This window comes from Aquarana catesbeiana, linkage group LG10 (assembly GCF_042186555.1).
Source record: "Aquarana catesbeiana isolate 2022-GZ linkage group LG10, ASM4218655v1, whole genome shotgun sequence".
NCBI lineage: Eukaryota > Metazoa > Chordata > Amphibia > Anura > Ranidae > Aquarana > Aquarana catesbeiana.
In genome coordinates, this window is record NC_133333.1 from 206,624,163 (window position 1) to 206,759,404 (window position 135,242).

Here is a 135,242-nt window from a genome sequence, read left to right on the forward strand (position 1 = left end):
ACAAAATTACTCAGAACCCCCAAACATTATATATGTTTTTTTAGCAGACACCCTAGGAAATAAAATGGTGCTCATTGCAACTTTTTATCTTGCACGGTATTTGCGCAATAATTTTTCAAAAGCCTTTTTTTTGGAAAAAACACGGTTTCATGAATTAAAAAATAACAAAACAGTAAAGTTAGCCCACTTTTTTTGTATAATGTGAAAGATGATGTTACGCCGAGTAAATAGATACCTAACATGTCACGCTTTAAAATTGCGCACAATCATGGAATGGCGCCAAACTTCATAACTTAAAAATCTCCATAGGCGACGCTTAAAATTTATTTACAGGTTACCAGTTTAGTGTTACAGAGGAGGTCTAGTGCTAGAATTCTTGCACACGCTCTAACGCACGCAGCAATACCTCACATGTGTGGTTTGAGCAGCGTTTACATATGGGTGCGCTCACTTCTGAGCGCGAGCTACCGGAGACAGGGGCGTTTTAAATTTTTTTTTTTTATTTTATTTTTTTTTTTACTTAATTTTTTTATTCTTACACTTTTTTTTACAATTTTTTTTGATCACTTTTATTCCTATTACAAGGAATGTAAACATCCCTTGTAATAGGAATCTATGTGACAGGTCCTCTTTATGGAGAGATGCAAGGTCAATAAGACCCCACATCTCTCCTCCAGGCTGGCAAGCATGAGATTGGGAAAAAAATTTTTACCGATCTCATGCTGACAGCCGCGATCGCGGCTTAGTTTATTTCCGGGTACCCGGGCGTGATGTCATAACATCACGCCCGGGACTCCAACGGTCATAGAGATGACTGGTGACCATCTGGTCACCAGTCATCTCTATCGTCCTCATCCGGCGCCGGCCAATTCTTTCTCCGGGTCCCCAATGGCTTGGGAGACCCCGGAGAAGCACCGGATGGCGGCGCCTATAAGAACGATCAAGTGGCGGAACTGCCGCTATGATCATTCTTATCATTTACAGAATCGCCGGCTGAAAAGAATGATATCTGAATGATGTCTGACGTTTATATACAGTGGCCGGTTTTGAAGTGGTTAATGACATTCTGTAAATGTCTGGCAACTGAAGAGACTAGTTGCTGCAGTTTTGCATTGTCCTGCTGAAATATACTAGACCTTCCCTGATAAAGAAGTCATCTGGATGGGAGCATAACTTGCATAGATTTTTCAGCATTGATGGCACCTTTACACATGTGCAAGCTGCCCATTCCTTAGGCACAGGGCCGACTGGGAATAAAATTCATACCAGCCCCAAAGCATTAATACACCAGTCCAACATCATTATGTCATTTTCTTATTCATAAAAGGGAAAGCACATTTGATAAGCATATTATATATAGGGAAGACAGATATGAAAGCACATAGGGCATATATATATATATATATATATATATATATATATATATATATATAACAGCAAATGCCAGTTAAAAGTGGAGCAATCATCAAGGGGTACACCAAGGATTCTGGGAATGTGGGAGGGGGGACTCTGGTGACCAGAGACCACCTTCCGCATAAAGAAGGTAAGGGGGGGTGGGTTACCGATATGAGGAGGAACTTTATATCGGTGCCCTTTACGTTATTGTATTTACTCCCCTCCTTACATCACTGACCCCCGTCAGACTGGCCTGGCAGTGCTGTAACCGACCCCCTCTCAGGTGCACCATGCAGGGCTCAGTCAGTCGGCTCCAGCTTGGCGGCTCTGGTTTTATGCTATAGTCTCCTCTCCACAGTCCACACATGTCCGACTTCTCCCATGACTCCCATCCCGGCGGTGCTCGCACTCTTGACTCCTCTCCAGACTCCCTCAGAGACTGCAGACATGATATAAGGCAAGAGATGGTCAGAGGTTGCGGACATGATACAGGAGATGTCAGAGACTGTGGGCATGATACAAGAGATCAATTCAGCCTCATCAGTGCCCATCAAATGCAACCTCATTGTGCCCATCAAATGCAGCCTCACTGTGCCCATCAATACAGCCTCACTGTGCCCATTAATGCAGCCTCACTGTGCCCATCAAATGCAGCCTCCCTGTGCCCATCAATGCAGCCTCCCTGTGCCCATCAATACAGCCTCACTGTGCCCATCAATAAGCCTCACTGTGCCCATCAATGCACCCTAACTGTGCCTGTCCATGCAGCCTCACTGGGCTCATCAATGCAGCCTCACTGTGCCCATCAATAGAGCATCACTGTGCCCATCAATGCAGCCTCACTGCCCATCAATGCAACCTACCTGACTGTGCCTGTCCATGCAGCCTCACTGTGCCCGTCCATGCAGCCTCACTGTGCCCGTCCATGCAGCCTCACTGTGCCCATCAATGCATCTTTACTGTGCTTGTCATGCAGCCTCACTGTGTCCATCCATGCAGCTTTACTGTGCCTGTTCATGCAGCCTCACTGTGCCCATCCATACAGCCTTACTGTGCCCATCCATGCAGCTTTACTGTGCATGCCCATGCAGCCTCACTGTACCTGTCCATGTAACCTCGCTGTGCCCATCCTTGCAGCCTTATTGTGCCTGTCCATGCAGCTTTACTGTGCCCGTCTATGCAGCCTCACTGTGCCCATCCATGCAGCCTTACTATGCCTGTCTATGCATATTTACTGTGCCCGTCATGCAGCTTTACTGTGCCCATCCATGCAGCCTCACTGTGCACATCCATTCAGAATTACTGTGCTTGTCCATGTAGCCTCACTGTGCCCTTTAATAAGCCTCACTGTGCCCGTACATGCAGCCTCACTGCTCATCAATGCAGCCTCACTCTGCCCATAAATGCAGCCTCACTGTACCCGTCCATGTGGCCTCACGGTGCCCATCCATGCAGCTTTACTGTGCCCATCAATAAGCCTCACTGTGTCCATCAATGCAGCTTCACTGTGCCCAACAATAAGCCTCACTGTGCCCATCAATGCAGCCTCACTGTGCCCGTCCATGCAGCCTCACTGTGCCCATCAATGCAGCCTCACTGTGCCCATCCATGCAGCCTTACTGTGCCCATCCATGCAGCTTTACTGTGCCCGTACATGTACCATCACTGTGCTTATCAATGCAGCCTCACTGTGCCCATCCATGCACCATCACTGTGCTTATCAATGCAGCCTCACCGTGCCCATCAATGCAGCCTTACTGTGCCCATCCATGCTGCTTTACTGTGCCCATCAATAAGCCTCACTATGCCCATCAATGCCGCGTCACTGTGCCCATCAGTGCAGTGTCACTGTGCCCATCCATGCAGCCTCACTGTGCCTGTCCCTGCAGCCTTTCTGTGCCCATCAATGCAGCCTTACTATGCCCATCAATAAGCATCACTGTGTCCATCAATGCAGCGTCACTGTGACCATCAATAAGCCTCACTGTGCCCATCAATGCAGCGTCACTGTGCCCATCAATAAGCCCTCACTGTGCCCGTATATGCAGCCTCACTGCCCAGCAATGCAGCCTCAGTGTGCCCTTCAATGCACCATCACTGTGCCCATCAATGCAGCGTCACTGTGTCTGTCCATGCAGCCTCACTGTGCCCATCCATGCAGCTTTACCGTGCCCATCAATAAGCCTCACATTGTCCATCAATGCAATCTCACTGTGCCTGTCCCTGCAGCCTAACTGTGCCCATCCCTGTAGCCCCACTGTGCCCGTCCATGCAGCCTCACTGTGCCCATCCATGCAGCTTTCTGTGCCCATCAATAAGCCTCACTGTGCCAATCAGTAAGCCTCACTGTGCCCGTCAATAAGCCTCACTGTGCCCATCAATACAGCCTCACCTGTCAGTACCTGGATTACACACATCGGTCACTCCGCTGTGTCACGGAGCTCAATCTGAAATGTACTTTGGCCGCGCTGTGACAAAGGTCCCACCTCCTCCTAGACCAGCTCATATGATAGACAGAACACTGCATCTATTTCCTGCCATTAAATCAGTGTTCTGTCAATCACAGTAAATAAGAGGGGGAGGAGGGAGGGGAGCACTGCAGCCACAGCTCAAAGCGGCCCCAGGGCAGGCAGCCTACTGGGAAATGTCCCAGTATCCCGGTAGGCCAGTCCGACCCTGCTTACACACCAATACACCCCCATACCATCAAATATACAGGCTTTTGTCTTTAGTCCGGAGAACGCGGTGACCATTATTGCCAAAAAGAATGTCAAATTTTGATTAGTCTAACCACAAAATACTTTTCCACTTTGCAACAGGTCATTTGAAATGAGCTTTGGCCCACAGAAAAAGGCAGTGTTTCTGGATCATATTTAGTTACCTTTAAAAGGACCCAAGGGAATTGCTGTGCAATGGCGACCAGCAATAAAGAAAGGCATTTGCAAAGTGTTTCCTTTGAAAGCTCTCATGTACAAAGAGGGGATAAAGTGTCTGCATGCAGTGTCTTTGTAGTGTGTGCACAGTGTGGGCTTCTGCCCTCTCACCAATCCTAACAATACCGAGACTCATAGAGCTAGGATGTCCCAGAACAGGCTCTTGAAGGACCTGCAGTCAGGTGCAGGATGCCCGGCTGGCAATCTAACAACCCAGGGATTCAGCGGCATCCGTGTGGGTGCAAGTGAAAGTGGCTCCTGATAGCCACTCTGCCAATGAGAGGCCAGCAGCTGAGGATCTGCCTCCAGGGAGAATGCTCACAAAAATGCTCCACGTCGTCCAGGCAGTGACACCTGCTGATGCTGAGGGGATTTCATCTGACTTGAATCTACTTGTTGATGGTCCTGCATAACTACTTTTTTTATTATGCTGCAACACTGATAGTGGAAGTTTATTATTCCCCTAAGTGGTCTAAGGACTGTTCGGTAGAGAGCGGTGTGGCAGGTTTTAACTAGGTGTTCATACACCACAGCCTTTATAGATATATTAGGTGTACGCCAATTGGGTCCACGCGTTCCGGTAAGCCCCCTCGTGTCTTAATGGTGGTGGATCCTTTTACAGTGGTGACGCCCCTGTGGTGTCTTTGGGACTCATTCACCAATTTTCAAATTATTACTTTGAACACTTATTCTACATTCCATTTGACTTTCTTCAACTTCAGATTTATGTTATTAGCGCTGCACTAATTTTTATTTAATTTAATTTTTTACATTATAGGTTTTTCACATAATTCAAGGACAACGTGCCTGTTACACACTCCCTCCCACCAAAGAACCTTTGGTCCCCAAAGGAGGGAACAATTCCACTTGCATATAATGTCTATAACCTGGTACAGCTCTCAAAGTACATTGGGAGGCAAAAGCAGATTAATACATATATGAAGACAAACAGTTAGCATGTACATATGAATCTGACAGAGGGACCTCCCACCATTTATCATAAGAGGGAAGGTTGTCCTGCCTGAGTTGGGGTCGCCACTCCACTAAATCTGTAGTGGGAAGGTTGATCATGTTGAGAGTCATTTGAGAGGTGAAGATGATTTCTTCAGGAATTTTCACCCAGAGCATCATAAGTCAGTCTTTTTGGTGGGCGAATGATTCTTTTCTCTCTCTGCTCCCTGGTCTCAGGTTTTGTAGGAACACTTGCCTCTTCATGTACAGCTAACTCCTCCTCCTGTGCATCTGACTCTCCCTCTTCCAGTATAGGAGAGTGAAAAGTTTCTGCATCAAAAGATTTGGGGGTCTTCCTGATTTGCCAAAGATTGACTTTGAGGTACAGAGTCTGGGGCCTCAGGCCTGAGGATCCTATTGTCTATCTCTCTAGGAGAAGAAGAGGGGGTGACAGTTTCCTATACATGAGACGGACACAGCAATGTCCATGCCCATTTCTTCATCCTCAGTGTCCTCCTCGCCTGTGTTTAGGGGCACAGGTTTGGACCTGGTTACTGGACAGGGTCTCTGAGAGGTTGTTGGAGCAGATTGTGAACCTGACTTCTGTGGCATATGAACTGTTTCTGATAGGGGCAGTAGATGATTGCGGTGCCAAGCCTTTAGTGGGCCCATGTTTTCCTCTGGGTGAATCTGATATACTGGCAGCCCTGGAAACTGCAGATAATATAAGGCTGTGACTTCCAATGATCAGCTAACTTGTGTTTTCCCGGGACTCCTACGTTTTTCAATAGTACTCTGTCACCAGACTGTAAATCCTGTACCCTCACCTTCAGATTAAAATTTCTTTTGTTTCGCTACCCTCTTGCATCTGAGGCAGCCTGCGCTTTCTTGCATGCTGTCTTTAGACCAGGGGTCTCTCCAGCGGCTCTCCAGCGGCCCTCCAGCTGTTGTGAAACTACATGTCCCATCATGCCTCTGCCTGTGGGAGTCATGCTTGTAACTGTCAGCCTTACAATGCCTCATGGGACTTGTAGTTTTGCAACAGCTGGAGGGCCACCAGTTTGAGACCCTTGCTTTAGACTCTTCCTCAAATGGCCCACATACACCCAATGGGATGTCAAGGAGGTGTGCCCCATGGACATACTGAAGGCTAAGTCTACTGGCAGCCAAGCTTCCCTTCCAAACATTAGCCTATAAAGGAATTAGCCTGTGGCATCATTTTCAGTGCTATTTATAGGCATGTACAATGGCTGCAATAGGCTTACTCCAATGCTGTTTCTGCTCCGAAGTGAGAGTTCCAAGCATGTCTAAGTGGGTGCAGTTAAATCTCTCTGGCTGGGAGTCCCCTTGAGGTTGGTAGGTGCGCTGTCCCCCAACAATACACCTTATAGCATAAAAATCATGTATGAAAAATGTGCAACCATATAAGACAATGTTCATGAATCAATTACAGTGTCAATCAGTTATAAATTCTATGATAGTATAAATTGGTGAAACATTAATAAAGTGCAAGGTGTCTTATGATCAATCAAACAAAAAGAGATCAACCAAAAAATGATTATAAAGTGCGCGGGGCAAGTTTGACATGTGATACTCTCTTTGATAGAGATTTAGATAAATTCAAGCTGTGAAAAAATTCAATGAAGGCATGACCACAGTCGAAGGCTCAGTCCTGATAAGTGCAATAAGGAAGAAAAAAAAGGTGCTCTGTGCTAGAGGGACTCAACACTCCTCCACCCGGTTGCTCGTGTGTGTAAAAGTGAGCTGCTTACCAGATCCCCTGATCCACAAGGGATCAGAACACGCTCTAAGGTATGTTCCACCAGGCAGCTGCTGCTCGCTCCCAATGGACTCCACACCACTCTGATCGGTAACCAATCAATTCAGTTTAAAATTAATATGCAAAGCAAGGATGACAAATCATAATGCAAATTGCATGACCATTCATTATAAATAAAAAGTATTGCACTTACAACATGGAATAAAACTTATGGCATAAAACATCCACAGTACACAGCCGTGACTCCACTCAATCGGTTTGTGCGTGCTGACGTCACCACTAGCTCCACCCGAAGCGTTTCCCCTAAACAGTATACAGACCTAGGAAAAAACCCTGTGACAGCAGACTGTCCATAGCTGCTGGAGGTCACCCCTGGAGGGAGTAGCCATGAAAAACACATCCATAATTTTTTTTCTTTTTAAAGAGATTTTACTAAATTTTTACAGGTTTACAGTAATCACAACAGTATTATACAATACATAGTCATCAAACAAAACCAGGCTGACAAGTACATTGCGAGAAACAGTGGGATCTATGTAGGTCGAACACTTATCATTTCCTCGAAGAATACATGTGGTTTGACCTATCTTAAGCAAGTTTTGTCTGTATCTCTATTTGGGTAACATGGTCAATATCGATGTGAACAAGAGGTGTTCTACAGTTTTCTATATCAGGATGCAAGGGTATAGGTGTGTGGTGAGCTCTGCAGGAGTTACGGATGTATACCAACCGTATCAACCCTCGCCTCCGGACACCCCTAAAGGGTTCTGACTGTGTCCGGTGGGTGGGTGTAGACATGTGCATTCGTTTTTGTCCGAATGCATTTTCATCCGAATTTCAGGTATTTTCGTTATCGTTTTAACAAACGATAACAAAAGTGCAGAATACGAAAACCAAAAGATCCAACATAAACAAATGCTTTATTTTCGTTGCAACAACAGTTCGATATAGATAGGAGATTCGACATGAAGCTGACAATAACAATCTGTGTCTATCGAACCTGTGGTCGAATGGGCCTAACCTTAACTCTATTAGTCCAAGATTATTCTACATAGAGAGAAAAGATTTGACACAGAGAGAAAAGATCGCTGCTGGAATTGGGTGGGGGAAGTAAAATAAAAATAATGATGATGATGAATGTTATTGGCCGATTGTAACCAAAGAGGAGGGGCAGTAAAATAGCTAGAACTATGTACACACGTACAGCCAACTTACTTTCACTTACGATTTGCTAGCAGAGAGAGACACACACACACTGAATCATTTCAGAAGATAGTCAATCTTAGCTGGTCCGTTTGTCAGAGAACCTGAATTATTTAGCAATTAAGCATAAGCACAGCAGCAGAACAATAGTGAAGCAAGCTACAGTTCAACTTAACTTTTTCATAATAATCTGCTGCTATTGTGTTAGTGTTGTGAACTTGATAGTGATACTAGTGTTGCTAGTGTTGTGATAGCCTCAGAGGCTGCCCGAGTTGTGGGGGGGATTTATTATTATAGATTCTATATTATAATGCCATATCAATATCTGACACAACGTCGGATGCCGCGCCCGCCATTGCACTTGGAGATTGAGAAACGAATGTGAAAGTTGGCTGACTGTTGGGGTAGAGTAGACCATTCAACATGAACTACGAAGATTTGACAAAGCAACAAAAAACATACAAACGTTGAATCTTTGGCTTATGGTGTCTGTCGAAAGTTCTAAGAAGATTCGACAGAGCAGCTAAACTGTACGACGCTGCAATCGTACATTTCTGGTCAAATGCATCCGCCCATAGGCTATAGAAAAATTCTAATGTTGGTTGACTAGTAAAATAATTAATAAATATAATTATTACTAGTCATACAACATTAGAATTCTACTACAGCTAGCTTGTAGGCGGAAAATTCAACCGGAAATGTATGATTGCGGCGTCGTACAGTTTAGCTTCTCCGTCGAATCTTCTTTGAACATTCGACAGACACCATAAGCCTTCGATGACAGATTCGACCTTAATTAATTTGGATTTTCGGACGAATGCAATTTTTAACGAAAGACTAAATAAATAAAAACGAATTTCGGGAGTAACTAAATAAATTTATTTTTTGGATGAAAACGAAATTCCGAAACAAAATATTTCAGTGTGCATATGTCTCGGTGGGTGTACATATGTGAGACCAAGGAGCACGTCAGGCCGGTAAGTCGTATTGTCTGAGAGAGCCCAGACTATGTGTAGTAGAGTCCTATATTCCAGAAGGCCTAGGTTTGTGGGGTGGATGCTGCAATTGGTGGCTCTCCAGTGGTGTGAACCTGTTTGCATAGGCCTCAAGGGCCTTTGTTTGGAATGTTGATAGAAGGAGTTTTTCAATATACTGAGTATGAGTATAAAGAGCGTTGTTGGATGTAGTGTAGGGTATGGGGAGGGGGAGGGGGGGCGGAGGTCCATGGTGTGTCTGTCACTGTTAGCTACGGATTGTTATAGGTGGTGGTAGGAGAGGTAATATTGGAAGTGTTCGCTTCTCTAAAGTGTGACCAGCATGCCCAGGTTTCTCTGTATTTACATGGATCGTCTCTAGATTGGTGTATGAGGTTTTCCATCTCAGCCACTCTGTCCACTTGTTTTATCCATTCTGTGGTTGTGGGGGGCGAGTTACTTCTCCAGTGCACCGGGATACATTGATTTGCCGCATTAATGAGGTGGAGTACAAGGGATTTTTTGTATGCCGACCTTGGGATGGAGGTATAATGTAGTAGGAATTGAGCAGGAATAAAGTCGGGGGTATATGTCATAATCTGGGTGATTAGGCGGTGTATTTCTATCCAATATGGTTGGATGAGCAGGCATTCCCACCAAATATGGAGTAGTGTGCCAAGTGCTGCGTTACATCTTCAGCATATCGAGGGGAGACTAGGGTGAAATTTGTGAATTTTGTCAGGTGTCCTGTACCATTTAGTGAAAATTGTATATCTGCTTTCCTGTGTGGAGACACTAATAGAGCCTTTGTGGATATGATTGTATATGTGCCCCCAATCTTAACACATCCATAATTTTCTGTAAAGTGCTTAGGACATAGGCTGTGCCTACAATACGGTGCCTTGCAAAAGTATTCACCCCCCTTGGCTTTTTACCTATTTTGTTACATTACAGCCTTTAGTTCAATGTTTTTTTAATCTGAATTATATGTGATGGATCAGAACACAATAGTCTAAGTAGGTGAAGTAAAATATATATTTAAAACTATTTTTCAGAAATAAAAAAACTGATCATTGGCATGTGCGTATATATATTATGAAGTCCATAAAAAGCTCTGGTGCAACCAATTACCTTCAGAAGTCACATAATTAGTGAAATGATGTCCACCTGTGTGCAATCTATGTGTCACATGATCTGTCATTACATAACACCTTTTTGAAAGGCCCCAGAGGCTGCAACACCTAAGCAAGAGAAGAGACACCACTAACCAAACACTGCCATGAAGACCAAGGAACTCTCCAAACAAGTAAGGGACAATGTTGTTGAGAAGTACAAGTCAGGGTTAGGTTATAAAAAAAAATATCCAAATCTTTGATAAACCCTAGGAGCGCCATCAGATCTATCATAACCAAATGGAAAGAACATGGCACAACAGCAAACCTGCCAAGAGACGGCTGCACACCAAAACCCAAGGACCGGGCAAGGAGGGCATTAATCAGAGAGGCAGCACAGAGACCAAAGGTAACTCTGGAGGAGCTGCAGAATTCCACAGCAGAGACTGGAGTATCTGTACATAGGACAACAATAAGCCGTACACTCCATAGAGTTGGGCTTCATGGCAGAGTGGCCAGAAGAAAGCCATTACTTTCAGAAAAAAACAAAATGGCACATTTTGAGTTTGCGAAAAGGCATGTGGGAGACTCCCAAAATGTATGGAGGAAGGTGCTCTGGTCTGAAGAGACTAAAATTGAACTTTTTGGCCATCAAAGAAAACGCTATGTCTGGCGCAAACCCAACACATCACATCACCCAAAGAACACCATCCCCACAGTGATGGTGGTGGCAGCATCATGCTATATAAAAAAAAAACATTTATTGGACCTCCAAGGCCAAACTGTTTTACTGCATTTCTTAAAGCGGTAGATACTGCTTTGTGAATGGAGCCCACTGTCTCCTCCTTGTTTCTGTAGTCCAGGACTTGGCTACATAAACAAAACACACAAGACATTTTGGGCACAGAAAAAAAACTTCTGTTCTATACTTGTAATGTAGTATTTTGTTTGAGAGCATCAAACCTCTTCTACCCCCAAAACTAGCAACAAAAAAATCTGCTTTACTTTGTTGGCTGATCATAATGCAGTCACCTGAATCTCTGCTACCAAAGCATGACTTGAGTCACAATGTACTAATTAATATTGGGTGACAGTTTAACAAAGTCATATTAATATTTAAAAAGTTGAATTTATCCCACACATCAGAAGATAGGATACACACTGGAAGATTGCTTTAGTAAAGATAACAATATTACAGGATGGAGCCCAGCTCTCATAAACTCTACCATGTACACGGCTTCCACTGCCGGAATATGCTAGACATGCACTGTTCCAGTAAACCAGAAATGCCCTTTACTCATGAGGTTTTTATGTATCCTATGAAGAAATTTCACAATGCATTTTCCTCAGGTAGGTAAAGCTCTTTTTGACAATAAATTATTTGTGCATGAAGTATATATTAGGAGAAATTAAGCATAACTATTGATTTGCAGAACGGTCTTGTGCAAGTGAAGATATGACTGAAACAGAGGGTGAAAGAATCATGCATTTAGGTAAACCAGGTAGAGACAAAGTAGAATTTTTGTTGATCCATTCTTTAGGAAAATCAAAAAGCCCACTAGTGGGACACTGTTACACTGTCACTGCTGCCAGGGCTTCCATCTTCACAGTCTTCTTTCTGGGTCCATGGGCTCTGTCCGTTTGAATGGCCGAGCCGCAATGATGTGCACAGAAGTCACGGTCTCAGCACAGAGCTCTGAATGGACAGCACTGTCCTTTCAGAGTGCAATGTGCATGTACCAGTGTCATCACCGGCTACTACTAAACTAAATATCTCCTAAACGGTGCACACTTAGGAGATATTTACTGTACATATACTGTAGGTAAGTCTTATAGGTCTGTAGGTTTAAACCAAAAAGTGGACTTTACTACCGCTTTACCTTACTGTTGGAGTATAAGAATATACTGTACATAGGGAGGTTGAACATTAGCAAGAGATCATACACCCAAATGTGTTAAAAGATCAATCATCTCCGCTATAGGGAGTCCTGGTTGTCTACCCCTGGCAGAGTCCCAGGCTATATGTGTGGAATATTCCTACAATGGGATCTTCCTGCCATAATTCTCTCTGGTTATGTACTCCTGGAAGTTTTAGCTGCCCCAACCCATCTCTGTGTGTTCCAACTCTTACTATTACAACATACAACATCATACAACATCTCTATGCAGCGCAGAAATATTTCAGAGATATCATCCTTCTCAAGCCTTCTGATCACTGTATTGTATAAGTGAAAAAAAATGGACAGACAGCCAAACTGTTGCATTTGATTGGTCACTCACCACTACACTTGCTACAGAATTGGCAGGAAAGAGGTGAAGTATCTGCCAGTTTTTTGTCCTAGTCAGACTGAATACCTGGTACGATGAACTAGTAGCATTGTTAGGAGGACCAGACATACGTTTTAAAACATTTGTAATTTAATTTTTGTATTTAATTATTAATAATATTAATAATTATTTCATTAATGTATTTTTAATTCGTCTTTTCAACTTGTGAGGAGATTTGTAAACCAGGTGATAATATTACGAGGGAAAAAGTTATGTTAACCCCTTCATGCCTAGGGTAAAACAAATGTAAATGCCTAAGCCCTATTTTGCAATTTTGACAGTTAGTAAAATTAGTAAAACCGTACATATTATCAATACTTTGTGCATCCAGGTGGATTATACCTTGTTTTTTTTCAGGACAAATTGGGCTTTCATTTGGTGGTAAATGATAATGGATATCTCCTATTATTTTTTTTTTATTATTATTATTATTATTATTATTATAGGAAATAATATCCCAAAATAGTAAAAAAAAACAAATTTTTAAATGTAACGGTATATTTCTTGCTACCACCATAACTTACCACCAAAGAACTACCCAAAATAATTTCTCCTGCTCCTGACGATCCCAGCGATACCACATATGTATATTTTTTTTTTTTAAGTTTTTATTTGCCAAGTGTACATACATAGCAGTAAATAGTGCAAGGTACAGTCATAGCTGCATATGTCGGCATATTATTTCCATTTAGAAGTCTTTACCTTTCCGGTGCAGACGTGATGTGACGTGCTTTGTGTGGGGGAGGGGCCTGGTAGTAGGGCGGTGGAAGGCGGAGGTCGGAGGTTTGAATGATGGCGGCTATCCAGAAGGCACGGGGTGAGAGCCCGGGGCCAGCCGCTTAAACTCCCTTCCTAGGCGGGCGAGGGTGTACGCCAGGCAGCAGGTCACACAGAAGACCAAGGGCATACTTCCTTGGGGCCTCCTGCACACCCCCCGATCCATTCCCCCCGTCGGTGTGGCCGATCTACAAACACCAGGGAAGTTAGTGTGAAGGGTGCAAGCAGCTAACAGCGGTCTTGGTGTATGGGAAAGCGGGCCAGTGAAGATCAGCTGATGAGAAATCAACCTGTGTACAGATAGTGGTCTGCCGCAGCAGAGCGCTCTAATCCTCACCAACCCTCACTGAAAATCCAGACTAGCCCTAAGAGGTCTACAGGACACAGGTATGACCTTTTCTTTTTTGTGAGCTCAATTTTTTGTGAGCTCAATAAGCCCAGAGACAGCTTGAACTCCAGCACAATCCAAAAATATTTAAAAAGCCCAGGACCGGATAACAAACAGCAAGAAGTTAAAGATAAAAAAAAGGCCACAGCTAAGAACAAAGGTGTGCAAGGGGGGACCCCCAACATAGAGGCCCAAGCTGAAGTAGAACCAGGCCCAAGTATGGAAGCTGATCCGGCAGCAGAAGCCCTTCCAACTAAATTTGAGATACAAGATATGTTTATCAGGCTGGAAAACTCAATTAAGCCCGAAATCCTCAATGTCAGGACAGATCTGGGACATCTCCTAAAGCGAGTAGAAGAGGCGGAGAGAGTGGTGGAACAGCAGGTCCAGGATATAGAGACCCTTAAAAAACAAGTAAAAACCCTCCAGGGGGACCAATGTGAGTTGAAGTGCAGATTAGAGGAACAAGAAAACCAAAACAGGTGGCAAAATCTAAGAATCAGATCCCTACCAGAGCAGAGAGGTGAAGACTTGTTCACAGTGATGAAAGAACTTTTCAACCCACTTCTGGGAAGGAGTCCAGATGGTGAACTAAAAATCGACAGAGTCCACAGAATAAGAAAACCCCCTAATGTCAGAGAAGATGTGCCCAGGGACAGTATAGTAAAGTTCCATCAATTTGAGAACAAAGCAAAGATTTGGAGTAATCTAAGAGGGGTACAACCAATGAAATTTAATAATCAAGAAATCCAAATATTTTCAGATTTGTCGGCCGGAACTCTGGCGAGAAGATGCCAAATAAGACCGTTACTGGTCTTACTGAAGGGAGCAAACTTAAAATATAGTTGGGGCTTCCCGTTGTCTTTGAGTGTGACAAAAGAAGGCAGGACGTTTAAAATTAAACACATGGGGGACCTGCAGGACTTCTGTAGGAACTTAGAGATTCCTGTTCCAATTATACCAGATGGGGTTATGCCTTGTTAGAAGGGTCATAGATCATATTTATTCCAATCATAGGGGGGGGGGGGAGGGGGCTTTGGGGGAGGCTTGTCGGGGGGGTTGGGTTGTTGAGAGGGGGGGTGGGGGAGGCTGGGGAAGTGGAGTGAACAGGTGATTGGAAAGAGGACCTCTAGGGGCCCGTCCCCCCTTCAGGGAGTGGGGTCACCATGGCTGTCCATGACCAGAGTCCCACCCTAGAGCACGAGGGGAAACAGGTCGGGAGTATGTTAATCTCGACACTGCAGCCCAATGGCCAAGTAGTGGCAGAGGGAGGGAGGGAGGGGGGTGGGGAGGAGGGGGAGGTGGAGGGGTGGGGGGGAGGGGTGAGGGGGATGGGTAGGGGGGGTTGGGGGTGGGAGGGGGAGGGGGTGGAATGGTAGGGGGGGTTGCCCTTGCAGATGCACAATAACTGGTAAGGCGGATGAGGGTCAGGATAGAGGTTAGGTGTTAGTCCTTCAATGTGAAGGGGTTAAATTCACCAGGGAAGAGGCGGAAAATTCTGAATGAATTACAGAGGTATGATGCAGATGTGGTCTTCCTGCAGGAGACCCACCTGGTGCAGGAAGAAAACATTAAGCTGAACTCAAAGAATTTTCCAATCTGGATGTACTGCGATTCACCAATTAAAAGGGCGAAGGGAGTGGCTATCGGGTTCTCGAAAAGGATCAAATTCACACTGATCGAGAAGAGGGTGGATGAAGAGGGGCGGTTTTTGTTTGTAAAAATTAATCTAGGGGATATGAAGTACACATTGGCTAATGTTTATTGCTCGAATAGAGACCCGATAAAATACCTCTCCCGGACCCTTTCTAGTTTGAATGCATTTAAGGAGGGGGAAACAATTTTGGCAGGTGATTTTAACTTTTGTTTGGACCCAGCCTTGGATAGGTCCTCTGGGACCCAGGAAACGGGGAAGGGGTCATTGCTGAGATTAGGGAGAAAGCTCCACGATAGCCATCTTATTGATGTCTGGCGGGTACAGCACCCCAAGGTGAGGGATTACTCTTTTTTTTCCCCGGTCCACAGGACCTATTCAAGCCTGGATTACTTGATGGTCGATCATAGCCTGTTGGATTGCATAGTAGAGTCGAAGATTGAGGCTATGACTCTATCAGACCATGCCCCAATATCGATGACGGTAAAGTTCAGGGGCATTCTAAGGGTCCCGTTCTCATGGAGGTTTAACGAGGTCCTTCTTATGAAAGATACTGTTGTCGAGAAAATTCAGAGGGAAATCGATGAGTTCTTTATTAATAATGAGTCGAGTGAGATAACGGGGGCAGTCCTATGGGAGGCCTTCAAGGCATACATAAGGGGGGTTATAATTTCTATAAGTTCAGGTGAGAAGAGAGAAAGGGGAAAAAAGAAAGAAAGTCTTGTCGCTAAAATCTACCAGTTAGAACAACTCCATAAAGCCTCGATGGGAAGTGAGGAATCCACATTTAAAGAATTGACACTAAAAAGAGAAGAGCTCAGGGAGCTATTAGAAGAAGAGATGGCGAAAATTAAGAATAAACAGCTAAAAAGGTTCCATCTGAAAGGTAATAAGGTGGGGAAACATTTGGCATCAGTCATTAGGAAAAAAAAGGATGAGAATTACATAGAGAAGATCAAAAATAGTAAAGGTGAAATGAGGCACACTATCAAAGAGATAGGAGAGGAATTCAGACAGTTTTACTCATCGCTCTACTCGGTTGGCCAAGGGGGAAAAAATAGGGGAAACAAGGAAGAGAAGATGAGAGAGTTTATAAAAAGGGCGGGACTTCCTACATTGTTGGATGCTGATACATTAGAGCTAGAGCGCCCGATAATGGAAGAGGAGATTTATATGGCACTAAAGTCTTCCCCCCCCCGGGCAAAAGCCCGGGGCCAGATGGCTTGACAAGCAGTTTCTACAAGAAATTTAGTAGTACCCTGGCCCCTCGGCTGAGCCAAATATGGAATGGTCTAGGGAAGCAGGGAGAACTGTGTAGAGATGCCCTGTTGGCTGCAGTAACACTTATTCCCAAGGAGGGGAGAGACCGGACTTCGTGCACGAGTTACAGACCGATCACACTTTTAAACGCGGACACCAAGCTATATGCAAAGGTGTTGGCAACACGGCTTAGAGAGAAAATGTCCTTCTTGGTCCATCCAGACCAGGTGGGATTTGTCCCTGGGAGGGAGGGTAGGGACAACGGGGTGCGATCCCTACTGATAATGGAGGCATTTAAATCGAGTGGGGTCCCCAGTCTACTTCTGTCGACTGATGCTGAAAAAGCATTCGACAGGGTAGACTGGGGATTCATGTTTTGTACACTCGAAGTATTGGGAGTAGGGCCTCCAATGCTAAAATGGATAAAAATCTTATACAATCAACCTACAGCATTCGTAAGGGTCAATAATACCCCCTCAGCACAATTTGTTATGAAAAACGGGACGAGGCAAGGCTGTCCTCTGTCTCCTCTTTTATTTGTGCTGGCCTTAGAACCCCTCTTAGCTATGATCAGGAAAAATCCAGACATAAGTGGCTGTACAGTGGGCGAGGAGGAACATAAACTGGCCGCTTTTGCGGATGATGTGCTTTATGTTTCCAACCCTAGAATTACGATGCCAAATTTGCTGTCCATACTGAGGATGTACAGTGAGCTCTCAAATTTTAAAATAAATATAGAAAAGTCAGAAGCCCTAAAAATTAATATTAAAAAACAGGAAGCGCATAGACTTGGTGAAGTGTTCCATTTCCCATGGAAAGACAGCTTAAAGTACCTGGGGGTTAATCTAATAGGTGATAGAGAGAAGTTGTATAGGCAGAATTTTATTCCCCTATTAAATGAAATAAAAACGGAAATAAATAGAATTAAATATTGCCCCGTCTCATGGATGGGGCGAATTAACTTAGTAAAGATGGTGCTAGCCCCAAAGGTGCTATATAAGATGCAGATGCTCCCGATTCCCCTTCCGGACAATTTTTTTAAAATACTGTCCAGTCTTATAAATAAATATGTTTTGGACAATAAGAAACCAAGGATTGCCCTTAAGATGTTGAGGAGAGAAAAAGCAAGTGGAGGGCTGGCCCTATCAGATTTTAGGATGTATCATAAAGCCATAGTCTTAGCACGGGCACTGGACTGGGCAAATAATAGGGAAAACAAAAGATGGGTTAATCTAGAAAAAAGGTTAGTAAGTAATACACAATTAAATCACTTGATTTGGAACCCCCCACACTTTAGGAATTTGGGAAAGGATACACATTATATTACACACCTCACATTTAAAATTTGGGATCAGTTGCACATAAATAACAAGTGGGAATACAATTCTCCTTTAATGTTTCTAAAGGAGAACTTACTCTTCCTTCCGGGGATGGAGAAAGTGGGTGGTAATTGGATACTGGATAGAGAGGTACAAGTTAGGGGTATCATTAAGCGAGGAAAAATTTGCACTTTTCAAGAAATAGCAGCACAAGAGGAGGTTTGGATTTTAAATGGGTGGAGATACGGCCAGCTAGCACACTTCATTAATAGCCTCCCCGGACCATTAAGGGAGGAAGCAGATTATAGACCGATAGAGAAGTTATTCTGCAAGGAGTTGGTGAAGGGGAAAGTGTCTGACTAGGTGGTATATGACCCCGGTCAGAGTTAGTAAGTTTACACCAGAAAGGTCCCCGAATTGCTGGAGAGAATGCGCATCCCCAGGAACTATGTCGCACTTGTGGTGGGAATGCCCTAAAATAAAAATCTTTTGGCAAGAAGTGACTAGGTTAATCGAAGAAATAACAGGAAAGGCGATCCCCCTAGACCCCTGGGACTGTCTGTTCCATAGGTCGGAAGGGGGAAAGAGAGGGTATAAAACTTCAATAGTTCCGGTACTATTAAATTCAGCTAAAAATATTATCCCAAAGAAATGGCAGGAACCAGAAGCGCCCAGGATTAGGGATTGGGTGGCTAGAGTTAACGAAATATATTTCTTGGAGAGAGTAGAATCAGGAGAATATCTAGGAAGGGACCAAAATGTACAAGGGGGTAAATGGGATTGCTGGACTACATTTAAAAAAACTGAGCGCTATGTAGAAGTAATTACGTTGTAGGACGAGATCCGGAACATAAGAACTCGTCAAGACTAAACGAGATGAGAGGAAATCTGCAGGGGCTGGGGGGGGGCGTGTGGGGGGGGGGGGGGGGAGAGACTATATGTGGGGGAGTATGTAAGACATAAGTTCAAGAGAATTGGGAATTTTTTATGTAAATCTTACTGTTTTCCCCCCTTTGTCTGGGGTTTGTTTTTGTATTAAGACTTGAAAAATTAAATAAAGATTTAAAAAAAAAAAAAAAAGAAGTCTTTACTTTCCAATAACTGAATACAATATATTCATCAGTACAAATAGCTCTTTTTCCATTTTCTGCCAGTAACTCTGATGTATACTAATATTTTCTTGTAACTATTAAAAGTAAAAATAAAAAACAAAAACTCGGAGGTAAACTCCTCCATAACCAATTGTGCCATGTGCTGTCATTGTGTTTCTAGTTTAATGTTTTCAAGAGGTACTGGCCCTGTCCCGAACTGAGTGTGAGCTGCATGTCTCAGCCTGGTGAACTGAAATGTCCAGGAATCCAGGACACCCAGCTCACCCTTCAGCTGCATAAATGATTTTAATTCGCCATTGTGATATAATTGGTGTAAGTATGCAAGTCCAAATTTGGCCCATCTATATCCATCACAAAATGTAGCAGTGCAGCGCTCAATAAAACATATACGCATGAAATGTATATATATATAAAAAAGTATGTGGCAAAGTCCCAAAGATATCTTAATCCGAGGCAATGAATAACTGCCCACTTGTAGGAAGGGAATCCCTCAGTTGGTAAGAAAGGGTGCAGTGATAGGATAAAATTAGAATTCGTGTATCACCACCACTGTGTACCTCCACCAGGGTTATAGGCTGCTCACCTTTTTGAGTAGACCTTCTGCGCTAACAGCAAGGTCACTCATGCATTCCCTTCCAAGGGGTAAAGTATGGAGACGGAGGTCCACTTGCAGTATCCCAAGATCAATCTCATCAGTAGATATATGTCATGTGAAAACAAAATAACAGGACATAGTGCTCTCCATACGAAAAATATAAAATTTATTGAATAAAACAAATATTACTCACAAAGATAGCACTGATTCCCAGTGCAAGAGTGTAAAGCATAAAAATCAAACCAGATGGGTGGCTGTACTGACGTCACAAAGCCCCTCGCACGCGTATCGTCCGTATGGACTTCCTCAGCGAATCTGACTAGGGGCCCATGCGTCAGCTCTTATATCTAGTACTGGTTCAACAAACAATTCATCAAGCAACTAAAACCCCACCCACCAATTCAAACACAGATGAGTGGGCGTACCTTATTGGTGATAGGGGATCAGGGCTTTAACATACCAACAGATCTAATAGGGCACAGGTAAGCTAGAACCACTGATAACCTAATAATTGTATACTAATTAGCAGCTGCCATACCTCCCATCATCCGAACGATATCGTTTCCAGGTGGGGGAGGGTCCACTCCCTCCAATGGTAGCTGACGCTACTGCGTCTTGAGGACGAGTCTGCCCTCTGTTAGGCTGTTTGCATGGAGACGGGGACGAGGGGCGGGAACGTGATAGACGCTTCGCCCCCTTCATCCACGTCACTCGTCAGCTAAGTCAGAGTGTAAACACTCACGCCGGTCTCCTCGGCAACAGCATATACGTGCTCCCGAGACCGCCTTCCTCTCTCATCTGACGTATCAGCGTGAGTGTTTGAGACCATCACCAAGGTGACGGTCGGGCTGCAGTGAACTCAGCCGCTGGCCAGAGATACGAGAAACACAGCAGAGCTGCAGCTTATAAAATGAATCAGTGTAAAGTTAGAGGGGGGGAGAAAAACTGTTCTAAATAACTATAGGGATACCCCAAATCTGCTGCAAAATAAGCATGTGGGAGAAAATGTTAATACAGTCACCCCCATCCCCAGGGGCGTAGGGAGGGGGTGGCTAGGGGGGGCTGAAGCCCCGAACGTGACCCCAAAAAGCCCCGAGTCTATGGAATGCTGCATTCCATTGTCAGCCCCGAGCGCCGGCACCGGGACCGATCTGATTGTGAGTGCGGACCGAAAATGGCCGAAAGTAGCCGAGTCCCCGAGTGCCATAGCGGCCGAGTGCGGCCGAAAGTAGCCGAGTCCCTGAGTGCCATAGCAGCCGAAAGTAGCCAAGTAAGTCCCCGAGTGCCATAGCGGCCGAGTGCGGCCGAAAGTGTCCGAGTGCCGCAGCTCCCGCCTTCTGGAGCGGGACGTGTGACGTGACGTCCATCTTAGCCTGCAGGCTCCAGAAGGCGGGAACGCTACATCCCCGCTCGGGCAGGCGGCTTTCCTCTCCTCTCCTCCTCGGTTCCTCTCTGAAGGTGACAAGTGACTGACTGCCTGCTGTGACCACACACCGCGGCTGAGGTAGGTCAGACACGCAATGTGTGTATAGTGGTCAGTGTATATAGGTCAGTGTATACAGGTCAGTGTATATAGGTCAATGTATATAGGTCAGGCAGGTCAGTGTATGTAGGTCAGTGTATACAGGTCAGTGTATGTAGGTCAGTGTATATAGGTCAGTGGTCAGTGTATATAGGTCAGTGTATACAGGTCAGTGTATGTAGGTCAGTGTATGTAGGTCAGTGTATACAGGTCAGTGTATACAGGTCAGTGTATGTAGGTCAGTGTATGTAGGTCAGTGTATACAGGTCAGTGTATGTAGGTCAGTGTATACAGGTCAGTGTATACAGGTCAGTGTATGTAGGTCAGTGTATACAGGTCAGTGTATACAGGTCAGTGTATGTAGGTCAGTGTATACAGGTCAGTGTATGTAGGTCAGTGTATATAGGTCAGTGTATACAGGTCAGTGTATGTAGGTCAGTGTATACAGGTCAGTGTATGTAGGTCAGTGTATACAGGTCAGTGTATGTAGGTCAGTGTATACAGGTCAGTGTATGTAGGTCAGTGTATACAGGTCAGTGTATGTACAGGTCAGTGTATGTAGGTCAGTGTATGTAGGTCAGTGTATACAGGTCAGTGTATACAGGTCAGTGTATGTAGGTCAGTGTATACAGGTCAGTGTATGTAGGTCAGTGTATACAGGTCAGTGTATATAGGTCAGTGTATGTAGGTCAGTGTATACAGGTCAGTGTATGTAGGTCAGTGTATACAGGTCAGTGTATGTAGGTCAGTGTATACAGGTCAGTGTATGTAGGTCAGTGTATGTATGTCAGTGTATACAGGTCAGTGTATGTAGGTCAGTGTATACAGGTCAGTGTATGTAGGTCAGTGTATACAGGTCAGTGTATGTAGGTCAGTGTATACAGGTCAGTGTATGTAGGTCAGTGTATACAGGTCAGTGTATGTAGGTCAGTGTATACAGGTCAGTGTATGTAGGTCAGTGTATGTAGGTCAGTGTATACAGGTCAGTGTATGTAGGTCAGTGTATACAGGTCAGTGTATGTAGGTCAGTGTATACAGGTCAGTGTATGTAGGTCAGTGTATACAGGTCAGTGTATATAGGTCAGTGTATACAGGTCAGTGTATGTAGGTCAGTGTATACAGGTCAGTGTATGTAGGTCAGTGTATATAGGTCAGTGTATACAGGTCAGTGTATGTAGGTCAGTGTATACAGGTCAGTGTATGTAGGTCAGTGTATACAGGTCAGTGTATACAGGTCAGTGTATGTAGGTCAGTGTATACAGGTCAGTGTATACAGGTCAGTGTATACATGTCAGTGTATGTAGGTCAGTGTATACAGGTCAGTGTATGTAGGTCAGTGTATACAGGTCAGTGTATGTAGGTCAGTGTATACAGGTCAGTGTATACAGGTCAGTGTATGTAGGTCAGTGTATACAGGTCAGTGTATACATGTCAGTGTATGTAGGTCAGTGTATACAGGTCAGTGTATGTAGGTCAGTGTATACAGGTCAGTGTATGTAGGTCAGTGTATACAGGTCAGTGTATGTAGGTCAGTGTATACAGGTCAGTGTATGTAGGTCAGTGTATACAGGTCAGTGTATATAGGTCAGTGTATACAGGTCAGTGTATGTAGGTCAGTGTATGTAGGTCAGTGTATACAGGTCAGCGTATACAGGTCAGTGTATACATGTCAGTGTATGTAGGTCAGTGTATACAGGTCAGTGTATATAGGTCAGTGTATACAGGTTAGTGTATGTAGGTCAGTGTATACAGGTCAGTGTATGTAGGTCAGTGTATACAGGTCAGTGTATGTAGGTCAGTGTATACAGGTCAGTGTATGTAGGTCAGTGTATACAGGTCAGTGTATGTAGGTCAGTGTATGTAGGTCAGTGTATACAGGTCAGTGTATGTAGGTCAGTGTATATAGGTCAGTGTATATAGGTCAGGCAGGTCAGTGTATGTAGGTAATTGTATGTAGGTCAGTGTATGTAGGTCAGTGTATATAGGTCAGGCAGGTCAGTGTATGTAGGTCAGTGTATATAGGTCTGTGTATATAGGTCAGGCAGGTCAATGTATATAGGTCAGTGTATGTAGGTCAGTGTATGTAGGCAGGTGCGTTTACTGGTCAGCATTGATAGGCACTGGTAAGTCACACAACCCCACCACGCAGCCCAAAAAAAAGCCACCCCCCCCCACCCCCCCGGTTTTTGGGCTTCGGGCTGAAGCCCCTGGTCTTTTTGCCACCTAGCAACGCCCCTTCCCATCCCATCTAAACCCATCAATCCTGGGACAACTTACACACACTTCCTAAATAGAAAGTGTGTACCGGAAACGTATATCATTCCCTCCAAGTTGTCACAAAAGGGAAAAAAGAAAACAATAAAAAAACAAAAACCGAATGTAAATATCCACTAATAAAACCAAACAAAATAATTATATCACCCACCCGTGTGATTACACGGTAAAAATTCCGTGTTACACATACGGAGGTTTAAACTATAAGAATGTTAAAAACAATTAATTGAAAAAAATTAGAAAAAATAAATAAAAAATAAATAAAAAAATAAAAAAGACATCAGTACAACCATCTCATCCATATACAGATGAAATAAAATTAATGGAATATATACATACATATACCACAAAATCAGTAAATCTATAAACAAACAAAAAATGAACAAACCAGGTACCAACATGAAACTAACGGTCTGAAATAAAACAATTGAGGTTGAATTCAACGTTCAACCCCAAAGTTACCCCAACCTTTGTCTCAAATACCCAGAATGATTCCCGTCGACTAAGCTACCGTATGTAATTCCCGCCTCTCCAGTGCCTAGTTACCTTCTCTATTCCCCAGAACTTCAGCCCTGCAGGGCTGCGGTTATCGAAAAGTCGGAAGTGCTTGGAGACATTATGTGTGCGGAGTCCTCATTTAATGTTATTAACATGTTCTCCAACTCTTACATGGAGGGGCCTAGAGGTCCTCCCCACATATTGGAAACTGCATTCACATTGCAACATGTAAACAACTCCAGCGGTATTGCACGTAATCAATTCCTTGATTTCGTAGTTCTTACCTGTGGCAAAAGCCACAAATTCTTTCCTTTTCTTCACATTGTTTTTAACCTGTTTACAGGCCGGGCAATGTCCACAAGCGTAGAAACCATTAAGGAAGCCAAGCATCCTGTTAGCAGGGTAAACAAGGGGGGGTCAATTACCCCTGGTGCCAACTTGTCCCTAAGAGAGGGTGCTCTTTTATAAATAAACAATGGGCGATCTGGAAGGGCCGGACCGAGAGTCCTATCAAGTTTTAAAATGGGCCAGTGTTTATGTATGATCTTTTCAAATTGCTTATATTGAATATTAAAGTCCAGGATCATCCTAATCTGTTTAGGCCCTCCCTGGACTGCCTTAGGGGCATTAGACACCAGTTCCTTCCTATCCATTTCTTTGATAAGATTGCTTTTATCATAACCCTTTTCGGTAAATCTAGAGACCAGGGTCTGCGATTGTGATAGAAAATCACCCACATCTGTACAATTGCACCTAAGGCGGATAAACTGCCCTCTCAGGATTTTACACAGCCATTTATTGTGGTGGCAACTTTCAACAGGGTTAAAGGCATTTCGATCAGTAGCCTTGAAATGGGTGATCATATTGATTCGATCCTCCTTTTATGACAATTCTAGATCGAAAAAGACTGCCTTCTCTGTACTGATGTTCCAAGAGAGGACAATATTTTTGTTATTATCATTAAGTCTGGATACAAACGCATCCAAACTTTCTTTGTCCCCCTCCCAGATCATGATGAGGTCATCAATGTACCTCTGGTAGCAGATTAATTCCGGGGGGTTTGTTCTTGTAAACAGCCTTCTCCTCCCATCTATATCCATCCTCTAGGTGGAAAAATTCCTTCAAACATGGGTTAAACCATAGTGGGGCATTGGGTGACAGATGTAGAGGGCATCTGTTATATGTTTTAGACAGATCCCTAGCACACATTTAGCTGATCTGAGCATTGCTGTACCTCCTGCCGTAGGGACCTCCCCTCTACAGAAAAAGTTCAATAGCGTCATGTAGGAGGTTACCACAGCTGCCTCAACCGCGATTGCAGCGTTGTTCAGCTGTAGGAACATGCGCCAATGTATATGTACTAGCTGTGATGCCAGGTAGTAGAGGCAGAGGTCAGGCACTGCCAAACCTCCCCACTGGTAATTGCAAGATGGCCAGAGAAACCCTAGCTGCCTTGTCACCCCATAAAAAGGAGTTCAGCAGGGAGTCAATATATCTGAAAGTTTTCTTTGGATTGTACATCGGGGCATTAGACAGCACATATAGAAATTTAGGCAGGAAGATCATTTTAAATAGATTAGCTATGCCTAATAATGTAAGTGGGAGATCTTTCCATTTCTGTGCTCTGTCCATAAAGGTTCTGAGTATGGGCCAAAGGTTCACATCTGTGAATGAGTCCACTGGTAATTGGATATTGATTCCAAAATATTTGAATTGAGGCTTCACAGCCAGAGGGCACTGAGTAGGGGGCACTAAGTTTGGCTGTGGGTCTAGAGGAAACAACGTTGACTTGGACCAGTTGATTCTAAAGCTGGAGAAATCACCAAATTCTTGGATTAAGGAGAATTCAGCAGTTAAGGATGTTTCTGAATCGCCCAGATACAGGAGCATGTCATCCACATATAAGGACACTCGTTCCTCCAGACTATCGGACCAACAGCCCTTTGATGGCATCCTGTGTTCTAATTCTAGCTGCAAGTGGTTCTATGGCCAGAGCAAACAGGAGAGGAGACAGGGGACATCCCTGTCTCGTCCCTCTGCTGATCTTAAAAGTTTTTGATATAAACCCGTTTACTCCAATACTTGCTCAGGGATCTTTGTATAATAGTTTAAACCAGGCTACAAATTTGGGTCCAAAGCCCAGCTTAACAAGTAGGGAGAAGAGATAATCCCATTTGACCGAGTCAAAGGCTTTTTTAGTATCTACTGATGCTATCACTATTTTGCCTGTATTAGTATGTGGAATTTGTAAATTTACATATAGTCTCCTGAGGTTCATTTGGGTACAGAGGCCTGGTATAAATCCTGTCTGATCTGAGTTAATCGATTTAAGGATTACCGATTGCAATCTATTGGACATAATTTTGGCCAATATTTTGACATCAGAGTTGATCAATGATATCGGTCTATATGACTCACATTCATGTGGATCTTTCCCTGATTTGGGAATTACCACAATCAGAGCTTCACGCATGGATTCCAGGAGTATACCTTCCTTCTCTGCTTCTATAAATACTTCTTGTAGATGTGGCGCCAGATTCTACCTATGTAGCTGATACCATTCAGCTGGAAAACCTTCTAATCCAGGCGATTTTCCAGATTTAAAGGGGGAAATGGCACCACATATTTCTTCTTGTGTGATGGAATGTTCCAAAGCGGCACTATCTTCCAAGCTCAGAGAAAGGAGATTCAGGTTTTCCAGACAGGAAGACAGCTCCTCATTCGTATGTCTGGTCTGGGACTGATAGAGGGTCTCAGAGAACTCTAGAAATGTGTTCAGAATTCCCTGAGAGCCTCTCACCATGTCTCCCCGTGGGTGCCTAAGTTGTATTACAGAGATCGGAGCATATAGAGGTTTTGTCAGAAAGGCTAGTAGGCGGCCACTTTTGTCGCCAAATTCAAAGATGGATCTGGTTTGATGTAGTTGTTTTTTGTATTGCATTCAGTTAGAAGTAGCTTATACTGTCTCGTCAGGTCCTTCCATGTTTGATATGTAAGGAAAAAAAAAGAAGAGGAGGCGCCTCTGGGTGTAGATTTTTAAAAACAAATTTAATATGCAGTAAATTATCATATATTCAACTCACATTTTGACAGTAAAAAGGAGGCATTGGATGATATCCCAAGAATCTGGGGCTGTCCTCAGTGGAGTCAATCCCTTGGCCCATCTGTGTCCTTTCTGGCAGTATCTCTAGCATGGCTGGATGAGTAGAGATACTGCCAGAAAGGACACAGACGGGCCAAGGGATTGACTCCACTGAGGACAGCCCCAGATCCTTGGGATATCATCCAATGCCTCCAATTTACTGTCAGAATGTGAGTTGAATATATGATAATTTACTGCATATTAAATTTGTTTTTAAAAATCTGCACCCAGAGGCGCCTCCTCTTCTTCTCTTTTCCTTCCAGTGTTTTTTGGGAACATGGTCTCTGTTCCCCAGCGATGGCAACCCTGAGAGTGGATTTTCCCCACCGTTTTCCCTTCCCTTCCCCCTCACCCCCCTCCTCTCGCTATACTATGTAACAAGGTCCATCTTTTTTCGGTGGATTTCCCCCCCCCCCCCAACTACTACATTAACTCTGGACCTTGTTTTATGCACATATTGCTATAGGATATATATTGTTTTAGACTTTTGCACCTTTACTTGTACTACATGTTTGATGTGTATTAGGGGATGGGTCTTGAATATATTCCTGGTCAGCAGCAGTAGCACTGATTTCTACGTGTCTTATGTCAGAGTTTAAGGCCTTGGAAAAATCTCTTGTCTTTTTAGCAAACATTCCCCTCATAGTGGCCTTAAAGGCCTCCCTTTGATTGTGGACCATGGTTTCCGTGCCATTCTCTCTCCAATAATGACCAATAGCCATTTTCCATATCAGGGTTATATATTCCTCCTGTAGCCATTGCGTATTCATACGTCAATGTCTTCTCCCTTTGGGGGCATTCAAATCTATTATGACCTCCATCTAAGAATGGTCTGATAAGGCTCTGGGAAGATATCTGACCCTGGATATAATTGGAAGACCATCTATGGAGGATAGCAGCAGTGTCCTATGAGTCTCCGAGTGACAGGAGTAATCTCTGACTCCAGGGTTGTTTCGACGCCACACGTCAGTAAGAGCATAACTTTCCAGCCGAGAGGAAAGAGTGTAACGTGAGTCAGAGGCACATCCATGTCTGTCTAGGCACCCATCTGACACCGCATTTAAATCGCCCATCAACAACAATGGGCCCTGTGCGATCAGTATAGCCTCCTTTAAAATGTCCTCTAATATTTGGAAAGAGAAGGGGATTAGAATATATACACAGACCAATGTTAAGTATACATTAAACATTTGACATACCAGTATAGCTTATCTACCATTAGGGTCTGATTTAACCTGTATAATATGTGCTGCAGCCTTTTTTGTAACCAGAATAGCAACCCCTTGTGAATACGTGGAGTATTCAGCATGGATAACTCTCATAATGTTGGCTTTTTTTAATGCCAGAATTTTAGACCCTTGTAGGTGCGTCTCTTGTAGCAGGATAATATGGGGTTTATACCGCTTTATAAAATCAAATATAAGGGAACTCTTTACCTTTGAGTTCATACCACGCACATTCCAGGACAGTATACTTATCTTACCTGCCATTTATATAGGAAGAATACCAATAAACGTTTCCTGGGAGAGCAATGGCCGACCAGTTTTTGGTCAGCTCATCCATCCTGTGGGGATCAAAACAGAAAGAAATAACAGCACACAGCACTAGCCAATAAAATAGGATAACCCTTCCCTTCCCTCCCTGCACGCAGCAGCCTCAACACGTTGTGTGCCCATATCCCATAACTGTAACAACCTGGGGGGGGGTCACAGGTCTTTAGTAATACACTAGTAGCTGCACACTAGTGTGCAAAGTCTCTTGATGGAGCTAAGTAACGTCCGGTACTATAACCAATACTTCCTTAAGTTAGCCCCAGAAACAGGGGGGTACAGCATAAGGATGCAGTTCAAAAACCAGAACTGGAAAGAAGGAGAAAAACCAGGGTTAAAGAAAAATAAAAAATAAGTTAAAAAAATGTAATTAAGTCCTCAAACGTAAGAGGACTTAATTTCAGCGCAGGTGTTTATTAGAATTGCAGGAGTTATTTTCTAATCAGCTTACAAGTCGGTGTGGGACTTCACGCAAAATGAACGTAGTGTCAGGAAGTGAACAGAGAACTACACCTCTAAGAAACCAGAGAGTGTGTGAATGGCATGTCTCACAGGTGGAAGGCAAAAGGAACACAGAGCATTCATCAATGTGCTGTAGGGCTATTGCGCCCCCTAGCATCCAACCAATGTGATGCTTCCAGGGGGTGTTGAAAAAGAAAACTTTGCCTCTGTCCACCACTCTTAATTTTGCAGGATATAGCATAATGTATGCTAGTTGTAAATCTCGCCTCCTTTTCTTCACATGGACAAAACTGGCCCTTTGTTTCTGTGTGGCCGCTGAGAAGCCAGGGTATATTGAAATGCGCTTACCATTATACTGTAGGTCACCCAGGGAGCGTGCCGCACGGAGGATGTTTTCACGATCTCTGAAGTGCAATATGCGTGCTATAATTGGGCGTGAGTGTGCACCAGGTGGAGGAGGTTTAGATGGTATTCTATGAGCCCGTTCTATGGCAAATAAACATGAAAATGTGGTATCCACCAAATTGTCTTTAAGCCAAAGTTCCAAGAAATCCTCAGGTTGTTTACCCTCTGCTTTCTCAGGGAACCCCACAAAACAGACATTGTTTCTTCTTTGACGGTCCTCCATGTCTCCCAGTTTATCAGTGTGGGCAGTTATTTCTCTTTGCATAGTTTGTGCGGTGCTTTCTAATGGGCGGACTACATCTTCCAGTTCACTGATTCTATGTTCAGCTTCTGTGGCCCTCTCTCTGATATTCTGCACATCTTGCTTTATAAATTACATTTCCACCCGCATGCCATCTATGTGTGCTGTCAGGGTGGTTTGGCATGTGTATATGGCCTCCATTATTTGTTTCAGGGAGGGCTCCCCTTTTCCTTCCACCAGTGCCGCATCCCCCAGATCTGTGTTGGACAGCCTGTCTAAGGAGAGTCCCCTTCTTAGCCCTCTAGGTCTGCGGGGTAGCGGGCTTACCTTTCTGGAGGCAGTGGGGGATTGAGTCGCTCCCCTCTGCTGTGTGCTGCCTGGGCCTTGGTCCGTCTCCTCGCGGCAGCCGCCATCTTGGGATCTCCATGCAAAGTGTGATAGACGTTCTGCGGCTGAATCCATGGGTGCTGGCCTGTATTTTACCATCTTTCACTGTTCTGCCCGCTCCAGGGTGTATTAGGGTGCCAATGTTGATCAGCATCTGTGTCTCTGACACTTAGCTAACACTAACACTAATGCCCTGTACATGCGGTCAGATTTTCCAACGGAAAATGTATGATAGGACGTTGTTGTCGGAAATTCCGACCGTGTGTGGGCTCCATCACACATTTTCCATCGAAATTTCCGACACACAAAGTTTGAGAGCTTGCTATAAAATTTTCCGACAACAAGATCCGTTGTCGGAAATTCCGATCGTGTGTATACAAATCCGACGCACAAAGTGCCACGCATGCTCAGAATAAATTAAGAGACGAAAGCTATTGGCTACTGCCCCGTTTATAGTCCCGACGTACGTGTTTTACGTCACCGCGTTCAGAGCGATCGGATTTTCCGACAACTTTGTGTGACCATGTGTATGCAAGACAAGTTTGAGCCAACATCCGTCGGAAAAAATCCATGGATTTTGTTGTCGAAATATCCGATCAATGGCCGACCGTGTGTACGGGGCATAACACTAACTGACACTGATACTAATTTTAAAAAAATCCTCTCCAAAAAATACTGACCCTGACCTTCACCCAAACACTAACCCTGGCACTGACCTCTTGTAGATCAAACATTGATCCAGGTATTTATGTTAATTTTTTTATTTTATTTTATTTTTTTCATATTTTTTTTTGCTATCTCTGCAAGGACAGAGAATGATAAAATGTATCTCTCTTGTCCATTCACAGAGGCAGAAAACATAGGGACGGGCTTCACAGTGACTAAACAATGATAGATAGCCAATTAGAGCCTATCACATTGATCAGGTGACCCAGAATTGGCCGTTCTGGGTCCCGATCGTTAGAATAGGACCCCAGTCTCTGTGTTGGGAGCGCGCCTTGTGATGCGCTTCCAACACAAAGGGAGATACGCAAATATGCAGTCCTGCGGAAAAAAGCCCAGTACAGTAGGGCTGCATATTTGCTTACGGTTGGCGTGAAGAGGTTAATAATGCATGACTGTTGGATACCAGATGTTACTCTCAACCATTATCTATACCCCTTTTACTCTTAATCCCCAAAAATTAAGACCACACCATTCTTGGAGTATAAAAAAGGCAGCAGCAGCCTACTTTATTTAAATATAAATACTTTATTCAAAAACTATGGAAAAAATATCCGTCATCAAACAAAAAACAATAACAAACAATGAGCGTTGGTCTGGGCAATAACTTCTTAAAATCAGTCTGATGGCCATAACAAAAAATATGGCACTGCAGTCCCTATCAAATATATCAAAAATAGGCCTCAAGCCGACAAGCTGGCTCAGAGACTGCCAATGACCGCAGTGCCCCATTATCACTTCCCAGCTAACCTCTGTTAGCCGGGAACCAGCATCTGGACCCATACCAACGTTAGATCCCACTCTTACTTTTGCCATCTTCCTTCCCTTGCACAGACCAGCGCCCGCCTCTGCCATAACTTCTCCTCATCCGTCACCTGTAAACAACAATTAACCACAAGCAACCCCCAACAATATTGCAAAAACCACCAATAGGGAGGGTGGGCGGGAACTTTCCCCAACTCTCTGCTTGGTCCTCCCAGAGCGGGATCTCCATTTATCTATCCCCTCCCTGTACTACCCTCCCCCTCGGCACCTTGTCTCCACCCCATTTCCCATTAACACTGTTACCTCCGTCATGCCAGCCCTACTCATACCTCATTTCATTCAGCTGCTCCGGGCTTTTCTTGACTGTTGGATACCAGATGTTACTCTCAACCATTATCTATACCCCTTTTACTCTTAATTCCCAAAAATTAAGACTACACCATTCTTGGAGTATAAAAAAGGCTGTAGCAGCCTACTTTATTTAAATATAAATACTTTATTCAAAAACTATGGAAAAAATATCCGTCATCTAACAAAAAACAATAACAAACAATGAGCGTTGGTCTGGGCAATAACTTCTTAAAATCAGTCTGATGGCCATAACAAAAAATATGGCACTGCAGTCCTTATCAAATATATCAAAAATAGGCCTCAAGCCGACAAGCTGGCTCAGAGACTGCCAATGACCGCAGTGCCCCATTATCACTTCCCGGCTAACCTCCGTTAGCCGGAAACCAGCATCTGGACCCATACCAACGTTAGATCCCACTCTTACTTTTGCCATCTTCCTTCCCTTGCACAGACCAACGCCCGCCACAGCACCCCAAGAGTAATACCTTACTCGTGGGTGCCCCTCCAAACCCTAAGAGCTCACTGTATCCCATCCTGCAATCCCAAAGTCCATAAATCTATGCCCACATCATTGAGATGGACCCCGTTAGCCCTCAAATACCTCCAGGTCTCAAATTCTAATTCCATATGCCTGATCGCCTACCCCCCATTCCTCACTACAAATTTGCTCACTTCCCTGTTAATCTTCCTCCTGGCCCTGTTAACACCTTCCACCGACCTGGCCATCCTCCAAGACCTACGAGCCACCATGTCAGATCATACAATAATAGTATTGGGGAATTCTGCCATCAATCGCCACACATCACACTTGATGTCCCGCGTGATGTCCACCATAGAACGTATTCCTAGGTCATTTCCCCCAACATGCACTACCAAAATGTCAGGTGGCCTGTCTCGCTGTGCATACCTCTGCACCTCCGACACCAATCGTCCCCATAACATACCCGGTATACCCAACCATTTTATGCACGCCTCCCGCCTGTCAAACCCCAACTGCCTGCCCTCATAACGAGCGTCCCCCCTTCGTGCCCCCCAACACACATAAGGATGGCCCATAATCCAGACCAGTCTTGGCACCGAACCTGAAATTAGAAGAAGACAAGAAAACGCGCCACTAAAACACTATTCAGAACCACAATTGTCCTTAACTGAAACTCTAAAACCTCTTGCTTCATTTGTTTTTTTTTTTTTTTTTTTTATATTCCTACCACCAAATGAGGCCGTATATAAGATTGGAACCTGTTAGATTCCCACCGCCCAATACGTTTGACCGACTCCACATCAAGACCGTTCCTGGCTGCCTCTGTAGCAGCCCCAATCCTGAATGAATGGGAAGAAAATTCCTTTTTTTCCAAGCCCATCCCCCTTAGACATTTTCGAAAAACTGCCCCGAACTGAAACCTGGATATCATATTACCATCCAAATGCACTAAAAGAGGGCCCCCGGAAATCTGGACGAACCTCTAAAAATTCCTTGACCGTGCCGACAGGACACAGGGGGGAACCATGAACAGGATAAACTTGTACCACCCTACCTCTTCCTACCTGATCCGTTTTTGACCTCTTGAAAAACAACTGTAAAACTTCATTTTCCAACTTCACCTCCTGGCACCCCAATCCCCCTTCCACTTTTTTCGAAGGACTCACTAGTTCCCCTATCCTGAATGCCCCAAAGAACACTAACACAAAAGCCACCTTGAACAACATGAACTCATAGCCAGATGAACACACCCCTTTTAACTGGTCAACAATACCCCCCAAAATTTCGAAGGTCACCGGTCTCCTGGAGTCCCGCTTAACCACCGACCTCCTGTAACCTTTTAACGCTTGCCTCACTAGAAAGTCTTTTGTCACGTCCGGCTGCCCTTGCAACTTGAACAGGAAAGCCAACCCTGCTAAGTTCGCGTTAATCACAGACGCAGACATTCCCTCTTCCATTTTTCTAGTAATGAAATATAAAAGTAACAAATTCACCTCCGGTCCGATCGGTTCTTCGCCTATCCTTTTCACAAAAGCCATCCACTCCTTCCATACCTTCTTGTATGCTGACCTGGTGCCCCCACTTACCAACCGCTCGATCCATCCTGCGGCGACGCCAATGCTATATCCCACATCCATTCGGGACAAGGCACCCCGTGTTGCTCCGCCTCCGGCGCCAACTCTCGGAACCTGTCCCACCTGATTCCACATCTGCCTTTGCCATCAAAGCTCCCTTACCATAACGACGTACCCATCCCACTGCTGCATCAAATGACGTATAAGTCACCGAGCACGCCTCTTGTTCTATAGCATCATTCACTGATCCCCCTTTCGGGAACGACAAGTGATGAATGAGCCTAAATTTGTTGGGTTCTTTCTTGGGCACCACCCCCAGTGGTGATACCACCAGATCTGCCAGTGGCGCCGCGGCGAAAGGGCCACCCATTCTACCCATTGCCACCTCCTTTTTTAGTTTCTCTGGAACCACCTCTGGATGTTGCAATGCAGAACGTAAGTTTGTAGGCACAGGGGGAATAACCGTTAACATGCATGGGATCTTAAAACCTGCCGAAAAACCTTCCTCCAACAGGACTGCCGCTTCCTGTCCGGATACCTACCGAGAAACGGCCGCATCCTTTCCACTTTCACCGGGGTCCTCCCTTTTACTCCCAGCCTCTCCTGCTCGACCCTTTCCTTGCTTAAAACATCTGGATGCTGGATGCGTTCCCCGCAGCCTGAGCACTCATGCTTGTACTTACACGTAGCCCCAAACTTGCAGGCCCCGGTGTTGTACTGCCAGCAAATCCCTTTTTTGTTTCCAGCCGAGTGTCCCTGGGCCGAAGGTCCACCGGCTCCTCCCTGAAAAAACTGGCTATTGATCCTCGCCGTCGTCATCAAACGCATCCACAGGCTGATGTCTTTGTGGTCCCAGCGAAGCTCCGGACGTACCGCTCGTCTCTGCCTGAACTGCTCATAGTACCTAAGCCACACTGTGCCACCATAAACTCTATAAGCCTCCCCTATCGCATCTTGATAGCAAAACAACGCCAAACAGTGTTCAGGCTGCTTTTCCTCAATAACGCTTGCCATAATTGCAAAGGCCTGCAACCAGTTAGCAAATGTCCTAGGTATTAACCGATACCTCCTCTTCTCCTCGTCGTCCTTCTTGGAACTATCTGGTTTAACTCTATCTAGGTTAAACTTCTCTAGGGGCAACAACAAAAATATTTCCACATACTCAGCTTTCCACAACTTTTCTCGAACCTCCTGCTTCAGGTGAGCTCCTAGCGGCCCCTCGAAACACACATATACCTCACAGCGTGCTGCATCAGCCAGCCTAGTTATATCCTGCCTTCCCGCGGCTTCCTTAGCCACCGCTGCATTGTCCGTCCCCTGCTTGTCACCGCTCGCCGTTGCCTCCTGCCCATTCAACAGCGCCGCAGCCGCCATTGCTGGCACCCCAGCCCCTACCACTGCCATGTTTAACTCATTACTCCCTGCTGTCGGAACCCACGCCGCCGTCGGGCCCGGAGCCGGCCGCTCTGCCACCTCAAATCTTTGTACTAGCTCCTTGATGCCCGCCAAAAACCCCATCAAACCAGAAGCCCCCTCAGCTGGTCCGCTGCTTACCACACGGACGCCTGACACTCCCGCGGTAACCCCTATCCCCTCAATAGTACTACTACCCATATTATGCCCTAATATAGTAGACTTACCGGGCTGCACAGGTGTCGCCCCATCAACCGACCTTCTGCCCTCCTCTGCTGCTGTTCTCCTGGAAAGGGGGTTCGCCTCCTCTTCCGATCCGGATACCTCCTCCAGCAAACTAAGAACTGGCTCCTCCTCCTCTTCAGATGAGGGCCCGCCAGGCCTGCCGACCATAGCTGCCGCAGCGATCTCCATCTTTCCCCTCCTCCGCGCAGACACCGCTCCTCCCGCCTTCTGGACAGCCTTCCCAGGACCGGTGTGGGAAACCACATTCCTGTCAGCCTCCGCTCTCCCTCTTGCCATTCCCGGTCTACCGCGCTCTCCCCTCCTCTGGTCCCCTGCCGCTGAAGTAGAAGGCCCGGGAACCAAGACATGCGTTCCTGCCTGCACTCTAGATGAGCCGCCCGCCATGCATCTGGGGGCGGGGCTCGCACTCCGTGCCGTTCTTCTCCTACTAGGCCTCGCCGCCGCTCTCTCCTTCTCACGTCCACCGTTCCTTCCCGCTGGGGCCGTATAGTTACCGCTCCCTTCTCCCCCAATTGCTCTTTTAGCCGGTGGGCCCATCGAGAGCCCCGACCCGGGACTGCCCGCCTGCCGCTGTGCTGCTACTTGGTGATCTGGGGAGAAGCGTTTGGGCGGCCTGGACCTGCGCGCTCTGTTACCACTCCTACTGCTCTCACTGGCCAGCCACTCCCCCCCGGTCAACGCTGACCCGATGGTCTCTTGGAGCTGTGCAGCGCCCCGCACCGCCGCTTCTCTTAATTGAGCCATGATGCGCTCGATCTCCGCCATGCTGCCACTCTAGAAACTTTCCCCAACTCTCTGCTTGGTCCTCCCAGGGCGGGATCTCCATTTATCTATCCCCTCCCTGTACTACCCTCCCCCTCGGCACCTTGTCTCCATCCCATTTCCCATTAACACTGTTACCTCCGTCATGCCCACCCTACTCATACCTCATTTCATTCAGCTGCTTCGGGCTTTTCTCTAATACTCCACTAACATCAAATGTAATACTGCTAAACCTTTTTTGAGTATGCAGCATATGATCCCCAGCAAAAGAGGTAGAGGGAATTGGTGGTTAGTGGCTAGCTGTAAGTGCTTCATCTCTATGGTAAATGGTTGGAGTCGACACTCCTCTTCCACTGATATCTGTAAGTCTATTCTACAGCTCAGAAATGTTAATGGTATTCAACAGCTTAAACCCAATATACTCAATGCCTCTCAGAATATCAGTTAAATGCTTTATGTGACAGGGGATTTGCTTCTTCCTTCCAGTGACCAATGTGAGGAGAAGGAAATCAGACTCAGGGAGGCAATTAAATATGTTATAAAATTCAATCTCAACCAGGAAAATCTCACAGGCTCAATTGGGCTACCACAAGCCGACTCTGGTGTATTCCGGAAGCCATCAGCAAAGACCTTGAAGAATCTGTGAGAAACTTCAGGAAATTCTCAAAATTGGATTTATAATAAAACAGTTTGGACTTTAAATCTTATTGCATGGGACATTTATCCACCCCTTGATCCTTAGGTGGGAACAATTGTACTCTGTGAGGGGAGGAAATAGCTGGCTGTGATCAGGCAAGAATTTATTAAAAAAAATTGGGGAAAATGGGAAAAAAGTAGCAAACAATTTTGTGTAAGGAGTAACATGACTGTTGTATAACAAATGTGATTCTCCCAGTTACCTGAAAGACCCAAGCCTCTTAAACTTAATCTGAACAATTGAGACCAGACCGAGATTGGGTATAAAAAGGCCGTAGCAGCCTATTTTATTAACAAATATATATCTCTTAAAATTATACATAAAAACATAACCAAACAACATCTGTTATTCAACTCCTCTTCTAAATAGCGTTGGTCTTTGCAGGAAATTCTTAATCATCAGTAAAATAACAATATTGCACTGCAGCCCTTCTCTTAATGTAATAATAGGCCTCAAGCCGACAAGCTGGCTCAGAGACAACCACTGACCGCAGTGCCCCCATTAACACTTCCCGTCTAACCTTCGTTAGCCGGAAACCACCATCAGGACCCATAGCAACGATAGTTCCCGAAATTCTCCTTGTGCCATATCTTCCTTCCCCTGCAAAGACCAAAACGCCTGCCACAGCACCCAAGGGTAACAACCTTACCCTTGGGTGCACCTCCACACCCGAAGAGCTCTCTGGATACCATCCTGCAAGCCCAATGCCCACAGATCAATACCCACATCATTTAGATGAACGCCATCTCTCCTCAGGTACCTCCAAGTTTCGAACTCTAACTTCAAATGCCTAATAGCCAAACCCCCATGCTTCACCATGAACTTACTCACTTCCCAGTTAATTTTTTTCTGTGCCCTATTAACACCCTCCACCGACCTGGCCATCCTCCATGTTGTTCGAGCCACTATGTCAGACCAAACGATGACCATTTTTGGAAAATCCTGCATCAACCGCCAAACATCAAATTTGATGTCCTGCGAGACATCTACCATAGATCTCACCCCCAAATTGTTGCCCCCAAGTGCAAAACTAAGACGTCAGGCACCCTGTCCCTCTCCGCGTAGCACCTCAGAAACCAATCTACCCCACAACATGCCCGGGAACCCAAACCACCGGATGCAGGCCTCCTGCCTAGTAAAACCCAACTGCCTACCTTCATATCTCACATCTCCCCTCCTGGCCCCCCAGCACACAAAGGAATGGCCCATTATCCAAACCAGACCTGCCGCCGAACCTGTAATTAGAAGATAACAAAAACAATACCATGACCACTAATATTCTGTAACCTACCCTCCAACTGAAAATACCTTCCCAATGAACCATTCACAGTCCCACCACAAGATGAGGACTAACATGTAACTGGGACCTCCGAGATTCCCACCGCCCAGTGCGTTTTACTGCCTCTGCATCCATCCCATTTCTCGCCACTTTTGTCGCAGCCCCTATCCGAAAGGAATGAGACGCAAATTCCTTCTCATCCAAACCCAAGGCCCTTAAACATTTTCTAAATACGGCCACAAATTGATAACGCGATAAAGGGGGCCCATCCAAATGCATCAAAAAGGCCCCCCCTGGGGCGGGTACCCATAAATCCCTTAACTGCTTCCACCGGGCACAATGCCGAACCCAGCACTGGAAAAACATGCACCAACCTCCCTTTTCCCATTTGATCCGTCTCATGCCCCAAAAAAGGCCAGCAAAAATGTCGCCTTGAACATGGTACACTCATATTCCGAGGAACACCCCCCCCCAAACTGTGCTACAATACCCTTCAAAATCTCAAAGGTTATCGGTCTCCTGGCATCCGTATGAACCACTGATCGCCGATAACCTTTCAGCACCTGCCTCACCCAGAAATCCTTTGTAAAGTCAGGTTGACCTTGTAATTTGAACAAAAACGCTAAACCCACTAACTTTTTATGCAGTGCTGATGCAGACACTCCCTCCTCCATCATTCTTGCAATATAATACAACACCAGGAGCCCCACTGAACCATCAACTGACTCTTCACCCACCTCAACGCCAGCCACTCACACCATACTTTTGAGTACGCAGACCATGTCGCCTCACTTACCGACTTCCTGATCCATCCCGCAACGAGGCCAATGCTATCCCCCACAACCATTCGGGACAAGGCACCCCTTGCTGCTCCGTCTTCGGCGCCAACTTGCGGAACCTGTCCCACTGGAAGCGAGACAGCGCATCAGCGATAACATTTTCAACACCCGGGAGGTGTACTGCATGAATGAAAGCATTCAGTTGCAAACATCTCAAAACCAAGTGGTGTAGCAACCTAATCACTGGCGGGGACGATGCAGTAATCCTGTTGATCACTTGCACCACACCCAAATTGTCCCCATGAAAGCGCACTTTCCAGTCCCTAAACGCCACACTCCATAATTCCACCGCTAACACCACCGGAAACAGTTCCAGCAACACTAGGTTCTTTGTAAAGCCTGCTTCAATCCATGCCTGCGGCCACGGACCCGCGCTCCACTGCCCTTGAAAGAACGCCCCGTAACCTGTGGAACCAGCCGCATCAGTAAACAGTTCAAGGTCAAAATTGCTAACCGGTTCAGACATCCATAGCGCCCGTCCGTTAAAAGACTCCAAGAAGGTATGCCATACCCTCAAGTCATCTCTGTGCTCTTTTCCCAGCCTTACATAGTGTCTTGGGGACTGAATTCCAGCCGTACTTGCCGCAAGCCTGCGGCAAAAAACCCTCCCCATTGGCAGAATGTGACACGCAAAATTCAACTTACCCAATAGCGATTGCAGCCCTCGAAGCTGAACTTTGCGCAACCCAATCATACTTGCGATTTCCTTCTTTAGGTCCGCCAACTTATCCTCTGGTAACCTGCATTCCATTGCCACCGAATCTAGGACAATGCCCAGAAAACCGTGCTAGGTCCCTCAGTCTTCTCAGGCGCCAATGGGATGCCAAACCTATCCGCTATGTGCTCCAATGTCGCCAGGAGCACTGCATAGATTCTGGAATCAGCTGGACCTATACAAAGGAAATCATCCAAATAATGAATGATCGAATTCATGCCTGACACATCCCGTACTACCCATTCAACAAACGAGCTGAACTGTTCAAATAATGCGGAAGATATGGAGCAACCCATCGGCAAGCATTGGTCAACATAAAACTGGTCATTCCAATGGCATCCCAGCAACCAGAAACTATCCGTGTGAACCGGAAGAAGCCGAAAAGCCAACTCCACATCTGCTTTAGCCAGCAACGCTCCCTTGCCGTAACGCCGCACCCACCCCACTGCAGCATCAAACGATGTGTAAGACACCGAGCAAGCTGCCTGATCAATTGCATTATTCACTGATCCTCCCTTTGGAAAAGACAGGTGATGAATGAACCTGAACTTGTTGCGTTCCTTCTTTGGTACCATCCCCAACGGGGATACTACCAAATCGGCAAAAGGAGGTGATGGGAACGGACCCCCCATTCTCCCCAAAGCAACCTCCTTATTTCGTTTCTCAGAAACCACTTCCGGATGTTGCATGGCTGACCTCAAATTGGGCGGGACAGGGGGAATAACCTCCAAAGTACACAGGATCCTAAAACCCACCGTAAAACCTGAATCTAACAACTGCGCCGCCTCCCTATCCGGATACCTACTTAGAAACGGCCGCATTCTGTCCACTATCACTGGAGTCCTCCCTCTTGTTTCCAGCCTCTCCAGCGCAGCCCTTCCCTTGTTTAAAACATCTGGATGCCGGATGAGTCCCTCCACACCCCGAACACTCGTGCTTGTATCGGCATGTAGCTCCAAACTTACAGGTCCCTGTATTGTACTGCCAACAAACCCCCTTTTTGTTTCCGGGCGATTGTCCCTGGGCCGAAGGTCCACCGCTCCCCCCCCTGAAAAAACTGGTTAGGTGCCCGCGACAACGTCATCACACGCATCCACAAGCTGATGTCCTTGTGGTCCCAGCCGTACCGCTCTCTGTTGTCGAAACTGCTCATCATACCGCAGCCATCCTGTACCCCCGTAGACTCTGTATGCCTCCCCAATAGCATCCTGGTAGCAGAAAAGCGTTGAACAATGTTCGGGGTTCTTTTCCCCTATAACACTAGCCATGATCGCAAACGCTTGCAAGCAGTTGGTAAATGTCCTCGGGATCAAACATGGGCCTCCTTTTCTCCTCATTCTCCTTCTTGGAATCATCCGGTTTTACCCTGTCCAAGTTAAATTTTTCTAAAGGCAGCAGGAAAAATATCTCCACGTACTCACCCTTCCACAGCTTTTCCCGCACCTCCTGTTTCAGATGAGCTCCCAGCGGTCCTTCAGAGCAGACATATACCTCGCATTTTGCTTCATCGCCAAACCTGACAATGACAATGCCTCCCCTCTGCCCCCTTTGACGTCCCCTGTGGGGCACTACTCACCGTTGACACCACCGCAGGCGCGGGTACTGCAGGCACAACTGCCTGCACCACTGAGCTCCCTCCACCTGCACCGGCCTCCCCGGCACCCCCAACTGGCGGGACCCAAGCCGACGCTGGCCCCATGGTGACTCTTTCTGCATTTTTATAATTTCTGCACCAAATCCTTTATACCCGCCAAAAAACCCAATAACCCGGCGGACCCCCCGGATGGTCCCACAACCTCCGCACTCAGGTCGGTCCCACCTAGGCTACCACCAACCCCCACAGTACCAGACAATCCCACAATAGGTATAGATGAAGGTAACTTACCGGGCTGCACAGGTGTGGACCCATCAGCCGACCGTCCGTTCTCCTAAGTGGACCCGCCTCTTCATCCAACCCGGACTGTTCTCCTGGGGACCTCAGCTAAGATCCCTCCTCCTCTTCAGATGACAACCCACCAGGCGAGGCAGGCCTGGTTCTTGCTGGAGCTGCCAACATCCGACCCTGCCTCAGCGCAGCATAGCCCTTTGACGATTTCTGGACAGCCTTGCCAGGACCAGTACATTGTCCCTCAGTCCCACCAGCCTCCGCTCTCCCGGGTGCCACTCCTGCCCGCCTCTCTCGATCGCTCTTCCTCCGGTCCCCTGCTGCAGAATTGGAAAGTCCAATGACCGCCGCCATTGCCCCCTGCCCTGTATGTCCTGTCTCATGTGATTGCCTCCTGGGGGCGGGGCCCGCGCTCACGCTTTCCATGCACCTTGTAGGCCGTGCGTTCGCCAATGGGCCCTGTTGCTGAGTACTCAGCGATCCCCCCTGCCATCCTGGAATGATATCCGAGCTCCCCCTGGCCACAACCTGCTGCGCGCTTCGCCACCGGACCCGACAGGGTCCCGGCCTAACTACCCCCCCTGCGCTGCGATCCCGCATGGCGCTCTGGGGAGAACCGCTCCGGCGGTCTGGACCTCCAACCCCGCGTACCTGCCAAAGGCTCAGGGCCTTGTAATACAGTCCCCAGAGTGTCCTGTAACCAAGACCCCCCCCCGTACCGCCACCTCTGCCCGCAGCTGGGCCAAGATCCTCTCCACATCAGCCATGCTGTACTGTTCTCTGAACTTTCCCCCACGCTGTGATGACTCATCATGGGCGGGGACCTTATTTAACTCCTCTATGTCTCCTCCCACTCGGCACCCAAAACTACCACCCATTCCTCTATTTCCATCCCCTGTTAACCCTGTCATGCCAGCCCTACGCTTATGCATTTTATTCTTTGCTCCGGGCTTTTCTAGATAAAAATATGTACTGCCTAATGGGGAAGAAGGGGTAAGTTACATAAATATCTCAAGGGGGTGTAGCCCAGTCTGCATGTGGGCAGGTATAGCTTGGTGAGGCGGCAGTAACCACTCAAAGCAGCCAGATGCAGGCAACAGAACTTGTGTTAACATCTACATTGGGGGACACTTTTTTTTTTTTTTTTTTAATGAACTTGTCAAAAGTTGTGTGTATGTTTTTTTTTCTTTTTGATGAATAAGTAGGTGTACAATGCCGCATATTCATTCACATGCGAGGGGGCCTGGGATCTGGGGGCCTCCTTGTTAAAGGGGGCTTCCTGATTACGATAAGCCCCCCCCCCTGCCCACAGACCTCCACAACCACCACCCAGGGTTGTTGGGAAGAGGCCCTTGTCCCCATCAACATGGGGACAAAGTGCTTTGGGGTGGGGGGGCAGAGCCCCCCTGCCCAAAGCACCCCCTATTTTGAGGGCATGTAACCTGGTAGGGTTCAAGGGGAGACGGTGCTCGCTAACCCCCCCCCTTTCCTGGCCTGCCAGACTGCATGCTCAGATAAGGGTCTGGTATGGATTTAGGGGGAACACCACACCATTTCTTTTTTTAGTTATGGCATGGGGGGTTCCCCTAAGGGTCTGGCATGAATTTTTGGCATGGGGTTCCCCTTAAAATCCATTGTGGATGGACCCCCACACCGTTTTTTTTTTAAACATTTTTCTATTGCCAGCAAATTCGGCAATGTTTTTTTTTCATTCAGCTGTCAGCGGGGAAGCCCACTGACAGCTGATGACTCATCTGTTGATAAGAACAAGGCGGCCCGCTCCTTAACAACCTATTCACTAACACTGTTCACCCTACAACATACAGGGTACTTAACACTGACTCTCTGCACACCCTCCTCTGTCACACAGCTGAGAGGATCATGCTTTCCATGCAGCTCACACTGATACTGTGTAACATCAGAGACCAGGTATGCAATCTCAACCATATTTATAAACATCGATGGATTACCTCTTTTATTCGTCTCCTCTTTCTATGGCACAGGCTTTGAAAGTAAAACTTCTTGTATAAAATCCTACAAACTTAATGTCTCCAACCATAGATGCATCCTCCTTACTTCTTCCTATTGATTTTGTAGATGTGTGTCCAGTCCACCCAGTATTAGTGGCTCTTGTGAGCCCTGGCTTGCCGCCTCTGTGGGGATCATCACCATGGCCAGAATTTGTGAAGCACTTTAGATTTTCCCTTCTTTATTCCATCCACCCAACTATACTCAATGCCTGGATTTCTTGACTAATAAATCCAATCCTTGGGATTGAAGGATGAGGGAGCCTATCTCTCGTGACACATGTGTGTAATGCCCTTGTTGAAGAGACAAATGTTCTGTGAGTACACTTACACATCTATGCTTGTTCAGATTGAGATTTTGCTCTGCCTGTATGCTTTGCTTGGAATATAACAGTCTCCTATACTCAGAGATATAATTGTTTTATATTCTATGTTGGTGCTAAATACAATTACTGCTACATACCCATATATATATATCCTCTTTCTTTTCCTTAGAAACTTTATCAAAACTGCTCCCCTGAAACTCCTGAAGAAGGAAATACACAATACAGAGGGAATTGAGTCTCTCTGTATTCCGAAACATGTAGAGTATCACGTGTTGCCGTACCCTCACCCCAGTAGGCCAATATCGGAATTTGCTGGGATGACGTATTACAGCACCTTAGCAGTTTGATTATATTGTTCATTGTATCTTCCACTTCTCTGATTTTATATCATAGATATTTTTGTATACTTTGTAATTAATAAAAACCTTTGTATTAAATTTTAACTACACTTGTGTACTTGACCTCTGCACCACTTCTTTATTTTCCGGCGATACACTGCCCATATTATCCCCTTCGGGGCACATCTCTTCCACCAGAGACATAACAACACTTTGTATAGATTAAAAAAAGGATATTTTGTTACAAAGAATATAAAATATTATAAACAATTGATCATGCCTGAAGAGATCACATTGATATCTCTCTCAAAACTGGACTATTATTATTGATAAATGGTGCTATGAAGTGATACAGATCAGTTGGTGCAATCTTGGACACATTTAGCCAGTTCTTCTCAACATGTTTCGTGGAATTACCGCTTCTTCAGGAGTATTTGGGAAAGTGGATTATCTGCAGAAAACAATAAAAAATACAACATAGCATACAAAAAATATAGTATATCATGAAAAATCATTACTTTGAGCATTGTATAAATATGCCCCATAGCTGGAGAGAAGTTTCAGCTTACTCAACACTCCCAAATGGACGTACGCACAGGGCCGGACTAGGAATAAAAACCAGCCCTGGAAAAAATTTCATACCAGCCCAATAGCATTAATATACCAGTCCAACATCATTATGTCATTTTCTTATTCGTAAAAGGGTAAACCATGCATTTTAAAGAACATCTGATGAGCGTATTATATATAAAGAAGACAGATATGAAAGCACATAGGGCTTTATATATACAGTAGGGCAAAAAAGTATTTAGTCAGCCACCAATTTTCCAAGTTCTCAAACTTAAAAAGATGAGAGAGCCCTGTAATTGTCATCATAGGTATACCTCAACTATGAGAGAAATGTGGAAACAAATCTAGACAATCACATTGTCTGATTTTTGAAAGAATTTATTTGCAGATTATGGTAGAAAATAAGTATTTGGTCACCTACAAACAAGCAAGATTTCTGCCTCTCACAGACCTGTCTTCTTCTTTAAGAGGCTCCTCTGTCCTCCACTCATTACCTGTGTTAATGGCACCTGTTTGAACTTGTTATCAGTATAAAAGACACCTGTCCACAACCTCAAACAGTCACACTATGGTGAAGACCAAAGAGCTGTCGAAGGACACCAGAAACAAAATTGTAGATGTGCACCAGGCTGGGAAGACTGAATCTCCAATAGGCAAGCAATAGGACATACAAGACCACTGATAATCTCCCTCGATCTGGGGCTTCATGGCAAGATCTCATCCCGTGGGGTCAAAATGTTCACAAGAACGCTAAGTAAAAATTCCAGAACCACACGGGGGGACCTAGTGAATGACCTGCAGAGAGCTGGGACCAACATAACAAAGGCTACCATCAGTAACACACTATGCCGCCAGGGACTCAGATCCTGCAGTGCCAGACGTGTGCACCCTGCTTAAGCCAGTACATGTCCGGGCCCATCTGAGGTTTGCTAGAGAGCATTTGGATGATCCAGAAGAGGATTGGGAGAATGTCATATGGTCAGATGAAACCCAAGTAGAACTGTTTGGTAGAAACACAACTCGTCGTGTTTGGAGGAAAGAGAATGCTGAGTTGCAACCAAAGAACACCATACCTACTGTGAAGCATGGGGATGGCAATATCATGCTTTGGGGATGTTTCTCTGCAAAGGGAACAGGACGACTGATCCGTGAACATGAAAGAATGAATGGGGCCATGTATCATGAGATTTTGAGTGCAAACCTCCTCCCATCAGCACGGGCAGTCTTTCAGCATGACAATGATTCCAAACACACCACCCGGGCAACGGAGTGGCTTCGTGAGATGCATTTCAAGGTCCTGGAGTGGCCTAGCCAGTCTCCAGATCTCAACCCCATAGAAAACCTTTGGAGGGAGTTGAAAGTCCTTGTTGCCCAGCGACAGCTCCAAAACATTAAATCAGTGTAGCGCTGGACATGAATCTAAGTGAATGAACAGTAGTGATAATAATAAAAATTATCATCTAAAAATTATTATAAAACAATCAATATATCACCAGTGGAATAAGCTTTCATCAAAAAATTATGTGCTCAAAAACTTATGAAAAGTCCAAGCAATAATGACAAAATATGAAAAATTTAGTCCAAAAAATAAAGTGCAAAAAAAATGTCCCGTAGACCACTCAATAGTGCTGCCCACCACCGGAGAAAATGAAGGCTTACCAGAAAGCCTGTGACCGCCCTTACTCAGGGGGGTCTAAACAGGCATAGCAGGTCAGTGTAGAGATCCTAAATAGCCGCAACTGATGTCCCTCTGGTCACCTCCGATATCAGCCTCCCAACAATAGCAGAAGACACTCTGGGGCAAATCTACGATTCCAGGAAAATAATCTCCAATGGCCAGTGCTCCAGCAGGAATAAACCATAAAGGAAAGAACAGGGGACTCCAATAGTGTAGAGGACCAAAAAAAGTTTTATTTAAAAAAACAAATGCTTCCTAATGCATCCACAAGCACTGCATAGGTCGCATATAAGGTGCAAATAAGCAATAGCGATAAAAATCCGTCACTAGACAGCAAAATGACACTACCGCCGTTTAGTTTAAAAGCACACATGCGCAGTGCAAGTTCACGTTGGGTCACAACATATATATATATAAATAAAACAGCAATTGCCAGTTAAAAGTGGAGCAATAATCAAGGGGGACACCAGGGATTATGGGAGTGTGGGGGTGGGACTCTGGTGTCCAGAGACCACCTTCCGCATAAAGAAGGTAAGGGGGGGTGGGTTACTGATATGAGGAGGAACCTTTATATCAGGGCCCCTTACATTATTGTATTCACTCCCCTTCTTACATCAGTGACCCCCCTCAGACTGGCCTGGCGGCGCTGTCACTGACCTCCTCTCAGGTGCACCATGCAGGGCTCAGTCAGTCAGCTCCAGCTTGGCAGTTCTGGTTTTATCCCATAATCTCCTCTCCACAGTCAACACATGTCTGACTTCTCCCATGACCCCCATCCCGGCGGCACTCCCACTCTTAGCTCCTCCCCAGACTTCCTTTAGAGACTGCAGACATGATATAAGACAAGAGATGGTCAGAGGTTGCGGACATGATACAAGAGATGGTCAGAGGTTGCGGATATGATACAAGAGATGGTTAGAGGCTGCATACATGATACAGGAGATGTCAGAGGTTGTGGGCATGATACAAGAGATCAATGCAGCCTTATTAGTGCCCATCAAATGCAGCCTCACTGTGTCCATCAAATGCAGCCTCACTGTGCCCATCAATGCAGCCTCACTGTGCCCATCAAATGCAGTCTCACTGTGCCCATCAAATGCAACCTCACTGTGCCCGTCCATGCAGCCTCACTGTGCCCATCCATGCAGCTTTACTGTGCAGGTCCATGCAGCCTCACTGTACCTGTCCATGTAGCCTCACTGTTCCCATCCTTGCAGCCTTATTGTGCCTGTCCATGCAGCTTTACTGTGCCTGTTCATGCTGCCTCACTGTGCCCATTCGTGCAGTCTTATTGTGCCTGTCCATGCAGCTTTACTGTGCCCATCTATGCAGTTTTACTGTGCCCACCCATTCAGTCTCACTGTGCCCATTCATGTAGCTTTACTGTGCCCATCCATGCAGCTTTACTGTGTCCATCCATGCAGTCTCACTGTGCCCATCAATAAGCCTCACTGTGCCTGTACATGCAGCCTTACTGCCCATCAATGCAGCCTCACGTTGTCCATCAATGCAGCGTCACTGTGCCCATCAATGCAGCGTCACTGTGCCCATCCATGCAGCCTTACTGTACCCGTCCAAGCAGTCTCACTGTGCCCATTCATGCAGCCTCACTGTGCCCATCAATGCAGCCTCACTGCCCATCAATGCAGCCTCACTGTGCCCATCCATGCAGTATTACTGTGCCCATCAATAAGCCTCACTGTGCCCATTAATGCAGCATCACTGTGCCCATCATTAAGCCTCACTATGCCCATCAATGCAGCGTCACTGTGCCCATCAATAAGCCTCACTGTGCCCATCCATGCAGCTTTAGTGTGCCCATCAATAAGCCTCACTGTGTCCATCAATGCAGCATCACTGTGCCCATCAATAAGCCTCACTGTGCCCATACATGCATCCTCACTGCCCATCAATGCAGCCTCACTGTCCCTGTCCATGCAGCCTCACTGTGCCCATCAATGCAGTATCACTGTGCCCATCCATGCAGCCTCACTGTGCCCGTCTCTGCAGCCTCTCTGTGCCCATCAATGCAGGTTTACTGTGCCCATCAATAATCCTCACTGTGTTCATCAATGCAGCGTCACTGTGCCCATCAATAAGCCTCACTGTGCACATCAATGCAGCATCACTGTGCCCATCAATAAGCCTCACTGTACCCATACATGCAGCCTCACTGCCCATCAGTGCAGCCTCACTGTGCCTATCAGTGCACCGTCACTGTGCCTATCAATAAGCCTCACTGTGCACATCAATGCAGCATCACTGTGCCCATCAATAAGCCTCACTGTACCCATACATGCAGCCTCACTGCCCATCAGTGCAGCCTCACTGTGCCTATCAGTGCACCGTCACTGTGCCTATCAATGCAGCATCACTATGCCCGTCCATGCAGCCTCACTGTGACCATCAATGCAGTCTCACTATGCCCATCCATGCAGCTTTACTCTTCCCATCAATAAGCCTCACTGTGCCCATCAATGCAGTGTCACTGTGCCCATCAGTGCAGCGTCACTGTGCCCATCCATGCAGCCTCAATGTGTCCATCTCTGCAGTCTCTCTGTGCCCATCCATGCAGCTTTACTGTGCCCATCAATAAGCCCTCACTGTGCCCGTACATGCAGCCTCACTGCCCATCAATAAGCCTCACTGTGCCAATCAATAAGCCTCACTGTGCCCGTCAATAAGCCTCACTGTGCCAATCAATAATCTTCACTGTGCCCCTCCATACAGCCTCACAGTCAGTACCTGGATTACACACAGCGGTCTCTCCGCTGTGTCACGGAGCTGAGTCTGAAATGTACTCCGGCCGTGCTGTGACAAAGGTCCCACTTCCTCCTAGACCAGCTTGTGTGATAGACAGAACATGGCGTCTATTTCCTGCCATTAGATCAGTGTTCTGTCTAACACAGTAAATAAGAGGGGGGGGGGGGAGCACTGCAGCCACAGCCCAAAACAGCCCCAGGGCAGGCAGCCTACTGGGAAAATGTCCCGATATCCCGGTAGGCCAGTCCGGCCCTGCTTATGCACCAATGCATCCCCATATCATCAGAGATACAGGCTTTTGTCTTTAGTTCATAGGACGCAGTGCCTAAAAGCCACCGATATAGGGATGGTCCACCTAGATGTGCCAGGGGCAGAATTGGGGTCGCCATTCCACTGTAGTGGGAAGGTTGATCATGGTGAGAGTCTGTCAGAAACCATGAAATCAGACTGAGACAGAAGTACAGTTAAATCACACTTGTTTAATAATAAAAGTAAATAGAACAAACGTAGTCAAAACTGTTAGAAACGTTTTAAATGTTTATTGTGTGACTATTAGAAAAACAAAAACCCTGAGCGCTGGTTCACACAGGGGCAACACGACTTACAGCGCGACTTAGCAAGGCGACTTCAGCGCGACTTCAGCGCGACTTGGGGCGACTTACAAGGCGACTTCAAGTCGCCTCCAAGACAGGCGACTTTCCAGTGGCCAATCAAACTACAATCTGCTCTGGGGGAGGGAGGGGTTTGCTTGAAAAAAACATCTTCTCTTCCTGTGAAGTCGCTTCACTATAGACCACGATCCGACTTGTAGGCGACTTCCATTGAAATCAATGGGTACAAGTCGCCTACAAGTCGCCTTGAAGTAGTACAGGGACCTTTTCTGAAGTCGGAGCGACTTCAGTAGCGTACATATAGACGGCTCTCATTCACTTACATGGACTTTCAGATGTCAAGCGACTTGGGGCGACTTGAGGTCTGACAAGTCGGATCCCAAGTCGCGGTAGTGTAAACCGGCACTAACACTGATTTTTAAGATGACTTCTGAGCACATTGTTGTATTAACTTGCTCTTTTGTTTGTTTTAACTAACTCCATAGTAAGTTGTAGGATGATTAGGCTTAACCATATATGGTAGAACAGACTGCACAGAGTGTACAGGAAACACTAATTAGCCATGCTATCAGAGTTTCCTCAGCCACTAGAAGCATTATAGCTATATTATTGTGGGTATTAGGAGGCGGGCTGTACATCACTTTGTATGATTCTTACTGCATCTTTTGACTTGTAAGCATCATCCTTTTGTGTCGGCACATCTGAAAATAAATTGTATGTTTTTCAATACATCTGGAGTTTGACCAATCACAGGAGAAGAATAATCCTAACAAAAACATAGCCAGAGTTCAGGAACCGGAACAGATAGTCAGACAAGCCAAATGTCAGGGAGCCGGAGATGTGCGTAGTAAAACAGCAAGCAGGATCTGGAGCCAGAAGGGATGTCAGCCAAGCAAGTCTTTTAACAGAAATGCAGGAGATGTTGACTAAGGCGAAGGCAGAGATCCTCTGGGCTGGACGGCTTAAGTAGGCAGGACTGACGAGCAGGATATCATCAACAGCTGGGTACCTGTGGAGAGATGGGAGCTGGCAATTAGCTGACAGCTGAGTGAGAAGGCAGGGCTGAGACCAGCCCTGAAAGTACCCCCTCCTCAACTACCCCTTCCCCCTTGAAGGACCACCAGGGTTGAGGGGAAAACGTCTATGGAAATCACGGAGGAGGACAGGGGCATGTACGTCCGAGGATGAGACCCAAGAGCGTTCCTCCAGACCGTACCCCTTCCAATGCACCAGGTACTGTATGCACCCATGGAACCTACGGGAGTCAACAATGGACTGTACTTCATACTCCTCATGGTTCTCAACCTGTACAGGGTGAGGACGTGGCACAGGATGAGGTGGTAAAGCAGTGGTAAAGTGGTTGCAGACCAAAGGTTTTAATAAGGAGACATGAAATACATTTGAAATGCACATGTTAGAAGGAAGGTCTAATGCGTAAGCCACTGGGTTAATCCTGCAAAGAATACAGAAAGGCCCAATGAACCGAAGTGCGAACTTCAGAGAGGGAACACGAAGTCGGAGGTTGCGAGATGACAGCCAGACCCTGTCCCCAATCTGGCAGGCGTCTGCGGTCAGCATGGAGTCTGTACCTATCATTAGCATGTTGCAAAGCCTCCTTGACTTGTGCCCAAGTGGAATGAAGACCACAGAGATGCTCCTCTAATGCAGGAATACTCTGCGGAACAAATGCGTCAGCCAACATAGAAGGTTGGGAGCCATAGTTCGCTATAAACAGGGACAATCAGGAAGCAGAATTCAAGACACTATTGTGAGCAAACTTTGCCCAGGGTAATAGGTCTGACCAGTTGTTATGATGGTCAGAAATATAGCAACGTGGGAATTGCTCCAAGGACTGATTGGCTAGTTCTGCGGCCCCATTAGATTGCGGTTGATACACAGAGGAAAAAGCAAGCTGAATTCCCAACTGTGCACAAAAGTCACGCCAGATCTGAGACACAAATTGACTACCCCATCTGAGACAATCACCTTGGGTAGCCCATGTAAGCGAAAGATCTCCAAAAATGGAAGCCAGTTCCTTAGAAGTGGGCAACTTCTTAAGTGGAATACAATGAGACATTTTTGAGAACCGGTCAACCACCATAAGGATAACTGTGTTGCCCTGGGAGTTGGGTAACTCCACAATGAAATCCATAGACAGGTGGGTCCAGGGCCTCTTTCCATTTGGTATGGGTTGTAGGAGGCCCACTGGAAGATGTCGTGGAGATTTACTCTGAGCACACACGGAACAGGCAGCTACGAAGGCGGTTACATCAGCACGTAGGATGTAAATCCACGGGATGGGGCCACTGTAGGACTGCAGAGAGTTTCTCTGGGTCCATCGAAAAACCAGCAGTGGAAATGCCCAGGAATTGAACCTGTTCACGATGGAACTCGCACTTCTCCAACTTACAATAGAGATGGTTCTCTCTTAGTTTCAAAAGCACACGACAGTCATCTGTGTCGTGGCTCTCCAGGGACTTGGAAAATATGAGGATATCATCGAGATAAACCACCACACATAACTGCAACGAATCTCGGAGGACATCGTTAATGAATTCTTGGAAAACTGCTGGGGCATTACAAAGGCCAAAAGGCATTACGAGGTACTCATAATGCCCTTTTCTGGTATTAAACGCAGTTTTCCACACGTCGCCCTCCTTAATACTCACAAGATTGTATGCCCCTCTCAAATCAAGCTTTGTGAAAATCGTTGCTCCCTTGAGGCTGTCAAATAACTCCGTAATCAAAGGAATCGGATAGGCATTCTTAATCGTGAAAGGATTGAGACCCCATCAATACAGTCTCAGTTCACCACTCTTCTTCACGAAGAAGAAATCAGAACCAGCAGTGGACGAGGATTTACGGATGAAACCTCAAGAAAGTGCATCTGCAACATACTCCTCCATGGCCTTATCCTCCAAGACCGACAAAGGGTAAACCCGGCCACGAGGGGGTAGGGCACCAGGTTGAAGATCAATTGCGCAATCATATGGGCAGTGTGGAGGTAAACTACCGGCTTGACCTATTGTCAAAGACATTGCTAAAATCGCGGTACTCCTCCGGCAGGGAGGAGAGTTAAGAGGTGCACAGGACCTTGGCTGCCTTCTGGAAGCATGTCTTACTGCATTGTGGTGACCAGGAGAGAACCTCAGCATGGAGCCAATCAAAAGAGGGGTTGTGCCTCTGTAACCAAGGATGACCAATAACCAGTGGAAACTTAGTTGAGGAAATAACTTGGAATTGGATTATCTCATGGTGAAGAGCCCCTACGGCCATGGACAATGGAACCGTCTCATGAGTCACATGGGCAGGCTGTAGGGGTCTCCCATCAAGAGCCTAAATAGCAAGTGGAGTATTACGCAGCAGAAGCAGAATCGAGTGCTTCGATACAAAGGCAGCATCAATGAACAGGCCTGCAGCCCCAGAGTCGATTAGAGCCTGTATCTCGACCGACGACTCAGCCCAAGAAAGGGTGGCCGAAACCAGGGGCTTATCCTTCTGGATAACTGGGGATGAAACAACGCCACCTAAGGTCTGTCCATGACAGGACCTCAAGGTTCAGGCGTTCCCTGGATGGGTAGGACAAGACTTCAAAAAGTGACCTGCCTGGCCACTATAAAGGCACAATCCCTCCCTCCTCCTAAAGGTTCTCTCATCCGCAGAGAGACACATGAAGCCCAAGTGCATGGGTTCACCTTCACCGATCGCCTCGGTACCAGGAGGCATGGGAGACACGGGTGGGACTGCAAAGCTCGGAGGCAAACATACAGGAGGCTTCCGCAAGCGCTCCTTAAAAGAGAGTCTTTCTCTGAGTCTGGAGTGAATGATGATGGCAAACGTGATCAACTTCTCCAGCTCAGTGGGTATATCTCAGGCTGCTATCTCATCCTTGATGTAATCTGAGACACCATGAGAAAAAGCAGCCACGAGGGCCTTATTGTACCAAGCAATCTCTGCTGCCAGAGTACGAAATTCAATGGCATAGTAGGCAACAGTTCTCGTACTCTGTTTGATGGACATGAGGCACTTGGCAGCAGAAGCGGAGCATGCGGGAACGTCAAATACCCTTTTAAAGGAGGCCAAAAACTCAGGGTAACTCAAGACAATAGATTTTTGCATCTCCCATAGAGGGTTTGCCCAGGCCAAGGCTCTCTCAGAAAGCAAAGATATCACAAAATCTACTTTGCTTCTGTCCGTGGGAAACGCCTGGGGCAGCATCTCAAAGTACATCTCAATCTGGTTGAGAACCCTCTGCATTGGACTGGGTCGCCCCGAAATCGCTGGGGGAGCGTAGCGGAACCAGACATACCTCTTATAGAGGTAATACTGGAGGCAGGTGCCTGCACAGAGACTGGCGCAGCAGCAGGAATGGCCTGCAACACAGGTTGTACCGGAGCAGCCACAGTGGGAGATTCCAGGTGAGCCATAGGACTCAGGAGCATTTGTAACGCTATGGCAAACTGATCCATGCGATGATCTTGCTCATCCAATCTGGAAAAAATAGTGGAAAAGTGGATTGACTGTATCTTCTGAATTCATGGCCTTCGCCTACTGTCAGAAACCATGAAATCAGACCGAGACAGAAGTACAGTTAAATCACACTTGTTTAATAATAAAAGTAATAGGAAGAAATTTAGTCAAAACTTAGCCAGAGTTCAGGAACCGGAATGGATAGTCAGACAAGCCAAACCTCAGGAAGCTGGAGATTAGTGTAGTAAAACAGCAAGCAGGATCTGAAGCCAGAAGGGATGTAAGCCAAGCAAGTCTTTTAACAGGAATGCAGGAGAGCGTCTCTGTGATGTTGACTAAGGTGAAGGCAGAAGTCCTCTAGGCTGGACAGTTTAAGTAGGCAGGACTGACGAACAGGATATCATCAACAGCTGAGTAACTGTGGAGAGATAGGAGTTGGCAATTAGCCGACAGCTGAGCGGCCAGCTCAAAGAAGGAAGGGCTGAGCCCAGCCCTGACACTCTCTAGGAGGAGAAGAGGGGGTGACAATTTCCGATACTTGAGACGGACACAGCCAGTCCATGCCCATTTATTCATCCTCAGTGTCCTCCTCATCTATGTTCAGGGGCACAGGTTTGGACCTGGTTACCGGACAGGGTCTCTGAGAGGTTGTTGGAGCAGATTGCGAACCTGACTTCTGTGGCACATGAACTGCAAACCTGACTTCTGTGGCACATGAACTGCTTCTGATAGGGGCAGTAGGTGATTGCGAAGTCAAGCCTTTAGTGGGCCCATACTTCCCTCTGGGTGAATCTGATATACTGAAAGAGATCAACCAAAAAATGATATAATGATAATGATATAAAGTGCTCAGGGCAAGTTCGACATGCGATGCTCTCTTTGATAGAGATAGAAAAATTTAATGAAGGCATGACCACAGTCCAAGGCTCAGTCCTGATAAGTGCAATAAGGAAGAAAGAAAAGGTGCTCTGTGCTAGAGAGACTCAACACTCCTCCACCGGGTTGCTCGTGTGTGTAAAAGCGAGCTGCTTACCGGATCCCCTTATCCACAAGGGATCAGAACACGATCTAAGGTAAGATCCCCCAGGCAGCTGCTGCTCGCTCCCAATGGACTCCACACCACTCCGATCAGTAACCAATCAGCTCAGTTTAAAATTACTATGCAAAGCAAGGAGGAGAAACCATAGTGCAAACTGCATGACCGTTCATTATAAATAAAAAGTATTGGAACAAAAACTTAGTGGAATAAAACTTATGGCATAAAACATCCACAGTACACGGCCATGACTTCACTCGATCTGCTCGTGCATGCTGACGTCACCACTAGCTCCACCCAATGCATTTCCCCTAAACAGTATATAGACCTAGGAAAGACCCTTTGACAGCAGACCGTCCATAGCTGCTGGAGGTCACCCCTGGGGGGAGTAGCAATGAAAAACACATCCAGAATTTTCTGTAAAGTGCTTATGACATAGGCTGTTCCTAAAATAACACTATGATATATCTGATTTGAGAAATGTCATGGATAAATTATCACCAGTTCACACAGAATGATTGAAAATATAAAAACATTTTTATTGGACCTCTAAGGTCGCATAGACAATCCATAATTGGTATGTCTGCCGCGGGCTGCAGCCGAAACAGCAGCTGAGGGCCATCACAACTTATTCCATCAGTGATTCCTGACTTTTGCGGTGAACTTTTCCACAGCCGAGGATTATTCCCCAACAACTCCATCTGTGGGCAAATAGGCTGACCAGATGTGCTTGGGGCAGTTTGGTGTTTTTAGCATATGGTTATCCATTGAACCAACCAGTTGTGCTTTGTGTGTTTGGTGTTTTTAGCATATGGTTATCCATTGAACCAACCAGTTACAAAATCATAATAATCCAGACTCTGAGACTAGATGAAGAGTCTGGATTATTGAGTCCATTTCTGGTACGTTCCCACTGGCAGAGCATTTCAAACGCCTCTGTCAGAGGGAAACGTACTGGATTTAAACTTTGGACTCTCTTGCCCCTGGAGGTTTGAATGAGGAAATAGAGGTGAGTAGCCTAATCTGACTACTCTCCTCTTCCTCTGGCTCCAGTTCACAATGTCACTCGCAGGTACATGTGTCCATCTAATATACATCAACCCTCATCTAACATTGATTCAACTCTAGTTTTTCTCTGCTAGTCCTCCTCATTTTCTTATTACACTCTTTATTGAGTAGTGTTATACCACCAGACCTATCGTTTCCTCCAAGCACTTGTCAAAAAGGTGCTGCGGATCCCCCCCTTTTTTATTTTATTCAATTCATCCAATTAATTTTAATTTCCTAACTCATTTTATTTTATTCATCCATTTCATTCTTATTATTATTAGCCATCTTTACACCTATTCCAAATTTATTTCCATACCTGTTTATTTACATAAAAAATTTTCACTATTTACTTCATCATATTCTTCATTATCACTTATCATTTATTATTCATTTTTATTCTTATTCTCACTTTTTTATTTATTTATATTTATTATTATTATTTTTATTTCTTATTTTTATTTTTATTTTTATTTATTATTATTTTTATTTTTATTTTATTTTTACTTTCATTTTTATTTTCATCTTCATTTTCATTTTTATTTTTATATTTATTTCTATTTTCCTCTTTATTTTTAGTTTAATTTTTATTAATTTTTATTTATTTATTGTTATTGTTATTTTGATATTTTTTTTCTCCTTTTTTTTCATTCTCATTTTCATCCATCATCATTTTTACAAATTGCACATAATTTTTTCCCCCCTTTTTTCATATTCCGCACATTCTTTTTCCTTTTTTCAGCATCATGTGCTACCCCCTGCTCCATGGGTCCACACAGCACCATCAGCGCTGAAAAAAGGCCTCCCAATCATTTTTACATTGGTTTCACTTTACACATACACACACACAGTCCTTTATCATGTTCGTTCTCATTTTCAGCTTGTTGTTTTTAATGTAATTAATGCACTATGTTATTAACATATCCCGGTATATGATGCAATCTAATCAGCCATTTCCTCAATTGTTTTGCTAAGTTTTGAGTGATCGCAGCATTATCCAATGCACGGAGCGTTCTGTCAACCTATCAGCACTGCCCACTGGCTGTATAACCTGCCCTATCACAGCCCACGTTAGGCCTGAGGAAGGAGCGTAGCTCCGCAACTGCGTCGCCTATTCGTTCCCACTTCCGGAAGTGACGTCATCCCCCTGGTTCTCAGCGTGCGTTCCAACGACAGGAAGTGACAGCATCCATCCAGCGCAGCCTGTCCACCATACACTGTGTTTGTAGGAACCTCAGTCCCCATCAACCTAGGGAGCGCCACTCTCCCCTCACCCTTTTACATATATACCTGTTACCACCCCCTTCCAGATTGGGGGGTGCTAATTAGGGGAAGGCTGCATACCTATCTATCTATCCTAAGCGCGGAGGTAGTCCCATTCCTAGAAAGCCACCTATGACCAGCCGCATCCAGCTTAGCTGTAGTCAAAACATAAGTGAGGGGGTTGTTGCCAGTTCTCACCTCAAACTGAACCCCATACCAGTAATCATGCAGCTTTTCAACAATAGCCCACTTCAGGGCAAGAAATTCCAGTTTGTGAACAGGATAATTCTCTTCTGCCGGGCTTATGCCACGTATACACGATCGCACATCCGACAACAAAATCCATGGGATTTTTTTCGACAGATGTTGGCTCAAACTTGTCTTGCATACATACGGTCGCACAAAGTTGTCGAAATTTCCAAACGTCAAGAACGTGGTGACGTACAACGTGTACGACGGCACTAGAAAGAGGAAGTTCCATACCAAGTGCGCCACCCTTTGGGCTCCTTCCGCTAATCTCGTGTTAGTAGAAGTTTGGTGACAGACAATTCGCGCTTTTCAGCCTCCTGGTTTTTTTGATCGTTACTGCTCTTCAGTTTGTGCTTGTGGGTTCGTTTTTTTATTACGTATTTGATTTTCAGTGCGTTCTTGTTCGCTCGTATCTGATTTTCAGCTCCGGCCTTTGTTTTTCAGTGCTTTCTGTTAGTTCGTTCTGACCAGCCGACCGTTTTGAAGCCATGAGGACCCTCACTCTGGACCAGAGGGTTTATAACTACCGTCTGGCTAGAGCCAGAAGAGTGGTGGAGAACGCTTTTGGGATAATGGCCAGCCAATTCCTTACGCCAATCAACATGGCGGAATATAAACCTAACCATATAATCCTTGCATGCTGCATTCTACACAACTATTTAAGGAGAAATTCAAACCCTGATAGCGCTTGAAGCTGGCCGTCCTGGCTTGCCCCCCCAAAGCGCCCACAAAGTAAGACAGAAGTATGTTGAGTACTTTGCAGGTAGGGGGGCCATTGATATGCCAGAAACTGTTTAAGAAACATTTTATCCTAAATTTTTGGAGCTTAAACTGAAAGAAGATTTCCGTTGATTTACTGCCTGGGTTTCTTTTAGCTGTCTCCTAGGTTCTCCAATAGGCTTTTCTTTTTGGACATTTTCTTCAATAGTGCAAATGTAATTTATTTGATACATGAGGTGACAATCTCTTCTTCAGCGAACTATTATTATGTTGTGGGTCTGCTACACACACCTTGTATTTGTTGTTAATGTATGTAATGCATTACTGACAAAAATATTCATAATTTTCAGCACCATGAATTAATTTTGTGGAGTCATGAAAATGGCGTGATTGTGGCAAATTAGAAAGCACTGTGGGTGTTATTTTTCTAAAGGAAATTCCAGTTTGCACTCCAAGTGCACTTAAAAGTGCACATGAAATTGCACTGAAACTGCACTGGTAGTGCAAAGTGGGTTTGACTTTCAGTAACTAACCCCCATTGTCACTGTAAACACCAACTTACTATAAAAATTGCTATTGAGCATTGAAAGAAGAAGCCACACATTGTTGAGTAGAAAACATTTTACTCAAAGCACATTCACATGTGCGTTAGAAAAGGGTTTTGGAACAAACCAACATATACATAGTTACATAGTTACATAGTAGGTGAGGTTGAAAAAAGACACAAGTCCATCAAGTCCAACCTATGTGTGTGATTATGTGTCAGTATTACATTACATATCCCTGTATATTGCGGTCATTCAGGTGATTATCTAATAGTTTCTTGAAGCTATCAATGCTCCCCGCTGAGACCACCGCCTGTGGAAGGGAATTCCACATCCTTGCCGCTCTTACAGTAAAGAACCCTCTACGTAGTTTAAGGTTAAACCTCTTTTCTTCTAATTGTAATGAGTGGCCACGAGTCTTATTAAACTCTCTTCTGCGAAAAAGTTTTATCCCTATTGTGGGGTCACCAGTACAGTATTTGTAAATTGAAATCATATCCCCTCTCAAGCGTCTCTTCTCCAGAGAGAATAAGTTCAGTGCTCGCAACCTTTCCTCATAACTAAGATCCTCCAGACCCTTTATTAGCTTTGTTGCCCATCTTCGGTGTATATTTTTTTTTCGTTTCACATTGTAAATATCCTTTTTTAGGTTAAACAGCCATGTTTCAAAGCAAAGCATACACAACTCAGGAACTTACAAAGTTCAACTTTGACAAAGTGAAGGCAATATCAGACATGAGTATGTCCAAACTGTGTTGATCCTGCCTTCATCAGATGGAGTGATGTCACCCCTGTAAAAGCCACATTTTGAAGATGCACACAAATTGGGATTCAAACTGGGGATTTCCCTCCTGATCCCATGCCTAATGTCAACATGTACTAACTCCCATCATGGGGATCAATGGACGTGTTTTGGGGGTGCAACCCCTTCCTCTCACCTAATTGAGTTGGGAGGAAGGGGTTGCACCCACAAAACGCATACATTGATATCCCATGATGGCAGATAGCACATGTTGACACACTGTGTGCATCTTCGCAATTTGGCTTTTAAAATACTTTAAAAGTTTTTTTTTTAATTCAAAATTACACGAGAAAACTGTGCAATTTTTGTGTGTTTTAGATTCTGCCTAAAACATCAATGATGTTCTTCATTTTTTTTTAACATCATTGATGTTTTCCTTTATATTATCTAAATCTCGATTGCACCACATTCTCTCCCCGATGAGGATCTGGGCACTTTCACTGGTGAAATGAGATTCTTCTTCCACAACATCCACGTCACCTAAAAGAAAAAAACACACCATGTATTATAAATATGCAGGAACAGATATCTTACCTGAAACTGTGGTCTCAGACACTCACCTGTTGTGGTGCTAATTTCGCCCTCTTCATAAACCTCTCCCTCCTCATCCTCTGCTTGTGGTGTGGGGATTTCCCTTTCTTTGGGAGGTGGGGGGTCCCTGGTGTCCTCAGATGTCCCAAGTCTTTTCTCCCCTATGTGAATAAAAAATAGGTATACTTAGCACACAGATATTGGAGGGCAGAAATAGGAATATAAAACATTGCTTGGAAGTGTCATACAATTGTCTGTTTTGGCAGAGTTCCAAGCTGAAGAACATTTTATTTCCTTTCTAAAGCTGGAATACTTACCTTTTTTGTTAAAGTATCACACATGTAGACACCCCTATAGTATCCACTGGATACTGGATCCACCTGTGTGGGACACCCCAAAAAGTTTGATTCTGGTGTCCCACACTAGTGCTACTGCGTCCAGATGTGTAAACAGCTGCTGAGTGTCCTCTCCTTACACTGAATCAAGTTTGCATTTCATTCTAGTTACAAACCCATCTAGACAACAAACTTATTTTAATACAAATAGGCATGAACAAATGTAGTTAACCTGTATCTGCCTTATGCAGATACAGACTGTACACACGGCCGGACTTTTCGACCGGACTGGTCCGATGGACTTTCCGACGGACTTTTGACAGACTTCCGATTGACTTTTGAATGAACGGACTTGCCTACACACGATCACACCAAAGTCCGACGGATTTGTACGTGATGACGTAGGACCGGACTAAAATAAGGAAGTTGATAGCCAGTAGCCAATAGCTGCCCTAGCGTCGGTTTTTGTCCGTCGGACTAGCTTACAGACGAGCAGATTTTTTGACCAGACTTGAGTAAATCGGAAAGATTTGAAACATGTTCCAAATCTAAAGTTCGTCAGATTTTCGACCGAAAATGTCCGCTGCAGATCCAATGGAGCCTACACATGGTCGGATTGTCCGCCGGATTCGGTCCGTCGGACCAGTCCGGTCGAAAAGTCCGCCTGTGTGTACACGGCATAAAACATCTTGTAAGTGGGCAAACGAACGATGTTTCCTACGACCGATTACTGTGCACATGAACATGAAAGTTGCCATTATAAAATGTACAACAGTAAAGAAAAGCACATGGAGCAGCACGAACGTTAAGGAGAAGAATAGGAACACATGACAAAATACTTACTTTTTTGCAGCACACTCTTGATTCTTCTGTACTGATCGTGCTCCCTCAATTTGAGGTCTGACCATCATTTCCTCAGTTGATCCTTGGATTGTCGCACCCCAAAATTCCTGTGCAGACTCTTCACAACTTTAGGCATGATCTTGGCCTTTCTCACATTTGGGTTTGGGTACAGTCCATACTTCCCATCATAGTCGGCCCTCTTGAAGATGTCCACCGTCTCCACCATCTCTATAAAGGCCATAATTGAGGCCTTCACTCTCCTCCGGGATCGGGAGGTTCGGGGCTCCAGGCTTTTGTCTTTGCACCTGTTGTCTCTCCGCCATGTGCTCTCCCACTGCGCCGAAAGACAAGGGGCGGGGAATAGACTAGAAGGAACGTCAGGGGCAGGCGGAGTTTTACGCATGCGCAGTGTATATAAAGCGTAACACGCATGCCTCATACGTACGATCTGTGAGCCGAGGACGAAGTAACGGAAGCGATGATCATTATAACTAAGGTACAATTTTAAGTTGGTGCATCAGTGGCCTATACTGCTTATAGATTGAGGCCTATATTGGGTCAAGATTAGGAGAGTTTTGCCTGACATTAGGTTTTGTCTTGTGTTGTGTCTTGCAGAGAAAATGGATCTATTTAATGATGAGGACTTTATCCCCATATTCATTGATATGTACAGGGAGCTGCCCTGTTTGTGGCAGGTAAACCACCCCTTTTATAACAATAAACCAAAGAGGAAGGCAGCGCTGGATCAATTGCTGGAATTTGTGAAGCTGGTGATCCCCACAGCAGACATCCCCTATTTGAAGGCCCTAATTGGTGGCATGAGGAGCACTTATAATAGGGAGCGCAAGAAGGTCCAGGATTCCCTGAGATCAGGAGCAGCAGATGACATTTATGTACACAGACTGTGGTACTATGACAGACTGCATTTTTTGCCAGGCCAGACTGAACTCAGGCCAGCACTCTCCAATCTTCCTTCAAGGCTTCCTTCCCCCCTAGCTGAGGCTTCTGATGACCAACCTGGGCTTTCCAGGCAGCAACATGTGGAGGAGCCCAGCTTGAGTCAGGTATAGCATTCTTCAAAATATTTCTGTTTGTCAAATTAATGATGTTAAATATATGTTAGTTTTGATCACTAATTTCTGATTTCACAAAGTGTTTTACATATCAATAGACAGTAGTGGCCACAAATGATTGGGACAAGAATGAAAAATGCTGGGGTCAGGATAATAGTCTTTTCTATTTATTAACATTCAATTTGCAACAGACATGAGCTGAAAATTGTGTATGATTGATGAATCAAAAACTAAAACTATGTCCCTTTTTCATACACAGGAAAGCCTCAGCCAGGAGGAGGCCGTGGAAAGTGGCAGCCAGGAGGTGGCGGGGGTAAGTGGCAGCCAGGAGGTGGCGGGGGTAAGTGGCAGCCAGGAGGTGGCCGGGCCCAGTAGCCTGCCTGAATCGAAGGTCCCTCCCCTCGGCCTTCCACAAAAAAGTGCCAGGAAGAGGAGTAACCTGAAGGAGGCAGCAATTGGCCTATTTCTGAAGGCTACTGCAGCCCTCAGAACCCCCCCCCCAGTGTTCAAGAGGACTATGCCTACATGACAGCCTGCAAAATGCTGGAAATGGAGGAGGGCCAATGCCTCTTCTGTGAGGAAGTGATCTTGCAAGCCCTAAATATAGGGTTGAGGGGTGAACTCACAAGCCGAAGCCACGTTTGTGAGTTCAACCATGGTCCTCCTCCTCCTCCTGCCACACCTCCAACACCAGAGCCACAGCCTGAAAGGAAGCGTGTAAGGAAGACAAGAGAGTGATGGCCTGGGTTCAGTCTGGTCTGGCAAAAGATGCAGGCTGTGATATGACCACAGCTTGGGGACAGATATGTCATCTGCTGCTGTTCCTGATCTTTTGTAGTCCTGGACTGGATTGTGCTCACTATTATATGGACTCCTCATGCTAATAATTTTGACTGTAAAATAGCTGATGTGTGCCCTGGGGTACAAAGGCTTCGCCAATTTCAGCAGTTTCTCCAGCGTTGCCTTCCTCTTTATTTTGTTAGGACCCAGAATAAAAGGCTATTTCTTTTTCACAAATACTTGCCTATGCTTTTTACTTTAAAAAGGCCAGTTTGTTTGTGAGTAGGCAGATACATTTCAAAAATACAAAGTCAAATTAACAAGGGACACCAACACAAACCAACCTCCTTGAGGTTAAAAATACAAGGTGTTGTGGTAACTTGGCACACAAAACAAGAAATAATATTATGGAGAGCACCAGAAAAATAAAAAAATGCAGATCTTAATAAAAAAAAAAAAAAACATTATTATGGAGATCTGCCGAAAAAAAAATCATGAGATCACGAGAAATAATAAAGAAATCAGTCTGTGAGAACTTCCGTCTTGGAATTTATTCTGAGCATGAGCGGCACTTTGTGTGTCGGAAGCCTTAGTCCCCCTGGGTACTCCTGATGCAGGACTCCTTCCAATCCATCATAGCTGGCATCTACATGCAGAATGTATGGCTTTTGTGGGTCTGCATAAGCCAACACTGGTGCTTCTGTAAGACTTTTCTTAAGCTGTAGAAAAGCGTCCTCACAAGCAGAAATCCGCCTCTCACTGAAAGGAGTTTTGCTTGTTGTGTCAATGCCAGGGGTGTCTTTGAGCAAGTCATTAAGAGGCCAAGCAGTCTTGGAATAGCCTCTAATGAAGGCATTGCAAACAGGAAATGATGCGATGGACCACGGCCAGGGAGGAGGAAGTGAAAAATGAATACAGCAGATATACAGTAGGTGCTGAGAAAAAAAATTAAAAATATGCAATTCGTTTACAGTGCACAGTTTAGTGAGGGATGCTGAAGAGTTGTAAAAGTGGGTGGAACTCCACTTTAAGTGTTACTGATAGAGGGGCCTGTATATGATAGTCAGCAGAGAACCAGTATCAAACACAGCAGTAGTGGGTATATCATTAACAAACAAATTGAAAGTACATCTGCGGCCTATCCCAAGTAGTTTGGCGAAACATTTATTTTCTAGATTTTCCCTGTTTTCTTTTGTACACATGTCCAGCTTTACTGTGAATTTCAGAACTATCAGCCAGCAGTGGACACTGACGAACTGTGTGGCCTGCTTGTCCACAGCGGAAACATTTAGGCTTTGTTTCCACTATTGCAACCCCAAAGTCGTGTGATTTTGCTGCGATTTTACCACGATTTTTTACCGCGATTTTGATGTGACTTGAAGCAATGCCTGTATATTCTTGAGGTCTATGGACCTCAAGTCGCATCAAAGTGGGACCAAAGTAGTGCAGGGACTACTTTGAAAGCGCTGTGACTTGAAGTCACACAGATATGAACGGTACTCATTGGAAATCATGGGGTATGACTTGTCATGCGGCTTTGCAGTCCCAAGTCACATGACAAGTCGCACTAGTGGAAACTGAGCCTTAGGCCCTGCACTACTTTGGTCCCACTTTGATGCGACTTGAGGTCCATAGACCTCAAGATTACATAGGCATTGAAAGATAAACACAGTGATTTGGGGGGCTGGGAGAGGATGCTGTATGTGCTAAGGGCCACTTTGAAAGCAGAGAGGATTTGTGCTAGAAGGGGGGTTGAATATAAAATTAGACCCCCCCCCAGCACAAATCCTCTCTGCTCCCAAAGTGGCCCCTAGCACATACAGCATTCTCTCCCAGCCCCCCAAATCACTGTGAGTATCCGTCTTTGATAACTTGCCCCCCTTCCCCCCTTGTTCAAAGAGATGCTGGCTGCTATTAAGGAGACAATCGTGGTCTCTGGGATCAGTGGACACAGTGGATGCGTTTTGATGACACAGTGGATGCGTTTTTGATGACACAGTGGATGCGTTTTTGATGACACAGTGGATGCGTTTTTGATGACACATTGAATGCATTTTGATGACACAGTGGATGCGTTTTTGATGACACAGTGGATGCGTTTTTGATGACAGTGGCTGCGTTTTGATGACAGTGGCTGCGTTTTGATGACAGTGGCTGCGATTGATAACACAGTGGCTGCGTTTTGATGACAGTGGCTGCGATTGATGTTTTTTTTTTTAAATTTTTCAGTTTGTTTGCGCCCCCCAAAAAATTTTGAGCACCAACCGCCACTGCCGGTGACATTGGGTGATGTGGCAGTAGCCCCTTTATTATTTGAGCAGTTCTTAATTTGTCAACATCCGTGGGAGAGATTACCTTTTCAGTGAGCAATCTCCCTAGAAGCACTTCTAGCCTCCTCACAAACACAGAAACATCCTCTTCCTCTTTATTCTTTGTCTGTTTAAAATCAGCAAGCATCTGATCAGGGTCACGGTGCAGTCCATAAGCATCTGTCAAAATATCAATATATTCTTTAGCACTGGTACTCACATCAGTGTCTTTGTAAGCTCTAATGATAATGGATGCGGATGGTCTTAAACTTTCCATGATGCGCTGTTTTTTCTTTTCCTCTGAGCAGGTCCATTCCTCTATCACTTGTTCTGCAAAATCTTTCCACACCTCAAAGCTTTCTTTACCAGCGGAGACAGGGAGCCTTCAATTTGCGATAAGAATCAGCATGTAAATTCTGAGCAATGACTTCAGTGACTTTTAGCAGCAGGTGCTCAATATTTATTTCCTGTTTAGCGGCTGTAGCAGTCAACAGAGATTCTCCTGATGAAGCAGTTGTATTCAATGGTTCAACCTTTACAGGCAGGGCTGGTAACTTCCGCCTTACTGGAGGTGAGATTACTGGAAATACTACAGCACAACCAATTACTTCAGCTCCCTTTGGATATATGCAAAAGGGCCCTTTAACTGGATTTAAATCCACCTCACTGAGACAGAGATAATGGATATAAAGTTCATAACTCTCATCTTCCTCTCTTTTATCCACAAGAGAGGCAGACTGCAAGGTTTATTTGCTTGTAGCACCTCCTGCAGTCTATGGGTGCTCACAGTGATGGGTACACACAAAATAACAAATGTCCTTTTAGGTGGAAGTCCCTCTTCCAGGGCCCACTGCCTCACAGCTTCTGTTGATAACAGTGACATGGTCGTTCCTTAATGTCCTGATTCAAGATATTTATCTCAGCAGTGCCTCCAAATGTAGCACTATTCTTCTCTCTCTGCGGCTACTGAGGTATGATGGTGCCACCTGTATAGTATTTAGGAGCAGAGTCTTCATAATCTGTGTGATCAGGACAGGATCTTTAACAAGCACAGTGCCTCCACTCAATTGGGGCTTGTGAATAACAAGTGAAATCCCAATTGAGAAATGTATCTCCACATAGACAGTAATCCACACAGCATTGTATTTGAAAGTTCATGTATTGAAGAAATAACATTCAGTAAACCATCCAACAAAAAGTATTTTCCAAACAGGAACATGAAATCATTAACAGTCTCTATGTATGTATTCACTCTTCTCTCCCCACATGTCTGTCTCACCACCCATTTACCCACAAAACCCCTTGCCATCCTCTGCTCTTCTTTATGACGAGAGAGAGACAACCATAAAGGGCAAACAAACACTGCATAACATGAGTATACACTTGGTAAGGCTGGATTCACACCTATGCATTTTTAGTGCTTTTTGCATTTTGCAGATTTGCACTACAGTCTATTTAACATGGTTTCCTATGGGTCAAGTTCTGTAGTTAAATTCTGCAAAATGCAAAAAGCACTGAAAATGCATAGGTGTGAATCCAGCCTAAATGGGCAAAGAAATGATCACATCACTAAAAATGTTTTTTTCAAACTTTCTGTGTTGAGCAATGTCTTGGATGAATTATCACCAGTTCACAAAAGGATTGAAAATATAAAAAAACATTTATTGGACCTCCAAGGCCAAACTGTTTTACTGCATTTCTTAAAGCGGTAGATACTGCTTTGTGAATGGAGCCCACTGTCTCCTTCTCCTTGTTTCTGTAGTCCAGGACTTGGCTACATAAACAAAACACACAAGAGATTTTGGGCACAGAAAAAAACTTCTGTTCAATTAGGCATGTGCAATTCGTTTAGTTCCGAATCCGTTTTTTAACGAATTTCGACAAATTTCTTAATTCGGAAATATCCGAATTAACGAAAACCCGTTTAACAAATTTTTCCGAATATTCGTAAATTAGAAAAATTTGTACATTCGTAAATTCATACATTCGTAAATTCGTACATTCGTAAATTAGTGAATTTGTAAATTTGTAATTTGAAATAATAATTAACTAATAATAACTTAACTATTACTAGTAACTATTAAATTTTAAGTATTGTAATTTCCTTTCAAATTTGGCTGTTAGTGAATGTAACACATACAAATTTATCCAAAGTTATGAATGATCCGAAATAACGAATGCCGTATCCAAACGAATGGAACGTAATGAATTAATAATAATAAATAACAATAATCATAATAAAAACGTATTATTATTATTTGTTATTAATTTGTTCCGTTCCATTTGTTTAGATGCAGCATTCGTTTTGGATAATTCGTAACTTCGGATAAATTTGTATTTGTTACTTTCACTGACGTTCACTGACAGTCAAATTTGAAAGGAAATTACAATACCTATAATTTGATAATTAGTTACTATTTCAGATTTTCGAATTTTCGGGTTTTTGGATTTTCAAATTTTGAATTTACAAATTTCTGAATTTTCTAATTTACAAATGTACGATTTTACGAATTTACGAATGTAAGAATGTACGAATTCACGAATGTACGAATGTACAATTTACTAATGTAAGAATGTATGAATGTAAGAATGTACGAATTCACGAATGTACGAATTCACGAATGTACGAATGAATGAATTTACGAATGTACGAATTTACGAATTGCGATCATAACGAATGACCTGAAAAACTAAAAACAAAAATAAACTAATGAAAGAAAACGAACATGAACAAATTTTTTGGCTGTGCACATGTCTATGTTCTATACTTGTAATGTAGTATTTTGTTTGAGAGAATCAAACCTCTTCTACCCCCAAACCAGCAAAAAAAAAGCTTCTTTACTTTGTTGGCCGATCACAATGCAGTCACCTGAATCTCTGCTACCAAAGCATGATGACTTGAGTCACAATGTACTAATATTAGGTGACATTCGAACAAAGCCATATTAATATTTAAAAAGTTGAATTTATCCCGCACATCAGAAGATAGGATACACACTGGAAGATTGCTGTAGCGGAGAAAACAATATTACAGGATGGAGCCCGGCTCTCATAAACTCTACCATGTACACGGCTTCCACTCCCGGGATTTCCTAGACACGTACTGTTCCAGTAAACCAGAAATGCCCTTTACTCATGAGGCTTTAATGTATCCTATGGAGAAATTTCACAATGCATTTTCTTCAGGTAGGTAAAGCTTTTTTTTTGATAAATTCTTTGTGCATGAAGTATATATTAGGAGAAATTAAGCATAACTATTGATTTGCAGAATGGTCTTGTACAAGTGAAGATCTGGCTGAAACAGAGGGTGAAAGAATCATATATTTAGATAAACCAGGTAGAGACAAAGTAGAATTTTTGCTGATCCATTCTTTAGGAAAATCAAAAAGCCCTCTAGCGGCACACTGTCACTGCTGCCAGGGCTTCCATCTTCACAGTCTTCTTTCTGGGTTCACGGGCTCTGTCCATTTGAATGGCCGAGCTGCAATGATGCGCACAGGAGTCACGGTCTCAGCAAAGAGCTCTGAATGGACAGCACTGTCTTTTCAGAGGGCAATGTGCATGCACCAGTGTCATCACCGGCTACTACTAAACTAAATATCTCCTAAATGGTGCACACTTAGGAGATATTTACTGTACATATAGGTAAGTCTTATAGGTCTGTAGGTATAAATCAAAAAGTGGACTTTACTACCGCTTTGTTGGAGTATAAGAATATACTGTACATAGGGAGGTTGAACATTAGCAAGAGATTATACACCCAAATGTGTTAAGAGACCAATCATCTCCGCTATAGGGAGTCCTGGTTGTCTACCCCTGGCACAGTCCCTGGCTATATGTGTGGAATGTTCCTACAATGGGATCTTCCTGACATAATTCTCTCTGGTTATGTACTCCTAGAAGTTTTAGCTGCCCCCACCCATCTCTGTGTGTTCCAACTCTTCCTATTACATACTCTATAATATATAACAAATCATGCTGTAAGGGATGGTGAAAGCCCATTGTAATGGACACAGCAGGTGTGCAGAGCCGGGACCTCAGCATAGAGATAGAAGAAACTGGTTTAACTCTCCGACACCTACCAATAACTGAAATATCAGTTTTTAATGAACTGACCTATAAAAAATATGCTCTCTTCTTGAATGGCCTATATTGATATTTATATATAACACAGTTGTGCTTTGACTGTCCTGAATCCAAATGCTTTGCATTGAGACTATTCCACAGCTCTCCTTGAATGTTGTTTTAAATCTTTTACTGCAGGTCACTTTAGGGGAGATGTGTTGATTGATATTAGTACTGGTCCCATCATACATCATCTCTATGCAGCGCTGAAATATTTCAGAGATATCATCCTTCTCAAGGCTTCTGATCACTGTATTGTAGAAGTGAAAAAATGGACAGACAGCCGAACCGGAGCATTTGATTGGTCACACACCACTACACTTGCTACAGAATTGGCAGGAAAGAGGTGAAGTATCTGCCAGTTTTTTGTCCTAGTCAGACTGAATATCCTGTGTGATGAACTAGTAGCGTTGGGAGGAGGACCAAACATACTTTTTAAAACATTTGTAATTTAAATTTTTGTATTACATTATTAATAATATTAATACATATTTAATTACTGTATTTTTAATTAGTCTTTTCAACTTGTGAGGAGATGTGTAAATCAGGTGATAATATTACGAGGGAAAAAGTTATGTTAACCCCTTCACGCCTAGGATAAAACAAATGTATATGCCTAAGCCCTATTCTGCATTTTTGACAGTTAGTAAAGTTAGTAAAACCGTACATATCATCAATACTTTGTGCATCCAGGTGGATTATACCTTGGTTTTTTCAGGACAAATTGGGCTTTCATTTGGTGGTAAATGGTAATGGATATTTCCTGATATTTTTTTAAATTATTATTATCAAAGGAAAACTAGCCCAAAATAGTAAAAAAAAACAAATGTTTAGAAATACCCAAAATAAATTCTCCTGCTCCTGATGATCCCAGCGATACCACATATGTATATTTTATGTTGTTTGTACCCATAGTACAGCCCAGAAACAATAGTGCGCATTTTGCTTTTTTTTAACCCTACTTAAAACACATCGACACTAACTGACACTGATACTAATTTTAAAAAAAATCCTGTCCAAAAAATACTGACCCTGACCTTGACTCAAACACTAACCCTGGCACTGACCTACTAGATCAAACCTTGATCCAGGTATTTATGTTAATTTTTTTTTTTTTTAATTTTTTTTATTTTCGTCACCCTTTTTTTTTTATCTCTGCAAGGACAGAGAATGATACAATGGGAGTTATTTACTAAAGGCAAATCCACTTTGCACTACAAGTGCAAATTACAAGTGCACTTGAAATTGCACTGAAAGTGCACTTGGAAGTGCAGTCACTGTAGATCCGAGGGAGACATGCAAGGAAAATAAAAAACAGCATTTTAGCTTGCACATGTTTGGATAATAAAATCAGCAGAGCTTCCCCTCATTTCAGATCTACCCTTCAGATTTAGAGCAACTGCACTTCCAAGTGCACTTTCAGTGCAATTTCAGTGCACTTTGCACTTGTAGTTTGCACTTATAGTGCAAAGTGGATTCGCCTTTCGTAAATAACCCCCACTGTATCTCTCTTGTCCATTCACAGAGACAGAAAACGTGGGGACGGGCTTCACACTGACTAAACACTGATAGGTAGCCAATTAGAGGTTATTACAGCGATCAGGTGACCCAGAATTGGCCGTTCTGGGTCCTGATCATTGGAACAGGACCCCAGTCTCTGTGCTGGGAGCGCGCCTTGCGATGCGCTTCCAGCACGAAGGGTGATACACAAGTAAGCGGAAAAAAGCCCAGTCCAGTGGGGCCGCATATTTGCATATGGTTGGCGTGAAGGGGTTAATAGAGCATTAATACTCCACTAATAGGGATGAGCTTTATGTTCGGGTGGAACATGAGTTCAACTCGAACATTGGCTGTTCGAGCGTTCGTCGAAATATGAACATTATGGGGCGTTCGCACCAAATTCGAGCGGCGTGTCACGTCCCATAATGCACTGCAACATCGCAGTGCATTGCTGTCTGATGATTGGCCAAGCATGCACTATGACCCGCATGCTTTGGCCAATCACAGCGCCGTCAGCAAAGAGCCATAATTGGCCAAAGGCAGGGTGCCTTTGGCCAATTATGGCTCAGGGGGTTAAGTCCACGCCCCACACTATATAAGGCCACCTGCATGTGTGTGTATGTGTGTGTATATATATATATATATATATATATATATCCACTGTATCCAGTTTAGCTAGATCTCACTGCAGTCTGTTCCTGATGTACTCTTTCTAATATACTCTCAGGCAGGCAGGTGATTCAAGGATCTGTAGTGCATAAAATATATATACAGTCTCCTACATAGAAATATCCACTGCATTCTAGTCTAGCCAAGCCTATATCTGTGTCACGAACGTATGTCCCATTCCAGAAGGCGTGCGCCTATGCGCATGCGCGAGTCACGGACCGCTCGTACGAACGTGCGCATGCGCGTTCGTTAAGACGCGCTTTGGCGCCCAATAGCCTTTAAAAGATGCTCAGTGGCGCTGCCTCTTGCAGTTTGATCTGCTTCCGTTCCCTGTGTTCCTGATTGTACCAGTACTCTGTTCCTGTATTCTGACCCGGCTTCCTGACCCTGCTTATGTCTCCAATCCTGACCTTGGCTAGTTTGACCCAGCTCTGTTACCTGCCTGAATGCCTGTTGCCAAGACCCAGCCTGGACTCTGACTATACTCTGCTTGCCGTTTCTGCTGTATTCCCTGATGTGTATGACCCGGCTCGTCTGACTCTGCTTCTGTCTGCAAACCTGCATCTGCTGATCTGCAAACCTGCATCTGCTAACCTGCATCCGCTGCTCTGCAAACCTGCACCTGCTGACCTGCATCTGCTGCAGGGGCGGCTCCAGCCCAAATTTTTTGGGGGTGCTGTGCAGGTGCTGGAAGAAAAAGCGAGGGTGCTGAAGTGGCACGCGCTGCAAAATTTGCATGTGTGGGCGTGGCCAAAGGGTGGGTGTGGCTAAAATGTGTGTGGCCAAATGTGAGTGATTTTTCCCGATCTATAGCTTGTAGTGTGCCACCTTTCCCTCTTTGTATAGGCTAAAAAGAGCCTGGAGGTACACTGAAGAGATTGCGAAGTAAAAGTTCCATTGAGGCCAACAATTATAGCCCCCAGCATATGTCAGGGCCAGCAATAACCTCAACTCAGTGGGGTAGTTAAGTACAAAAAGTCAAAAGCCACAAAGAAGCCAGAGAATCTAAAAACTCAGTCACACATTGAAAACAGGCCATGCAGTCAGGCACATTGTCCCATACTCCAAAAAAAAACCAAAATGTGCTAAAGGTAATTATCACCACAATGTACGCCACAATAATTCAAAGAAAGCAGTAAAAGCATAAAAAATAATCAATAATATATAAATTAAATATGTGATAAAAACAATAAAAATGTAATCTGTGCATACATCTAAAGTGCAATGTGCAACACAAGTGACCCCTATTAGAATTTCACATCAACAAAGTTCAGTAGAATTGTCTGCAAGCAGAGTGAATCCTTTGCAACCTATTAGCAGCTACCACCATCACCCACTGGGTGAGAGTTCAGCCTGCTTACTAGGGGTTAAGGCCATAGATAGCAGGCCCAACAATGCATGGTCATGTTCCACGGGCAATCAGCATACCACCAACCGGACCTCCTCCAGCATTACCTGCATCAGGGATTGTTCCCACAATAACACACAGCAGCCAGGCGAGCAATTGTACACATACAAATACAAGAGCTGCCAAACAATTTCTAATACTGTTCAGCCAGCCTTATGATCCAGGCCAGGGAGCAAAATCGGGTTGTGACCTCACTGATCTCCACTGTAGTTGTAGAAAACCTACCACCTCCTCCTCAAATGTAAGTTACATTGATTGGTGGAATATATATTTATCAGGTTAGATTTTTTTTTTTTAATGGTAACATGAGGGAGAGTGTTCAGAGGGAAAGTTCACTTTTCTTATAATGAGATATACTGTGACACCACACCAGCAATGTTGGGGCTCATTTCCACTAGCGGTTAGGCAATTGAATCAGCCTTTTCACAACCTGCCAAACATGCTTAGATCACTTTTTAGAGGAACAGTGGTGCCTGTTCCACCTGTAAAACAGCCCTTAGCTGCATTTGACGGTGGTACGTGAGACTGGGGTTGGTAAAACCCTGTGGTTGAGTCACACTTTTACCTTCCCCAATCCCTACTCCCTTTAGCTGCAGAGGTAGCAGCCAAAGGTGTACACATGCCATGTTGTGCCAATATAGCTAATATTGTGCATCTGTATGGGCTCAATAGTATCTTTATGGGCTCAATAGCATCTTTATGCTATTGTGCCTATATAGCTGCTATTGTACCCACATAGCTTTTACTGTGCCCTATCATGCCTACTGACCTTAACTTCTTGCAGAACTTCCAGCTGCTGTGGATCTACCAAGAATGAGGGGCGGACTGCTATTGGTATCACTCCACTCCACGTTGCAGCCGGAACTATGGACAAGGCATTGGCTCATGAGGCAGGCTTGATGCCCCCGCGGCTGCCTGCTCCCTCCTGCCCTGCCTTTCTTGTTCTGTGGCTGGCCGCCGCCTTCATCCACTATCTGTGCCAGAAGGTCGGTAAGCCCAGGACCAATCTACCAGTCACCTGGATGCGATCGACTGGTAGATCGTGGTCCATGGGTTGCCGACCTGGGCTCTATAGTAAACATGATTTCTTCTGGGAGAAAGGAATACTAGGTGTCTGTGTTCCCTCTGACAACACCCCTGAGCATTTTGTAACAACAGCCTCCCTGTGTGTAAATATACACAACATACAGTATATAGGGAATGCTTTCCTCTGTTTCCTTCACTGCCTACACTAAACCAAGGAGCTGTGACTGTCCAGGCTATTGTAGAATTTGGTTCTCCCCTCCCTGAAGCAATGTACAGAAAAAAAAAAGACTCACATGGGTGTTTAAGAGCTGAGGGGTCATTTTGGCTTCTTCTTGCTCTGGCATTGAAAATCATTTTTGGAGTGTGCTGCGAGTATAGGTGTATAGGTGTATGCGGGGATCAGGAGTGCGCTATGTACACAATGCGGGGATCAGGCGTGCGCTATGTACACAATGCGGGGATCAGGAGTGCGCTATGTACACAATGCGGGGATCAGGAGTGCGCTATGTACACAATGCGGGGATCAGGAGTGCGCTATGTACACAATGCGGGGATCAGGAGTGCGCTATGTACACAATGCGGGGATCGGGAGTGCGCTATGTACACAATGTGGGGATCAGGAGTGCGCTATGTACACAATGCGGGGATCAGGAGTGCGCTATGTACACAATGCGGGGATCAGGTGTGCGCTATGTACACAATGCGGGGATCAGGAGTGCGCTATGTACACAATGCGGGGATCAGGAGTGCGCTATGTACACAATGCGGGGATCAGGAGTGCGCTATGTACACAATGCGGGGATCAGGAGTGCGCTATGTACACAATGCGGGGATCAGGAGTGCGCTATGTACACAATGCGGGGATCAGGAGTGCGCTATGTACACAATGCGGGGATCAGGAGTGCGCTATGTACACAATGTGGGGATCAGGAGTACGCTATGTACACAATGCGGGGATCAGGAGTGCGCTATGTACACAATGCGGGGATCAGGAGTGCGCTATATACACAATGCGGGGATCAGGAGTGCGCTATGTACACAATGCGGGGATCAGGAGTGCGCTATGTACACAATGCGGGGATCAGGTGTGCGCTATGTACACAATGCGGGGATCAGGAGTGCGCTATGTACACAATGCGGGGATCAGGAGTGCGCTATGTACACAATGCGGGGATCAGGAGTGCGCTATGTACACAATGCGGGGATCAGGAGTGCGCTATGTACACAATGCGGGGATCAGGAGTGCGCTATGTACACAATGCAGGGATCAGGAGTGCGCTATGTACACAATGCGGGGATCAGGAGTGCGCTATGTACACAATGCGGGGATCAGGAGTGCGCTATGTACACAATGTGGGGATCAGGAGTACGCTATGTATACAATGCGGGGATCAGGAGTGCGCTATGTACACAATGCGGGGATCAGGAGTGCGCTATATACACAATGCGGGGATCAGGAGTGCGCTATGTACACAATGCGGGGATCAGGAGTGCGCTATGTACACAATGCGGGGATCAGGAGTGCCTTATATAAACAATGCAGAGATCAGGAGTGCACTATGTACACAATGCGGGGATCAGGAGTGTGCTATGTACACAATGCGGGGATCAGGAGTGCGCTATGTACACAATGCGGGGATCAGGAGTGCGCTATATACACAATGCGGGGATCAGGAGTGCGCTATATACACAATGCGGGGATCAGGAGTGCGCTATATACACAATGCGGGGATCAGGAGTGCGCTATATACACAATGCGGGGATCAGGCGTGCGCTATGTACACAATGCGGGGATCAGGAGTGCGCTATGTACACAATGCGGGGATCAGGAGTGCGCTATGTACACAATGCGGGGATCAGGAGTGCGCTATGTACACAATGCGGGGATCAGGAGTGCGCTATGTACACAATGCGGGGATCAGGAGTGCGCTATGTACACAATGTGGGGATCAGGAGTGCGCTATGTACACAATGTGGGGATCAGGAGTACGCTATGTACACAATGCGGGGATCAGGAGTGCGCTATGTACACAATGCGGGGATCAGGAGTGCGCTATATACACAATGCGGGGATCAGGAGTGCGCTATGTACACAATGCGGGGATCAGGAGTGTGCTATGTACACAATGCGGGGATCAGGAGTGCGCTATGTACACAATGCGGGGATCAGGAGTGCGCTATGTACACAATGCGGGGATCAGGAGTGCCTTATATAAACAATGCAGAGATCAGGAGTGCGCTATGTACACAATGCGGGGATCAGGAGTGCGCTATGTACACAATGCGGGGATCAGGAGTGCGCTATGTACACAATGCGGGGATCAGGAGTGCGCTATGTACACAATGCGGGGATCAGGAGTGCGCTATATACACAATGCGGGGATCAGGAGTGCGCTATATACACAATGCGGGGATCAGGAGTGCGCTATATACACAATGTGACACCAGCAATGAGGAATGGATGGTCTGATGGATGAATGAATGGATGGATGGATGAGTGAGTGAATGGATGGATGAGTGAATGAATGGACAGATGCATGGATGGATAAGTAAATTAAAGGATAGATGAATGGATGGATAGATGAATGGATAGATGAGTGAATGGATGGATGGATAACTCAGAAATCCTGCATTTTCTACTTGTCAGTCTCTGTAAGATCCATGTGACTTGTGCTGGCAGAGAGGAATGCAGGTGTCAGAATACAGGATAGGTAGATAAACCATCCTGTTCTCCTCTGCTAACCTTCCCACACTGTAGAAACCAGCGTGTTCTCTCCATGCTGGCAGCAGTGCAGACAAACACAACTCACTGTTTCTCAGTGCTGGGCTGAAGAATGTGTCCCCCATAACAGGCTGTGTCCTCTCCTCTCCTCTTTTTCTCTCCAGCTTCCGAATATCCTCTTCTCAGAAATCATAGAAGGCGGGCTGGGGGAAGGGGGCGGGTACAGTCTTTACCATTGGCTGAGGAGGCAGCAGAGAGGTGGATATCCATCCGCCTCTAAAATTAGTCTGTGCCGGTGTCTTATCGAATTCAGTCCCCTATCATATAGTGTCCTCCCTGTACTGCGCAGGCGCAGTACGGAGGACAAAAGAGACGCCGAAAGTCTCCGAAGTTCAACAGCTGATCGTCAGCTGTACACGGCGCCTGCGCATTTATTCTTACCCTATGTCCAGGATCATTCCCTACTATCCAAGTGGACATAGAGTTAGAATAAATATTTGCCGAGCGCAGCGAGGCCGTGCCCGAAGCGTGGCGAGCGAAGCGAGCCCGCGAGGGGCCCTCTTACACTGCCATCGCTAACAGGTGCCCGAGCGCCGTGTACAGCTGATGGTCAGCTGATCAACTTCGGGCATTTTCGGCATCTCCTGCTCCTCCGTACTGCGCAGGCGCTGCGCCTGCGCAGTACGAGGCGGACACTATCTGATACGAGGACACTATATGGCAGAACACCGGGTCTAGCTAAAGATTTTCGGCTTCTGCGGCCGCAGCTGTTGTATCCTTCCACAACAAAAAAAGAGTCCCCAGCTTCCAGGCAGAAATAGAGAACATGCAGGCAAGGAAAGAACAAACAAAAAAACAATAACATCTGCAAATACTACCATGTGGATTTTGGGGGTGCTATGGGGGTGCTTAAATAATTTTTGGGGAGGCTTGAGCACACCCAAGCACCCACCTAGCGCTGCCCCTGATCCGCTGCTCTGCAAACCCGCATCTGCTGACCTGCATCCGCTGCTCTGCAAACCTGCACCTGCTGACCTGCATCCGCTGCTCTGCAAACCTGCATCTGCTGACCTGCATCCGCTGCTCTGCAAACCTGCACCTGCTGACCTGCATCCGCGACCACTTCAAGCAGTAAGGACTCAGGCACCTTTACCTCAGTGTGCTTTTACCTCCACTGTTCCCACTCCAGTGGTCTCCGAGCCAGGGTGGTACGGGAGGTCTCCCTCCACACGTCATGCTCACATCCCAGGTACGTTACAGTATCAAACCGCCATGTCTGAGCCTGCAGGAGGAACCTCGCCTATGGACTTTGTCTATCAAACTCTCCATCTTCCTGGCAGACGGTCCTGCATTAAATCTGGAATAGTGACCCAGGAGACCCCTCCTTTGCCTGTAATCACCCTTGTGGATCATAAGGAACTTCTGAGCCTGAATGCTATTTCCTCTCCTTTGTTTCCAGTCATCCTTGGCTTCAGGCACACAATTCCCAGATCGATTGGGGAACCGGAAGTGTTAGGTTCCAGTCACCTTACTGCCTGCACCATTGCATGCCATCATGCCCCAGTACCTCTGGTCCATTGTTATGCCTGGAACCAGATCCTGAAACTTGCTCTGCTGTGCCCAAACAATACCATGAGTTCTTGGACGTTTTCAGTAAACGTGGGGCCGAAGTTCTTCCACCTCATCGTCCATACGACTGTCCAATTGAGCTTCTTCCCGGTGCTGAGATTCCTTTCGGACGTATCTTTCCTTTATCTGAACGGGAACTAGGGGTACTGAAGGAATACGTTGATGAAAATCTTAAGAGGGGATTCATCCGCCCTTCCACCTCTCCAGCAGGAGCAGGAATCTTTTTTGTGGAAAAGAAAGACCACTCTCTCCGACCCTGTGTGGACTATCGGGAGCTGAACAAGATCACGGTTAAAAACCGTTACCCTTTGCCCCTGGTGCCTGAACCCTTTCAAAGACTTAGAACCGCCTCTGTGTTTACCAAATTAGACCTGCGGGGGGCTTACAACTTGGTCCGCATCCGTGCAGGGGATGAGTGGAAGACTGCCTTTCGTACTAGGTTCGGCCATTACGAATATCTAGTAATGCCTTTTGGGTTATGTAACGCCCCAGCCACATTTCAGCACCTGATTAATGATGTTTTTAGAGACTGTCTGGACATTTATGTAGTTGTCTATCTAGATGATATTTTGATTTTTTCTTCTTCCCTCGAGCAGCATCGAGTACATGTCAAGAGTGTACTCTGTCGCCTTCGTCAACACAGACTATACGCAAAACCAGAAAAATGCGAGTTTGAGCGACAGAGTATCCAGTTCCTTGGTCTCGTGATATCAACAGAGGGATTCAAGATGGATCCTCAAAAAGTGTCAGCCGTTCTGGATTGGCCTGCACCTTCAGACAAGAAAGGGGTGCAGCGCTTTGTTGGTTTTGCAAACTTTTATCAGAGATTCATCAAGGGCTTCTCTGCTATTATCTCCCCAATCACGCAGCTGACCAAGCAGAATGCTCGGTTCCAGTGGACTCCCAAGGCACAGACCGCCTTCACAGACTTAAAGAAACTTTTCACATCGGCTCCTATTCTGAGTTATCCTGACCCTGCGCTCCCTTACCTACTTGAAGTAGATGCTTCCGAGACTGCGGTTGGAGCCGTCATCTCCCAACGCCAGGGTCTCAAGGACTTGATGCACCCCATAGCTTTCTTCTCCCGGAGGATCACCCCATCCGAAAGGAACTATGACGTTGGGGATAGGGAACTACTGGCCATTAAATCGGCTCTTGAGGAGTGGAGGTATTTGTTGGAAGGAGCAGCGCACCCCATACTCATTTATACAGATCATAAGAACTTAGAGTATCTGAGAGCTGCCAAACGTCTGAGACCCCGCCAGGCACGATGGGCATTATTTTTCTCTAGGTTCTCATTTCACATAACTTACCGGCCTGGCTCCAAGAACACCAAACCGGATGCTCTTTCTCGCATGTTTTATGATCCGAAGGAAGTACCAGCTCCAGACACCATTCTATCGGAAGGTAACTTTTTACTTCTGCAAACTGACCTCATGTCCAGCTTGAAGCAAGCCTCTGCAGGTGTGTCTGCCCCTCCCGGAGTTACTCTGCTACTTAAGGATGGTCTACTGTGGAGGAACAGCAAGATCTTTGTGCCTGAAGAGGTCCGAGTCACAGTGCTGAATTTGTGTCATGATCATCCTCTGGCAGGCCATTTCGGAATGCATAAGACTCTGGAGCTAGTCCAACGTACGTTTTGGTGGCCGGATCTTGAGAAGAACTGCAGGGAATATATAAGCTCTTGTGCCACCTGTATCCGTAGCAAGACCACTAGAAGCAAGGCCTGGGGTCTACTCAGACCTTTACCAGTCCCCGACCATCCTTGGAAAATGATTGCCATGGATTTCGTAGTGGAACTGCCTCCATCGGAGGGATATTCAGTGATCTTCGTCGTGGTTGACCGTTTATCCAAGATGGTCCACTTTGTTCCATTAAAAAGCACACCCTCTGCCATGGAAACTGCCCAAGTCTTCATTAGAGAGATAGTAAGGCTACACAAGGTTCCTGCGGACATTGTTTCGGACAGAGGGGTGCAGTTCACCTCTCGTTTCTGGAGGGCTTTATGCAGGGCTTTGAAGATTTAACTGTCTATGTCCTCATCCTATCACCCTCAGACTAATGGGCAAACTGAGAGGACGAACCAAACGCTCGAGCAGTATCTCCGATGCTTCACCTCCTTTGTTCAGGACGACTGGGTATCATTACTACCTCTGGCAGAATTTGCCTTTAATAATGCCAGTCATTCGGCTACAGGTCAGTCGCCATTCTTTGCCAATTACGGGTACCATCCAACCTTCCTACCTGATCGCATCCCGGATTCATCAGTTCCGGCAGTCCAGAGTACTGTCGATTTCCTGACTCGCAATAGCAAGATATTACAGGAAGCCATGACCAGGGCACAGGCAACCAATAAGAAGATGTTTGACAGGAAGAGGAGGGGGGAGTTATGTCTGCAACAGGGCGATCAAGTATGGTTATCCACCACCAATCTTAAGATGGCCTGCCCTGCAAGGAAATTGGCACCCAAATTCATTGGTCCTTTTCCAGTAAAGTGGAAATTAAATGACGTTTCCTATGAACTTGTCTTACCGGAGTCTTTGAAAATCCATCCGGTATTTCATGTCTCATTATTGAAACCTACAGTACCGGATGCCTTTCCTGACAGAGGATCAAGACCACCTGAACCTGTGATCATTGACAGAGATGAGGAGTTTGAAGTAGAGGTCGTCTTAGACTGCCGAAGAAGAAGGAATCAGCTACAGTTCCTGATCAAATGGAGAGGTTACGGTCTGGAAGAAAATTCTTGGGAACCCCAACGGAACATTCACGCTCAAGAATTAAAATTAATCCAGGCCTTTTTCCGTAATCACCCCCAGAAAAGAGTTCTCTTGGGCACCCGGAGGTTGCCCTTAAGGGGGGGGCACTGTCACGAACGTATGTCCCGTTCCAGAAGGTGTGCACCTATGCGCATGCGCGAGTCATGGACCGCTCGTACGAACGTGTGCATGCGCGTTCGTTAAGACACGCTTTGGCGCCCAATAGCCTTTAAAAGATGCTCAGTGGCACTGCCTCTTGCGGTTTGATCTGCTTCCGTTCCCTGTGTTCCTGATTGTACCAGTACTCTGTTCCTGTATTCTGACCCGGCTTCCTGACCCTGCTTATGTCTCCAATCTTGACCTTGGCTAGTTTGACCCAGCTCTGTTACCTGCCTGATTGCCTGTTGCCAAGACCCAGCCTGGACTCTGACTATTCTCTGCTTGCCGTTTCTGCTGTATTCCCTGATGTGTATGACCCGGCTCGTCTGACTCTGCTTCTGTCTGCAAACCTGCATCTTCTGATCTGCAAACCTGCATCTGCTAACCTGCATCTGCTGCTCTGCAAACCTGCACCTGCTGACCTGCATCCGCTGCTCTGCAAACCCGCATCTGCTGACCTGCATCCGCTGCTCTGCAAACCTGCACCTGCTGACCTGCATCCGCGACCACTTCAAGCAGTAAGGACTCAGGCACCTTTACCTCACTGTGCTCTTACCGCCACTGTTCCCACTCCAGTGGTCTCCGAGCCAGGGTGGTACGGGAGGTCTCCCTCCACACGTCAGGCTCACATCCCAGGTACGTTACAATCTGACTGCAGGCCATTCCTGTTGTACGTTTTCAAATATACTTTCAGGCAGGCAGGCAGACAGCCAGGTGATTCAGTGATCTGCAGTGCATTAAATATATATATACAGTCTCCTACATATATATATCCACGGCATTCTAGTCTAGCCAAGCCTATATCTGACTGCAGGCCATTCCTGGTGTACATTTTCAAATACACTTTCCGGCAGAGAGGCAGGTGATTCAGTGATCTGCAGTGCATTAAATATATATACAGTCTCCTACATATATATATATATATATATATATATATATATATATATATATATATATATATATATATATATATATATCCACTGCATTCTAGTCTATCCAAGCCTATATCTGACTGCAGGCCATTCCTGGTGTACATTTTCAAATACACTTTCAGGCAGGCAGGCATGTGATTCAGTGATCTGCAGTGCATTACATATATATATGTATATATATACATATATACAGTCTCCTACATATATATATCCACTGCATTCCAGTCTAGCCAAGCCTATATCTGACTGCAAGCCATTCCTGTTGTACGTTTGCAAATACACTTTCAGGCAGGTGATTCAGTGATCTGCAGTGCATTAAATATATATACAGTCTCCTACATATATATATCCACTGCATTCTGGTCTATCCAAGCCTATATCTGACTGCAGGCCATTCCTGGTGTACTTTTTCAAATACACTTTCAGGCAGGCATGTGATTCACTGATCTGCAGTGCATTACATATATACATATATATACATATATATATATATATATATACATATATACAGTCTCCTACATATATATATCCACTGCATTCCAGTCTAGCCAAGCCTATATCTGACTGCAGGTCATTTCTGGTGTACGTTTTCAAATACACTTTCAGGCAGGTGATTCAGTGATCTGCAGTGCATTAAATATATATACAGTCTCCTACATATATATATCCACTGCATTCTAGTCTAGCCAAGCCTATATCTGACTGCAGGCCATTCCTGTTGTACGTTTTCAAATACACTTTTAGGCAGGCGATTCAGTGATCTGCAGTGCATTAAATATATATACAGTCTCCTACATATATATATCCACTGCATTCTAGTCTAGCCAAGCCTATATCTGACTGCAGACCATTCCTGTTGTACGTTTTTCTAGTAAACTTCAGGTGGAGTTTTGCTAATAAAATTTTACAGCATGTCTGGAAGGCCACCAAGGAGAGGCAGACACTCACAGGCCACTAAAAGAGGGCAAACAGGCTCTGTGTCTACAGCCAACAGTGCTGGTCATGAACACAGTGCATCCTCAGCACGTGGCCATGGGGCACACTTGTCCTTATTTTCGGCAGCTGGCCGTGTTGATCCACAACATGCAGAAGAGTTGGTAGACTGGATAACTAAGCCATCTTCATCCTCCTCATCCTCTGTTACCTAGGCTCAGAGTAGTTTGCCTGCCAATGCAGCTACCAAAGCGGCCTATTCCATCAGCTCAATGTCAGTCACTCCTTCCCTAGCCCCACCATCATGCATGGAGGAGTCCCCCGAACTGTTTGACCAGTGTCGGGTACATGCTGCAGGAGGATGTGCAGCATTTTGAAGGCTCCGATGATGGTACCCAGGTTGAGGAAGGCAGTAACGTGAGCCCAGAGAGAGGGGGCACCCAAGAAGGACAAGAAACTGGCAGTCGTGTTCCCCCAGCTGCAGCATACTGCCAGGTTTGCTTCAGTGACGAGGAGGGAGGGGATGATGAGGTCACTGACTCTACGTGGGTGCCTGATAGAAAAGAGGAGGAGAAGGAGGAGGAGGCACATCTCCAATGAGGCAGGATGCCCTCCAGGGGCCAGCTTAAGGGCAGCCACCCAACTACATCACACCACAGAGCTCCGAATGTGCAGGGTGCTGCTGACCCCCTGCATATTTTGAAAAGTTCTTTGGTGTGGGCCTTTTTGATACGTGTGCAGCAGATCACACCAATGCCGTTTGCAACATATGTCTGAAGTGTATCAAGCGTGGCCAAAACAGCAGCCGCTTGGGCACCACATGCTTGACCAGACATATGTCGACCTCCCATGCAGTCCATTGGCAGAAATACTTAAAAGATCCACACCAAAGAACAAGGTGGACCTCTCCTTGCTCCTCATCAGCTGGGATCTCAAACCCCACTATACCTTCAGTCCTCACAGAAACCTGCACTGAGAGGAATGAAGGTGTAGAATTAGGTGTGCCAAGTACTTGTGGGCAATCTGCTATCGCTACACCAACACCTGATTGTAGCAGACAAATTTCCCTACCCAGATGCTAAACCGTCGAAAGAAATTCAGTCCTAGCTATCCACATGCTCAGAGGCTGAATGCTAGCTTGGCTAAATTGCTAACACTTGAAGTAGAATAGTAAAGTATCGAACCAGGCAGAAATTCAGCAATGCAGGTTTATTAACAGCTGATAACATACAGGTTTATGTTCAAAGTATTACAAGATACAGGTCTAATTTATACAGTTTCTTACAATGCAAGCATATTGGATATAGGTATTCTTATCCTCTAACCAAATTTAAACAGTTGTGAATTGTTCTCACCTTGAACCAGAATGGGTCTTTTCTGTCAATTCTTGGGAACCCGTCACCTGATAGGGACCAGTCGATCGGCCGGTGGTCTGGTCCCCTCACAGAGTTCTGGGTTCCAGCTCGACCAAGTTTGTGAGGGAAATTCACCTGAGACCACATTCTGGAACAAGTAAAGAAGTCTTCTCTGACTCGTACGAGGAGACAAGTTACGGACAGATACTTGCCCATTGGTTCTGACCTCTATGACCTGTGCAATAGGGCAGCATACACAGAGTTCACCCTTATGAGCTCCTATCTGACTTGTCTGTCTAACAATTGTAGAGCTTGCATTTATATACCCTTTTACAAGTCTTATCTTAACATCTCTCTTACATATGATTGGTCGCTAAGATCTACGTCAATGTAACTAACCATAAATCTGACACCTGTTCTACAACCAGATAAACTTAAATATTCCCAAAATTCCTATATGTTCATTAAAGTGATTTTGGTTTTGTCCAATTAAAAACACCTGTATAGAGACAGTATGGCACCCAGCTGTGTTATCAAACTCTCCTTATCTTGAACAGATTTAACTAGCTTCAAGGATTTGTAGATTTACGACTTTGAGACAATTAACTTTCAATAACCCCACCAGATGTGTTTATATGTCTCACTATATGTATGTATTTTAACAGTTTTAATGAGGGCACAAGCAGACTTTTGTTTGACCCTGTCAAACTTAATTTAATGTACTGTACATAACTTTAATTATTTCTAAACCACCTGTTTTCTTATCTTTATCTGTCTGATTTATATGTATTTCAGACTTGAGACAATTCTATATAACTTGAATCTATTCTAATGAACTTTCACCCAGTAGACTTAATCTTAATACATTTTCGAGAACACCTGTGTACAAGTACTTGTCATAAAGCAGAGGTCATTCAACACTTAAAAATGAAGACTTTAATCTTTGGAAAATACAGTATACATTATTAAAGATTAATAATTGTTGCTTTACTTATTGATCAATAATATTGATAAAACTACTATTATATAATAATATGAATAATAATAATAATTATCAATAAAATATATGCAAATCAATATGAATAATATGAAATACATTGGCTAATATGAGATTCTACAACACACTCCAACTGCTGCCTTTTCAGCTGGTAGACTGTGCCCCCTTTCGTGAATTTGTGGAATGTGCGGCACCTCAATGGCAGGTTGCCAAATGCCATTTCTTTTCACGGAAGGCCATTCCGGCTCTCTACCGGCATGTGGAAGGCAATGTTTTGGCCTTGTTGGACAGGGCGGTCAGCGGTAAGGTGCATATTACTGCTGACTCATGGTCCAGCAGGCATGGACAGGGACATTACCTTTCTCTCACAGCACACTGGGTAACTCTGTTGGCAGCTGGGAAGAATGCAGGACAGGGTGCAGTATTGTTGGAGCTTGTTCTGCCACCACTCCTCCAAAATGCTAGTAGTGGTGATTCTGCCACACCTCTCTCCTCCACCACATCCTCTTCTTCTTCCTCTGTGGCCTCTTCCTCTGCAGATTTCTCCTCAGAACCAGCGGTGCTCCTTATGCATTCAAGGGGCTAAGATGCCATGCAGTGCTTGAGTTGGTCTGCTTAGGGGACAGGAGCCACACTGGGGCAAAGATTCTGTCAGCTCTGCAGGGGCAGACACAGAGGTGGTTGACGCCACACCAGCTTCAGCCAGGAATGGTGGTTTGCGACAATGGCACCAACCTCCTCTCCGCCCTCCGACAGGGACACTTGAGCCATGTTCACTGTTTGGCTCACGTCCTTAATTTGGTGGTACAGCGGTTCTTGTGCAGATACCTGGGCTTACAGGATCTCCTGAGGAAGGCCAGGAAAGTCTGTGGGCATTTCCGCCGGTCATATAATGCCAGTGCTCAGCTGGCTGACCTTCAAAAGGAATGTAACCTGCCCAAGAACCGCCTCATTTGTGACATGCCCACCAGGTGGAACTCAATGTTGGCAATGCTGCAGCGGCTGCACACGCAGCAGAGGGCCATCAATGAGTACCTGTGTGAGTATGGCACCAGGACAGGGTCAGGGGAGCTTGGCTTTTTTTCACCACTCCAGTGGCTACTGATCAAGGATGCATTCACTGTCCTGTCACCATTTGAGGAGGCCACGAGGATGGTAAGCAGTGACAGTGTATGCATCAGTGATAATAATAGAAACCTTCGCGCCAGTGGTGTCGATAGCAGATAATATATATGAATTACATATACTGGTGGTACATCTAGTAAGAAAACATTCCCAACAATAAAAAAAAAAATAAAATAAAATAATAAAAAAATTGTGGAAATATATAAACAATCAGTGTAAGCTGCTCCCCAATTTTTGAATAATCAAAAAAATAGATAATCAAAAAAAGGAATGTAAGAAAGATAGGGGGCGCTAGATACCATAATATTCAAGGGCTCCAAAAAAATATATATATCTCCTGCATTACCAAAAAAATGGAAATGTAAGAAAGCTAGGGGGCGCTAGATACCATACTATTCAAGTGCTCTAAATACATATATCTCCTGTGTTACCAAAAAAAATGAAAATCATAATATTGACAAATAATAGTTAGATTACACATTGAAGTGCCCACATTAGTGAAAACATATATAGTGATTGATTGTCCACATAAAAACGTGATTGAAGTAGTTGAAGTGATATCTTTCAATATTATCCCAATCTTGTTGCTGTAAACAAAAGGTTTTCCATCACCAAAGAAACAAAAGAAAAGGAAAACACCTCGAAGTAGTAGATATCTGCTTACCAGATACCAATGACTCCTTTAGTTAAAAAGAGAGTCACTAGGGACGCTTCCCTGAAGACGTTCACTACGAAACGTACGTCGGAGCGGTACGTGGTCACATGTCCTATCATCCAACAACATCCGGATCCTTTGGCTGCCCCCCTGTGTAAGCTGGAACGCACGCCAGCGTGGAGGAGACATGAAAGGCTTTTTTTGACTGCGAAGTCACCCTGACATGCAAGCAGCCCCAGTGCCGGGTAGGCACCCACCAATGTAAGCGGCCATTTGGCTTTTTAATTTGTTTACTTTTTTAATAAATGGTTTTACGCTATGGAGACTGTTTTTGTTTCCTATGTATCCTTATCCTATCTTGAATGAGCCTGATGGGAATGATCTATGCCTATAATACCAACCACAGCCCGGCCATCCATGTGAGCAGGCACAACCCTGCACAAGCGCTAGTGACTCTCTTTTTAACTAAAGGAGTCATTGGTATCTGGTAAGCAGATATCTACTACTTCGAGGTGTTTTCCTTTTCTTTTGTTTCTTTGGTGATGGAAAACCTTTTGTTTACAGCAACAAGATTGAGATAATATTGAAAGATATCACTTCAACTACTTCAATCACGTTTTTATGTGGACAATCAATCACTATATATGTTTTCACTAATGTGGGCACTTCAATGTGTAATCTAACTATTATTTGTCAATATTATGATTTTCATTTTTTTTGGTAACACAGGAGATATATGTATTTAGAGCACTTGAATAGTATGGTATCTAGCGCCCCCTAGCTTTCTTACATTTCCATTTTTTGGGTAATGCAGGAGATATATATATTTTTTTGGAGCACTTGAATATTATGGTATCTAGCGCCCCCTATCTTTCTTACATATGCATCAGTGATACTGTCCCTCTTGTCTTCCTGTTGGAGCACACGCTTCGTGGAATAATGGACAGGGCACTTGAGGCAGAACAGAGGAGGACTTCCTTACCTCTCAAGGCCCCCTCTATCCAAACAGTATTCCTGCGGGCCCGCCGATCACACAGGAGGAGAGGGATTGTGTCAGCATGGAGGTGGAGCCTAGCACTCAGCATCAGCAGCAGTCTTCAAGGTATCGTTTTCAGTCCCCAGAAACCCATGGACTTGTACGTGGCTGGGAGGAGGTGGCTGTGGATCATGTCATCCTTAGTGACCCAGATGACTCCGGATCAAATGCCAGCAAACCTTCACTGCATGGCCTCCCTGATCCTGCAAAGTGAGCGAAAAGGACCCTCGGATTCGTGGTATCAAGGAGAGGGATCATTACCGGCTGGCAACCCTTCTTGATCCACGTTACAAGGGTAAGGTTGCGAAACTTATCCAGCCTTCGCAGAGGGAGCAGAGGATGAAACAACTTCGGGAGGCCTTACAGAAAGTTTGTGCAATGCGTTTCCAGAGCCTGGGAGGTTACAATTTCCTGGTCCTCCTGGACAATGTGTTGCTGAGGCTTCGGTCAGTCACAGAAGGAGCGGTGGAGATGGTGGCTGTCTGACCGATGCGTTCAGACAATTCTTTAGTCTGCAGCCCCAAGGTCTGATCGGTTCCAGCGTCTGATATACATAGTGCAGGAATACTTGGGGGCAGGATCAGACTTGGAGACCTTTCCAACCAAAAATCCACTGGGTTATTGGGTCTTGAGGATGGATCACTGGCCGGAGCTTGCACAATATGCATGTCTTACATCCAGCATTCTTTCTGAACGCACATTCAGTGCTGCTGGAGGCTTTGTAACCGATCACAGAGTGCACCTGTCCACAGACACATCGGCTCACCTTCAAAAAATTGAATCAGTCTTGGATCACCAGTTACCAAGCACCTGATGCTGATGTAACTGATTCATTTTTCTATGAATGTGAGATCCCTTGAAGACTGCCTATGCTGAGTGACTATTCTGTTATGCTGAGTGACTATACTATTCCTCCTCAATGTTCATGTTTGATAGCTTCTAAGAACATTTTTGTTTCAGGGCACCACCACCAATGCCTAAGGCCTAATTTTTCTGCCCCTGTTTAACAGGGGCATGTAATTGCAATATTTGCTCTAATATTTCACAGCAGGGCCCATTCCTGCGCTCAACAAGAGTATCTGTGAGGCTTTACAGTGTTGTGCCACCACCACCACAGCCGCCTAAGGCCCAATTTTCCTGCCCCTGTTTAACAGGGGCATGTAATTACAATATTTTCTCCAATATTTCACAGCAGGGCTTGTTCCTGCGCTCAACAACAGAATCTGTGAGGGGTTACAGTGTTGTGGCACCACCACCACTGCCTAAGGCCCAATTTTTCTGCCCCTGTTTAACAGGGGCATGTAATTACAATTCTTGATATAATATTTCACAGCAGTGCCTGTTCTAGTGTTCACCAAGTGTAACTGTGAGGGCTTACAGTATTGTGGCACCACCACCACACCGTCACCAAAGGCTCAATTTTTCTGCCCCTGTTCAACAGGGGCAAGTAATTACAATTCTTGATATAATATTTTACAGCAGGGCCTGTTCCAGCACCTACCAAGAGTAACTGTGAGGGCTTACAGTGTTCTGGTACCACCAACACCTAATGCCGTGTACACACGACTGGACTTTTCGTCGGACTGAACCCCGGAGGACTTTTCAACGGAGTTCCGACGGAGTTCCAACGAAACGGACTTGCCTACACACGATCACACCAAAGTCCGATCTTTTTGAACGTGATGACGTACGACCGGACTAGAATAAGGAAGTTCATAGCCAGTAGCCAATAGCTGCCCTTGTGTCCTTTTTTGTCCATCGGACTAGCATACAGACAAACGGATTTTTCAATTGGACTCGAGTCCATCAGAAAGATTTGAAACATGTTCTATTTCTAAAGTCCGACAGACTTTTCCACAGAAAAGGTCCGATGAAGCCCACACACGATCGAAATGTCCGCCGGATTCGTTCGGATGGTCGGACCAGTTTGGTCGAAAAGTCTGGTCATGTGTACACGGCATTAGGCCCAATTTTCTGCAGAGTATATAGGACAGGCCTTATAGTATATACAAGCGGTCCCCTACTTTCAAACATCCGACTTACAAACGACTCCTACTTACAAACGGAGGGAGACAACAGTAAGTGAGAGGAAATCTACCCCTAGGAAGGGAAATTCTCTCCTGTAACAGTTAATATGGGGAAAAAGGTGTCTCCACTGATGCTTTATCACCAATCCTTGTTTCCCTAATAACCCCAAATTTTCAAAATCCAATTGTCATTGGAACAGTAAGTGAGGTGAAATCTTCTGAACAGGGGCACAGACAGCAAAACAAATGTTACAGGGGTGACAAAATTACAAACAGATTCAACTTAAGAACAAACCTACAGTCCCTGTCTTGTTTGGACCGCCTGTATACTGCTGTTCAGAATATATAGGGCCCCACGCCTTTTCTTTTTTTAACTTGGGTACGGGGTTCCCCTTAATATCCATACAAGACCCAAAGGTCTTGGGGATGGTACCCATGCCGTTTTTCTCAATAACATGTCCCCTGGGGCAGGACCCAGGTCCCCAAACACTTTTTAGGACAATAACTTGCATATTAGCCTTTAAAATTTGCACTTTTGATTTTTCACATTCGGGTCCCATAGACTTTAACGGTGTTCGAATGTTCGCACAAACTTTCAGTCCGTTTGCATGTACTGCCGCAAACCAGGGGGTGTTCGGCTCATCCATATCCACTGACATCAAATGTAATACTGCTAGAAGAACCTTTTTTTTGGGTATGCAGCATATGATCCCCAGCAAAAGAGGTAGAGGGAATTGGTGGTTAGTGGCTAGCTGTAAGTGCTTCATCTCTATGGTAAATGGTTGGAGTCGACACTCCTCTTCCACTGATATCTGAAAGTCTCTTCTACAGCTCAGAAATGTTAACAGTATGTAACAACTCAAGCCCAATATACTCAATGCCTCTCAGAATATCAGTTAAATGCTTTATGTGACAGGGGATTTGCTTCTTCCTTCCAGTGACCAATGTGAGGAGAAGGAAATCGGACTCAGGGCGGCAATTAAACATGTTGTAAAATTTGATCTCAAACAGGAAAATCTCACAGGCTCAATTGGGCTACCACAAGCAGACTGCCTTGTGTTCTGGGGTATTCCGGAAGCCATCAGCAAAGACCTTGAAGAATTTGTGAGAAACTTCAGGAAATTCTCAAAGCTTCTCAAACCTGGCGGGCGCATTATGTATTATGGAGCTTTAAATTGCACATTCTATATGGTTGGGGGAGAGAAGTTCAATTTTTGTAAATATAATGAAAGTGACTTTAGAAGTATGCTTAGTAATGAGGGGTTCGTTATCACCCATTTGAAGGTTTCCCAAAGAAAGGCTGAGAGTAATCTGACAGATTTTGATTTAGTTATGTTCTGTACAGCTTATAAAGAACAGAAGATTTAGGCCTCATTCGTGTTAGAAAGTGCTCATGAATTTCATGAAAGAACATAGTGTGTTTTTGGTGCAATTTTAAAGTGTAACGTTAAAATGTAATACAAAGCAAAATGTGGGTGGGAACTTTGCGTGCGTTTTCCACAGATTTCTTCCTGGGAAATGTACCATGTGATTTAAAAAATGCAGTAATTAAAAAAAAATGTATGAATTTTCTATGCATCACCATGTGTTACTTTGATTATAAGGCAAAACACATTTTACCAAAAACTCACAAATGATGCTGAAAGCAGGATTTGTGGAAAACAAAATGCACTGCCATCTTACACAACACATTGATGCGAACAGCTTCATAGATCAGTGTTTCTCATCCTTTTTTCTGTCATGGATCCGTTTAAAATATTGTACATATCTCGAGGCACCCCATTCTAAAATGAAAAAAAAATCTAAACTAATAGTTCTACATAAAAACACGAATAGGACACCCAACATTAGAGATTATTTATATCTTAAAAATGTACACTGGTACTAGCATTCCAGCTTTTCTCTTCTGCCCCAGTTTCTCTCCCTCAATCAGTGGATGTGACCCCAGTGTTGACAGAGAGGGGTAGATAAAGGGGCAAACAAGGATGTCCTCAGGTGCCTGGCGTCCTTCTTCTCAACCTATGCCATCATCAGTTGTTGGGAAACCAGCAGCTGGCCAACACAATGCCCAATGCACAATGTAATGCTGCACATTAAAATCCTGTGGCTTTGTGTGACAAAAAAGGCAGGCATGATACACCCTCTGGTTTGTTGACAATCTTTGGGAAATTTTTTGGCATTTTGCCAAGGCACCCCTAAAGAGCCCAGAAAGCACCCCAGTGTGCCATGGCACCCTGGTTGAAAAAGACTGTCATGGATTATAATGGCAACTAGTTTTCATGAGCTTTTATTATGCTGTGATAGTGGGTTGTAGTGCATATAATAAAACAATGGTACGAATGGGTCTTGAGTTTACATATATGCAAATTGGATGCGTTTTTAACCGCATCCAAATTGCATAACATGTGAGTGTGACCGGCTTCGCACCTGAATCTCACCTGAACCGGTAAACAGAAATGCACAGAGCAAACCACACTGCAGATATGTGAACTCAGCCTTAGGTAGCTAACAAACCCCAGAATTGTATTTCAGCAAGTCACCTATGTACTGGTAGAACACCTCAAATGTTGAGGCAGTCCTCTGAATATAGAGATCACCAACCACAAACCAGCTTCCAAACCCTGAACACCAACTTTTCACACTGACAGAAATAGGCTGTGGCCATTGATATCTAGGCAGGCTGCCAAAGATACAGAAGCATTGAAGAAGGCATCCTAAGACTTTAGAAAATGTTAGCATCTTTGATTGATGTTTGAGCTAATAAAACAATAAAAATATTCTGTTTCCAGAACTTTTTTTTGTGGTGTTTATACACCTTGACTTACCCACTATTTAGCCCGTTATTAACTCCTCAGTAACCCTAATATATTTTCAATAAACCTTTCTTCCCTTATTTGCTTCTCTGTTTTTTTTTAACAAATTTTCTTTTTACTGTTGATTTATTTTTTATTTTTGCCTGTTTGTCTCATTCATTTTTGTAGCTTCTCCTCACATAAATACCTAAAAAAAAATGTATTTAAAATCTTTTAGTTATTCGTAAAAAATCTCATCATGCTTTGTACCAGAACCATATGTTATGTGCAGACAACGTTTACATACAGTGGTATTGTGTTCTGTCTGAAATTGGTTGGTGGCTATAAACTTGATGTATCAACATTCAGCATGTTCCTTCTATGCCTTCTTTGCTTTTCATAAAGCAAGTTCATTGTTGACTGAGAAGAGGTAACTTCAATTTAATTTAAAAACACATTTATACAGAAGACTATGATATACCAACTGTCCAGACATTTCTGATTTTGTTCAGTTTCCTTTCAGGTGTCCAGACTTTGGCAATTAAAAATGCATATTTAGTCACATCCACAACACCAAATGTATGTAAGTTGTCCAGAAATGCTCCACACCTTAGGCTTGTACTGCAGATAATGGTCACTCATTCATAAAGACTTTCCTTGGTTATTTAAAGGGTGCAGAGCTGCAAAAAGCAGATATCATGGAGTGAAGGAGAGGTTTAAGAAAAGTAGTGATCAAAATTATAAGTAGAATTGTTTAAGATGCCAATTAGTATTATGAAAGACATATGAATCGTGATTATAACTATATAAAAATGTACACATAGCACGTGTCTTTAGATAAACAAATATTCATTGGATATACCAGAATTATACATTTATGCATATAGATAATTATTTTATGTGATATTGATTAATATATATATAACACGTGTCTTTCCTAGATAGACCAGTCTTTAATATATATATATATATATATATATATATATATATATATATATATATATATATATATATAAATCTTGTGATAGTAATAAATCAAAGTTATACTGAACGTATTTTATATTAGACCGGTTACCAAATACTTAAAGATATATATTCTTCTCACCAAAATACAAACAAATACATATTATGAAAATTGAACTTTTTATCTAAGAGGTAGTTCAGAACACAGTTTTCTGCTCTCAGACATGCCTAGTGGTTGAAGGTGATATTACCTGAAATTCACCAAAGTAAATCATTCGATTTTTCTTAACCAATAGAAAAGAAGCCATACCTTTTGGGCTGAGCCTACTATAATTTTTATGATCTTATTGTCGGATATGGTATTTAGAAGCAGGAGAGATGCCATGAGAGAGACTCAAGAACATTCAGAAACATCTGATTACCATCAATCATACACGCAGACACATATACCACTCATCTACTCACACTTTTACATTCATGAAGATTCCTGAACACCTTATGCTTTGGAACTCAGAGGTCGCAAGAAGTAATTCCTCTTTAAGAGTATTCATCTTGAAAGCCACAGCAGCCATTCTAAAAACTCTGGTAACCAGCAATTCAGACCAGTAGCCGTTTTGGAATGGGTTATTATGTCCTGTTGATTTTATCTTAGTCCTCATGCACACGGACGTTTTTACAGCCGCGTTTTTTAGCGTTTTTTACAGCTTAAAAACGCCTGTCTATGTTAGTCTATGGATTCATGCCCACCTAGACGTTTTTGAGCTGCAAATAGCCTAGGCGTTTTTAAGCTGTAAAAAAAACAAAAGTGTAAATGTATTTTATTGGGATTTTATGTGATAGCCAAAACAAAGTGGCACATAATTGTAAAGTGGAAAGAAAATGATAAATGGTTTTCAACATTTTTTACAAATATGTGAAAAGTGTGGCGTGCATTTGTATTCAGCCCCCTGAGTCAATACTTTATAGAACCACCTTTCCCTGCAATTAAAGCTGCAAGTCTTTTTGGGGATGTCTCTACCAGCTTTGCAAATCTAGAGAGTTACATTTTTGCCCATTCTTCTTTGCAAAATAGCTCAAGCTCTGTCGGATTGGGTGGAGAGTGTCTGTGAACAGCATTTTTCAAGTCTTGCCACAGATTCTCAATTGGATTTAGGTCTGGACTTTGGGCCATTCTAACACATGAATATTCTTTGATCTAAACGATTCCATTTTAGCTCTGGCTGTATGTTTAGGGTCATTGTTCTGCTGAAAGGTGAACCTCCACCCCAGTCTCAAGTCTTTTGCAGGCTCTAACAGGTTTTCTTCTAAGATTGCCCTGTATTTGGCTCCACCCATGAACTCTGAACAGATTCCCTGTCCCTCCTGAGGAAAAGCATCCACAAAACATGATACTGCCACCACCATGTTTCACGGTGGGGATGGAGTGTTCGGGGTTATGTGCAGTGTTAGTTTTTTGCCACACATATCATTTTGCTTTTAGGCCAAAAAGTTCAATTTTGGTCTCATCTGACCAGAGCACCTTCTTCCACATGTTTGCTGTGTCTCCCACATGGCCTCTTGCAAACTGCAAACGGGACTTCTTATGGCTTTCTTTCAACAATGGCTTTCTTCTTGCCACTCTTCCATAAAGGCCAGATTTGTGGAGTGCACGACTAATAGTTGTCCTGTGGACAGATTCTCCCACCTTAGCTGTAGATCTCTGCAGCTCCTCCAGAGTTGCTATGGGCCTCTGGGCTGCTTCTCTGATAAATGCTCTCCTTGCCCGGCCTGTCAGTTTAGGTGGATGGGCATGTCTTGGTAGGTTTGCAGTTGTGCCATACTCTTTCCATTTTCGGATGATGGATTGAACAGTGCTCCTTGAGATGTTCAAAGCTTGGGATATTGTTTTATAACCTAACCCTGCTTTTACTTTTCTACAACTTTATCCCTGACCTGTCTGGTGTGTTCCTTGGCCTTCATGATGTGGTTTGTTCACTAAGGTTCTCTAACAAACCTCTGAGGGCTTCACAGAACAGCTATATTTATACTGAAATTAAATTACACACAGGTGGACTCTATTTACTTATTAGGTGACTTCTGAAAGCAATTGGTTCCACTAGATTTTCGTTAGGGGTATCAGAGTAAAGGGGGCTGAATACAAATGTATGCCACACTTTTCACATGTTTATTTGTAAAAAATGTTTTAACTCATTTATTATTTTCTTTCCACTTCGCAAATTATGTGCCACTTTGTGTTGGTCTATCACATAAAGGTGATTTGGGTCGTTATCATGTTGGAATACTGCCCTGCGGCCCAGTCTCCGAAGGGAGGGGATCATGCTCGGCTTCAGTATGTCACAGTACATGTTGGCATTCATGGTTCCCTCAATGAACTGTAGCTTCCCAGTGCCGGCAGCACTCAAGCAGCCCCAGACCCTGACACTCCCACCACCATGCTTCACTGTAGGTAAGACACACTTGTCTTTGTACTCTTCACCTGGTTACCGCCACACACACTTGACACCATCTGAACCAAATAAGTTTATCTTGGTCTCATCAGACCACAGGACTTGGTTCCAGTAATCCATGCCCTTAGTCTGCTTGTCTTCAGCAACTGTTTGCAGGCTTTCGTGTGCATCATCTTTAGAAGAGGTTTCCTTCTGGGACAACAGCCATGCAGACCAATTTAAAGCAGTGTGCGGCGTATGGTCTGAACACTGACAGGCTGACCCCCCACCCCTTCAACCTCTGCAGCAATGCTGGCAGCACTCATACATCGATTTACCTAAGATAACCTCTGGATATGACGCTGAGCACGTGCACCCAACTTCTTTGGTCGACCATGGCGAGGCCTGTACTGAGTGGAACCTGTCCTGTTAAATAGTTGTATGGTCTTGGCCACCATGCTGCAGCTCAGTTTCAGGGTCTATGCAATCTTTTTATAGCCTAGGCCATCTTTATGTAGAGCAACAATTCTCTTTTTCAGATCCTCAGAGAGTTCTTTGCCATGAGGTGCCATGCTAAACTTCCAGTGACCAGTATGGGAGAATGAGAGCAATAACACCAAATTTAACACACCTGCTCCCCATTCACACCTGAGACCTTGTAACACTAATGAGTCACATGACACCGGGGAGGGAAAATGGCTAATTGGGCCCAATTTGGACATTTTCACTTAGGGGTGTACTCACTTTTGTTGCCAGCGGTTTAGACATTAATGGCTGTGTGTTGAGTTATTTTGAGGGGACAGCAAAGTGTCATTTCTTCAGTGTTGTCACATGAAAAGATAGAATAAAATATTTACAAAAATATGAGGGGTGCACTCACTCTGTGTACAGAGGTCAGTACCGTAGTATGTAGGGCAGTGTACAGAGGTCAGTAGTAGGTAGGGCAATGTACAAAGAAAAGAAGGGTAGAGGACTAGGCATCAGAAGAGCAGAGAACAGGGAGCTAGAAGGGCAAAGGACAGAGAGACAGCAGGGCAAAGGATATAGGGTAAGCAGGACAGTGTACAGGGAGGTCAGCTGGGCATAGTATAGGGGGCTCGGGAGGGCCCAGTACAGGAGGGCATGGTACTGGGGGGGGTCAGGAGAGCACAGTACTGGGGACCAAGAGGGCACAGTACATGGGGTCATGAGAACATTGTACTGGGAGTCAGGAGGGCACAGTACTGGAGGGGGAGGGCAAACCACAAGGAGTATATTGTACTGGGGGTCAGGAGGGCACAGTACTGGGGGGTGAGGAGGGCATACCACGGGGGGGGGTCAGGAGGACACATCATAGGGGTTCAGAAAGGCACAGTACTGGGGGTCAGCAGGGCACATAAGTGGATTCTTGATGCAGAGCAGCGCAGAGAAGCTGCTGTGACAAATCTACCTCCTCTCTCGCCCATTCTACACATTACAGAGATATACATAGTTACATAGTTACATACAGTAGTTAGTCAGGTTGAAAAAACACACAAGTCCATCCAGTTCAACCTTAAAAACAATAAATAAATAAAATAAAAAATATCGTACAATCCAATATACCCAATTTTATACCCTTATGTATCCAGAGGAAGGCAAAAAACCCCAGCAGAGCATGCTCCAATTTGCTACAGCAGGGGAAAAAATTCCTTCCTGATCCCCCAAGAGGCAATCGGATTTTCCCTAGATCAACTTCACCTATAAATGTCAGTACCCAGTTATATTATGTACATTTAGGAAAGTATCCAGGCCTTTCTTAAAGCAATCTACTGAGCTGGCCAGAACCACCTCTGGAGTAGGGATGAGCCGAACACCCCTCCCGGTTCGGTTCGCACCAGAACCTGCGAACGGGCCGAAAATTTGCATGAACGTTAGAACCCCATTGAAGTCTATGGGACTCGAACGTTCGAAATCAAAAGTGCTAATTTTAAAGGCTAATTTGCATGGTATTGTCCTAAAAAGGGTTTGGGGACCCGGGTCCTGCCCCAGGGGACATTTAACAATGCAAAAAAAAGTTTTAAAAACGGCTGTTTTTTCGGGAGCAGTGATTTTAATGATGCTTAAAGTGAAAAAAAAAAGTGAAATATTCCTTTAAATATCGTACATGGGGGATGTCTATAGTATGCCTGTAAAGTGGCGCGTGTTTCCCGTGCTTAGAACAGTCCCTGCACAAAATTACATTTTTAAAGTAATAAAAGTCATTTAAAACTGCTTACGGCTTTAATGTAATGTCGGGTCCGGTAATATGGATGAAAATCAGTGAGACAAACGGAATGGGTACCCCCCAGTCCATTACCAGGCCCATTGGGTCTTGTATGGATATTAAGGGGAACCCCGCACCCAAATTAAAAAAAGGAAAGGAGTGGGGCCCCAGGCCCTCTGAACAGCAGTATACAGGCGGTGCAAACAAGACAGGGACTGTAGGTTTGTTGTTAAGTAGAATCTGTTTGTAATTTTGAACTGGTACATTTTTAAAGTGTAGCTCCAGCCAAAAAAATCTATTTTTAAGCTTTTTAGAAAACATAGGGAAGGGTTATCACCCCTGTGACATTTGTTTTGCTGTCTGTGCACCTCTTCAGAAGATTTTACCTCACTTTCTGTCCCAATGACAAATGTTTTTTGACAATTTGGGGTTTTTAGTGAAACAAGGATTGGTGATAAAGCATCAGTGGAGAGGAGACACGTTTTTCCCATATTAACTCTTACATGAGAGTATTTCCCTTCCTAGGGGTAGATTTCATCTCACTTCCTGTTGTCTCCTTCCGTTTGCAAGTAGGAGTCGTTTGTAAATTGGATGTTTGAAAGTAGGGGCCTGCCCTATATACTCTGCAGAAATTGGGGCCTTAGGTGTTGGTGTTGCCACAGCACTGTAAGCCCTCACAATTACTCTTGGTTGGTGCAGGAACGGGCTCTGCTGTGAAATATTAGATCAAAAATTGTAATTACATGCACCTGTTGAACAGTGGCAGAAAAAATGGGCCTTTGGTGGTGGTGGTGGTGGTGTTGCCACAACATTGTATGTCCCCACAGTTACTCTTGGTGGGAGCTGGAACGGGCCCTGCTGTGAAATATTAGATCAAGAATTGTAATTACATGCACCTGTTGAACAGGGGCAGAAAAATTGGGCCTTTCGTGGTGGTGGTGCTGGTGCCACAACACTGAAAGTCCTCACAGTTACTCTTGGTGGGCGCAGAAATGGGCCCTGCTGTGAAATATTAGATCAAGAATTGTAATTACATGTCCCTGTTGAACAGGGGCTGAAAAATTGGGCCTTAGGCACTGGTGCCACAACACTGCAACCCCTCACAGATACTCAAGTTGGAGCGCAGGAACAAGCCCTGCTGCAAAGTATTGCACCAAAAATTGTAATTACACGCCCCTGTTAAACAGGGGCTGAAAAATTGGGCCTTAGCCACTGGTGGCAGAGCCCAGAACCAAAAATATTCTTACAAGCTATCAGCATGATCATTGAGGAGGAAGAGAATAGTCACTCAGCATAACAGGATAGTCACTCAGCATTAGCATAGGCAGTCTTGAAGGGATCTGACATTTCAAAAAATAATATTCAGTTACATTAGCATCAGGTGCTTGATAGCTGGTGGTGATCCAAGACAGATTCATTTTTATGAAGGTCAGTCGATCGACCGAGTCTGTGGACTGGAGCACCCTGTGATCAGGTATAAAACCTCCACTGAATGTCCGTTCCGAAAGAACGTTGGATGCAGGACAGGCCAGTAGCTCAATTGCATACTGTGCAAGCTCTGGCCAGTGATCCATCCTAAAGACTCAGTAACCCAGAGGATTTTCGGTGGGAAAGGTGTCCAAGTCAGATCTTGCCCCTAGGTATTCCTGCACCATGTAAAACAGACGCTGGCGAGGGTTGCTGGACCGATCATACCTTGGGGCTGCGGACTAAAAAATTGTCTGAACGCATCGGTCAGACGGTCACCTTCTCCGCTGCTCCTTCTTTGACTGACTGAAGCCTCAGCAACACGTTGTCCAGGAACAGGAGTTAGTAACCTCCCAGTCTCTGGGAACGCATTGCACAGACCTTTCTGCAAGGCCTTCCAAAGATATTTCATCCTCTGCGACGGTAAGATAAGGTCCGCAACCTTACCCTTGTAACGGGGATCAAGGAGGGTTGCCAGCCAGTATTGATCCCTCTCCTTGATACCACGAATACGAGGATCTTTCTGCAGGCTTTGCAGGATCAGGGAGGCCATGCAGCATAGGTTTGCTGAGGCATTCGGTCCGGAGTCCTCTGGGACACTAAGGACGACATGATCCGCAGCCACCTACTCCCAGCCACGTACAAGTCCATGGGTTTCTTGGGACTGTAAATGATCCCTTAAAGACTGCTGCTGATGCTGAGTGCCAGCCTCCTCCATGCTCCATGCTGACACAATCCTCCTCTTCCTCCTCCTCCTCGTCCTCTTCCTGTGCGGGCATGCAAGAATACTGTCTGGATAATAGGGGCCTTGAGAGCTAAGGAAGTCCTCCTCTTCCTGCCTCTGATCTACCTCAAGTGCCCTGTCCATTATTCCACGCAGCATGTGCTCCAACAGGTAGACAAGGGGGACAGTGTCACTGATGCATGCACTGTCACTGCTCACCATCCTTGTGGCCTCCTCAAATGGTGACAGGACAGTACATGCATCCCTGATCATGGCCCACTGGTGTGGGGAAAAAACCAAGCTCCCCTGACCCTGTCTTGGTGCCATAGTCGCACAGGTATTCATTGATGGCCCTCTGCTGCATGTGCAGATGCTGCAGCATGGCGAATGTTGAGTTCCACCTGGTGGGCATGTCACAGATTAGGCGGTTCTTGGGCAGGTTAAATTCCTTTTGGAGGTCAGCCAGCCGAGTACTGGCATTATATGACTTGCCGAAATGCATCCTGGCCTGCCTCAGAACATCCTGTAAGCCCGGGTACCTGCCCAAGAACCGCTGCATCAACAAGTTAAGGACGTGAGCCAAACAGGTCACATGGGTCAGTTGTCCCTGTCGGAGGGCGGATAGGAGATTGGTGCCATTGTTGCAAACCACCATACCTGCCTTAAGCTGGTGTGGCGTCAACCACCTCTGAACCTGCCCCTGCAGAGCTGACAGAATATCTGCCCCAGTGTGGCTCCTGTCCCCCAAGCACACCAGCTCAAGAACGCAATGGCATCTTTTGGCCTGCATGCTTGCGTAGCCCCTTGAACGCCTACGGAGCACCGCTGGTTCCGAAGACAAATCAGCACAGGAAGAGGCCATGGAGGAACAAGGAGGAGGGGGTGGAGAGAGGTGTGGCAGAATCACCACTAGTAGTATTTTGGAGGCGTGGTGGCGGAACAACCTCCAACACTACAGCACCCTGTCCTGCATCCTTCTCAGCTGCCAGAAGAGCCACCCAGTGCGCGTCATGAGTCAGCGGTAATATGCACCTTACCGCTGATCGCCCTGTTCAGCGAGGCCAAGACATTGCCTTCCAGGTAGAGAGCCAGAATCGCCTTCCATGAGAAAAAGTGGCGTTTGGGAACCTGCCACTGAGGAACCGCACATTCCACAAACTCACGGAAGGGGGCAGAGTCTACCAACTGAAAAGGCAGCAGTTGAAGTGCTAGCAATTTAGCCAAGCTAGCATTCAACCGCTGGCCATGTGGATGGCTGGGAGCAAACTTCTTTTGGCGGTGCAGCAGCTGGGGCAGGGAAATTTGCCTGGTACAATCTGACGTCGGTGTACCGAAAGCAGATTGCCCACAAGTACTTGGCTGTGACATACCTAATTCTACACCTTCCTTCCTCTCAGTGCAGGTCTCAGAGAGGACTGAAGATATAGTGGGGTTGGAGATCCCAGCTGATGAGCAAGGAGAGATCCTCTTTGTTCTTTGGTGTGGGTCTTTAAGGTACGCTTGCCAACGAAGTGCATGACAGGTCAACATATGTCTGGTCAAGCATGTGGTGCCCAAGCGGGAGATGTTTTGGCCACGCGAGATACTCTTGAGACATATGTTGCAAATAGCAGCGGTGGGATCTGATGCACTCGTCTCAAAAAATGCCCACACCAAATAACTTTTGGAATAACGCGCAGAGACAGCAGCGCCCTGGACATGCGGAGCTCTGCAGTGTGATGCAGTCGGTGTGCTGCCCTTAAGCTGGCCCCTGGAGGGCATCCTGCCTCGTTGGAGATGTGACTCCTCCTCCTCTCTATCAGGCACCCACGTGGAGCCAGTGACCTCATCATCCCCTCCCTCCTCATCACTGGAGCAAAGCTGGCAGTATGCTGCAGCTGGGGGAACATGACTGCCAGATTGCTGTCCTTCTTGGGCACCCCCTCTCTCTGGGCTTACGTTACTGCCTTTTTCTAGCTGGGTACCATCATCAGAGCCTTCAAAATGCTAGGCATCCTACTGGAGCATGTACCCAACACTGTGTTCAAACAGTTCGAGGGACTCCTCAGGAGGACATGGTGGGGCTAGGGAAGGAGTGACTGATGCCATTGAGCCGAGGGAAGAGGCCGTGTTGGCAGCTGCTTTGCCAGACAAAGTACCCTGGGTGAGAGAGGATGAGGAGGATGAGGACGGCTTGGTCACCCACTCTACCAAGTCTTCCGCATGTTGCGGTTCAACGCGGCCAGCTGCCGAAAAAAAAGGACAAGCATGTCCCACGGCCACGTGCTGCTGAGGATGCACCTTCTCCATGACCAGCACTGTTGCCTCTAGACACAGAGTCTGCTTGCCCTCTTTTATTGGCTTGTGACTAGGGATGAGCTTCATGTTCGAGTCGAACCCATGTTCAACTCGAATATAGTCCGTTCGCCGAATTGCGAATGATATGGGCCGTTCGCGCCAAATTCGTGAGGCGCGTCGTGGCCCATAATTCGCTGTGGCATCGCAGTGCATTGCTGGCTGATGATTGGCCAAGCATGCACTATGACCCGCATGCTTGGCCAATCACAGCGCCGTCAGTAGAGAGAGCTGTAATTGGCCAAAGCCAGGGTGGCTTTGGCCAATTATGGCTCAGGGGGTTTAGAACACGCCCCACACTATATAAGGCCGCCTGCACGGCAGCCCTGTGTAGTGTGTTCTTGCGTGCTTAGAGAGAGAGAAAAACAGTGTCATTTCATTTGAGTTAGCTAGATTAGGCAGGACAGTCAGTGAGTTAGCTGCACTTACAGTGTATTGTGTATATATATGCATTCCAGGTGTTGTGTATATATATATATATATATATATATATATATATATATATATATATATATACTGTATTCAGTTTAGCTAGATCCGTTCCTGTTATCTTCCTACTGACAGGCAGGCTTGTCTTGTTACAGTATTTACAGCTACCTGAAGAAAATTGCTGGTGTTCTTTTGATCCTATTAGTACCACAGTCAGGCAGCTAGACTATTTACAGTTAGTGTAGTGCGTCCTCCTCACAGTGTTCAGTTAAAGCTTTATATACCACTCTCCTTGTTGCCCATTTGTTTTTATGCATCGCGATCACATTTTTATTTGTATATGGTTGTTTTTTTTCAATAAAAACACCCTTTTTTATCTGCACCATGTGGAGGCATATTCCTTTTGTTTTCGCATTTACCGCATGAGGCCCAGTACCTCCAACCGCCCCTTTTGGTGTCCTTTTGAAACTCCTGATTTACGCTTGGACGGTTCGGTGTGAGGATCCATCCGGGTGTTGTCGGAGATCCATACAGACCACAACCCAAAGGATTGGCGATTCCAGACCTCCTATTCCACGTCATTGGTGACAAACTGCGCATGCGATTCCCTGTCGCTGACACAGGAATCCACGGGATCTGGTAAGAGTCTTTTTTGCATTTCCTCTGAATGACTCATCCTGTTGGGAAGTCGTTTTAAAGATGCCAGGTGACTTCTGACAACCATCAGATCACCACCACCCCTTGGAGTACCCACACCTCCTGTGCAGTTGGACATTCACATCCATCTATGGACGTTTCTGTTTAAACTCACCTGTGATTAACCATTTATTTCAGCACTGTTTCACCATTTTTAACACATATATTCATTTTTACATGCGCTGCATTTTTCCATATAAAAGCTACAAGTTAGGGTAGTGCGTCCTCCTCACAGTGTTCAGCTAAAGCTACAAGTTAGTGTAGTGCGTCCTCCTCACAGTGTTCAGCTAAAACTACAAGTTAGTTTAGTGTGACCTCTGCACAGTGTTCAGCTAAAGCTACAAGTTAGGGTAGTGCGTCCTCCTCACAGTGTTCAGCTAAAGTTACAAGTTAGTGTAGTGTGTCCTCCTCACAGTGTTCAGCTAAAACTACAAGTTAGTGTAGTGCGACCTCTGCACAGTGTTCAGCTAAAGCTACAAGTTAGTGTAGTGCGTCCTCTGAACAGTGTTCAGCTAATACTACAAGTTAGTGTAGTGCAACTTCTGCACAGTGTTCAGCTAAAGCTACAAGTTAGTGTAGTGCATCCTCCTCACAGTGTTCAGCTAAAACTACAAGTTAGTGTAGTGCGACCTCTGCACAGTGTTCAGCTAAAGCTACAAGTTAGTGTAGTGCGTCCTCCTCACAGTGTTCAGCTAAAGCTACAAATTAGGGTAGTGCGTCCTCCTCACAGTGTTCAGCTAAAGATACAAGTTAGTGTAGTGCGTCCTCCTCACAGTGTTCAGCTAAAACTACAAGTTAGTGTAGTGTGACCTCTGCACAGTGTTCAGCTAAAGCTACAAGTTAGTGTAGTGCATCCTCTGAACAGTGTTCAGCTAAAACTACAAGTTAGTGTAGTGCGACCTCGGCACAGTGTTCAGCTAAAGCTACAAGTTAGTGTAGTGCGTCCTCTGAACAGTGTTCAGCTAAAACTACAAGTTAGTGTAGTGCGACCTCTGCACAGTGTTCAGCTAAAGCTACAAGTTAGGGTAGTGCATCCTCCTCACAGTGTTCAGCTAAAGATACAAGTTAGTGTAGTGCGTCCTCCTCACAGTGTTCAGCTAAAACTACAAGTTAGTGTAGTGCGTCCTCCTCACAATGTTCAGCTAAAACTACAAGTTAGTTTTTTGCAAGCTCTGCACAGTGTTCAGCTAAAACTACAAGTTAGTGCAGTGCGAGCTCTGCACAGTGTTCAGCTAAAGCTACCTGTAGAAGGTTGGTGGTGTTTTCCTGATCCTATCACTACCGCAGGCAGCTAAATAAGCTACAAGTTCGTTTTTTGCGAGCTCTGCACAGTGTTCACCTAAAGCTACCTGTAGAAGGTTGGTGGTGTTTTCCTGATCCTATCACTACCGCAGGCAGCTAAATAAGCTACAAGTTAGTTTTTTGCGAGCTCTGCACAGTGTTCAGCTAAAACTACAAGTTAGTGTAGTGCGAGCTCTGCACAGTGTTCAGCTAAAGCTACCTGTAGAAGGTTGGTGGTGTTTTCCTGATCCTATCACTACCGCAGGCAGCTAAATAAGCTACAAGTTATTTTTTTGCGAGCTCTGCACAGTGTTTACCTAAAGCTACCTGTAGATAGTTGGTGGTGTTTTCCTGATGCTATCACTACCGCAGGCAGCTAAATAAGCTACAAGTTAGTTTTTTGCGAGCTCTGCACAGGCTTTCTCATGTCTCCTGCTGTCCCCATCTGCTTTCGGGCGGATGGGGACACCTACACATCGGCACCATGTTCAGGCTTCGGAGGTGTGGCGTCTGCGATTTTGCGGACGTCAGCACAGCTGGACGCACTATATCATCTGATGGCTGGGGGATGTGTCCGCATTTGCGTGCCTCCCTATGATAGTGGGCGCCTCCTGTGCTCACATGTCAGCCATCCACACATGGTGTTGGGGGCGGAGCCTCCTGGTCTCTCCCGGGGTTAAATTGGATATCAGGCATGGCTTGCATTTTAATTTCACTCTTCATTGAGGACACACACAGCTGTGGAGGTTGCCTGCTGTGTCTCATTACTCTTATATTCAAGATATTCACCACACTCAGGTATTTACCATCTTCACCTTTTGATACTTGTTACCTTTAGGCATACTTGCATACCTCATACATAGCTTTATTTACTTTATTCATTTCTATTTATTTGATATCACACATCTCACTACACTATCACAATCCACCCCTCTTTCCTCTGTTTTTTTCATCTTGTCACTTGTTAGTATCCCTCTGCTATCCTATGTTTTCCACCATCTCCATGTCCCTACCATCCGTGCCCCAGGCCTTTTACTTATATATACATATCTTTATGCAAATACTCATTGTTTTTACTACTTTAGATGCCTGACAAACATACTCATGTCTATAGCCTATAATCTTTATGGACTAATTAGATTTTTAGGGATATATCACTACCCTACTATTACACGATCACAGTCCACCTTTTTCATTTCCTTTTCTTTTCTATCTTTGCACCTGTTAGTATCCCTCTGTTACCCTATGTTTCCTACCATCTTCATGTTCCCTACCATCTTTGGGTCCAGGCCTCTCATTTCATGCATATATATCTTCATGCTAGTACTTATTGATTCTATTTTATTACTTTAGATGCCTGACAAACATACTTATGTTTACAGCCTACATTCTTTATGAACTAACGAGGTCTCTAGGGTTAAATCACTACACCTATGCCATGCCTGCTCGCCATTTGGCCCCTGGTGGGGTCCCATCTGACTTCGCCCCCTCAGCTCCCTGGTGAGGCACCTGCTGCCGCTATCTTGGAGCCGCACACCTGTAGCCATGGTCAAGCTCAGTGGTGAGTATGGGGATCCATAACCCCTCCTACCCTGTGCCTGTATAACTAATACTGTGCCATTTTGCCAACTTTATACTTTTTTATCTTAGGTACAATGTTACACACATCCACCCCTGAAGAGCGAGCTGGATCTCGCGAAACTAGTCGGGTAGTATGATGCCCGTGTACTATGACTATTACATCCATGTACCAATATTTCTTGTTTTATATATCTTTTTTTGGCAACTGTTGGTGTTATCTATGCATGTAAACAATTTTACTTGAATAAACCATATACTGTATTTACTACTGTTATGTTTACTGGCGGAAACGGTACCCACTTCATTTAAAGTCCCAGGGCGAATCTTTTGTTTTACTAAGTGTTCAGCTAAAGCTACCTGTAGAAGGTTGGTGGTGTTCTCATACTACAGACAGGCAGTTGATTTTGCTAGCTGCAGTATCAGTATATATATATATATCCCAGCTTAGTGCAGCTACTGGCCATTAGTATGTCTGGAAGGCCAACAAGGAGAGGCAGACAGTCACAAGCCAATAAAAGAGGGCAAGCAGGCTCTGTGTCTAGAGGCAACAGTGCTGGTCGTGGAGACGGTGCACCCTCATCAGCACGTGGCCGTGGGACACGCTTGGCCTTTTTTTCAGCATCTGGCCGTGTTGAGCCGCAACATGCGGAAGACTTGGTCGAGTGGATGACCAAGCCGTCCTCATCCTCCTCATCCTCTCTCACCCATGCTCAGGGTACTTTGGCAAAGCAGCTGCCAACGCGGCCTCTTCCCTCGGCTCAATGGCATCAGTGACTCCTTCTCTAGCCCCACCATGTCCTCCTGAGGAGTCCCTCGAACTGTTTGACCACAGTGTTGGGTACATGCTCCAGGAGGATGCCCAGCGTTTAGATGGCTCTGATGATGATACCGAGCTAGATGAAAGCAGTAATGTGAGCACGGACAGAGGGGGTGCCCAAGAAGGACAGCAATCTGGCAGTCATGCTCCCCCAGCTGCAGCATACTGCCAGGTTTGCTCCAGTGATGAGGAGGGAGGGGATGATGAGGTCACTGACTCAACGTGGGTGCCTGATAGGAGAGAAGAGGAGGAGGAGGAGGCACATCACCAACGAGGCAGGATGCCCTCCAGGGGCCAGCCTAAGGGCAGCACACTTTGCATCACACCCCAAAGCTCCGCATGTGCAGGGCGCTGCTGTCTCTGCGCATTATTCCAAAAGTTCTTTGGTGTGGGCCTTTTTTGAGACGAGTGCATCAGATCGCACCGCTGCTATTTGCAACATATGTCTCAAGCGTATCTCGCGTGGCCAAAACCTCTCCTGCTTGGGCACCACATGCTTGACCAGACATATGTTGACCTGCCATGCAGTTCGTTGGCAAGCGTATCTAAAAGACCCACACCAAAGAACAAAGAGGACCTCTCCTTGCTCCTCATCAGCTGAGATCTCCAACCCCACTATACCTTCAGTCCTCTCTGAGACCTGCACTGAGAGGAATGAAGGTGTAGAATTAGGTGTGTCACAGCCAAGTACTTGTGGGCAATCTGCTTTCGGTACACCGACGTCAGATTGTACCAGGCAAATTTCCCTGCCCCAGCTGCTGCACCGCCGAAAGAAGTTCGCTCCCAGCCATCCACATGCCCAGCGGATGAATGCTAGCTTGGCAAAATTGCTAGCACTTCAACTGCTGCCTTTTCAGTTGGTAGACTTTGCCCCCTTCCGTGAGATTGTGGAATGTGCGGTTCCTCAGTGGCAGGTACCCAAATGCCACTTTTTCTCACGAAAGGCGATTCCGGCTCTCTACCGGCATGTGGAAGGCAATGTCCATGCCTCGCTGGACAGGGCGGTCAGCGGTAAGGTGCATATTACCGCTGACTCATGGTCCAGCAGGCATGGACAGGGACGTTACCTAAGTTTCACTGCGCATTGGGTGACTCTGCTGGCAGCTGGGAAGGATGCAGGACAAAGTGCAGTAGTGTTGGAGGTTGTTCCGCCACCACACCTCCAAAATGCCACTACTAATGATTGTGACACACCTCTCTCCTCCACCCCCTCCTCTTCTTCTTCCTCCATGGCCTCTTCCTGTGCTTTGTCCTGGGAACCAGCGGTGCTCCGTAGCCGTTCAAGGGGCTACGCAAGTATGCAGGCCAAAAGATGCCATGCGGTGCTTGAGCTGGTATGCTTGGGGGACAGGAGCCACACTGGGGCAGAGGTTCTGTCTGCTCTGCAGGGGCAGGTTCAGAGGTGGTTGATGCCACGCCAACTTAAGGCAGGAATGGTGGTTTGCGACAATGGCACCAACCTCCTCTCTGCCCTCCGACAGGGACAAATGACCCATGTGCCCTGTTTGGCTCACGTCCTTAACTTGGTGGTGCAGCGGTTCTTGGGCAGGTACCCGGGCTTACAGGATGTCCTGAGGCAGGCCAGGAAAGTCTGTGTGCATTTCCGCCGGTCATATAATGCCAGTGCTCGGCTGGCAGACCTCCAAAAGGAGTTTAACCTGCCCAAGAACCGCCTAATCTGTGACATGCCCACCAGGTGGAACTCAACGTTGGCCATGCTGCAGCGGCTGCACGCGCAGCAGAGGGCCATCAATGAGTACCTGTGCGACTATGGAACCAGGACAGGGTCAGGGGAGCTTGGTTTTTTTTTCCCTACGCCAGTGGGCCATGATTAGGGATGCATGCACTGTCCTGTCACTATTTGAGGAGGCCACGAGGATGGTGAGCAGTGACAATGCATGCATCAGTGACACTGTCCCCCTTGTCCACCTGTTGGAGCACACGCTGCGTGGAATAATGGACAGGGCACTTGAGGCAGAACAGAGGCAGGAAGAGGAGGACTTCCTTAGCTCTCAAGGCCCCCTTTATCCAGACAGTGTTCCTGCGTGCCTGCCGATCACACAGAAAGAGGACAAGGAGGAGGAGGAGGATTGTGTCAGTATGGAGGAGGAGCCTGGCACTCAGCATCAGCAGCAGTCTTTAAGGGATCAGTCCCAAGAAACACAGGGACATGTACGTGGCTGGGAGGAGGTGGCTGCAGACCATGTCGTCCTTAGTGACCCAGAGGACTCCAGACCGAATGCCTCAGCAAACCTACGCTGCATGGCCTCCCTGATCCTGCAAAGCCTGAGTAAGGATCCTCGTATTTGTGGTATCAAGGAGAAGGACCAATACTGGCTGGCAACCCTCCTTGATCCCCGTTACAAGGGTAAGGTTGCGGACCTTATCTTGCCATCGCAGAGGGAGCAGAGGATGAAACATCTTCGGGAGGCCTTGCAGAAAGGTCTGTGCAATGCGTTCCCAGAGACTGGGAGGTTACAAACTCCTGTTTCTGGACAATGTGTTGCTGAGGCTTCGGTCAGTCAAAGAAGGAGCGGTGGAGAAGGTGGCCGTCTGACCGATGCGTTCAGACAATTTTTTAGTCCGCAGCCCCAAGGTATGATTGGTTCCAGCAACCATCGCCAGCGTCTGTTTTACATGGTGCAGGAATACCTAGGGGCAAGATCTGACTTGGACACCTTTCCCACCGAAAATCCTCTGGGTTACTGGGTCTTGAGGATGGATCACTGGCCAGAGGTTGCACAGTATGCAATTGAGCTATTGGCCAGTCCTGCATCCAGCGTTCTTTCGGAACGCACATTCAGTGCTGCTGGAGGCTTTGTAACCGATCACAGGGTGCTTCTGTCCACTGACTCGGTCGATCGACTGACCTTCATAAAAATGAATCAGTCTTGGATCACCACCAGCTACCAAGCACCTGATGCTGATGTAACCGAATAATTTTTTTTAAAATCTCAGATCCCTTCAAAGACTGCCTATGCTGATGCTGAGTGACTATCCTGAGTAATTATCCTCTTCCTCCTCAATGATCACGCTGATAGCTTGTAAGAACATTTCTGGTTCTGGGCGCCGCCACCAGTGCCTAAGGCCCAATTTTTCAGCCCCTGTTTAACAGGGGTGTGTAATTACAATTTTTGATGCAATACTTTGCAACAGGGCTCGTTCCTGCGTTCCAACTAGAGTATCTGTGAGGGGTTGCAGTGTTGTGGCACCAGCACCAGTTCCTAAGGCCCAATTTTTCAGCCCCTGTTTAACAGGGGCGTGTAATTACAATTTTTGATGCAATACTTTGCAGCAGGGCTCGTTCCTGCGTTCCAACTAGAGTATCTGTGAGGGGTTGCAGTGTTGTGGCACCAGCACCAGTGCCTAAGGCCCAATCTTTCAGCCCCTGTCTAACAGGGGCGTGTAATTACAATTTTTGATGCAATACTTTGCAGCAGGGCTCGTTCCTGCGTTCCAACTAGAGTATCTGTGAGGGGTTGCAGTGCTGTGGCACCAGCACCAGTGCCTAAGGCCCAATTTTTCAGCCCCTGTTCAACAGGGGCATGTAATTACAATTCTTGATCTAATATTTCACAGCAGGGCCCGTTTCTGCGCCCACCAAGAGCGAGTGAGGACTTACAGTGTTGTGGCACCAGCACCACCAAAGGCCCAATTTTTCTGCCCCTGTTCAACAGGGGCATGTAATTACAATTCTTGATCTAATATTTCACAGCAGGGCCCGTTTCTGCGCCCACCAAGAGCGAATGAGGACTTACAGTGTTGTGGCACCAGCACCACCACCACCACCACCAAAGGCCCATTTTTTCTGCCCCTGTTCATCAGGGGCATGTAATTACAATTCTTGATCTAATATTTCACAGCAGGGCCCAGTGAGGGCTTACAGTGTTGTGGCCACAACAACACCTAAGGCCCAAATTTCTGCTGAGTATATAGGGCAGGCTCCTACTTTCAAACATCCAACTTACAAACGACTCCTACTTGCAAACGGAAGGAGACAACAGGAAGTGAGATGAAATCTACCCCTAGGAAGGGAAATTCTCTCCTGTAAGAGTTAATATGGGAAAAACATTTCTCCTTTCCACTGATGCTTTATCACCAATCCTTGTTTCACAAAAAAACCCACATTTTCAAAAAACATTTGTCATTGGGACAAAAAGTGAGGTGAAATCTTCTGAAGAGGAGCACAGACAGCAAAACAAATGTCACAGGGGTGATAACCCTTCCTTATGTTTTCCAAAAAGCTTAAAATAGATTTTTTGGCTGGAGCTAAACACGTTAAAAATGTACCAGTTCAAAATTACAAACAGATTCTACTTAACAACAAACCTACAGTCCCTGTCTTGTTTGCACCGCCTGTATACTGCTGTTCAGAGTATAGAGCCTGTATACTGCTGTTTCCTTTTTTAATTTGGGTGCGGGGTTCCCCTTAATATCCATACAAGACCCAAAGGGTCACTGATTTTCATCCATATTGCCAAGACCTTTTAAATTACTTTTTTTCCTTTAAAAATGACATTTTGTGCAGGGACTGTTCTAAGCACGGGAAACACGCACACTTTACAGGAATACTATAGACACCCCCCAGGTACGATATTTAAAGGAATATTTCACTTTTTTTTTTTTACTTTAAGCATCATTAAAATCACTGCTCCCGAAAAAACGGCCGTTTTTAAAAGTTTTTTTGCATTGATACATGTCCCCTGGGGCAGGACCCGGGTCCTCAAACCCTTTTTAGGACAATACCATGCAAATTAGCCTTTAAAATGAGCACTTTTGATTTTGAACGTTCGAGTCCCATAGACGTCAATGGGGTTCTAACGTTTGTGCGAATTTTCGGGCCGTTCGCAGGTTCTGGTGCGAATCTAACTGGGGGGTGTTCGGCTCATCTCTACTTGTGACTGTCTGCCTCTCCTTGTTGGCCTTCCAGGCATACTAATGGCCTGCAGTGAGATGTAGCTGCACAAAACTGGGATATAATATATATATATATATATATATATATATATATATATATATATATATATATATATATACTGATACTGCAGCTAGCAGAATCAACTGCCTTCCTGTAGTATTATTAGTATGAGAACACCAACAATTGTCTTCAGGTAGCTTTAGGTGCACACTGTGCAGAGGACGCAGTACACTAACTGTAAATACTGTAGCTGCCTGCCTGTGGTATTAATAAGAGCAGAACAGCAATTGTCTTCAGGTAGCTTTAGGTGCACACTGTGCAGAGGACACAGTACACTAACTGTAAATACTGTAGCTGCCTGCCTGTGGTATTAATATAGGATCAGAAGAACACCACCAATTTTCTTCAGGTAGCTTTAGGTGCACACTGTGCAGAGGACACAGTACACTAACTGTAAATACTGTAGCTGCCTGCCTGTGGTATTAATAGGAGCAGAACAACAGCAATTTTCTTCAGGTAGCTTTAGGTGCACACTGTGCAGAGGATGCAGTACGCTAACTGTAAATACTGTAGCTGCCTGCCTGTGGTATTAAAAGGATCAGAAGAACACCACCAATTTTATTCAAGTAGCTTTAGGTGCACACTGTGCAGAGGACACAGTACATTAACTGTTAATACTGTAGCTGCCTGCCTGTGGTATTAATATAGGATTAGAAGAACACCACCAATTTTAATCAGGTAGCTTTAGGTGCACACTGTGCAGAGGACACAGTACACTAACTGTAAATACTGTAGCTGCCTGCCTGTGGTATTAATAGGAGCAGAACAACAGCAATTGTCTCCAGGTAGCTTTAGGTGCACACTGTGCAGAGGACGCACTACACTAACTGTAAATACTGTAGCTGCCTGCCTGTGGTATTAAAAGGATCAGAAGAACACCAATAAATTTTATTCAGGTAGCTTTAGGTGTACACTGTGCAGAGGACGCACTACACTAACTGTAAATGCTATAGCTGCCTGCCTGTGGTATTAATAGGATCAGAAGAACACCACTAATTTTCTTCAGGTAGCTTTAGGTGCACACTGTGCAGGGGACGCACTACACTAACTTGTAAATACTGCAGCTGCCTGCGGTACTGTACTAATAGGATCAGAAGAACATCACTAATTTTCTTCAGGTAGCTTTAGGTGCACACTGTGCAGAGGACGCACTACACTAACTTGTAAATACTACAGCTGCCTGCGGTACTGTACTAATAGGATCAGAAGAACACCACTAATTTTCTTCAGGTAGCTTTAGGTGCACATTGTGCAGAAAACGCACTACACTAACTTGTAAATACTGCAGCTGCCTGCGGTACTGTACTAATAGCATCAGAAGAACACCACTAATTTTGTTTAGGTAGCTTTAGGTGCACACTGTGCAGAGGACACACTACACTAACTTGTAAATACTGTAGCTGCCTGCGGTACTGTACTAATAGGATCAGAAGAACACCACTAATTTTCTTCAGGTAGCTTTAGGTGCACACTGTGCAGAGGACGCACTAAACTAACTTGTATATACTGCAGCTGCCTGCGGTACTGTACTAATAGGATCAGAAGAACACCACTAATTTTCTTCAGGTAGCTTTAGGTGCACACTGTGCAGAGGACGCACTAAACTAACTTGTAAATACTGCAGCTGCTTGCGGTACTGTACTAATAGGATCAGAAGAACACCACTAATTTTCTTCAGGTAGTTTTAGGTGAACACTGTGCAGAGGATGCACTACACTAACTTGTAAATACTGCAGCTGCCTGCGGTACTGTACTAATAGGATCAGAAGAACACCACTAATTTTCTTCAGGTAGCTTTAGGTGCACACTATGCAGAGGACGCACTACACTAACTGTAAATACTGTAGCTAATAGGACTAATAGGATCAGAAGAACACCAGCAATTTTCTTCAGGTAGCTGTAAATACAGTAAAAACGCCTGCCTGTCAGTAGTAGGAATCGAATAAAAGGAACGGATCTAGCTAAACTGAATAAAGTGTGTGTGTATATATATATATATATATATATATATATATATATATATATATAAACACCTAGGATGTATATGTATACACAATACACTGTTAGTGCAGCTAACTGACTCGCCTGCCTACTCTATCTAAATTAAATCAAATGACACTGTCTCTCTGTCTATTTATCTCTCTCTCAATGCCGGAACACACTACACAGGGCCGCCGTGCAGGCGGCCTTATATAGTGTGGGGCGTGTACTAAACCCCCTGAGCCATAATTGGCCAAAGCCACCCTGGCTTTGGCCAATTACGGCTCTCTGTACAGACGGCGCTTTGATTGGCCAAGCATGCGGGTCATAGTGCATGCTTGGCCAATCATCAGCCAGCAATGCACTGCGATGCCGCAGTGAATTATGGGCCGTGACGCGCCATTCGAATTTGGCGCAAACGGCCCATATCGTTCGTAATTCGGTGAATGACCAAACACACGATGTTCGAGTCGAACATGCGTTCGATTCGAACACGAAGCTCATCCCTACTCTGGAGGAAGTCTATTCCACATTTTCACAGCTCTAACTGTGAAGAAACCTTTGCGTATTTGGAGATGAAATCTCTTTTCCTCTAGGCGTAAAGAGTGCTCCCATGTCCTCTGGGTTGACCGTAAAGAGAATAACTCAACACCAAGTTCACTATATGGACCTCTTATATATTTGAACATGTTGATCATATCCCCCCTTATTCTCCTCTTCTCAAGAGTGAATAAATTCAGTTCCTCTAATCTTCATGGCTGAACTCCTCCATGCCTCTTATCAGTTTGGTTGCACTTCTCTGCACTTTTTCCAGTTCCCCGATATCCTTTTTGAGAACTGGTGCCCAAAACTGAACTGCATATTCCAGATCAGGTCTTACTAATGATTTGAACAGGGGCAAAATTATATCTCTCTCTGGAGTCCATACCTCTCTTAATACAAGAAAGGACTTTGCTCACTGTGGAAACCGCAGCTTGGCATTGCATGCTATTATTGAGCTTATGATCTACCAAAACCCCCAGATCCTTCTCCACTATGGATTCCCCCAGTTGTACTCCCCCTAGTATGTATGATGCATGCATATTCTTAGCCCCCAAGTGCATAACTTTACAATTCTCAACATTAAACCTCATCTGCCACATAGTCGCCCAATTAGACAGGGCATTGAGGTCGGCTTGTAAATTGGAGACATCCTGTAAGGACGTTATTCCACTGCATAGCTTGGTGTCATCTGCAAAGACAGAAATGTTACTTTTGACCCCAGACCCAATATGATTTATAAAGATATTAAAAAGTCAGGGTCCCAGCACTGAACCTTGGGGTACACCACTGATAACCTTAGACCATTCAGAGTAAGAATCATTAACCAATACTCTCTGAATTCTGTCTTTTAGCCAGTTTTCTATCCATTTACAAACTGATATTTCCAAGCCTGTAGACTTTACCTTATACATGAGCCGCGTGTGGGGAACTGTGTCGAACGATTTTGCAAAATCCAAGTATACCACGTCAACAGCCACCCCTCTGTCCAAGGTTTTACTTACCTCTTCATAAAAAGAAATCAGGTTTGTCTGACAACTTCTGTCTTTCATGAATCCATGCTGTCTGTTGCTTAAAATGTTTTTTTTCCAGCAAGAACTCGTCTATCTGGTCTTTTTTTAAACGCTCCAGTATCTTCCCGACTATAGAAGTTAAACTAACAGGTCTATAGTTACTTGGTAAATACTTTGATCCTTTTTTGAATATAGGCACCATGTTCGCCCTGCACCAATCCAGTGGTACTATTTCCGTCATTAATGTGTCCCTAGAAATTAGATACAATGGCTTTGAAATTACAGAGCTCAATTCTTTTAGGATCCGTGGGTGGATGCCATCAGGTCCAGGTGCTTTATCCACCTTTATTCTGTCTAAATATTTCTGGACCATATCACTTTTGAGCCATTGTGGATCATTTGGGGCTGTGTCACTACCACCCCTATTATGGACATGAGCTTCCCCATGCTCTTTTGTATACACAGAGCTGAAGAAAGTATTTAATAAATTTGCCTTTTCTTTGTCCCCAGTCACCCACTCTAGATTATTTTGTAAAGGGCCTACATGCTCAGACCTGACCTTTTTACTATTAATATATTTGAAGAATTTTTTGGGGTTTGTCCTACTATCTTTTGCAATCTGTCGTTCGTTTGGAATTTTTGCATCCTTGATTTCCTTTTTACATATTCTGTTAAATTCTTTGTAACATTTAAACGACACTGGTGTTCCTTCATTTTTATATTTTTTAAAAGCTCTTTTCTTATTGTTTATAGCTTTTTTAACTTTGGCTGTGAGCCACATAGGTGTCAGGTACTCACCAAGGCCGGAATGCTGAGAGCGTCTCCCCTAGCAACTAAGTGCGAGATACCCCTGAAGGTGGTACAGAGGGTATCAGGCACGGAGAGGCACGGGTTGCCAGCAGGTGTGCAGGTCACCAAGGTGTCACTTAGACGCGTAGAACCCGTGTAGCATGGACCGGTTGCTAAGCTGGAGAGAAGGCTGGCAGGGACTCCAACACTTGACCTGGAACCAGGAACAGAGCTGAGGAGAAGCACAGGGTTAAGCAAGACAAGTCCTTTAGCAGGCCGAGGGTCAAGCACCGGGTAAACGTAGTAGCAAGCACAGCAAGGCAAGTCCTTTAAGCAGGCCGAGGGTCAAACACCAGGTAATCGTAGTACAGATTTAAGCAAGACAAGTCCGTTTAGCAGGCCGAGGGTCAAACACTGGAGAGAGGATCAGTAGAAGAGTCGTTAATCAAGCCGGGGGTCAAACACTGGAGAGAAGATAAGCAGAGAAGTCCTTAATCAAGCCGAGGATCAAACGCTGGAGAGAGGATAAGCAGAGTAGTCAAACGGTCCGGGTCACAATAGGCAGGAACAGGTATGCAGAGGATAAACGGGAACACTGGAAGCTGAGAAGACAAACCAGCAATGAGCACAAGGCATAGCTGCCTTTATATAGGCCCGCCAAGGGGACGTCCCGCTGTACGTGCATGCATTCGTGTGCCCACGTGTGCTAACCCGTTCGGGTCACGCGCTCGTACCCGCCGATCGTGTGCCCGTACGTGCTGATGTGTAGCTCTACCGCGCAGGCGCACCGGGACGCGCCGATACTGACAGGCTCTGACTGTGTTAACCCTCTGACAATAGGTTTTATTTTTAGCCTTTTAAACTTATTGCCCATGGGAATATACTTTGCAGTGAGGTCCCAAACAGTCTTTTTGAAGAATTCCCATTTTTGTTCTGTGTTTATCAATGCAAATATTCCCTCCCAGTCTAAATCCTGGAGAGCAGCCCTCATCCTTGGAAAATTTGCTCTCTTGAAGTTAAGTGTTTTTATCTTTCCCGTATGTATTACTTGTTTACAGCTAACATCAAATAAAATCATGTTATGATCACTGCTACCCAGGTGTTCCTTTATCTGGACATTAGTAATAAGCTCTGCATGGTTTGAGATTACCAGGTCCAACAGAGCTTCATTCCTATTTGGAGCCTCAATAAACTAGACCATAAAATTGTCCTGTAATAGGTTTATACATTTTTGCCCTTTAACTGTCCCAGCAGTGCCATTACTCCAGTCAATTTCTGGGTAGTTAAAATCGCCCATTATTATCACTGTCCCAGCCCTTGCAGCCCTTTCCATCTGTGTAAGAAGCTGAGTCTCCACCTCCTCACTAACATTGGGTGGTCTATAACAAACTCCAATGATTAACATTGAACTACGCCCATCTATATGCAGTTCCACCCATAATGCTTCAGACTCATCACACTCTCCATCAACCAGGTCCTCTTTCACACTTGCTTTGAGATCACTTCTCACATAGAGACAGACCCCACCACCTTTCCTTTTTACCCTGTCTCTCTCCGAAAGAGTGCATAGCCTGGAATATTAATAGCCCAGTCATGTGAGGATTGAAGCCAAGTTTCAGCAATATCGATTACATCATAGCTCTCCTCATGCACCATAGCTTCCAACTCACCTATTTTGCTTGGCAGACTTCTGGCATTGGTGTACAAACACTTTAATGCATTATTACATTTTGCTCTGGTGTTTTTCATATCATTTTTAGTAGTACAAATGGCACTATAGTTTCCAATGGCTGTTTGCAACATGGGAAATTTCTTGTCACCTGCCATAACCCCCCACCATCTATCCCCATTCCACCCTCCATTAATGTCTGACCCCTAACTGACCTGTCTGCCCGATGTAATTCTAGTTCACCCTCCCCCCTCAATCCTAGTTTAAATACTCCTCCAGCCTTCCCATAAACCTCTCCCCCAGCACAGCAGACCCCCTTCCATTCAAGTGCAAACTGTCTTTAGCATATAGGTTGCACCCCAATAAAAAGTCAGCCCAGTGCTCTAGAAACCCAAATGCCTCTTCCCTACACCAGGTCTTTAGCCATGCATTCAGCTCTCTAATCACCCCCTGCCTTTCCTGTGTTGCGCATGGCACAGGCAATATTTCAGAGAATATCACCTTGGAGGTCCTTCCCTTCAACTTGCAGCCTAGTTCTTTAAATTGATTCTTATGTAGCCTCCACCTTCCATGTATACTGTCATTGGTTCCAACGTGGACCAAGACAGCTGGGTCATGCCCAGCCCCTCCCAGTAATTTATCCACCCGGTCCACCACATGCCGAACCCTAGCACCAGGGAAATTGTCAGAGAGCTCCCTTGGGCAGACGCGCTGTTGGTGAGCATCGCGGTGCGTTGGGGCGCGTCGGCGCGCGCGTTCCCGTGCTCGCCGCCGCGGGTGCTGGTGTGTGGGCGCGTGCGTGTGTGCGGGGGCGTGCGCCGGTGTGCGTTGGCGTGCACGCGCGCCTGGATTTTGGTGCCAATCTGCCTATTTAGGCCGTCTGCACAGGGGGCTCGGTGCTGTCCGATCTTCAGCTCCCTGTATCCCTGCACCTGCTTCCTGTTTCCTGTTGTACCTGATCTTCTGACCACCGGCCTGTCCTTGATTCTCCTTGCTTGCTGCCTGCCACTGATCCTGGACTGTCCTGACTACGAATCTGCCTGCTCCTCTGTACTACATTGCCCGCCTGTTGCCGACCTCTGCCTGTGACCCGATCTGCCTGCTCCACTCCTGCTCTGCACCTGCTGCCTGTGCTTCAGTTGACGGGTGATCTCTATAACCAACTTTACCGGGATCCTCCTGCAGCTAACCCGCCAGGCTCTCATACCATTCTGTGCTCCCGTGCCTCCTGTCCATACTACCAGGGGCCGGGAACCAGATACGTAAGGGAGGCCTCCCCCTGCTACATCGGGCTCACCTGTCTGCTACGTGGAAGTCTGACAGTATCGGACAGCCATGTCTGAGCCCGAGCAGGGAACCTCCCCCATGGAGGAACTGTGTAGACACCTGGCGGGTCTCACACAAGCTGTGAAGAGCCTCCAGGAAGGCTACACAAGGTTGGAAGAACAAGTCCAAGTCCTGTCGGCTCCAACCCGTCCGCAAGCCGATTCATCTGCCGGAGTGCCAGCTGCACCCTCAGTAGTTATGCTACCTCCAGAGCCTAGGGTACCCGTACCCGAAAGATTTACCGGGGACCGCAGTAAATTCTGGGCCTTTTGCAATGCCTGCGAACTATACTTCGCCCTGCAACCTCGCACTTTTTCCCTGGAGGCAACCAAGGTGGGCTTCGTAATCTCCCTCTTGTCTGGTGAACCACAGACCTGGGCTCACCGCCTCCTGGAGCAGAAATCTGGAGCGCTGGACAACCTTGATGCTTTCTTTACTATCATGTCCCAGTTGTATGAGGACCCCCAGGTGACAACGACTGCCGAAGCCGCCTTGCACGCCCTTCAACAGGGGCGTAGAGCCGCAGAGGACTATGTGGTGGAATTTAGGCGGTGGAGCTCCGACACTGGTTGGAATGATGCGGCTTTACGTTATCAATTTCGCATGGGATTGTCTGATCCTTTGAAGGATGAGTTAGCACGTGTCGGTGTACCCCAAACCCTGGATGAACTCATCAATCTGTCTATCCAGATCGACCGACGCCTCAGAGAGCATCGCTCCGAGAGGTCTACCAGCCAATTCCGCCCTACCTGGATGTTACCCAAGGTTCCAAGCTCTCCCAGCCAGTCCTTCCCGCCACCGGCCACACCGGTTCTTGATACCTCCGAACCAATGCAACTCAGTCTGCTCCGTCCCTCTCTCAATCCAGAAGAACGCCAACACCGAAGAGTTAACAACTTCTGTATGTACTGCGGGGAGCCTGGACACTACGTGAGGTCTTGCCCAAACAAGACACGTAAGTCGCTTAAGTCTCTGCCAATCTCTTCAATTTGTGCATCTGCTCTCTCTAAACCTGCTAATCATCTTGCTCTCTCTATCACCTTACAGGTTCCAGGAAAGATTATTCCAGCTACAGTCATAATTGATTCAGGAGCCTGCAGCTGTTTCATTGACCTGACCTTCACTGCCAACCATCACATCCCTCTCCAGTCTAAAGTTCGGGGACTTTCTGTACATCTCGCTGATGGCTCCCCTCTTCGTTCCGGTCCCGTCACGCAGGAAACCATCCCTTTGTTAGCCACCATGGGCCCTAACCATCAAGAACTCCTGCGCCTGGATGCCATCTCCTCTCCTCTTTTTCCCATCATACTGGGGATGCTATGGTTGCAGGCCCATAACCCCAGCATTGACTGGTCTAGTGGAGAAGTCAAGTTCTTTTCTGATTATTGCCGGCAACACTGCCTACATACAAATCCTGCTGAATCTACCCAATTACTCTGTTTAGATACTGAATCCGAGTTACAACAGGTGGTCCCTGCACCCTATTGGGACTTTCTGGACATTTTTAGTAAAAAAGGAGCAGAGACTTTACCTCCCCACAGGCCTTACGATTGCCCAATCAAGCTATTACCTGGAGCAGAAGTTCCCTTTGGGAGGATTTTCCCACTAACAGAGCAGGAGTTGGACACTCTAAAAATATACATCGATGAGAACCTGAAGAAAGGATTTATCCGCTCATCTACCTCTCCGGCCAGGGCTGGTATATTCTTCGTGGAGAAAAAGGACCATTCCTTACGTCCTTGTATTGATTATCGGGAACTGAACAAAGTAACAATCAAGAACCGTTACCCTCTACCTTTAGTGCCTGAACTCTTCCAGAGATTGGGATCCGCAGTAATCTTTACCAAGTTAGATCTCTGTGGTGCCTACAACTTGATCCGTATTCGGGAAGGAGATGAGTGGAAGACAGCTTTTCGCACCAGATTCGGGCATTACGAATACCTTGTTATGCCCTTCGGCCTGTGCAACGCACCTGCTACGTTCCAACATTTTGTCAATGACATTTTCTGTGACTTCTTGGATCTATATGTTATTGTCTATCTAGACGATATTCTGATCTTTTCCTCCTCAGTCTCCGATCATCGCAGGCACGTCAGAAATGTGTTAACTCTTCTCAGGCAGCATGGACTTTACGCTAAACCAGAAAAATGCCAATTCGAACTTCAAAGTATCCAGTTTTTAGGCCTAATCATTTCTGTTGAAGGTATAAAAATGGATCCGCAAAAGGTATCAGCCATTCTGGAGTGGCCCGCTCCCTCCGATAAGAAAGGGGTTCAAAGGTTCATTGGCTTCTCGAACTTTTACAGGAAGTTCATTAGGGGCTTCTCTGCAATAATTGCCCCCATCACCGAAGTAACCAAACAAGGGAATCGATTCCAGTGGTCCCCTAAGGCACAATCTGCCTTCGAAAAACTCAAGGAGCTGTTCACTTCTGCTTCAATCTTAAAACACCCAGATCCTGCTCTACCATTCGTCCTCGAAGTGGACGCTTCAGAGGTTGCAGTCGGAGCTGTTCTGTCCCAACGGCAAGGTCCAAAGGCCCTTCTCTACCCAGTGGCCTTTTTCTCCCACAAACTCTCTTCAGCGGAGAGAAATTACGATGTTGGTGATCGGGAGCTTCTGGCCATCAAGTCCGCTTTGGAGGAGTGGTGTTATTTACTGTTATTTACTGGAGGGTGCAGCACATCCCATTCTGGTCTATACGGATCATAAAAATCTGGAGTATCTCCGAACAGCCAAGAGACTGAAACCTCGGCAAGCAAGGTGGGCCCTATTTTTCTCCTATTTTTCTCCAGATTTCAGTTCCATATAACATACAGACCTGGTTCCAAAAATACCAAGCCGGATGCTCTTTCCACATGTTCCCTGATTCCGGCAAACCTGTGCATCCGGACGCTATTCTTCCATCCGGAAATTTTCTTTTACTCCAAGTGGATCTACTATCCCGCATAAAACAAGCCTCTTCAAATTGGACCCCAATTTCTGGAGAGGAAGTGAGGGCCCAGAATGGTCTTTTTTGGCACAAGGGTAAAATCGTGGTCCCTGAAGATTTGAGGGTGGCAGTGCTAGAGCTCTGCCATGATCACAAGATGGCCGGACATTTCGGTGTGCTTAAGATGACTGAATTAGTGCAGCGCACATTTTGGTGGCCTCTGTTGGCAAACGATTGCAAGAACTATGTAGAATCTTGTACTACCTGTGCTCGGAGCAAAAATAGCTGGACTAGAGCCTGGGGTCTGCTAAAACCATTACCCGTCCCGGAAAGACCGTGGAAGATGATATCAATGGATTTTATTGTAGAGCTTCCCCAGGCAGAAGGCTTCTCTACCATCTTTGTCCTCGTAGACAGGTTAACCAAGATGGCTCACTTTCTGCCTATGAAGGGCACGCCTTTGGCCATGGAGACAGCAAGGGTCTTCATTAAAGAAATTGTCAGGCTGCACGGAGTCCCATCAAATATCATATCTGATCGTGGTGTTCAGTTCACCTCTCCATTCTGGAAAGCTCTCTGTGATTCCCTGGAAATTGAGCTGGCACTCTCCTCTGCTTAACATCCCCAGATGAATGGGCAGACGGAGAGAACTAATCAAACTTTGGAGCAATACCTCCGTTGTTTTTCATCTTTCTCACAGGACGACTGGGTCTCTCTTCTGCCAATTGCTGAGTTCTCCTATAACAACTCTTTACATTCGGCCATTAAGCAAACACCTTTTTTTGCCAATTACGGCTTCCACCCGTCCTTTCTGCCCAGGTCTTTACCCGAATGTGCGATCCCTGCGGTCTCTGAGACCATGGACTTCTTTCTTTCTAACAACAAACTCTTACAGGAAACCATGGCTAAGACCCAAGAGTATAATAAGAAGATGTTTGACAGGAAGAGGCGGGGAGAGCTCATCCTGGAACCTGGCAACCAGGTTTGGTTGTCCACGACCAATGTAAGAATGGCCTGCCCTTCAAGAAAATTGGGCCCCAACTTCATGGGTCCGTTCTCAGTCAAAAAGAGAATTAACAATGTGGCCTACGAACTCAACTTACCTAGTACCCTGAAGATTCATCCGGTCTTCCACATTTCATTGTTGAAACTTGTTATACCCAACACCTTTGCTGGCCGAAGTACTGACCCACCGGAACCCATAATTGTCGATAACAAAGAAGAATTCGAAGTGGAGGCTATCTTGGATTGCAGGAAGAGACGCAACCAGTTGCAGTACCTGATCAAATGGAGGGGGTACGGACCAGAGGATAACTCCTGGGAGCCAGAGGGCAACTTACATGCCGAAGAGCTTCTGAGGACTTTCAGGAGTACTCACGCCTCCAGATTGGCACAGTTGGACATCCGGAGGCTGCCCTTGAGGGGGGGGCACTGTCAGAGAGCTCCCTTGGGCAGACGCGCTGTTGGTGAGCACCGCGGTGCGTTGGGGCGCGTCAGCGCGTGCGTTCCCGTGCGCGCCGCCGCGGATGCCGGTGTGCGGGGGCGTGTATGTGTTCGGGGGCGTACGCCGGCCTGTCTTTGATTCTCCTTGCTTGCTGCCTGCCACTGATCCCGGACTGTCCTGACTACGAATCTGCCTGCTCCTCTGTACTACGTTGCCCACCTGTTGCCGACCTCTGCCTGTGACCCGATCTGCCTGCTCCACTCCTGCTCTGCACCTGCTGCCTGTGCTTCAGTTGACTGGGGATCTCTATAACCACCTTTACCGGGATCCTCCTGCAGCTAACCCGCCAGGCTCTCATACCATTCTGTGCTCCCGTGCCTCCTGTCCATACTACCAGGGGCCGGGAACCAGATACGTAAGGGAGGCCTCCCCCTGCTACATCGGGCTCACCTGTCTGCTACGTGGAAGTCTGACAGAAATAGTAAACCATTCAGTTGAGGCGATCCTGGCGACAAATTATTCTATAAGTCCTTCTGATTATAGAATCCCCTATAACAATCAACTGTCTAGGTCTACCTGCACTCCCCTCACCACCTCTACTAGATGGGCTGCTCTCCCGGCTGTTAGGGGTAGCAGTGACATCTAGGGCTGCCACCTTTGTGTTTGCCACCTCCACATCTTTACCCAACTTGGCAAATTTGTTTTGATGCACAAATACAGGCCTGGCCTTCCTTTTCGGCGAGCCCCTTCCACTCCCTCTAACTACATTAACCCATCTTCCTATCTGATAATCCTGACTTGCCCCTCCACCCTCCACATCAACCCTACTGACCACCTGCTCAGCGAGCAGAGGACCCCTTTCAAGGTTGTCCTTTCTGCCCAGTGTTGCAACTTGCTCCTCCAGATCTCTAATGTGAGCTTCTAGAAGGGCAACCTGTTCACATCTGTCACAGCGGTATCCATCCTGGAGCTGTTGCACCAAGTTTGCATACATGTGGCACACTGTGCACTGAGCAAAACCTTCAACCATGCTAGCACTCATTTCCCAGTTACAATACAATTACTTATAGGAAATTTAAGATGTTACTTACAGGTTAGAAGACTCCTGTCTTAACTCCTGTATGGAGTGGCACCAGGGGCGGCCCGTCCATTAAGGGCGCATGGGCGCCACCCCCTCTATCCCGCCAACCCCCTACATGTAGAATGGATAGATTCACGCATTTCAAATGTCTCTATAAAATTTGACACAGGGCTTGTCACATGTCTTCATCAGGGAGATTCTCCCCAGAATCCCCCTGATGAAGACATCAGGGGGATGTTAAAATCAGGGCTGGTCACGTGTCTTCTCCCCAGAATCCCCCTGATGAAGACATGTGACAAGCCCTGTGTCGAATACGTGTTGGGGAGGGGCTAGGATGGAGGAGAAGCCAACTGAGACGCTGATCTCTCAGCGAGGCGACTATAGGCATAATAAAAACACCTGTCGGATTGGGATTATTGTTTTTTCCATGGCATGTATAGAGTGGTGCGCTGGTAGCACCTCTAAGATGTGAGTATGATATACAAATTGTTTTATTAAACCGGAGTTTAAAACGTTATTGAGCCTTTCTTTGTATATACTTAAAAAGGACACCCACAGTGAAGAGATTGGTGTTCCACAGAGTCCACTAACCCTGAACCCAGTGTTGGTTCTACTGCATATTTTGATCAAACTTAGATGTGTGGTCAAAATCTTTGAGGTGAGCACAGACACACAGGGGGGAGCATGTGTGTGGAATCACTGAAAGTCACTGAAAATTTCCATCTGTGAAGTACTGCCACAAGTCACTGTGGATTTAGTTTTGGAGCACTGGAAACTATATCAAATTAATTTGGACTGTATTATTATTTATAACATCTGTACCAGTTTTTTATTCATTTATGGTTTATATCCATGTATTAATATTTTATTTGCACTGTAGATTGTGTCTTTAAACACAGGACATTATATCAGATTGTTTGAAGTGAATTAATATTTGAAATATACTTACGGTAATCATTTATGTATTAGTACATAGGTACCTTTGTGTTTCAGCACTTACATTTTGGTATCATATTGGTTGTTTAAGATTTCCAATAGAGATACGTATATATAGTGGTCACATACTATTCAGTACATTAATTGTCACATTATCTTGATTCATTATCACTGGCATTTGCACTTTATGCATTGGCACATCTGTTAATAGTAATTATACAGAGGTAGACACAGCACGGCACAAGTTTATTTTATTTCATTTTAGTTCAACACAGTTCATGGGAGTGTGTCTGGTGCTAGCAGCTGAAAGCAATTAAGACATTTCCTCACATATGAGGGTTGTCTGTTTGGATTCTTAGTTTATTGAACTGGTAGCTCGCAAGATTCTGTATTAATTAAGAACCTTATAAAGCGCATTAGTAAGTTCTTGCAACCAATGGGCTTGCTTGTGATGTTAATATGCTAAAACAATTAAAATTAAAATTATTGAGAGTATATTGAAAATAATAAGTTTAAAAATTAGCCAAAAAACAATTGAGATCAAACTCCTTGTTGAGACCCCTAGGAACTAAAGTTCCCAATTCATACACCCACCAAGATTCTCTCTGACCGAGCATCCTAATTAAATTACTGCCCCCTGTCATGGATCTGCAGTAATGTATGTCTGTCATCTTAACGCTCAATGTGTTCAGCTTAGAGACCAGCCTCTCTCACCTGGCTGCTTAAGTAATCTCTCCTCAAAGCATGGCTCCACCCCAGCCCCTATCAGGGAACACTATATTAACCTGTGCACTACAAGCCAACCCTGCTGATCAATACTGTATGTTTGGCTTCCATGTGCTCCTTTCTGTGTGTTCTATGTCTGATTCCATTTTCCGACCTTGGCTTGTTCTTGATTGCCCTCGTCTGCTTCATATCCTGACCTTGGCGTGTTCCTTGACTATCCTTACCTGCTTGTTGCCCCGACCTTTGGCTATCTCCTGACTAACCTTTGTTGTCGCAGTCTGCTGCTTCCTCTCTACCTTCCTGTAGTCTACTGTGAGCGTGAGCTGGGAGGCCCTGGGGGTCGCCACCTGGAGCCAGACTGCAGTGAAATCCATCCCCACCACTAGGGGCCTCTATGTGACTATCTCAAATTTAAATGGGATCATGATCAATGATAGTTTACCTTGCACCCTCCATAAAAATCAAACTAAGTTTGAGAAAACTTGGCAGCCATGGATACAATATTTTTCACTGGATAACTGAGTTGGGGGATGCAGATGCCTCAGCAGCTCTCACTCTTCTACCTTCCTACATTTTCTTCTGTCTTTTTTGTTATTTTACAATAGCACAGGTTTGGAGCTGATAGCTCCTTGTTTTTCCACCATTTATAATAGTTCACTCTACAAGGTTCTTGCAGTGGCGTCTCCAGCTTTCATATTTAGGGGGGCACATGGGGGGACAGGGACAAAAGTAGGGGGGCAACTATAAAATGCATATATATATATATATATATATATATATAGATAGATATAGATAGATATATAAATATATACTGGGGCCCTTTACTACGATCCCACAATTTCACATGTTCTGCAGTGAGATCCCTTTCTACTGTATTGGGGCCCCCCAGGGTGGCAGAAAACAAGAGATATTTGTCACCAGCATACCAAGAAAATATAAGGATCCAAAGCAGTGGGAGAACTATCAGGGTTGCAAAGGTTGTCTTGCCTCCGGGCCCTGGTGTTCTGCCACTGTGGGGTTCCCCAGCCTCCTCTTGCTGTCCTGCCCCTGCTATTGACTGCTCTGGTCTGGCATCTCTTAGAATTTACAGGCTGGTTCTCCTGTCCTAAGGATGGGAGAAATCAGTCAGTTTTTTCAGTAACTGAGAGTCCTGATGGAGTCCTTCCTGCAACTCGCTCTTCTCCCTGCCAATGAGGATGCAGGGGAAGGAGCAGATCGGGCAGCCATGGTTGTGTGAGTGCTCGAATTATGCAGTGTCAGCAAGCAGAGGGAGGGGGGAGGAATCACACATTGGGTTCTTGACCATTATTCTATGTACCGAATTAAACAAATATTTTGTCAATCATCCTGCTTAACGAGTATTACACAAAATCTAGCATCAGGTTCCTTTTCAGCTTCACTATGGTTATCATTTCATCACTAACTTTGTATTTGAATGTTTTCCTTTTCTGTTATATATCATAGTCACTGCCATGTACAGTAATTGAAAGATTCACTTGCAGAGCATGTTTGGTCAGATTCTCTGATTTAGAATTATACCCCTTTGTCTTCATGTTCTTTAGTGAGAGTCTGGGTTACAGTCAAGTAGATTCCAAAATAACAGAAATGAATGTCTATTGTAATTGTTAATGTGTTCATTATGCAAATTATTAAAGTGGTTGTAAACCGCTGAACGTTGTTGTTTTTTTTTTTTTCTTACCCTGCAAAGTAATGTCATAATGTGCTAGTATGCATTACATACTAGCACATTATGTTAAACTTACCTTAAAACAAAGTTTTTTCAGTGCCAAGATGTCAGCACTGTAGCCGCTTCCATCTTCATCCGTTTTGCTTCCGGATTTGCGGACTCCGGCTCTGTGACTGGCCGGAGCCGCACTAATGTCACATGCGGTGATTGATCTCAATGGGAAATATGTAATAGTGGTCCTTGCAATTGAATCCCAGCTACTGGCAATAGCAAACATATATGTTCCACCCCCTTTCAAATGTGTGGTGCTATACCAGGTCCTGGAAAAGGTTGCCACTTTTGGCCCACTGAAATTGCTTGTGGCTGGGGATTTTGATAACATCCTAGATTATGCACTGGACACCTCTAACCTGACCCGGGTGCAGAACATGGAGCTTGGGCACTGGGCGGACTCAGCGGCCCTGGAGGAGGTGTGGTGGTGGAAACATCCTGGCGAGAGAGGTTACTCCTATCTTTTCCACGTTAATACCTCCTCCCGTATTGATTTGGCCTTTGCCAACCCAGCTCTGTTGCCCCAGATTGCGGAGGCCTGTTATCTGGCTGGGGGGCTCACGGAACCATACCCCCTTGCAGGTAATGCTGAGTCTCACCGCGGGCGGCAGTCGTGGGATCTGGAGGCTGCAATGGGTTGACTGAATCCTTGGTTGAGGCACAGGTCTCTCCACATATGAAGGAATATTATGATATCAATGAGGGCTCGGCAGACATGGCCCATAGTCTGGAATGCGTTCAAGGCATCAACTTGTGGGATATATGTATCAGCCATCAAAGCCGCCAGAGCTGAGAAATTCAGAATCAGAGGCGCTTCAGGCTCATGAATTACAATGTGCAAAGACCCATTCCGATGCTCACCCCTCGCCCCCCCTGCCTAACTGAGCTGCAAATGGCCAGACAGGCCTTATTGGTTCATTTTCAAAACCTTACACAATGCACTTTTAAACACAGAGCTGAGGAACGATTTGAGAAGGGTGACAAGAATGGGAAACTGTTGGCCTACCTGACTGCTGATCCTCGGGCACATACAGCCATCCCCTGCATCTATTAGTTGGAGGGTACCCTTGTGAGGGATAGAGAAGGTATCATGGAGGCTTTTCTTTCTTACTATTCAGAACTCTACTCTGCTATCCCAACGTATGACTGTTGGGTTCTGACAGACCTGCTGGACCCCCTTCAGATACTGGAGTTGCCTGGGGAGGTGGCGGAGGGCCTTGGGGCACCCTTCACTGATAAAGAATTGGCGACTGCTATTGCCTCATTCCCTAATGGTAAATCGCCAGGCCCTGATGGAATTCCCGCAGAGTGGTACAAACAATATATAGATATTTTATCTCCCAGACTTCTACAACTCTATGGGGTATGTTTTGAAACAGGGATCATAATACCCACCTCCTTTTATGAAGACCATGTGGTGTTACTCCCCAAACCTGACAAGGACCCTCTCTTCTGCTCCTCCTTTAGGCTTATAGCACTGTTAAATATGGATCTAAAAATACTTACCAAAATGGTAGCTAATAGGTTGATGAAATTTCTGCACCACTTAGTATCACCTGACCAGATCGGGAACGTGCCTAAAAAGGCTACAGATATTAATCTCCGGAGGGTGTATACCAATACTCAGATAGATAAGGAGACGTCATTGGGGGGGGGGGGGGAGGGCTCTGGTGTTTTTTGACCTGGAATAGGCCTTTGATTCCATTGATTGGGGATATATGACCCATGTATTGCAACGCATGGGGTTTGGTCCTATATTCCTCAAATGGATATCATTGCTATATGACCATCCAGTAGCGGCCCTCCGTTTTAATGGTGGGGTGTCGGGCACCTTTCCAGTGTCCAGAGGCATGAGACAGGGTTGCCCCCTTTCACCAGGTTTATTTGCATTGGTTATGGAACCCCTGGCAATTGCACTGCACTCCTCCTCCCAAATCCGGGGGATCAGTGTGGGTACCCTTACTGAAACCACAGCTCTTTATGCAGATGACCTAGTTCTATTCATTATTGATACTGGGCCCTCTCTGCAAGCTGCGCTATCACTACAAAGGGCGATTTACTGTGGTCTCTGGTCTCAAGGTTTACTGGACTAAGTCCAAAATACTTCCCTTACATTCCATACAGTACCTAGACAGGCAGACCCCAACAATCCTCTGCAATGGGTAACGCGAATCAAGTACCTGGGACTCCTAATTACAAACTCAGTGAAGGATTTCATTAGCCTACATGTTTCCCTGTTGCTTGCCATTATATCTAAGAAATTTCACACCTGGAAAAATCTCCCCTTATCCCTCATTGGGAAAATAAACCTGATTAAAATAAAGATCCTACCCTTACTATTATACACCCTCAGGAACTCTCCAGTGTGGATTCCAAAGTCTATTTTTAAGTCAATAGACAGTATGATCTCCTTTTTGTGGCAGGGAGGCATCCCTTGCCTTAAATTAGCCGTCCTTCAACAGCCATGAGGGGAGGGGGTGATGCAAAATGTGGACAAGGAAAGATTACTCCTGCGCTTGTGAGGGTGTGTTGGGTTTGGACTGGTAGTATTGTAAACTATAGAGGAACTGAAAGTATTGTGTGTCCCGCTGCCCAAACTGACTCTGACTGGGTGGTCAGAGTAAGACTATATGGAGAAGGGTGGATGGAGGGCGCGTGATCAATTGCTCACATCAAAGTGTGTATAATTTATTCATATATAATGAAATAAAAACAAATAAATAAATAATACCAATACTATGTTTCATGCAAACAGGTGACAAAATATGCAAAAAAAGGAAAAAATTGGTTTTTGTTAAGGTGAGTGTTTAAAATCGGCTGACGCGTTTCGAAGATAACCTCTTCATCAGAGCCTTGAGAACCAGGGCACAGTCTGTATATGCCGGTAGGCCAACATATGTACATAAAAAGGAATGGCTGGGTGGGAGGTGTAGCCTGTGATGAATAGTTAGTTATTCTGAGTTCCATACCAGTCCACGTTCAAACGTTCTAGGTGGAACAGAGATCAAAAATATAATATATATATATATATATATATATATATATATATATATATATATATATATATATATATATATATATATAAAAATATAGTATGGAGCATATGGCAAGTATATGCAACACAATACAGACAGGAGATATATAATGAATTTAAATAAATATGATAGATGGAAATCACGTATATATACATAAAAATGATAAAAGATGCAGTGTCTATGAAAACCATATATGATTAATCGATAGTGAACATTGAAGCAACAAAGTAGAAACATAAAAATATAAATATAAAAAAATATATATCTATATATCTATATATATATAGATATATATATATATATCTATATGAATAGAAAAAAAAAAAGGGGAGGGAGATGACGGACTGGTAACTAGATGTGTAAACACACCTACCTATGTGGTATGTTAACGGTATGTGTGTTCTCCTTTGAATTGTTGATGTGAGACTGTGGGGTGGACCTAAAGAGGGGGAAGGCACAGTGTTGAAAAAACCAGGGGGAAACCAGGGAGGTGACCTGGGAGGGATCCCTCAGGACACTGGTAGGCAGACAAATGAAACTTCATAGCATGATGCAGAGTTAGTGAAGAGACTGGATACCTGACCTGTCTCACGGGCTGGATGGAGGAGAGGCTGCAGCCTGTGTACGTCCTAGGGGGAGAAGGCAGTCCTGTGCTCTAGGAGGATGGAAGAGGGAAGATATCTCTTCATACAATGCTGGAGCCGTGTGTGTCTGAAGCTGTCTCTCTGCCTCAAACATAGGTGAATGTCAGGATGAGGAGGACATGCTTGTGAGTTATAAGCCGGTTGGGGGCGGGCTGAGCGCGGGCTGTGTGTACATGTGATGACCTTGAAAGGAGGGGGTGTGACCGACATTGGAATGCACGCCGTCAAGGGAGTGGGCGTGGTCATGCGCTCCAAAGGCGAACACATGACCGGACTCCTGTCAGCTCCCGAAGACAGGGGATGCGCCGGCGGAGTCCTTGCAGTGAACGAGCCGGTCTGGTGTGTGCCGTGTGGGACGGAAAAAACACACATAGGCGGCTCTAGTCTGCGGGCACACAGGGGGTGTGTGAGGCAGGGGGACTCGAGTGAGAGTGGAGCCAAAGTGAAACCAAAAAGTCCCTGCCCATCTGGGTGACATATGGAAAGCTGGGATAATGTGGCAAAAAATAAATAAATAAATAATATGTACACATATATGTGTGTATACACACACATGTATACATATAGATGAAAATAAAATTAAAATTAAAATGAAAAAGAAAATAAAAATAAAATAAAATACAAATAAAAATGAAAATAAAAATACAAACAAAATAAGATTAAAATAAAAATAAATATAATAAAAATAATGAGATTAAATTAAATAAGCAAATGGGACAGGGGCAAGTGGGGAGTGCTCAGAGCGGGAAATGATGATGATGCATGCTGGTACTGGTTTCGTATCTAAATTATTCCGTGGATTTCCAAGTCCTCATTCATTCCAACAGGAACCATTGACCCGAGAGAGAAAATCCAGAAAGATTCTTGTCTACAGTTTCTTGAATCTCCTTCCCATATCATCGTCTTTTTTGATTGCTTCAATGCCAAACACTTTAAGACCTATTAGGTTTCCATTGTGGTGTTCTCTGAAATGCCTGGGTACTGAGTAGTTATGGTTTTTCTTATTATTCATGGACTGATGGTGTGTATTACTATTGATGATGCTGCATTTGTGCTCGCTAAATCTTGTCCTCAAAGGACGTGTTGTACGTCCGACATGCTGTAAACCGCATAGACAAATTAGACCGTAGACCAAGTGGGAGGTGCCACAATTAATTAACTGACCGATTTTGTGGTTCCAGCCGTCGGATCCCATAACTTATTTTTTTCGGTGTGTCATGAAAGGACAAGCACCACAGTTTCTAATTCTAAGGTCTTTTGCTTTCTGGAATACAACTTCAGGTTTAGATGGTAGTACTGAATTGAGGATGGG

The 135,242-nt window shown here is 45.3% G+C and overlaps 1 protein-coding gene and 1 pseudogene across 1 annotated transcript; both read left to right on the forward strand.

The window, feature by feature from the left end:
* Positions 1-11,492: 11,492 nt before the first annotated feature.
* Positions 11,493-37,258, forward strand: LOC141109877 (nicotinamide N-methyltransferase-like; annotated as a pseudogene).
* Positions 37,259-69,271: 32,013 nt separating this feature from the next.
* Positions 69,272-94,200, forward strand: LOC141111150 (nicotinamide N-methyltransferase-like). Its single transcript, XM_073603194.1, has 3 exons — positions 69,272-69,494; positions 70,572-70,779; positions 92,304-94,200. Exons 1-3 carry the CDS (start codon positions 69,344-69,346, stop codon positions 92,731-92,733), a joined length of 789 nt encoding a protein of 262 aa, XP_073459295.1. The 5' UTR covers positions 69,272-69,343; the 3' UTR covers positions 92,734-94,200.
* Positions 94,201-135,242: the final 41,042 nt, after the last annotated feature.

What these genes read in the sequence shown, in the direction of transcription:
- LOC141111150 (XM_073603194.1), top strand. Translation starts at nt 69,344, where the DNA reads ATGGAGCCCGGCTCTCATAAACTCTACCATGTACACGGCTTCCACTCC. An exon ending in TCACAATGCATTTTCTTCAG is followed by an intron (nt 69,495 to 70,571) that starts GTAGGTAAAGCT and finishes CTTTTACTGCAG; the next exon opens with GTCACTTTAGGGGAGATGTG. An exon ending in ACAGAATTGGCAGGAAAGAG is followed by an intron (nt 70,780 to 92,303) that starts GTGAAGTATCTG and finishes TCTTCCTTCCAG; the next exon opens with TGACCAATGTGAGGAGAAGG.